Source organism: Mustela putorius, unplaced genomic scaffold (genome assembly GCF_011764305.1).
Source record: "Mustela putorius furo isolate JIRA1106 unplaced genomic scaffold, ASM1176430v1.1 tig00003972_pilon_pilon_pilon, whole genome shotgun sequence".
Lineage (NCBI taxonomy): Eukaryota > Metazoa > Chordata > Mammalia > Carnivora > Mustelidae > Mustela > Mustela putorius.
Genome location: NW_025422115.1, coordinates 3,031,888 through 3,176,066, shown reverse-complemented (window position 1 = coordinate 3,176,066; position 144,179 = coordinate 3,031,888).

The following is a 144,179-nucleotide window of genomic DNA, read 5'->3' as shown; positions in this document are numbered from 1 at the left end:
CTGTGGACAACAATATCAGTTCCTGCCCTATGGATTCCAGACTGGCCTTGCCGCCCCTCAACATAGTGTAATCCAATTCCTAGAGATAGATTATAACTATCCTACAGGTTCTACATCTATGGTAGAAACCTGACTAATGTTCCAAGATTGTTTGTTTGTTCCTTTTTTTTTTTTTTTCACTTTTTCTGTGTAGACAACTCTCTTTTGCTGATTCTTTTAGAGTAGTTCTGCTGGCAACAATTTTTCTTAGTTTTCATTCATCTAAGAATGTCTTGATTTTCCTTTTATCACTAAAAGATATTTTCTCTGGGCATAGAATTATGAATTGACTGTTACTTTCTTTCTTCCCTTAAAAATATAATGGCACTACTTATTGGCTTCTTTTATTTCTGATGAGAAGCTACGTATTATCCAAATCATTTTTCTCCAGAGGTAGGAGTTTATTTCCTTATTCCTTCTTTGTGGTTTCTTCTCTGTCTTTACTTCCCATAAGCTGGACTTACATGTGTTGTTGTGTCTTCCTTCCTTCTTTCCCTCCTTCCTTCCTCCCATCCTTCCTTCCTTCCTTCCTTTCTTTCCTTCTTCCCTTCCTTTCTTTCTCTTTCATTCTTTCATAGAGAGAGAGAGAGTGAAGGGAAGAGGGAGAGATAGAAAGAGAATCTTAAGCAGGCTCCACACCTATACCCAATGCAGAGCCTGACATGGGGCTCATGAAATCCTGAGATCATGAGCCAAGCTGAAATCGGGTGTTGGACACTTAACTGACTAAACCACCCAGGCGCCCCACACTAATTTAGTATGCATAGGTGTATTTGTTTTAATTCTTTGCATAGGTGTATTTTTTTTTAAATTCTTTTGTTTACATACTTAGGAGTGGATTGCTAAATCCTATGATAAGTCAATGTTTAACATTTTGAAGAACTGCCAAATTGTTACTGAGTGTGGATCCACATTTTTACAACTCCACCAGCAATGTTAAAGAGTTCCAATTCCTCCACATCCATGCCAACACTTGTTATTTTTTCACTTTTTATTATAGTTATCTTAAAGGTGTAAAATATCATCTTATTGTGGTTTTGATTTATATCTCCTTAATGATGACTGATGTTGGAAGATTTTTTTCATGTGCTTGACCATTTTTAAAAAAGATTTTATTTATTTATTTGACAGAGAGAGACACACACACAGTGGGAGAGGGAACACAAGCAGGGGGAGTGGGAGAGGGAGAAGCAGACCTCCTGCTGAGCAGGAAGCCTGACGCCCAGCTAGAGTCCAGAACCCTGGAATCACAACCTGACCTGAAGGTTATGCTTAACCACTGAGCCACCCAGGTGCACTTGTGCTTGACCATTTGTATAACTTACGTGAGAAATATTTATTCAAATACTTTGCCTATTTTTAAATTTTCTTTTTGGTCTTTTTATTGATGATTTGTAAGTTCTTTGTATTTTTTAACACAAGCTTCTTATCAGATATATAATTTTCAAATATTCTCCCCCATTAAATTGTCTATTCACTTTCTTGATAATATCTTTGAAGCACAGAGGTCTTCTGGTGAAGTCAATTATCTAATTTTGTTGCTGTTGCCTGCTCCTTTCAGGTCTTATTTCTGAAACTATTACGTATTCAGTGTTGCAGAGATTCACTCATATGCTTTATTTGAAGAGTTTTATCATTTTAGCTTTCACATTAAGGTCTATAACCCATTTTGTATGAATTTTATATAAGGTGTGAAATAGAAGACCTTTATTTATATGTGGATATCCAGCCAGAACGACATTGTCAATTGCAGTCTAATCACTTCTCCATTTAATTGTTATGACACCTGTGTCCAAAAATAATCCACTATAAATGTCAAAGTTTATTTACATCTCCTTTCTATTCCATCAGCCTTTATGTCTATCTTTATTCCAATTCCACATTACTTTGATTATTATAGCTTTGCAATATAATAATAGAGAAACATAAGTCTTCCCAGCTTTATCCTTATTTTCAAAGTTTTTGTTGTTGTTGTTGTTGTTTGTTTGTTTGTTTGTTTTTGGCAAAGATGGGCCCCTTCCATCTTGAGATCAGCTTGTCAAATTCCACAAAGAGTACATGTGAGATTCTGATAGGGATTTCTTGTACTAAATTTGTAGATGCTTTTGTGCAGTATGGCCATCTCAACAATTTGACATCTTCTGATTCATAGACATGAAGTGTTGGTACATTTATATCAGTTTCCTTTCAACATTGTTTATAATATTCGATAGACAAGTCTTGCACTTTCTTTGTTAAATTGATTTCTCATTATTTTATTGTCTTTGATGTTAACAAATGGAATTTTTTTCTAAATCTAATTTTTTGCATTGTTCATTGCTAGCATATAGTTAGGCAATTGACTTTTGCATACTGATTTATATCATGCAAACTTTTGAACTCCTTGTTAATTCTAATTGTATTGTTGTGGGTGCCTTCAGAATTTCTGTATACAAGATTGCATCACCTGGAAATGGAGATAATTTTACTTCTTCCTCTCGAATCTGAAAGTCTTTTCTTTTACTTTTTATCCTCATTACCCTGGATAGATCCTCTAAGACAATATTGAACAGAAGCAGTGACAACAGACATCTTTTTTTTCTGTGCAAACTTAAGATGAATTTTTTTAGCCTTTTATCCTGCAAATGATGATGTTAGTTGTGAATTTTTTATAGACACACTTTCTCAAGTGGAGGAAGTTCTTTCCTAGTCCCAGTTTGTTGAGTGTTTTTGTTTGTTTGTTTGTTTGTTTATCATGATAGGGTATTGAGTTTTGTCAAATGCTTTTTCTGTACCTATTGAGATGATCATGTTGCTCTTGTTATTTGTTCTGTTATGACAGAATCAGCTCTAAGTTTTATTGAGGATCCCTGTATATGATGAGTCATTTTTTTCTTGCAGCTTTCAAGACTATCTCTTCAGTATTTTCACTAAGGAATGTGTGGGATCTGGATGCTACTAGGAATTCTTTGAGCCTCTCCAATGGGTGGGCAAATATATTGCATCAGATCTTGGAAGTTTTGAGCCATTATTTTTTGAATAATTTTTTTCTGCTCCCTTTTACTCCCCTCCTTTTCTGGAACACCCATTATGTTTAGGTTAGTATGCTTTCTGGCTTCTTAAATTTTTCTGAAACATTGCTCATTTCTTGCCTATTCTTTGTCTCCTTGGTTTTTAAAATGCATAAGCTCTACTGAGCTATGCTTAAGTTTGCTGATTCTTTCTTATGCCAGTTCAGATTTCCACCTGAGCCCTTTTAGTGGTTTAAAAAAAAAAATAATTAGTTACTGTGCTTTTCAGCTGCAGAATTTCTAATTGGTTCTCTTATAGGTTTTTTTTTTTTTAAGACTTTTACTTATTTATTTGACAGACAGAGATCACAAGTAGGCAGAGAGGCCAGCAGAGAGAGAGGGGGAAGAAGGCTCCCTGCTGAGCAGAGAGAACAATGTGGGGCTGGATCCCAGGACCCTGAGATCATGACCCTCCTGAGATCATGACTGGAGCTGAAGGCAGAGGCTTAACCCATTGAGCCACCCAGGCACCCATCTTATAGGGTTTTTCTATTGGTATCCTCTACTTGGTAAATTGTTGTTCTGCCACTATCCTTTCATTATTCTGACTTGGTTTTCCTTAGTTCATTGAGTCTACTTATAAACTTATTTATGCTTAATGTAAATCGAATATCTGGGCTCCCTCAGAGACAGCTTGTACTGGCTTGCTTTTTGCTTGTTTATGGCCCATAGTTTCTTGATTTTTTTGTATATCTCTTACTTATATGTTAAAAAGTTCACATTTTAAATAATATAATATGGTAAATAAGAATCTCTTCCTCCTAGTTTGTTGTTATTTTGTTTCATTCTTCTTATTTGCCAAGTGACTTTTCTGAACAAGATTGCCTGCTTCTCTAGCACTCAGCCTGAGACAAATGAGACAAAAAAACCCAAGGTATTCATCAGCAAGTTGTTCTCTGGGTCCTGAGGCCCATAATTAATCTGCTTTCTTCTTTCCATTTTCCAGAGCCTTCAAGTCTTGTTCTATAGGTAGTATCCAGGGATTTTTGTTGGAGTTGTAAAAAGAGGAGGAATAGAGAAGTGAATTCTAGATATATTGCATCTACCCAGATGTTGAAATCTCAATGTCATCTACTTTTATCTATTTTTGGATATGGAGAATTTACTGGCAATTCAGTGATGATTTTTAAGAAAAATGCAGGATTATAACTATTATTTCATAAAAGGAATAAAAAGATTCTCTCACTTTTATAAATCTTTGAAATATTTATTCAAAAATATCTTACCTGAGCAGACCTCACCTCCAATACATTGGTGAGTCGAACATTTTATCAATTCCTAATAAATAATTTTTGTAGTGTTTCAAAAGTAAGATAAAGCATAGTTTTTTTTTTTAATTTTAAAATTTTTTATTTTTAAAATATTTTATTTATTTATTTGAGAGAGAGACAGTGAGAGAAAGCATGAGTGAAGAGAAGGTCAGAGGGAAAAGCAGACTCCCTGCAGAGCTGGGAGCCCGATGCAGGACTCGATCCTGGGACTCAAGGATCATGACCTGAGCTGAAGGCAGTCGCTTAACCAACTGAGCCACCCATGTGTCCAAAAGCACAGTTTTTTAAGTATTTTTAAGTTTTTAAGGAATTCAAGATTTTTTTTGTATTAGTTTGCTGGGGTTTCCATAACAATACCACAGACTTGGTAGATTAAATAAGAGAAATTTTCTTTTCTTAAATTCTGGAGACTGGGAAGTCCAAGATCAAGGTTTCTATTGAGAACTCTTCTTTCCAACTTGTGGATAGCCATCTTTTCACTAGATTTTCACATTGCTTTTTGTGGATGCACATAAAGGGAAAGGAGAGAGAGATTAGCACTATCCCTATGACCTCATCTAACTTTAATAATCTCTTAAAAACCGTAATTCAAATATAGTCACACTGAGGGGGTTAGAGCTCATTTAACATATGAATTTTGTGGGGCACAATTCAGTTCACAGAACTCTTCTATTTACTTTTATCCTGGTATCTAACAGGGCTTGGCATATAATATTTACCATAAAATATTTCTTATGGGGTGAATGCTGGAATATATGGACGTATGCATGGAAGAATGAATAGATACAACCATGAGTGTGTCAATGACTAGAAGGCCATTGACAAAATCAATGGTGTTCTACAACTGATGTATGTGTGATCCTGAGTAAATCATGTAAGCTAATCTTCTAATCTTCTCCAAATGTACTTTCCCAGGGTCCCAAAATAATAGTAATCAGTGCCAGGAAATGTGCTGATTGTTTCACACTAATTATCCTAATTCATCTTCACATCAACTCTACCAGGAAAATATGTCACTCTCATTTTACAGGTAAGAGATCTAAAGTTCGAAGAGCTTACATGATTTACACAAGATCACACATATATCAGTTGTAGAACACCATGATTTAAATACAAATCTGAGTCCAAAACCCACAAAGCTATTACTATATGTTCTTTCCTAGGTCAGATCCTATGAAAGCTACAGCTACGTACCTTATCAGCACATAAACTTAATCATGAATAATAGAGTAAAGGTATCATGAATAATAGAGTAAAGGTATCTCTAATTCTAACATTTTAGGAAGTCTCCAAATTTAACTCCTTTTATATAACTCCATAGCATGTTCTGTAATATCAAACTGACCTTTTATTTAGTTTGGTGGAGAGGTGAAACATTAAATTCCAACAGTGGATTCTAGTGCTTGGTTTCTGATGAAGCCCCGGTGGAATCCTGGGAGCGTGAAAGAAGAAGGGCAGAAAGTTAGGTCAGAAGGTGAAGGCACTGGGGAAAATGCCAAAGGGAATAAAGAGGGCAGGATATTGACTGCTTTCTCTTTGGGATTTTTTAAAAGCATTCAGGGATAGAAGCATCAGCCTTGACTTGGACTTTATTCCGCAGTCTTGAGAATATAGCATTTCTTGTTGATTAACTTTACTCAGTTTAAGAGTAGGGGAGACAAGTTGTATTATAAATAAATATTAGTCTGGAATTTAACCACATTCCAGTCAATCAGCAATGGCTTTACATGCCTAGTATAGAGTGTTTAAGAGGCATCATGGTTACTTTTTGTCTTGCAGGCTGATTTTTCCCAGTAGGAATTTAAGTATAAATGTATGCTTCAAACAAGAGTCAAGTGATATCTCACTCAAGTGTTGGTGGAGAAAGAGATGGGAAATCAACTGTGCTTCACACACAAGTGGGAAAGTCCACACACTTAGGTATGTACATGGTGTCTGATGGGAGGACAATTTTCAGCAGATACAGGACTGAGGAGTGGTTCCCAGTAGTGTTTCAGGAAGCATGCATTGAACAGCAATGGCAGCCTCACTACACCTGGGACTTCTCATCCCCTACACCCGGAAGGCTTCCCCAGGTAAGTGATTAGTCACTCCTTGCATCGAACATCCAGGGAAAGTTGAGCATCAGTATGAGCATCTCATACTGAAGAATGATTTTTCTGGTCCTGAGCTGACTGCAAACTTAGCCTCTTTGGGCATTTTTTTTTTTTAATTGAGTGAGCCCACTTCCATTTACCTCTTATTCAAAATGAGATATGGAGGGCTACAACTTATACTGGGACAGGTCAAATTATACCAAATGAAAATAGAGGTATTTCTTTTCTGATGTGTGGACCAACGGTTTATGTCACCCTAGCAACGATTTGTCTGTGGTTCAAGTACCTCTTTCCATGGACTTTCAGAGTGATAAACTTGCCTTGCTTCCAGGGAGCTGCAAGCTTTATACCCGGGATGGGGGAAGAAGGTTGTTTAAGATTTTATTTATTTATTTGACAGAGAGAAAGAGAGATAGAGAGAGAACAAGCAGGGGAAACAGCAGAGGGAGAGGGAGAAGCAGACTCTCCATTGAACAAGGAGCCCAATATGATGGCTGAATCCCAGGACCCCAAGACCATGTCCTAAGCTGAAGGTAGATGCTTAACTGACTACCCAGGCACCCCAACAACATTATTTCTTTTCTTTTTTTTTTTTTAAATCGTGTTTAGCTTGTTTGGTTTCCTGTGCATCCCATAACCCAAAGTCAAATCCCATAAGGGGTCTGACTATCCCTTCTTCCTTCCATCCCCTGGGGATGGTGAATGCACACCACACACACACACACAAACACACACACACACACACACACGGATTGGATCACTGCCATGAAGCAAGTAGCTCAGTGCTCAGGTCATTTGATGTGAACCTGACCATAAGGAAAGGCATTTGAGAAATAACAAAGTTCCTTGTTATTTTGTTGGCATTTTTTTTTCTTAAATCACCTTTTCTAAACCTTAGCCTCAACAGTTACTCTTGATCTTTGCCTTCATCTTGTTTATCTAAAACCAATACTGAGCCCTGCTCACATCAATCAATGCTGCTCCCAGAATGATGACAAAGGATTCCCAATTCTCTTGTTTAACAGCTTATTCAACACCTATTGCCTTTGGAGACCTTTTAAGATCTACACTTCCTGACTTCATGGCTACCAATCTTCTAAGGTGAAAAAAGAGACAGTTTAGTTGAAAAATAGAGCTAGAGCTCCCCACTTTTATAATGGTAAGAGTAATGGGTATGGCAAGAAAAGCCACATTCATGAAGGAGATGGGGAGACTAAGAAACAGAAATTCAAGATTTAAAGCCTCCAATTATTGGATTAAAAAGAAGAGTTCCACAAAGTCTAAGTAATCCGTACCTTGCTAATCTAGAATTGATAATAAATAAGACAGAGGTTAGACTGAAACAAATCTTTGCATAAAATAATTTGCTGGACAAATTATCAATGTACACAAAACAGTAGGCAAGAATATTTATTTAAGGGGAAAATTTCAAACACTTGAGAGGCATGTATTTGCATATAATAATGGAATTATTTGTATATGCAAACTCAAGATCATGGAAGCAGTCCTTCTTTCCAGAGAAGACACTGTGTGTATCAGAATATAGCAGACACTGCCTTGCTTTGAAAATAAATTTCGTAGCTCTGTTATAATTATTAAAGTAGATAGGCTTTTCTTCTTAATTAATTAGTCTAGTTTTACAATATTTTGTATTGATTATATACTATTCCTTAAGCAAATTAATAGCATAAATGTAAACATACACACACACACACACACACACAATCACTTTACCCCTGTACAGCCAGGACCAAATGCTTCCCCTATAACCTTTTGTTAATGCTGTCAATAAATCATCTTCTGTAGTACCGTGCCACAATACCATGAGGGTGTAATCATGTGCTATCAAATATGGAGCTATGAGACCAACATAAGGTCAAATACTGATACCTATGAGTCTTTCCAGCAGCCTACAAACTCAATTAAACTTACTCATCAGTCTGCATGTCTCAACATATGGATAGAAATTTGTTTATAGATTACAAAATTGTGGGAGTGTATGCATGTTAGGTAAACAATAGAATCAATAGAGAAACAAGAAGTTAAAAAAAAAGCATCAGAGGATTTATTTTGTTTAGTCACAGTCTAAATAATTTTTTTCATTTACTAAAATTATGAACAGAATAGCTAAAACAGAAATAGTCCTTCTCTTTCAAAGTCTGTGGAAATGTGAAAGTCTGTCTCCAAGTTCAGTTTATTCCAATTACCCAGTTATAATGGTTGTCATAGTTGAAAAAACTCACAGAAGCTTGCCACATTCAGTCAATATCATCTGCCAATTCTACAAAAGTTGGTATTGAAATCCAACAGATGTAGTCTCTGTTTTGTCAATCAGTTAATCACGCAGACAAATAAAAAGGTGTTATGTTTTAATGTGCTCAAAAAATGGGACTAAAATCCACTGAGATTATAATTTGAATGTTTTCAGGCAATTAGAAAAATTATGTCTCCAAGATTTTGTGTCTGTGTGTGAGGTGTGCACATGTGAAAATCCATATGTGCACACATATCATTTGACAAACATTTGATACACATCATATAACCCTAAAAACTTTTCCAAGTGTTTTTTTTTTTCCAAATACCATCTCATCCTTACATCAAGGATGTGTCTCTTGAACTCTTTTTCTTATACGTTTACATTATTATTTTTCAATATCTGGTGTGGCTTTTTTTTAAGAATTTTTTAAAACACTTGTCCATTTTATTTTATCTTATTATTTTATTTATTTATTTGACAGGGAGAGAGAGATCACAAGTAGGCAGAGCAATAGTCAGAGAGAGGGGGAAGTGGGCTCCCTGCTGAGCAAAGAGACTGATGTGGGGCTCCCTCCCAGGACCCTAAGATCATGACCTGTGCCCAAGGCAGAAGTTTAACCCATTGAGCCACCCAGGTGCACAACACTTGTCCACTTTATTAAAGTTAGTTAATTAAAGCCAGATTTATGTGTGTTACACATGAACTTAACCAAGAGCGTGTGAATTGCAGCATTTCGTGCTAGGCTTAAAGTGAATACTAGTCAGAGTTCCTCCTGGAGACGTAACTCACCTGGTGAGTGAATTATCTGACATATGATAAATGATAAGAACCCTGGTGCTGACCCACATATAAAACATTAATAATGTTTAGTTTTCTTTTTTATTGAAGGAAAAATAATAACACATTTTAATGTATTTTTCCCACACTCTTTCCCACACTTCCCCCCTTTGGAGAACACAGATTTAAATAAAAGTTTATGGTCAGCTCTCATAAAAGAGTCTGCTTTTTCTGTCTTAATTTCTTATAAAACAGTACTTCAACATAGTTAAATAAATGATGCAGATTCCCTAGAACAATATAAAAATATGAAGAATTAATAATAATAATAATAATAATGTGAAGAATTAAAAAAAAAAATCAGGGGCGCCTGGATGGCTCAGTCATTAAGCATCTGCCTTTGGCTCAGGTCATGATCCCAAGGTCCTGGGATGGAGCCCCGCATTGGGCTCTCTGCTCAGCGGGAAGCCTGCTTCTCCCTCTCCCTGTGCCCCTGCTTGTGTTCCCACTCGCGCTTTGTCTGTCTCTGTAAAATAAATAAGAAAATAAATAAAATATTTTAAAAAATCGTATATGACAATACTTACCCAAAGTTTGGTTTCCCTACTTCTCTAAATGTATGTTTATTGCTGACATTTTTCTCTGGATTCTGACAAATGTCAAACAGAATAAAACCCAGAACACAAATAAGATCACTGATTCTGCGGATACTTTTAAAAAGTTTTTTTTTTTTTTCATTCTTTACATATCCGTTCTTTCTGTCAGTCTCCCAAAACAATTAGGAATCCACTTCTTAGTGACCTAACAACATGATTTATTCAAGCAACTGATTCTTTTCACTTTAATAATAATATTTTCAAAGTGTTCATAAAATCACAATGGAATGAAACATTTCATTGTCTATGTCTTCTTTTAACACAAATAAAAACTCTACTAGTGAAGACGACAATGTAGATTCTCAAAATGGCTTTAAACTGCATAACCTTATTGCTTTCTCTATCACTGAATGCCGCCATCAGGGAAACTGTTGCCTTATGAATCATTTAATTCTTTTTCTTCCATTTCAATGTAATATTCTCCCAAGTATCAGGAATAAAAAGTTGCCATCCTTAGTCATAATGTTGCCAGTTATACCGACATTATTATAATACTAGCAAAGACCAGCGCCTTGGTCAGATGCTAACTTTTTTTTTTTTTTTTTTTTGCAAGTCGAAATACGGGGAGGGGGTAATTCTTCCTATGATAGAATTTCAAGGCAGTGCAATTTCATCTCCATTGGAGCTCCCAGCATGTGTAACAAAAGGGAAACAGAACAAATCTGTTCTCCATCAACACAAGGTTAATTTTTTTTCTAATTGGTAGAGAAAAAAAATCTCATTTGACTGCCCCATATTTCATTCCAAATTAGAGCATAACAGCCCAGCATCATCACTTCTGGCAAGTTATCTTTTATTGGACATGAAACCAGTAGGATTTCCCTTCATAATCTTGTTTTCTTTACTTAGTTCACCACAAATACAAAGACACATTTGAAGACATAACGTACAGTTTTGGCTCTATCAGTGAATGGACTGAGTTTCCAAAGCTTTTGTGCAGCTGTGTAGCCTGTGTAGCCTCCCATGATTGTACATATTGATTTAAGTCCCAGGAAAGCAAAGAAAGATTGATTTAATAGAAAACATACCGTGCAACATTTATCACGTCTGTCCATGTTTACATTTTGAGTGCTCAGTGACCACTGAGATAAAGGAACCTAGGCACCATCATCTGATATGATAGAAAGGGGGTGCGATGCAGAGTCAAGTAGCCTGTGCTTGTGGTACTTATTAAGGAGTAAATTTTGTAAAAGTGAAATAAAACAAAACAGCTAGTAGAGTAAATCTCTAAAAAGACATGAAAATAATTACATTTCTTTCATTGGGTTGTGGTGTGGATTGTGCATGTGAAAGTCTACACTTCATTTATTCAGTGAACAGGATTTTTTTTACTTATTTTATTTTATTTTTTACAATGTGAACTCAATGAACCTTTATTAAGCTTCTCCTATGCCCAAGATTCTCTGCTAGGTACAAGGGTAAAGATAGAAATGTTATACAGTCCTTGCCATTGAGGGACTATTCAGCTGTTTTTATCACTAGAGCTATAAACAAAGTGGTTAGTGGCAGCAGCCATGGCCAAAAAAGTAGATGACACTGATTTCATCAAAGACAGAAAAGCATTTCTTCGGGGTGCCTGGGTGGCTCAGTGGTTTAAACCTCTGCCTTTGGCTTAGGTCATGCTCCCAGGGTCTTGGGATAGAGCCCCACGTTGGGCCCTGTTCAGTGAGGAGCCCGATTCTGCTTCTCGCTCTGCCTGCTGCTCCCCTTACTTGTGCCTTCTCTTCTCTCTCTCTCTGTCCAATAAATAAAGAAAGTCTTTAAAAAAAAAAAAAAGGATTTATTCATTCATCAACTTGCTCTGATTGAATGGCTCCCAATTGACCAAGACCTAAAGCCCATGTAATCACTTCCCTTAAAGAGTTCAGTAGGGAAGCCTGGCAGGTAAGAGAGTGGCCATATCTTTCAGTACTGGCTAGAGATCTCCCATCTGCTATGGAGCATTAAAGAAAAACCAGTAAGTCTGCCCGACGAAGTGATATTAGAACAGTCCCTTTTGCAGGTGTTGAAATGGGTAGACCTGGAAGGGCATGGAGTGTCGGAGCTTCTGGAAGCGGCGTGAAGTGAATGGAGCAGAAGTGGTGGCTCGAGATGGAGAGCAGAGTGAGAATTCAAGGCCAGGATAGTCAGGATCAGGAAAAGCATTCACCTTCCAGTAACTGCCCCACACTGAAGGATGTTAGAGAGAAGGACTGCCTGTTTTCCTGTTCTAAGGGAATAGGGATTATGACTATCTCATGGGGATCATGAGCGAGGATGCCTGTGGCTGGTCTCCACCAGCCCCGGCCTGTGGGAGGAAAAGGGAAATATGCCCAGGTCATCATGGCAGGGGTCCTGTGGGGTCCAGGGCAGCAGCCTTGAACATTATTAGATCTGCCTGTGGTCACAGTGAGGGGATATACAACTCTGGAGACACTACTCCATTCTTAAAGAACTCCAAGGTCTCCCTGTTTCTTTTCATTGTTCTGGCACTTAAGATATCACCGAGCTTTCTAAAACATAGAGAAGAGTGGAAAGCTACACCAACAGGCGAGGTATCATAAACCCATTAACACATCAATCAAGATGTGCAATAAATGCTTAGGGAATACTTTTCACGTGACAACATCTGTGCGTGACGTCAGGACAGCTCTTCTCTTAAGTTTGCTCCTTGCATAGGAATCCCTTGGAATCTTGCAAACTGGTAGGCTTGGGACAGAGCCCAAGATTTTGCATTTCCAACAATTTCCCAGTTGATACTGAAGCTGCTAGTCCAGGGACCATGAGTCCAGGAGTAAGAAACAAACACACAAACAGAAACAAAACGAAACAAAAACCCCCCCAAAACCAAAAACAGTTTAGACACAGTACATATGGTCCTTGCTGATATAGAGCTGATAATCTTAATGTGACACAGTCAATAAATAAATTTGCAATGCGAAGTGGGAGGTGTTAGCATGCAGGGAGACACAGGTACTGTGTGAACCATACCAATAACTGCAAACATGCAGTTGTGATGAGACACTCCTATTTACCACTTTTTATTTTTTAACTTGTGAGGGAGTATGTGTTCTTCAAGGGAGGGAGTATGTGTTCTTCAAGGCTTGAAAGTAGAAAGACTTTCCTCCTTCAGCCGAGCTTTCAAAATTGAAAAACAATTTGCAACATCAAACTCGATTAGAAGAAACACAATATGGTCCTGGGGTAAAAGAGAGAAGGAAAAAAAAAATGTGCACTGACTCTGGTAGAGCAAGAAAATGTTTCTATTTTTTCTTCCTTTCTCCCTTCTTTGTGCATTTTTCCTCCGCAGTATTCACATTGATTTGTGCTGTAGGCGGATTTGGCTAACAACTTTTGAACAGAGAACTATGGTGATTACTCATAGGTCTTATTAACAAAAAAGAAAACTGAATTCCCCAGTGTCTTTCTCTCAGACTAACCCATTTTGGGAAATCTGTAGGGTCAGGGCTATGGACAGTCTGAAAAGGAGGATTTCTAATTGGGAGCTATATTTTCTATTCAGAGTGTGTTTGAGACAAAGCTATTCTAGAGTCGGTCAGGATGGAATCATAGAGATAACTTTTCACTGAAAATAACTTTATCACAAACAGTATTCTTTTTTCCCATACAAATAAAGCCATGTCTGTGTCTACATTTATATATAAAATAAGCATACAATTCCGAAAATCTGCTTCTGAGACATACTTGACTATCAGTCTGGTTAGTTTCTGCTATCAATTTGTTTTCCTCACAAAGTACTATTATCTGGTATATTAATTTTCTGGGACTGCTGGAAGAACACACCACAAACGACTGGCTGAAATAATGAAGATTTATTGTTTCACCTTTCTGAAAGCTGGAAGTCTGAGATTAAGGTGTCAGAGGGGTTGGTTCCTTCTGGGAGTTGTGAGGGAGAGTTTGTTCCAAGCTCTCTCAGGAGCAACTGATGGTTTTCTGGCCATCTTTGATGTTTCCAACATCTTGAACCAAAGCCCTAATCTTTGCCTTCATCTTCACATGACATTTTCCCTGTGTGTTTGTCTATGTCCAAATTTCCTCTTCTTATAAGGACACCAGTCATATTGGGTCAGGGTCCCATCCCATTTCCGTATGGCTTTATCTTAACTGATTACATCTGTAATAACCTTATTTCCATATAAGGTCACCATTGGAGGTATTGGAGGTTAAGACTTCAGGATAAGAATTCAGACAAGCGAGGGCCACAGTTCAACCCATAGTAGCTGGTGTGATCTCCAACCATCTCCATCAAACTTGCTCATCAAGAACTTTCGGCTGTGTCTAATGCTGAAACATGGTTTCTGGAACCTCCCGCAAGCTGGACTCAAATGCTCGTCTAACAAATACTTTTTGGTATGACTTTAGATAAGTAGATGAAACCCTATATCTTCATTTGTGGAGAGCTTAAAACTTACCCCACAGAGGGAAATTAAAGGAGGGCATGTCAAGACATCGAATTTAGAACTTGAATTTGAATTTAGAAACTATTCCTTAATTCGGGAGAGTCATTTAACTCCATGTTTAATTGCATGCGTCCCTATACCCGAAGACATTTAAGATTTTTTTTGTTTTAATTTCAGGTGTAAGAATTATATTCACTGGGGCTCTCTCCTCAACCCATGTCATCAATTTATAAGGAGGTAGAGAAAGCAGAAGCCTCTTTACACCCAAAACAAACTTAACTGATTAGTAGTCCTTAGAGTGAGCAATCTCCAGACATTACTTTTTATTTTTTTATTAAAAAACTCTTTTTTTTTCCCCAGCTATCACTTTTAATGGGGTTACTCTTTCCTATAAACAAAAAAGCAGCAAGGCCTGTGCCACTTAATAAAGTTTTCCTATCTTAATCACAAAGGACTTCTTTTCCTGGCTGATTCTGCCTTCCAACTATATTTTATGTTCTCACAGACACTGGAACAATTTGTCTGAAATCTAGGTAACAGTGATGTGTTTGGATCATTTTTGCACTCTTACTTCTACCTCTCTTTGTTCTTTCTTCTTCCTTTGAGTGAAATGAGTACCAGCCAAACTCATATCTGTCTTACACATTTATATGAGTGTTAGAAAGAGAGTATTCCATTCCGATTACAGAATTCAATTTAAATAATAATAAAGATGCCAGTGCAGAGTCCTAAGAATTGCAATTAAATGCCTTATCATTACAAGGTACAGGCAAGCCTTCAACTTTGTCCCTTATTGGGAAAAATCTATTAGATTTAACTCAAGGTGAGTCAGGCTGAATATTTTAGGCACTAAACTATAAAGGGCCATAAAGGTAAAAATGTACTGTTCCCAAGCCTGTGAGATCTAGAGGTACACAACTGTTGTCTGCCTATAGGTTTCCATTTCTTTCCTTCTCTCTCTCTTTCTCTATCTCTCTCTCCCTCCCTCTTTTTCCTTCCTTCCTCCCTTCCCCCGCCCTCCCTCCTTCCCTCTTTCCCTCTCTTCCTCCCTTTATTTCCTTCTAATGACAAATTTGCTCATACTCTAAGGAAAGGTATCTAGGACCATGATGTCTGACTGCAGCTAGGGAAAGAAATGTCAGTTAAAAAAAAATTGCTTAGGGTGAAAATTAAGATCCACTGGACGATAGAAACTATGACACCAACATCTCTGGAGTGATGGCAGGGCCAAGTGAGCCCACTGACCAGCCCAAATATGGATTCCACAGCAGGTGAAGATGAAGCATAATTTGTTTCAGGCACTGTTCCAGGTGCTGTGGCATGCCCATGAATAGGACAGTCCTGCCTTTGGAGTCCAGCATCTAGTGGAAAAGCACAGGTACAATAGACCAAGCTTACAAGTTTACAAGACGGGTTGATGGTTACCAGAGGGTGTTTGGGGGACAGAGTGGTTAGGTTTGTCTAGAAACAACTGGGGGAAATTAAAACTGTGATGGACTTTGTAAAAGGAGGGAATTTCAAACAGTCAGAGAAGAGGAGACCAGACATTTCAGAAAGAAGGAATAGCATGAACAAACTTCCAATTATAAAAGAGATAAGTCACAGGGATGAAAAGTAGAGCATAGGGAATATAGTCGATATAGAAAGAGGGAATACAGTGAACAAAGATTAAGAAGTATAAGCTTCCAGTTATAAAATAAATAAGTCAGGGTAATGGAAAGTACAGCATAGGGAATATAGTCAATAGAGTAATAATGTGTGGTGATAGATGGTGGTAACTACACCTATTATGGTGAGCACTGAGTAATATACAGAATTGTCAAATCTTTCTGTTGTACACCTGAAACTGATATAACATTGTGCATCCACGAGACTTCAATTACACACACACACACACACACACACACACACACACGGGATGGTAGTCATTCAGGATAACTGATCTGTAGGTAGCTGTAGATTCGGGTAGAATGATAGGGTCTGGGGCCAGACTGATGATAGCAAGATGGTATCTAAAAAGTGATATGTGGGAGAATTGCAGTTTTAAGTGAACATTGGGATGAATACTGTTTAATTCTGAAAAGTCATAACATATATTTTAATGTTCATAGTACATAGCACATACAGCTGTTACTAATAAAAAGTCAAGTGATGATAATTTTCCTTGCAATTATGCATTTTATTCAATGCTATGACCATCAGTAAACCATGCTTCGCTTCACCAGGGAAAAAAGGAAAGGAGCAAACACTACCAAACACTTACTATGTGGAAACTCCAGGATATATGTCCCTGCCTATTCAGATTAATGAGACACGGTGTCTTTCTCCAAACAAGTCCAAGTAGTCTAAGAGGAGGAAAGAAGTAAACCTCAGGGAGTTTAATGAACACCATGAAAGACACATGTGCAGAGGTTGGAAGCAGATCAAAGGAAGGAATGAGAACCTGTCAGGAAGGAAACCATCATGAAGATGGTCCATGTGACATGAAGAAGGCAGTGACATGAAGGGCAGCTGGGCAGCCCTGTGAATGTGAAGGATGGTATGAAGAGGGTCTTGAGAGGAATTTGGGTTTGAGAAATACTTCATCATAGATGTCATAAAAGTAATGGGTGCACTGGGGGCATTGGGCAGCAGAAAAGATAAAGCTCGATAAGGTCAGCAGAAATCCAGGAAGGCCAGGCTGTGGACTCTGGACTTGGTTTTGAGATAGGCAAGTCTTTGCCAAAGATTGATAAGGGGACAGACTCCAGAGGACTTGCATTTGGTTGTCTCCTGTGACAGATGAGGGTAGAAGCAGAGATGAAATGAAAGGCTCCTACTGGAGATCCATTGAAAGGTGATCATGGTTGGAAAGAGGTACAATGGAAGTGGGGAGAAGTAGGTATATTAGGAATATGCTTTAGAATTATTATTATTTTTTTAAAGGCTTTCTGATGGACTGAAGATGAGATGCAGAGAAGAAAATGGATGAATTCTGGAATTTGGACTTGAGGGACTGCATAGGTATTGGTGACATTTACTAACATCAGAGAGACCAGGAGATGTCATAAAGTGAATGGAGTGTAAAATGAAGTGTTCTGTGTTTATTGGTGAGTTTGGAAAGAGTAATTTGGTGGAATAGTGAAGGAAGGAAACCAGTTCAAATAGGTTGAGGGTAGAACACAATATGAGATAGATTCTTCAAGGTCACATAAACAAGGTCACATAAATCAGAACCAGTCTTTTGTCACAAAGCTAGTGTTGCATGTCCGGATCATGAATGCTGAAATATTTACAAATTCATTTAATGTATTTTCACTTTTGTATCCCATTTTTGTGAAATAAACACTAGTTGGTATTAATGCCTATGTGTTATTCAGCCGATATTCATTGAATACCTGTTATGACTGAGCTGGGATACTTTAAATCATGAGATATGTTCTCTATCTGCTGAAAGGAGAAGATGGTGAATATTTTAACAATGTGCTTTCTCATGCTTGGGTCTCTATTCCAGATTATATAACCAGGTAAATGGGCAACACCTCAAAGGTTTCTCATGGGATGTATCCTAGAATAAATAAATTCAGGGGAGGCTGGGTGACTCAGTCAGTTAAGTGTCCAACTCTTAATTTCAGCTCAGGTGGTGATCTCAGGGTCATGGGATCGAGCCCCTCATCAGGCTCCATGCTCAGCCCAGAGTCTGCTTGAGATTCTTTTCCATCCCTCTCCTTCCCCTCTGTTCCTCCCACCAACTCCTACCAGCTCTGTCTCTCTGTAAAGTAAATGAACAAACAAATAAATAAAATCTTTAAAAAATAGGAATAAATTCAAGGATGAATGAATAACTTGGACAAAATAAAGTGGATTTATATTCATTAGTTCAACACAAATTTAGTGTAAAGTGACCCATATGAAGTGTGCTTCAAGCGGGGAAGGTAGGATACAGAATTGCCCCAGTTCTTTGTGTTCTGGAGGCTTCCAGATAGAAAAATGAAACACAGTGACAACAGCAAAAAACATTTAATTCTTATTAAGCTATTAATGACTTACTAGGGCAAGCATATGCAAAAACTTAAGAATTTAAGAGGAAAGGGAAAAAAATTACATTTAATGCTAATCAAATTTAGGGTTAACGAAAGCTGGGGACAAATACATTTAGATGAATAAGTAATGGATTATGTGACAATCAGCTAAAAATAGTAATGAACTAATTAGTAGGCTGAGTTTATCAAGACAAAACAATGTTGTTTGGATAGCAAAACAGCACAAAACTAAGAAAAAAATCATAACTTGAGATGATATTAGTAGCTAATATTTATTGGACAATATCCATGTGACAGGCACTATTCAAATGTTTATGCATATTAGTTAATTTGTTTCCAAATCATTCCAAGGAAATGAATATTATTATTATCTCTATTTCTATCACTGAGGACACCTAGGACATCCATGGCAACAAAAGACAAAGGCAGGATCAAAACCTAGGCAGTCCAGCCTGAAAGCTTTACATGTTTACACACATTATTTTATTTAAAAACGGGACTATCCAACACCTGAAGTGCAATAGTCCTACTATTACATTACATTATTACATTACTTCTACATTATTTAGTACTTTTGTTATTAGTTCAGAAACTTCTAGAGTGGTGTGTCAAATTATTCATTAATTTAACACTCCATGCCTCATTCCAAAAGGACTTTTTTTTTTTTTTTTTTGGAGGTATGATACTCAACACATAAAAAAGAAAAGGAAAGAAAAGAAAAGACAAGAAAAAGAAAAGAAAGAGTTGAGTGAATTTAGACAGCCTACACTGTGTACAGAGAAAGAAGACCCAGATAACCTTGATTATATTCTATGTAAACCCGGGCTGTTATAACAAAATGATACAGAGAAGTATTTGGTCTATGAACAAAAATATTTATATCTCACACTTCTGGAGACTGGGAATTTCAAGATCATGGCACCAGCAGATCTCATGTCTCGTGAGATCTGCTTCCTCAGAGGGCCATATTCTCACCCTGTCACCCATGACAGAAGGGGTGAGGAAGCTCTCTGAGGTCTCTTCTACAAAGGTCTCTGGTGTGTCTTCTATGTATCCCATCCATGAAGGCTTTATCCTCATGACCTAATCATTCCCCTGAAACTCAACTCTAATATCATCACACTGGGGTTAGGTTTCCACATAGGAATATTGAGGGACACAAATATACAGACCAGAGCAAAGCAAGGCAAACACTTGTCATGGAGGAGAGAAGACTTCAGTCATGTAGTACATACTTCAGAATGACAAAGCAACTACTATTTCAGTAAACCCCTGGGTCCCCACATGAGACATTATAGTTCAATACAGTAGTTAAGTGATGCCTGGTGTTCTTAGCTCTTAACAAAGCGCAGAGAACAGAAGCCAGATATGTTTTTGCAGAGAGAGAGGTGAATGATAAAGAGCTTGGGAATACATTCACTGGGAATTCCTGAAGTGAAAAGAGGGCGTTGAATGGTTCTGGAAGGAGAGAGGATACTTCCTAGAAATTTCATAAATAGGATGCCTGATCTGTTTACTCCATAAACCTTAATGTCTGGCTCCAGAGAAAACCAATTCTGCCATACCAGTAGGGCTCACTTGGTGTTCCCTTCCCTGTCAGGACCACCACCTTTCCTCTCCTCTCACGTTGCTGCAGAAACACTAGAAGGCAGAGTTTTCTTCTTTCCCATGCTCTGATCTCGTTTCTTCCAGCAAAGAATATCCAATGAAGTAAAATAGCTGTCAACTTGCTAATAAATAAAAAGTATTAAACAAAACTCACACTAAGGGAGCTGTGCAGGGTGACAAGGTATTCCGAGCCAGTAAGCGTCCCAGCAGCTCCCTCCTGAGGGTGCCGCTTCATAAACAGAGGCATTAATGGGTGTCCCAGAGCGTGGGGCTTTCCAATTCCCACATGCCATCAACAAGTGACAATGGATATTAATGGGAACAGCGCTTTATATCACTATGGGAGTTAAACAATCTCGTCATTAGTGTTATGGGAGAGATTGCACCATGTCTGGGGCTGAAAAGAAATGTTCACAGCCCATTTGTGTTTCTGTGTGTGTGTGTGTGTGTGTGTGTGTGACTATAACACTCCATGGAGCTCTTTAATTTCTGTTTAATCAGCTTGTGTGCACAAGTACAATGTCTGAAAAAAAAATAGTGTCAAAGAGTGTTTAGAATAAGTAAAATTACTCATTTACACATACCCACTCCCCAATCCCTGCAATAATATCTTTCTGGTATATCTGAAATATGGAAATCTAGAATGTTCATGTGGACTCGGGGTGGTTGATAGAACACAGGAATTCTGAACAGTGTCACTCAAATCACGCCAGGTGAAAGACAGTGTGGCTACTGACCACTGAACTTTATTCTGCTGCAAAAAGAGGGGCAGAGAAATAGGAAGGCACCTTGGGCTCCATAATTTGCAATACCTAAGGAAAAAATGAAAATGCAGCGCCCTTTGTTCAAAAAAGTAGTTAAGAATTTTAAGAGAGCTACTGCAAAATAAGCATGGTCCCCTTCCATGGGCTTGCAGAGGGCACACCACCTATGAAGTTGGTCCTGTAGGAAGGATTCATGGGATGGATCTCCCATAAAACAACTCCATACTTTTTTTTTCCATTTTTTATATGACTTCATGCATCTGTGCACATTATTTCATATCCCCACCGTGCCCCCAATTTTTAAAAATTAGTCTTCCTTTTCAAAATGGCTTCTTGTGTAAATCAATGGTGTCTTAGAATGGTTTCTTCAGTAGGTGTGGTCCCTTTGAAGCCCTGTGAGGGCACCTCCCCCCCCTTCCCACTGCTCTCCCCCCATTTCCTGTCCTTTTGCAAATCCCCCAGTCACCTGAGAAGAGCATTCCGGAAAGACCTACATGCTTCTGTTCTTTACCAAATCAATGCATATTCTTGCTTCTGTTCTGTTCTCTTCCCTGTAAGTGAATCTTCTTTCAGGCTTTTTTTTTTTTTTTTTTTTTTTTTTTTTTTTTTTCTGCCCTCGGCCTCAGGGAATGGCAAATGCTTAGCAAAATCATGAGCCATGCGTAAAACCTCCTGATTGCTGCTGTTGAGATCTCCCTTGTCAGTATTCCTGGACATCCAAAAAAGGCTTGTCGTAGATGCTGCTATTACAAAAAGTCGTGCGTATGTGTATTGGGGGAAAAAAAATTAACCAGAATATACAAAGAACTGGTATGTCAAATGGGAAGGTAGAATTTATCCTTTCTGGAGCAAGATTATTATACATGTTCCAAAGAAAACAAAACTTTGGCCGTTTGTCTCTGTTAATCAAAAATCATAGAGAAAACTAGCAAGTCTGGTAATAAGCTATCTGGACACCAGAGTCTATTTTGCTTTAAATGTTTGAAATGAGTAAAGCCAGACCATTAACCACCTCTTAACTCACAAAGCAAGTGAAGATTCAAATTGTAATCAAATCTTTGTTTTCTTATGAATTCCTTTTTCTCCATCAACACAAGTAGGTCTCCCTGAGAAATTAAAAAAAAAAAAGGATATGTGTGATAAAGAAAAGGCAAATTTATAATTATGGCCTAATTCACTTTTTCTCCTGATCTATCTACCCAGGGCCTTTATTTGCTGTGATGGTACAGCTGTCTGGCTTTTCAGCAATTTAGTTTAAAAAAACTGGTTACTGCCCAGTGTAGGGATTTGGGGCTAGGTGGGCCTGCCTGGCAAGAACTGAATGATTAGTCATATCATTTAAATGTCGGTAATCAAAAAAACAAACCAAAAAAATTCATTTTCTAAAACTGTCTATTCAAAACTACGTTTGATTTTTGACGGGGGCGTGGGGCTAAAGTGCAGGGGTAAAGAAACCAGGGGCCTTGCACTTTTCTCACGAAGCAGCAGGGAGCACAGATGCCTCTATAGGGTTAAGGCAGTTAAATAGAAAGATATATGTTTTAACGGAGTTGTGCTTTAAAATTACTTCTAATTTATCCACTTACCAGACATGTATTGAGGTAAAATGATCAGCAGTAATGTGCAGCAGAAAGATATATACTTTTTTAATTGTAGCCAAGAGGAAAAAAGCAGCATGGAATAACTTAATCGTTGCTAATTATAATATCACTGAGGTAATTACAATAGATTTTGATTGTCTCATTTTCACACCAGAGGAGGGCACAATGCTGGCGTTTCTCTTAATACATATTTGTTTTTAGAGAAGAGCTGACAATTACACTAATTGTAGTCACAGCATGAAACTTTGTTTTTAAAGAAAAATTCGTCTACATGTCACATGGAATGAACGCACCCTTTCTGTTTGGTTAGGTGCAAATTAAAGGCACATTAATTGCTTTGTTTATTGCGGTAAAAGATCTCTGCATTGTCACAAGCATTACCAATTTTACAGGGGCCAAATCCAGTTCAAAGTCCTCAATATCTCAAGAAAGTGTACTGCTGTGTCTACGGGTCCCTTTTATGAAGGCTTTGGAAGGTCACCCCTCTGCTTTACCTGGAAACCACCACGATCCTCAGATGGGCAACCTGCATTCAGGAAGGTAGAGGGAACTCCTGGTGAGAAAATGCCAATGAAAGCTGAATTTCTCGGTGTCTCTTGTTCTATTGCTGTAAAAACCCATTCGAGTGAGTGCCAGCCAGATGGGTGTGCACAGGGTGAGGGAGTGTGCAACGGGCTGACAGTCTCATAACCATGTGGGGCTGAAAGCCTAGCCTGCGGCAGAGCAGGAGAGGAGAGAAAACCAAAGAGCCCACATTCGCAGGTGTCATCAGAGTTCTCTTTCTCTTGGTTCTGCTCCTTGCCACCGCATCCGCTGACCACTGTCCTCTTCTCCTTGGTAATAAGAGAGCAGACTCATGATTGTGTTTTTCCCCTCTACTCTATGAGGTGCCTGGCCATGACCTCCTCCACTGTCTTCTCCCATAAGCTGTTCCAACTATTTCCATTTCCTGGCTTTTATAACTGTCTTGCCAAAATGAAAGAAGGAAGAGTCCTGCTAGCCATTTGCAACACACAAAAAACACAAGAATGGAACGTGGTTTGCGTGTCTAGCCAGGCCCTAGGGTTTCTGGAATGCAATGGGTTTTGTTGAGCTTGATGACACTTTATTGTGTCAAAAGCAATATTTAAGAAATCCATACCCGATGTCTTTTGAGTGACCAGCATAGAGAAGTAACCTAAACCATGTAAAACACTCAGACTCCCTTATGTTTCACTGGAGCATACCAAATAGACCAACACCATGGTCACATGAAAAACCACAGCAAGTGCTCCTGGGTGGCTCAGCTGGTTAAACCTCTAACTCTTAGTTTCAGCTGGAGAGATTGAACCTATGGGTTCCCCACTCAGCAGGAAGTCTGCTTGAACATTCTCTCCCTCTGCCCCTCATCCCAGTTGTGTGCTCATGCACACACACTCTTTCTCAAAACATAAATAAATAACCTTAAAAAGAAAAGAGCCACAGCATATGAATTATACAATTAAGGTAAAATTATATATTAGAGAGAGAAGAACACACTAATTTATTACACAAGTAAACACTATAGAAAATTGTGGATTTTTGTGAGTTTTTTGTTATTGTTTAATTGAAATATATTAGAAAGATCATACTCTTTTAATTATTACTGCTTTGTAATATAGTTTGAAGTCAGGAATGATGATGCCTCCGGCTTTGAACTTTCTCATGATCACTTTGGCTATTTGGGATCTTGTGTGGTTCTATACAAATTTTAGTGTTGCTTTTTCTATGTCTGTGAAAAGTGCTATTTGAATTTTTAAAAGGGATTGCATCAAATCTATACTTGGCTTTGGAAAGTATGAACATGTTAACAATATCAATTCTCCTGATCTATGAGATCAAGATGCCTTTCCATTTGTGTGTGTCTTCTTTGTTTTTTATTCATTTGTTTGTTTGTTTTGTTTTCTCAAAAGAACCCTATAATTTTCATTGTAGAGATCTTTGACTTCCTTAGTTAAATTTATTTCTAAGTATGTTATTGTTTTTGATGCTTGCGGATGGAATGGTTTTCTTTATTCCTTTTTCAGATGTTTCATTTTAGAGTATGGAAATGGAACCAATTGTTGTTTGTTGATTTTATAGCCTGTAAATTTACTGAACTTATTGATTAGTTCTAACAGTTTTTTGGTTGGATCATTGGGATTTTCTACGTATAAAATCATGTGGCATGTGTTGTGATGAGCACTGGGTGTTATACACAACTAATGAATTGTTAAACACTACACCAAAAACTAATAATATACTGTATGTGGTCTAACTGAACATAATAAAGAAAAGAAAAAAATCATGTCATCAGTAAATAATAACAATTCTTCATTCCCAAATTGGATGTCTTTCATTTCTTTTTCTGATCTAATTGCTCTGGCTAGGGTCTCCAGTACTGTACTGAGTAAGAATGGTAAGAGTGGGCACCCTTGTTCCTTGTTCCTGATCACAGAGGAGTAGCCTTCCAGTGTCCACCATTGAGTTAGCTGTGGGTTTATCATATATGGCCTTTACTATGTTGAGGTATGTTCCTTTTATATACAATCCATTGAGGTATAAAACCCTGTTATAATGTTTTGAGCTTTTTACTTGTTTTCCTTGCTAAGTAATCATTGCATGTGAATGTTATAGAAAATCACACATTAAATAGCCTAGCAAGGTGGACATTACAGATATTGACAAGATAGTCAATGTAAGAGTGCTCAGACCAGTGACCCTTCTGGATCCTTCTCAATGTAATCCATTTTCATTATCAAGAATCCCCAACCCTTTTCCTGGGCTCTAAGTCACTTTTACTTCTCTGTGACACCCTGAACAGTCAAACCTTCCAACTTCTCCATTGACTTCCAGCATCCAATTTCCTTACCTCTATTCATGCTATCACTATTCCAACCTCAAACCTCACAATTTCTCCATCAACCCTGCAACAAATTCTAACTGGTCTGCCTGTTTTCCATGACACCAAAACCAATCAGGTGACATATGCAAAGTCCGGTAATACATGTTCATAACATTTCTCCACTCAAGAACTTTTAGTGACTCCCTAGTGCCTGACAAATAAACTTCCCATTCCTGAGCATGACATGTGAAGCCCTTTACTATTTTAACCCCAAACTAGATTCCCAATAAACCATTTCCCGGCATCCTTTGCTTTTTCCAGATAATCTGAATGACTTGAGGAAGTCTGGAAGCAGTCAAGAGCAAGAGACATTGGCATTAGGAAGATCTAAGTTTGAAACTCAGCTTTCTTATATGTGTTTGCTTTCTAACCCTTGGTTTTATGATATCAGTACATGAGGAGGAAAATAATGTCTACCAGGGAGGATGTGAGAATGGAATCAGATGTAAATATCTACTTACTCCCTGGGCACATGGCAGGTGTCTGCTTCTCCATGCTTGACATGTGGCAAGTGTTTAGTAAATAAGAGAAGTTACCACCACCATCACCACCACCATCACCATTCATAAACATTTCTTATATGTTTCCATCTCCATGTGTTTTCTCTCTCCAACTAAATTATCATTTCCTTTTCCCTCCCCCAAAGTCTCACGCTATTAAAACACTTCCACTTCCAGAAAGGAAATACCCCTCCTCTGCATCATTTTTCCCTGTGCTTTTCTACTGTTTGCCAAATACTACCTTTTGTTGCATCCCACAGATCATCAGGCCCTAAGCCACACTCTACAGAATCCAAACTTAGTGAGCTTGAGCCCTTTACACATGTGAAAAGTCAGAACTCTCACTGCACTTGGGCAAGAAACTAGAATGGCCTCTCTCCCTGAAGTTCTATAACCAGACCCCATTGAGTCCTGTTGAACCTCCCTGTAGAGTTCTCATTTTATTCTCGTCTTTTCCACCCCTGGACCACCTTCTTGGTTTAGGTCCTGCAGCAATAAAACAAGAAGTTGTGGCTAGAGTCAACAAATAACAAGAATCTTGAACACATAAAATATGCCCTCCCCCCAAAAATTCACTGAATAGGTATTACAAATAGACTTGACTAATGTCTCTTGGAGACCTGAAAAATAATAAGTATGATTCCCATTACCATGAAAAGAAATAAAAATATTAGCCAGAATATAAAATATTTTACCCATCTGCTCCTGTCACCATGTAACAGGAGTTTCAGAGCAGAAGGTAGGCCATGAAGAAATAATAGAACAAAATACCCAGAGGAGAGGGAACAATATCTATTCCTTGATCAATGATCTACTTGGGGATGTGGGTAAAATGCATAAAAAGAATAAGAAATAAAGTAGCATTGTATAAACAGTAAAACTAAAGATGTAAGTTTACTAAGAGGACAAGGCCTTCTGAAATATATTATAAATATCAAAAAGCACAAGAAGAAACAGCTGATACCCTTGATGGCCTCAAATGAAAACCAAACAAAGACTTCTCCACAGCAAAGTAAAACAAAATAAAACTTGAAACACAAGTCACAAAATTAGAATGATATGTGTGATAAATAACAATAGAGGAAAAAAGAAGGATCCAAGAGGAAGATCGGTAAAGAGGCAATTTATGAATGAGGATATATAAATGTGTTCAACCTCATTGACATTCAAATGATACAATATCATTTTCAGTGATAGAGACAAAGACTGAAAGCATTATTAAAAGTCATTGTTTGATTTGTGTGTGTAGAAACATGTGCTCTTACTTGAAGTGTATGTCACACAAATAGGACAATGTTTGTAGAAGGCAGTTTGACCCTGTGTATCCAATATCATGTGTGTAGATGCTCTGACCCTTCTAACCCACCTTAATACTTCAAATAAAGATATAGTCATATAGACTGGAAATGATAACTGCACAAGATTCATCATTCATAAGAGAAATTGGGTATTCTTTCTATATTTCTATATTCTAGGTATTCTTCTATAAAGCATTTAGTCAAACATGGCCTATGCACCAAATGTAGGTCCTACAACAATGATATGCAACCGTATTTGTTAACACGGAAGGAATGCCATTAAATAACTGTCAAGGGAAAAGGCAAACTACAAAACAACGTGAATAGTATGGTCCTACTTATATGAAGGACATATGCACACACGTTTAGATACACTTAAAGAAATGTTTGAAAGGATGTTCACCAAAGTGCTAACAATGATTTCTTCTTTTTTTTTTAATCATTTGAATTTGTACAGTGAGTAGTATTGCTGCCAGAAGAATAAAGTTATTTTCAAAGGGGAATGAAAAACATATTTTTTCTTAGTATTTGGTTCTTAGAAGATGCAGGTGTCCTGGAGTTGTTGGGGTTTGACCCTGGCTTTGGGAAACTATATCATGATGACTTTTCATTTTTATTGGCTAAAGCAAACACTCAAAAAGATTTGGGTCATTGGAGGGCATCATCACTACCATCGACATCACAGTGTATTCAGGCTTCCAAGTTGAATATCAGTTTCAAAACAATTGGAAAAGCAAAGCGACATTGTCTTACCCAGAGAGAGGTCAGAATGAGCCTGAGGGCACTGTGCGACGTCAAGCCACAGGCAGACAGTGGCAGAAAGAGTTTGGGTTTCTCCTTCAACCAAAGTTCCTCTTGGGACACCGGGAAAGTCTTGAGTTCTAGGACAGCCCGTAACAGCTATCTTGTCCAAGTTGAAGGGAAATGACAGTAGACAGGACACTCTGAAATAAACTGTGTTTGCCTCCCAGATTAGGTAGAAATTTATCTGAGTAACAATGGACTGAGTAACCAGCAGAACTACTGGACTCCTGTAGTGAACAGGAGGAGCTTAAGGCCGTCCATGGATTGAACAGAGGGATGACAATATCCAGGGACACATTTGAAACCATGTAGGTATTCTGATTCTTTATCTACAAAACCTGATGCTGGCTATTCCTTCAGTGATCCTGGAATGAAAGCAAGTATAAATATACTGTATAAATATAAATTTATACAGAAGCAAGTATAAATATACTGTCCACTTAGAAAAGCTTCTATAAAGCTATGGTTCTATTACTTGGAGACACTGGGCTGAAAGCAATTGTATAACTGCCTTTAATAATAACGCATGAAAAACAAAGCCGTTTCTTATTTCATATTTGGTGTTTCAAGAAAAAATGTGAGTCTGAATCCTTAGATACACTAATTCACCAGATTTAATAAATTTATTGTCTGTTTCCTCATTTCCTTCCTGTAAGTACTCTGAAGGGAAAGACACCTAACTGAACTTGGGGTTTTAGGACTCAGATATTTGAGCACCCTGAAATGATCACATTTATTATTATCTTTTCCACAGCAGTCCATTTATTCCCTAGATGGGTGCTGGTTACAAAATTATCCCCAGTTTGTGAAAATCCAGTCATTTGTTCCATTGGAGTATGAGATTTTCCATATTTGTACCATATTTTCATTTTTTAAAGGTAATCGGAATTATTTGGGAATTTAAAAGAAAGAATATATTATTTCCTGAAACCATAAATGTAACTTTGATCTTCTTTAAAAATAAGAATATCAAAAGATGGATTGCATAAACTTCTAGAAAGAGGTTTTGGAAAGCTCCTGTGTTTTCAACAAGACAAAGCCTTTCTCATATACTTTAGAGACTCTAGATCAAGTTCTGGGAAAACGAAAACGTGAATAACAAAGAAAAGTCAAACTATTAACTAGAGTAAATACACAAAGAAAAAGAGAGTAACTAAGAGTCAATTTTCATTTTTCAGAAAAAAAAATTGTTATTCTAAACTATTTTCAGTGAAGGAAAAGAATATTTATTTCCTATTTAACAAAATTGAGTTAGATAAAACATATGAAAAAAATAAAGTTGCACAGTACCATCCTAAAAGTCTTATTAATTAAAATTCTACTTCCTTGGGTGATTAGTTTATAAACATGAAGGTAAAATGAAGAAAAATATCAAACGTTTTTCAAACACTTAAGACATTTGAACTTAGAATTAGGTGTATACTTTCATTTGGTCATTATCTTCTGATCCGGTTTAGTTTCTCAAATTTGTTATTTTTTCATTTTCCAATACATTATATTGATTTTTTTCTTCCTCTAAGTCTATGTAGTTTGGATATTATATCTTCTTATGAAGATCTGTGAAATCTTTTATGGGAAAAAATAATCAGTTTCTGTCAACTGAATCACTCTTGTCTGTTCCTGAAAGACACACAGAATAAATTATGGCTGGCCAAATATGACCTTTTAAAAACCACAGTGGCTCTTTAAGTTCTAAGCATTATGTCCACCTCCTGCCAAAAGGAATGATTGTATGAGGAAAACGCAAGTCCTATTGTCAATGTTGTATGTAATATTTATGCAGGATAATCCCCTTAGCCTGTAAATAATTCAGGATTCAAAAGTACTCGGTGAACAAATAAATGCTAAAAATTCAAAATGTTGCCACCCTCCCTAAGTGGTGAATTATCCAATCTTGGTTATATTCCCTGGCCAAGGAAAGGCAAATCAATCAAAAATGAAAAAAAAATTATCTATTTGTAGCAATATACATTCTGGGAAGAACAGGTTGTGTGCAAAAGAACTATTTTTCTTGACATAGTGCAATGTGTTACCGAAAGTAAGAGTATATTGCAGAGAGATTATATTTGTTTAATTCATATAATATCTATGGGATCTGAGTGGAGTCTTAAAGATGTTTAAGAAAAAAGAAGGAAAGGAGAGTCGATCTGGCTTGGGGAGATTGACATGAAGACAGAGAAATGAAAAGGAAGGTAAATGATAAATTAGTCTGCTTGAAGCCATGTCTTCTAGTACAAAGGGGTGCTGGGCAAGACTGGGAGATGGTCTTCAAGATAAATAGAACTGAGGCACATATTATTTGATCTTGCGGTAATACAAGATTGCTAGAAACCGAATATGTGCATTTCCCCAAAATGGTGGAGATGGTGGTATTAGGAGAGGGGGCGTCGTGAATGGGATTCCTGCCCTGATAAAAGAGACCTTGGAGAGCTCTCTTCCCTTCCACCTTGCAAAGACATAGGGAGAAGACCTTGAGCCTTCAGCCACAAAAAACTCTGATAAATGTATGTGCTGTTGTAGCCACCCAATCTGTAGTGTTTTTCTTTTAGTAGGCCAAACAGACTAAGATAGATCCATTAAAGAGGGGCGAGGAAAAATTAGCAAAGGATGTTTTGCAAAAAGATTTTGAGAGCGTAAGCTTTTCACAAACCTTCATCTTCATTAATTTTCATTTGCCTCTCAGTTTGGGAACACATAATTTAGGGGACTTTCAGGAGGCCACCAGTTCTGTTCTCCACTCCAAGCAGGACTGGGTAATTCCTGATAGAGAGACATTCATTGCATGTTTGAATGATTCAGGGGAGAAGGTGCGCTGACCTTGTGGAGTCATCTGTTGCGTCTTACAGAGCACCCGCTCTATAAAGCAGTTCCTAGCTCAGCTACAGTCTTTGACTTACACAGCATATTTTCACTGAAGTCAGAATGAATGAGGAGGAGTCTTGGCCAACACATGGTCCCGAAACTGTACTCCCGCATCGCAACTCCCTAAAAATAGGTAGCAATATGTTCATTATGGTGGTTCTCTATCTAAATGACTAACGTAATGAAGAATATCACACTTTCCCATGTGATTTGTGAGCTGATCTATTGGGGAGCAAACAACAATCCAGAATATTTTTGCATTGCCATGCTTTGTCCATGCTTTCTCATCTTCCTAGAAATACTTCCCTTGTGTTTCTGCTAAAATCCAACTCAAACATCAAGAGTCAATTCAGATGTCAACGTTTCTTTTTACAGTAAAGGTTTTTCTTACCTCCTATAAAACAACATCTCCCATAACATGAGCCACATTGCTGAAATGGTGTGTTTTCTCCATCTGACTTTCTGGATTCTGAGTGCTGAGCATTCAGTGTCTAGTGTGTAACAGATTTCAATGGAAGATCACTGTGCGGTTGAGGGAGTTTAACTAATTCCCACTTTACAGATGAGGAAAACTAAGACTTAGAATTGCAAACACGTGTTTTGAGTCCTTGGTTCTTTTCAACTGGTCCTTACTACTTCCTCACTAGCCTTAAGCAGGATTTATAAAACAAACAAAAGAAACTTTAACAATATAAAGGAAAAAATATAATCTGCAAAAGATGTGGGCATGTGCATAAATTCAGTTATTGGAATTAAGGTGTAGATAACAGCAGATCTATGCTTCAATAAATCAGAACCTCCAAATTGCCCTGTAGGAAAATGGCATAACTGAGTTTACAATAGAATGTCAACAAGGCCATGCTCTGGTAGAAATGGAAAGGGTCTTTTTGGTTTTTGGTGTTTTTTGTTGTTGTTTTTGTTGTTGTTTTTTTTAACTTCTTGACCCCTCTCAAACTTTTTCTTTTCTTTTTTTTTCTTTTTTTCTTTTTTTCCCTTCAAAGTTTCTTACTATACATCTGAAATGTTCTGGAAATTAAATATAGTTACTTTTGTTGAGAAAAATAAGCAACTCATTATTAATTAATTTGGAGATTAATTTAGAAAATTGTTTGGAATATCCTAAATATCACCGAGTTGAATTTTTTAAGCTTGCCTTCAAAAGAGGTCAACAACCTACACGTGTTTTCTTTCAGAACATGTCAAGATGATTCCTTCTCTCCATGCCCTAGTTCAAATTCTGACTATCATTTGTACTGTGGTTATTCACAAAGTTCTCTCTCCAACTGTGCCTTGTTCTCCTGGGTCTCTTCAGACCCTCACTCACTTCCTCGTCCTAACTCTAGATAACACTCTATAAAATCTTCTAAATCCTCTCCAGGCAATGGTGACCTCACTGTGTTATGAGCTTCTAGCATCCCCATCTGACTCATTCTCTTAGTGACTAATCATTTATTCTCTACTTTGTCCACCGTGGCCTTACCTGGTTATTTCCATACCTCCAGTATGTGTGCCCCTTCCCCACTAAGCTAGACTAAAGTCCTGAGGGAACCTCAAAGCATAGGTTGACCATGTATTTAATCCAATGTCCTAGAAGGAGAGCTTTGAGTGCTGGGGAAATGTTAAACATAATTTAAATGATATATATTAATATTTATTTGGTGCCAATGATGGGCTTCACCCATATTGGTGGGTCTATAATATAGTCTTATTCAGAAACTATTTGAAAAAAATCTGTCTGAAATATGAAAACAACACTAAGCTATGTATATTTTTAAATGTATTATATTATTATGTACACATTAAAAAATAAACAATAATTATTCTTATTACATATGCAGATTTTTTATTCTGCGTTTTAACTCTTTCCAGGATCATGGTAAGTGGAGTCTTTTTTTAAAAAAATGTGTTTTATATATTGTTCTATTATCTTTAATTTTTTCATGAAATTGCCTTCAGTCTTCTACAGAGCCAAACTATATGTTAATAATTTTAATTGTTGACACATTCGATCACTGCAACTATACAGAACATGCCATTTTTAATTAAGAAGTATTTTCTTACAGGTGCAGATGTACCTGGTAAGTTCTGTTACAGGAGGAAATTTTTCATTTCTGATTTGTTTTGTATGAAAATATGTAAATGGTTAAACTAAAATATTTTTACAGACACTGTCATCTTGCTTCCCTTCTCAGTTTCAGAGCAACTATTTTTCGAAGACATGTCTCATCACATAAATTGTCTCCATTTACGATTCTTCTTAATGTTTTACCAAATTTAGATACTATGAAATGATAGGCCTTTTCAATTCCATTCCATTCCAGCACAGACTAGAAATGGATTCAACTGAATATAAGAACTGAATGGAAATGCTTTCCCCAAATCAAGATATTCCAAAGTACAGCTACAGATTTCAGAATTAAACCCTGTCTTTCTCAGCTGTCCTTGCTTATTTTGTTCAGTTTCACCCTTGATTTTGTGGATAATCCCACACAATCATCATCATTTTCCTGCCTTCACCTCCTTATTAATTTGCTCTATTTGTTGAATTTTTGATTAACATTTTCAACTGATATTGAACAAAATGCAACCAAAGCCTTTCCAAAAAATGTTATCTTTGTTCATCACTTCGTTCACCAACTAAATTTCTCTGAATCTCGAATATGTTAAAATCCAGGTCATGGGAGCAGCAAAGAGAAAAAAAGTACATATTACCATGGAAAGTATGTGTTGTTGTTGTTGTTGTTTTAAATTCAAACCAATTTTGTCCCATATACAGAAATTGTATTTCAGCTCCCTGTGTACATATAAAAATATTTGTTGATTCTAATAATAACTGTTTTTTGGGTATATGATGAAAGTGTGTTTTGATGAATTTTGAATATTGTATAAATCATAAGTAATTCAAGAAGTTATGTTCCCTCACATAGATATTTAATTAGTAAAGCATTTTACTTATACAATACCATGTTGCCCTGAATTTATATTTATTTCATCACCCAAAAGCCAACAAAAAGTTTACCTCCTATGTTGAATTTTTTGGCTGAATCAGCTATAACATTCACAGCAGTGACAAATGTTTCATCTGTGCCACAATGTTTCCAAAACTTCGTTTTGACTCTAAATATTGGTTTAAGAAATAATCTACTATTGGAATTAATGAAAGTCTACTTAAAACATCTGACAACACTGATATAAAACTGGTGTATTTTCATTAATGTAATTTTCCTCTTTTGCTAATGGAGCCGATACATTAGCAGTTCTCTCTTAACTTTTTATATGTGTACAAGAGTCTTGGTTACATAACTCACAGTTGAAATGAGTAAATTCAGTGGAGGGTAGCTACTTGATTTAAATGAAAGTCACATGCTACAGAATTATCTATAAATCGATCTTCTGTAGATGTGTTTATTAAATCATCATCTTTGGACACAGTCTTTTTAACATCACTACCAACTGTTCAGGTTGGATGTTGATGCTTTGGAGCAGATTTGTGTCTTCTGGTTTTCATGTGATCAGTGATATCCTCATGGCCTCCATGGTGGATGCAAAATACTAACATTTTGTCAAATCAATCATTCATCAGCATATCACTAGGTTTCCAACAGAAATTCAGAACTCGAATCTGATTTTTTCTTCAATATACACTTCCTGTTTCTATGTTTATCCATTCTGGGATGGGTCTATTGCCAAAAAAGAGTACAGTATCCATAATACAATAAAGAAATAATGTAAATGTCCCCCATATTATAAGTGATAAAGCCACAATTGCAAGAGTTCAAACCATTACACTTCACTGCAGTATTTCATAACCCCATTTGTCACATATATTTCCTATGTAACCAATGTATAACTTTTCAAATTTCCCATAGAGCTTATCAACCAGAATTTTTGAGACTTTGTATATTGTCAAGAGGTGATGGGGACAGTAGTGTTGGATACTTCTCCCTCCAGAACTTAAGGTTGCAAGGCCTTAGCTATCTCCAGCTGTCCACACCCAGTGCATTTTGTTTTATTGGGGAGCTTCTTGTAGAGTGTGCCTGAAAAGAAGGTGTTAGTTGTTAGTGTCAGAAGACGATTTTCAATTGTCTTTCAGATTTGACCACACATGAGAGCAAAAACTTCATTCAATGCAAGTGCACCTCCCACAGCCCCAGACAAGACCATGATGCCATGATTAACAATAATACAATAAAAATGAAATCCCCATCAGGGATGGACAAGTGTTAAGCCAGTTGGATGCTGGGATGAAAGGTGCAAACTCATTCTTGCCACAAGAACCAGTTATATTGGTAAATGACAACGCATGGTTGTCCTCCTTATGCCCTTCTCAGAGTTTTGCACATCACTGGTGGTCAAGCCTTGCCCTCACTTCTATATAGACATCGAGTTCTTCACCTTTCAGATCAAGTGTTGCCTTGTGAATGGTATTTCCACCACAAGAGCTATTTTGTCATACTTTTGCCATGCCAAAGCCTAGATATCAATAGGTCAAATTTTTTTAAAGACAAAATTGAAGTTGCTCACAGGCATACAGCAGGTATGTAGAAGAATGCCTAGGCTCTCCTTCTTCCTATAAGAACACAGCTCCCTCTCATTTTGCTTAACTTAGTCAAATATGTTAATGAATCAGGCCAATGATAAGATAGACTACATTGAAAAAAAAATGCAGTTTTACAAAACAAAGCAAAAGAAAATACCTGGTAATTTTTCTGAATATTTATTTTTAACATAATTTCTATTTCCTCAACTGCAGATAGTGGGTGTCAGCTCAAATCCTCTGCCTTTTTCTGACTCTCCATAGAGCATGAAGTATGGGGGTGCTGGAGACTGATTATGGAAGGTGCTTCTGTGCCCCTTACACAGTGAACCTGGGCTATGGTATCCACACCGGGACTATGGCAACTACAGCACAGAGAAGAAGAAAGAGAAAGTGAGGATATGTAGGGGTCACACAAAAACAACGTTTATCTTAATTTTTTTCTGACCAATTGGGATGTTTTGCCTTCGAGAGGAAAGGCTGTATCATTTTTGTTTTAGCGAATTTTTCTTTTTTTTTTCAGGAGATTTGGGAGATGGATGAGTAGCAAAGGAAAGGAAGAGAACATTCTGGGAGGGTCCCAGGTGAATCTAATGTGGAGGTAAATTTGGGAATCACTGCTTCAGAACATAGCAACAAGAACCAAACACTTCACTTACTCCATCTTTGGCTCTACAGATCACATCCTTATGGCAATAAATTTCACTAGATGATTGTATCCATGTTCACTCTACTCATGAACACAACTGTGAGTGATACTAATATTCCCATCCTCCCTCCCACCCATTTCTCTGGCCAGCACCCTCGGCTGATGATATTTCCCTGAGCCCAAATCTTCTCTCTAATCGGAGGCTGGAGGTCACAGGGTATTGGTCACACAAACACACCGCAAATGGGAAAGCAGGGTCCTGGAAAGGTGAAGCTGGGGAAAAAAAAATAATGATAATAATAATAATTAAGCATTTTATATACATGAAAAATCAATGAGATAATTAAATAGTGTTGGAATTATTTTCCCAGAAATAAACATCATAAGTTTCTATGGTAGTAGATTTAGAAGATCGGAAAAGAAGAAAATTATAATCACCCAGAGATAATTATTATTAAATTGGTTTTGTCTATAGTCTTTATTTACAGTATACATGTATTCATTATAACTTGCCCTTTGTTTTGTTTTTAATCTTCATTTTTAAAAGTATGTATTATGATGATCAAATGATAATTTGATAAATTATCTTGAAACCCCCTGACTGTAGATTACTGGACTCTGGGAGGGCACTCAAAAAGTCCCTAGCTGAGCACAGTACCTGGCCTTCAGGAACCTCCATTTTTTTCTTGCCTGGCTATCCCTTCTTGTCCTACCAAGAGAATCAATCTGCCAGAGACAAGGTTTGGCTGGAACAACATAGTCAGAAGAGTCCAGAGCTAGTCAGCTCCTTGAAGGCAGGTGCTGCAGCCTCCCTCTCTCCTCTGCTCCTGCATTTCCCTGGCCCTGTCTTCTGTGCCAAGGGGATTGCCCATAACTGGGAAATGACTCACCATCAGGTCTTTAAATATTCATAGTACCTCCCAGTATTCCAATGACTATCCAAAGAATAAGGTGCCCTTAGCTACATTATCTGTTATCGAATCAATAAGAAGATGAAAACAAAGACCAGAGCAGCCCCTGGATGTCCTTCCTAATTGCTCATCAAGAAGAGCAAGAAAATGGTGTAAAAACAATTTGGTCCTAAAGCAGTAGTTATAAATCACCTCTTACTCATGTTCATTTTGTTTCAGTTACTCTATCCTTTTCTTTTTCTAGTCAGCTAAGTGTTTGTTTGCTTTCAGTCTTTTTTTATTGGATTTCCCTGGAATTATCTTTTTTTGTTCCCCAAAGAGCTAGCTTTTGTGCTAATGTCTTTTATTTATCCTTATTTTTTATCCATTATTTTCTGCTTTAATATTTATTATATTTTGCTTCATATAATCTTAGGGAGTATTTGAATAATTATTTAAATAAAAGAGTAGCTCAATTTATATCCTTATAGCACCCAAGGTTGTAAATTTATCATTTAACAATATCTTTTGCTGCATGCGTTAAGTCTGACTATACCATTTTAACTCTGTTAAATGTGTTCCTATCTTTGTTCGATATTTTATTTCCAGAATTAGATTTCTAGAATGTATCTATGTTGTGGCTTGTAGTTACAGTTTATTCATTATTGCTACTGAAAGTATATCTCATTTTTATGATATCACAATTTATCTATCAGTCTCCTGTTGGCAGGTGTCTGGGTTGTGTCCAGTATTTTGCTGGTACAAGCCCTGCTGCCTTGAAGATTCATGCACATGTCTCCTGGAGCATGTGCGCTGGATTTCAGGATATGTGAATGTTTAACTTCACAAGATAATTCTACATTGTTTTCAAAATAATGGTACTAATTAACACTCCCACCAATAAAATGTGTTTTATTTAGATTTCTTTGATTTTTCCCAATGTAGTGGTATAAGATGATATCTCTTTGTGGTCTTGATTAACATCCATATGATTACCAGTAGAGCTAAGATGAACACTTTACATATTTAATAGTAATATATATTTTATATGTTCCAAAATTCCTTTTCAGGTCTTTTGTCTATTTATGAATTAGGTATATTTATCTTTTCCTTTTAATTGTAGGAGTTCTTTACATATTCTAAATTCTAATCTTTGCCTGTTATATGAATTGAAAATGTCTTTTTTCTGGTTTCTGACTTATCCCTTTAATTTTTTTTTTAATTTTCAAGATCAAATGTCTGAGGACTCAACAATAACACCTCATAATGGAGGTCTCTGTATTTCTCTAAGTGATTTCTGTTCCATCAGTGTCCACCTTAAACTTGACCCTGTTTGAAGCAGTTCTAATTAGCACCTATCTGAAAACCTAAATGGCAGCCCTTATCATAAACTAATAGAACTCGGTGTTACCTCAGTTTGACTATGAACTCCTCGAGCATGGAGGTTTGCAAATACTCATCTGTAATATTGGAATAAAAATAATTCCTCTCTTACTAGGTTGCCCTGAGGATCAAATGAGCAATTGGCTGTAAACATATTTTGTTGGTTTCTATTATAATGTTGTATTAAAGTGTTTTACCACATTTAGAATAAAATATCCTAACAATGCCAGATTGGTTCAACCAGGATACAGACTATGGAATCTATCTTTTGGCCACTATTATCATGGTTCAATGCACCTAAAAATGTCTTCATAACATTACCCTAGGCATGGTCCATATTTAGTTTCAGCCTAAATAAACCAAGTTTTGTTTTTTTTAACCCACCTACTGTGATATATCATTTCCATAAAAAATTAAAGGACAGCAAGAAATTTGATAAAAAAAAAAATAATATTAATGTCCCAGGCTTCCAATAAAGCTGAGTGTTAGTCTTCGCATTTCTACAGGCATTCTCCCTTAGTGCCAGTGATAGCTCTATCCCGAGACAGTTGTACGACTTCTAATTCTCCTTGTGATCTGGGGCCTGACAGGTGAGAAGGGGGGTGGGTTGGGTTGTGAACTTAAACCAGAACCACACTAACAGGACCCCTCTGGTCATGGAAATCACAATCTTCACTCCATGGCCGCAGACTAATCAACTGAGTGTAGAAAGCGTTGCCTCTGGCCTAAGGAAGAGAGATACCAAGGATGGAGGTGTTCTTGATGCATTGAGCAAGCTCTCTGGGCAGTGTTGGTTTTTTCAGGAAACCCTTGCATGAATAGGCACCTTAACATGACACTCCCAACTGGAAATGGATATTCAGAAAGCCTTTTGATCTCTCTCCCTATTTCTCCTGTCATTCATTATTTTGTTTCCTTTAGGTTTGATTAAATACCCTGCTCTGTTACCAGAACAAAATTAATGATTCAAGTGTACAAGCAACCAAATTAATCTCTTTTGACCTTTCTCATATGAAGTGTAATCTTTTGTGGCTGTGAAAAAGAGAACTTCGTATAAACTGAGGTTAAGCATGATTAAAGAATTTCGGTGTAATGTGAGACTATCCCGCACATTATTTTCCTAGTTAAAGGTTTTATAACTTTAGGAAATACTACAACAGACATTTTTCTTTAATTCCATCTTTAAAGGTGATTTTGAACCGTTAGGGTTTGGAAGAGAAATAATTAACACACGCACACACGTGTGCACGTGCGCAGAAAAATGAAAGTTCAGATTTTACTTTCCGTTCTTTGTCATGTATAAATTTTCACCACTGGAGAAACATTGTGAGCCACAGCAGCTACAGGTTTTACATACTTGGTTAATTAGCAATTCTTACCAAACTGAGTATATCATTTCTCTTTAGAATCCTACATGGCCTCGATTAGACATATTTACGGGAAAAGTCAATGGGTAAGACATTAGAGGCCAACCTCAAAGTCAGAATAGAGCAACCGTAGACCTTAGAGAAGTGCTTTATTAGCCAAGAATTGGTTGGTTATTGATCCTGGTCTATGTCTCTGGTCACAATAGCACTTACCCTAATTTTTCTAGTGTAAATATAAGTAAATTTGAATGGGTGTTGCTGAAAACAATCTGTAAATCTACATTTTGTGGTTTGGGTTGTAATTGTAGTTACTGGAAGGTTCAATATCTGGGGCATGTCGAGGAGACAAGGCTGTGGCCTGGCACCCTGCTCTCTGCAAATACCTCCTGAAGCACTTTCTCGAAGGCTATTAAAGCAACCCTGCCTCTCTCTGCTCAGAAACGCAGAAACCACATGGGTACTCAGCCGAAAGGAAACTGGGGGCAGGGCATGAACATTGTCAGAAGGAATGCTGTACATTTAACTTAGACTTCTCTTTCTTTCAGTCCCTGAGGTCAACCAAGCAATTAAGGAAGAAAGATAGGAACAGTTTTCCTGTTTTCCTGAAGGTAAACAATGATAGATGCACTTTTGTTGCAAACTATGTTCCCACTGCCTTTGATGCTTCCTTTGCTTTCCTGTTCGTCCCTCCCCCATCTCAGATTTTAGATAAGAGACTTTCCAACAAACTGTATTCTCATCAACACCAAAGTTCTTCTCATTGCACTGGGAAACACCGCCCTTTAACAGGAGATGCTCCTGGGTTAATGAGGGTTAATGGGCCTCGTATTTCACCTGGATAGTGCCAAGAAATTTTGAATTGGAAGGGAAGGGGTGGGAAAAGACTTCACTGATGATGAAACCCGCACAAATAAACACTGAAGGAATCCCGCTGTTGGAATGCCGTGTTTGAGATTTGAAGTTTGTGAGTTCAGGTATTTCACTGGGTTACTCGTGCTGACGTATCGAAATTTTCCTTCCTTCCTAAGAACTCTGTACCTTTGACTTACATGGAGAGGTTGCAAGAAAATCATTTCTACAAAAAGAAAATTAGTAAACTTGTGGAAAAAAGTAAAGAAACTGGAATGTGTGACCACACTTGTGCGCACACATACACACATCCACACCATGTTATGACAGGAATCTTCAGAAGAGACAGAAAGTGGTGGAAAGGGGTCTTTTGGGTCCTCCAAGGCGGGCAGTGAAGCAACTTTCTAGTTGGAGAGTCACTATCCCCTCAGGCTAAGTAAGTTATTTGTGCTTACTTGGGGCAATTTATTTAATAGCAAGCAAAGTTTTCTTCTGATAGGCACCTCTGTTTGGGGGCTATTATCTCTAGCTTTCAATTCCTCTCCATTGTTCAGCACCGGGCATAGTGAAGTCATTATACAATGTAAAACTTCTATTTTTCAGTTCATACCACAGTGCCTTCCCACATGCTGTTCCCTCCACCTAGCACACTACTCCCTCCTCCTTCTCTACCTGCAGTTCTTTGTACTCTGGAGACTCTGACCAATGTTACTTCCTCTGGAAAGCACTTTATGAACACCTCCACCCCCCCACCCCCACCCCGTTCTATCTTCATTTAGGAACAGGTGCTGAAATGTAGCCACACAACTGCATCTCAGTTAGTATCTCTAAATTAGGAGCTCTCTGTGAAACAGGAAGTATGTGTTATTTCTTTGTCTTTAAAAAGACTGTTTGGCATGCAATCACCATACTCAATGAGTAATGACAGATGAATGAATGAGTGTGCTCAAGAGTCTTGCTAGGCAAATCCATGTGACTAAGGCAGAATGTGAAATTAGATTGTGCATAGAAGAGCTAGGGGAATGACCTAAATCAGTGCAGTGACTCAGGAATCACATTTATTTACCATATTTTTAGCAAGAAAATATATATGGGATAACAGAAATGGGAACATATATCCAGTGTTCCAAGGCCTTCTATTTTTCAGTATAAACCAGAAATTTGTATTTTTATTTATAATCAAATATTTTTGTAAAATATTGGCAATTTATACTATTTTATGTGGCCCACATTCTCCCAGATTAAAAAAAAAAAAAAATGACCTTCACAAGAAAATCCTATAGTATGAACCACACCTAGCTGTGTTTCTCCATCCAAGTAAGATCTTAGAACCATCAGTCGACAATGACATGGGCAAGACAATGTGTCTTCAGGACCTGAAAAGTAAACGTTCTTACAGAGTCGATTAATTGCTCACATATGGAGTAAGCTTCTTGGCCTGGGAATTCATTTTTCCTAAGAGATAATCCATGACAATCAGGAAAGTATAATGCCCCATGGTCAGAACAGCCTCCATTGGAAATCAGCATCTGGGAATCAATCTTGATGATGTAGCAGTGAAACAAAAATAGATAGAAAGATAGGTGTCCGGGACACAGTCATCATTAAAAATATGTGTCAGTGAGAGAGACTTAATTGAAGACCATGTGATTGTCTGTTTCTATGGAATCTACGAGGAAGCTGCTCAAATTAGTAAGTGTGTTAGCCAAAGCACAGCATGTGAGATTAATATTCAAAAATGAGTTGCCTATCTACATACTAGCAACCAAAATTTGGAAATTGAAATAGAAATATAGTTAACAACATCTTCAAAATATGAAGTATTTGGGAAGAAATCTGAAGGGAAAAAAAAATGGGTAAGACCTAAAAATGACAATATACTGCTGACACTAAAGAAGACCTAAATGAAAGAAAATATACACTGTGTTCATGAGACCAAAGACTCAAGATGGTTAAGATGTCAATTCCCCTCAAATTGATCTTTTTCACAAAAAGTGTTTTATTGAGATATAACTGATGTACACACAACCTACCCACTAAATTATACAATTAAATGGTTTTAGTATACTTACAGGATTGTGCCACCATCATCACAATCTAATTTCTAAATATTGCACCCCATCAAAAGAAACCCTGTGCTCATTTGCAATCACTCCTTTCTTTCCTCCAATCATATAACATTGCATTTAACATGTTTCCAGGTTCATCCCTATTATAGCATGTCACAGTGCCCCATTCCCTTTTATAGCCGAATGATATTCCATTGTGTGAATATGCCACATTTTATTTATCTATCTCCCTAAGTTATCTTGGGCTCCACACAGTCTAAAAGAAAATAACATTTTTTTTTTTAGAAACTGACAAGCTGATTCTAAAATTCATATAGAGTTCAAAGGACCTACAATAGCCTAGACAACTTTAAAAAAGAAGAAGAAATTTGGAAGACTATAGCTACTCAATTTCAAGCTTTATTACAAAGGTCTAATTATCAAGACAATGTAACATTGATATCAATATGCTAAATAGAATAGTGGGAAAGAGCAGAGAGTCCAGATTTGGATCCACACAGAACAATGAATTTTTGACTAACATGCAAAGGCAATTCATCTATGAAAAGATAGTTTTTTCAGCAAAATAGTATTAGAACAATTGCATGGCCTTGAGGAAAAATTTTTAAAAATACTTTATTCATACCTTATACCATATACAAAAATTAACTCAAAATGGACCATAGGTAGAAATGTGAAACATAAAGATACACCACTTGTAGAGTAAGAGTAAGAAAATTCTGGAGATAATCTTGAGTTTGGTAAAAATAAATAAATAAATAAATAAATCTGAAATACAACATTTAAAGTCCAATCCATGCAAGAAAAAAAAATGTTAAATTAGACTTCATGAAAAGTGCAAACATCTGCCTTCAAAAGACTGTTAAGAGAATGAAAAGACCATAGACTTTGAGATGATAATTGCAATTTATATATCTGATAAAGAACCTATATCCACAATATATAAAGAACTCTCAAAATACCATAATAAGGAAACAAACAACCCCAGCCCAACAAAAATGGGAAAATTATTTGGACAGACAATTCATCAAAGACATAAATATAGCACATATGCCCATGAAAAAATGCTCAACATCGCTGGTCATTATAGGGATGCAAATTAAAACTACAATGAGATACTGTTCTATACATATTAGAATAGTTAAAATTAAGAACCCCCCCCAACCAAGTGTTGTTAAAAAGAAGGAGAAACTAGAACTTTCATATACTTCTGGTGGTAAAATAAATTGTACAACCATTTTGGAAACCAATGTTGTGGTTTCTTAAAACTTATACATATGCCTGCCGTAGGATCCAGGCATTCTACTAGTTATTTGCCTGAGAGATAAAATTACATATGTTCATACAAAGACTTGTTCCTGAATACTCACAGCAGTTTTTGGTCATAACCAAAAATTAGAAACAATCCAAAATATTTCATCAGCAGGTGAGCATATAAAGAAATTGGAGTACACAATACAATGGAATGTTGTTTTTTACTTAACAGTAAAAAAGATGCTATTGGCAGACGCAACTACAAGCATGACTCTCAAAATAATTATGTTGAGTAGAAGAAGGGTGGACAAGAAAAGTACATGGTGTATGATTCCATTAACATAAAATTCTAAAAAAGGACAATGAATGCATAGAGACAGAAAGTAGGTCAGTGTTTGCACAGAGGCAGCAGAAAAGGATTACCAGGGATAAAAGGTAACTTTTGCAGGTAATAGATCAGTTGATTTTCTTGATTGTTGTAAAGGTTTCATGATTGTATGCATATATTAAAACTTTTCAAATTGTACATTTTAAGTATACGCAGACTATTGTGCATTCATTTATATCTCAGTAAAGCTACTGAACAAAATGGAGAGAAGACTCTATCTACTGGGTTGGTCCCCTGTGCTGAAAATGAGCAGAGCAAGGTCAGTATTGGTTCTAGCAGAGATGGCTCTCTGGGATGCTTTGCAATGCAAGGACTTCCTTAGTATCGCCCTCGCCCTACAAGGACGACAAGAACCCTGGTTCGGATGCATCTTCTCTCTCTTTATTTCCGCAAGTCTACACACTTACATACGCTTACATGACCAATCAACGAGCAGGGTACAGGAGGGAGCGAATCAGGCTGTGCACCTAAACGAACAACTTCGCTAGCAACCAATGCTGTTTACTTCCTCTTTGGGCGTTCCGCTTAGTCTCACGAGGCAATCCTAACCTGGCAACTAGCCAGGCGCCATCTTTTAATGGCGGAGGCCGCCCTGGCCAGGGGCCTGCCTCTGACACCTTAGTCCTAGGGAGATGAGTGTATCCAAGCACCAGTGGATCTGGGGAGAGCAGAGGGCAGACAATCACCTTGTTACTAGAGCTAGGACACAAGTTCACATGTCTTGATGCTGGACTCCTGAATTCAGGCTTCCAGAGTTTCTCATCAGGACAGAATTGTTCCCACAGATAAGGGTATTTTAACCCTAAGGAGACTAAGGGCCCCAGTCATGTGTGGGGAGAAGCCTAAGGAGACAGAGCACCAACCTTCTAACTATTCACTAAATTGAAACTCTTAATTGACTGTCTACTCCCAGAAAGAAAGACATGGCAGCTGAAGCAAGTATGTATCTAAGCCACAATACCCATTCCATGACTGCTCCCTCTCATACCTGTCCCTATGTCCCTTGATGATTGGTGTCAAGTGTCTCAGGTCTTTCTCCTGCGACAGTAAGTTTCTCCATCTAAAGTAAGTTCACACTTGACCCCACCCAAACTGCCTTGGTACAGTTACTTCTGCTACCTGGACCTTCCAACACACAGACAAACACACACACAAACACACTCTCTCTTTCTCTCTTTCCTACTCATTATGTCTCCACTGTGTGTTTTAAAAATCAGTTTGTAAAATCACTCACTCACTGAACATGCTGTAGTTGATTCTTTACTGGCAGAAGCCATACCTTCTATTCTTAATTGTCCCTGAAGAGCTCTGTTCCCATAAATGATATCATCTGGAGGGGGGTAGAACTAATGAAGCCATTCTGGTTTGAGAAACCGTCAGATGAAATAGAGCCCACGTCCTCCAGAGTTAACATTTCACCTCTTGTAATCGCAGACCTGTCATTTCACTAGGGACCCTGAAACTTTTGCAGATCCCTGTAAAAATGTAGATTCTGAGGAAATAATTAGACAGATTTATAAATATATCAGCATTAAGTTGATTGTCATAAGGTTCAAAGTACCAAAAGTTACTAGAGCAACTTAAATGTTCATCAACAGAGTAGTTAAATCAATCATGCTATATCTATCCACTAGCTTAGCATGCAGACATTAAAACAATATTATCTAGATTTAATTTACTGGCAGAGAACAATCCCTGCAATACATATATATGTACTTGTACATACATGTGGAATGAACTTATTCTGTACCACACCTGGTATATGTGTACATATACACACATGTGACTTTGTATCTCTGGATGGTGGGATTGCAGGTGATTTTTATTTTCTTTTATGAACATGTTGTATTATTTCTGAATTCTTTGCAGAAAGTGGGTGTTGCTTTTTATAATCAGAAGTTATTTTTTCAACATGGGCAAAAGTACACCATTCAGATCTTAACATCGGCTTTGGCTGAAGGCCAGGAAGTCTGTTCTCAGGATGTGGGGAAAGGGAATGGATCTTCCCTGTGTAGCTGATGATCATGACCCCTGACCCTCCTCTTTGATTAACAGTGAGAGCAGCTGATGAATCTAGCATGCACTGTTTCACGCACATGTCTAGAGCAACCTTTAAAGTAACTAAAAAAGATGTTTAGATTTTCCAAATACAACTTAATATCCCAAATATTCCTCTGTCCCTACTTATTACCCACTTGATCTTCAGTGTTCACACTGAGTAAAGGAAATCTGTATTTAAAAACCCATAACGCAGATTAGTTATAATGTATATGACGTAATGTATACTATAGGGAAAAAATCTAAACCATGGCTCTCTTTGTCTCTGAGGGCTGCCATAATAAATGAAAACAGTTTAGGTGGCTTTTAAAAGCACAGAAATTTATTGTCTCACTGTTTTGGGGTTAGAAGTCTTCAATCAAGTTGTGGGTGTGTTGGCTCTTTCTGAGCATTCTTCCATTCCTCACTCCTAGCTTTTGGTGACAGTCAGCCATTATCAGTCTTCTTTGGCTTGGAGGTGCATCAACCCAGTCCCTCCTCCGTCTTCACGTACCTTCCTTACGTCTCTGTGCCCTCACGTGGCTGCAATTAACCTCAGTAAACAGGAAGAAAAAGTGACCTGAGAAAAGCAAAGGTGATAATATATAGTGATCAGCCTCTTCTGTTCATATTTGGAGCAGTAATGCTTTATATACAAATACCCCTGATGTGTATTATTTATCCTATTATAGACAGTTTTACATCCCAGTTCAGTATAGGGTAGGGGGGCTCTGAAATCAGACTTTGTGAGTTTGTTTCCTGCCTTCAACACTTGCTAGTTTTTTGTTTGTTTGTTTTGTTTTGTTTTTGTTTTTGTTTTTCAGATTTCTAAGATTTATTTATTCATTATTTATTTAAGGTGTATTTATTCATCCAACTTTGGGTTAGTGTCCTGGGATCAAGCCCCACATTGGACTTCCTGCTGGGAAGGGAACCTGCTTCTCTCTCTCCCCCTGCTGCTCCCTCTGCTTGTGCTCACTCTCTCTCAAAAAATAAATAAAATCTTTACAAAGACTTTTTAAAAAAGATTTATTTATTTATTTATTTGAGAGAGAGAGAGAGAGAAAAGGGAGAGGGATTAGAGGAAGAGAAGAAGAAGGAGACTCCCCACTGGGTTTAGAGCCTAATGCAGGGCTTGAATTCAGGACCCAGAGATCATGACCTTAGCCAAAATCAAGAGTTGGATGCTTAATCAACTGAGCTACCCAGGTGCCCCACCACTTACTAGTTTCATGTCCAAAAAAAGTTCTTTAAACTCTCAAGTGTCCCTTTCTTTTTTCTTAAAAAATATTAGAAATAATTATAATAGTGTTTTCCGTGGTGTGACCATCAAATGACAAGTATACAGTGTACCACGTGGCCAATCCAATGACCAGCAGAGCGTTTGCACTCAATAAGTGTTGGAGAAAGAGAAAGGGAGAGAGAGACAGAAGGAGGGAGAAGGAAAAGAAGGACAAAAATGAGACTCAAAGAAATCTGCAAATAGAATTGTCTCAAAACACTATTAATAAAGGGCACCTGGGTGGCTCAGTCAGTTAAGTGTCTACATTCATCTCAGATCATAATCTCAGGGTCCTGGGATTAAGCCCCACCTCAGAGTCCCTGCTCAGTGGGGAGTCTGCTTCTTCCTTTCTCTCTGCCCCTCACCCCTCCCATGCTTTCTTGCTCTTTCTCTCACACTCACACTCTCAAATAAATAAAATTACACACACACACACACACACACACACACACATATATATGGAGAAAGAGAGAGAGAGAGAAATTGGAAAATCTTTTTTAAAAGATTTAATAAAATCTTTTCCTAAATCTTAAAAAGATTTAGTAAAATATAAAACAATAGAATTTTTAGGAAAAAATGGCAGAAAATCTTCAGGATGAGTTCTTAGACTTGACACCAAAGCATGAGCCACATAAGGGAAAAGTGGAATTGGACCTCATCCCCTTAAACACTATTACTCTGCAAAAGGTTATTGAAAGGATTTGCTGGACCTGTAGCATCTTGTAATAAAATCTCATTGCATGGGATGTTCTCAATAAATGTTAACAACCATTATTACTATTGTTGTTGTCTATGTTACTGCGGCCTTTTTCAATCCCTGCCTCAAAAGCTGTCATCAGCGTAGCACAGAATTTTTAATTCCTGCTAAACTTATAATTTGCCATTCTTTCCCTCTCTTCATGAAATTGATGTCCTCTCCCCTTTGTCTGACATTTTCTCTCTTATCCCTTGCGACCTTGCCCAGGAGCCACCTCCTTGGCAAAGACTCTGAATCTCTCTAGGTTCATATCTCTCCCTTCTTTCTGGTCGTTCCCTTCTGCAACTATAATATATATATTTACATATATAATATATATTAAATTATGTATATTTAAGATATAATATATTGTATTAAATAACATACATCAAATAGCACATTATATTTAATATGTTATATATCTTACATATTTTAAATATTTTATATATTATATTAAATAATATATATTATATGAAATATGTTATATATTTTATATATATAAAATAGAAGGCTAATGAGAACATAATTAAGTAGAACAATAGATAATAGAATGAAACATATGTTTAATATTAATACATATAATATATTATAAATATAAATATATAACAGAATATATATGATATTTGAAAATGCTTATATAGTAAATATGAATTTAATATACATATTTTTATATAATGGTTCTATTTCTCTTTTGCTAAAAGGAATTATCACTTATTAATATTTGCATTTACAAATACTCACTAACCATTTGTTGAATGAACTGATCTGCAGCTGTTCCTGGAATGATAGGATTCAGGTCTGCTTCTGGGTATTCCCCAAAGTGCCCAGCAGAACGCCTAGAATATACCTGCCGTGGGGAAAGTATCTACTACACAAATAAATGAAAGGATTGTCAAACAGAAGCATCAGCCTAAACAAGATGAGAGGTCCCCACAAAAATCCATAAAATACAAGAAAAGAAATTCTAATAATGGAAGAAAAGCTCACCAAAATCAATCTCTCTCTCTCTCTCCCTCTTTCTTTCTTTTTGGAATACCCCCTAATTTCTATCACATCTTTCAATGATGTTTATGCTGAAGGAAAAAATAAATTCATACTTTGGTTCAGTGTGAATGGGGTTCATGTTTCCTTTGCCTTCTTTAATACCAGTCACTGATGTCCTCTCTAATTAACAGCTCTAATCAGATAACTTGGGTATACTGTGCTTATAGATGTTGATTTCAGTATGCGTGTGTGTGCGCACAAGCTTGTGTGCAAGCATGTATGCTTTTGTGGATTTGTGATTTAAAAAAAAATGTAACTTTAAAGAACTGGGGTTTAATATCCTTTGAGATTTCTCTAATTAGGTTCTACTCCTCTTCTTAGATGAGTTTAGTACCCAAGTAAATGAACTAATTAGTAGTCTGTTGCTGAATGAGGCTACAAGGTTTTATAAAATCTTTGGTCATCTTCATGAGTTCCCGCACAGGACTGCAATTAAATAGCTCAGAAAAATAAATAAATAAATAAAGTCTGTTTTTTTGTCCCCTCACCTTAGTCCCTGACTAAGGGACTGTTTGCAGGTGCTGTGGTCAGTTCCTGAATGGGTGTGGGCAGGAGCAGCCCACAGCCCAAATCTGGGTAAGGAAAGCCAATACAGAGATGGAAAAACAAAGACAATTCCCAGAAGTCCCGTGCTCTTTTGAATGACCCAAGTAGTCTGCAAGCCTTTGAATTTCACCTTGATGTTTAAATGAAGGCACAGAGGGAAAGCAGAGGCTAATTCTATTGATTGGTGTGACTCAGAAATCTAGCATAAAAGTAATATAGCGATAGAGAGAGGATGTGACATAAAAACAAATCTAGTCCCATCTGAATAAATCCTGCCCTGACCTTCCTGCGTCCCCATGGATACTTGTAACACATTAAGCTGGAGTTTTGTTGGGGATTCATTTATTAATAAGCAAATATATCAAACCTTACATTAATTATATTTAGCCTCTTCTGAAAACATTTAGACAAGTGAAAATGAGTTAGTGACTAGTTTTTTGTACTGATTTTGTGGGCCAGATCTTGAGAATGATTCCTTACACTGCGATTATATTTCACCCATATCATGGTCCGCTGCTACTCAAACCGCACTCCCCTCCCCAAGTAGTTCCCCGTTGCCTTCAACAGGAGTCGATTGCTTTGGAGTTGAACACAACTGCCCAAAGGAACTGTCGCTATGCCTTTCGGTATCTCAGAGTGAGTACCTAATCCCTAGGCTGTGCAGAGAAAGGAGAGCATTAAATGCATATAAAGTCACAGACCCAGAGGACATAGACCCAAGAGCACAAGGACAAAAGAGCTCTGCATATCCAAGGTTCCTTCTTCTCAGGATTGCATTTTATCCTGATGCTCAAGTTACTTCCCCTGACAATCCACGATCCCAGGCTCAGCTCCCTGCACTCAGAGCCCTGTCTCACTATAGAATCTTCTCTTCTCAAGGTTTCCCCCCTTTATCATCTTTCAGCAAGGCTCCATTCCCAGCCTCCTTGGTCCTGGCAATCCACTGAATATCAAAGCATTTTTCCTCCATTGGCTTTTTCCAGAAGGCTAAGATATGGGAACTCTAATCTCAGTGGCTACAGATCCCACAGGGTGGGCATGGGGTATCAGGGGAACACTATTCTCCTTGCTCAGGAAGAGGAAGCAGAGATGGGTCTTTCTTCTCAGACTTCAAGTATTCTTTTCTAATGTATCTAGAATAAATCTTATCTATTTCAGTACAGATTTAGATCTCCATCTGTTTTGAGAAAGTTACATCACTCCCATTCACTTATGTGTGACTTTGTTGAGGGAAAAATAACACCCTGAATTACTTAACCAGGTATTTTAGAGCATAATGGAGCAAGGTGGGGACCAGGCCAATGCTCACCTCCTGCATCCCTGGGAGGAGGGAGATCCTTTTACCTCAGTGCTTTAGATCATAGTAACTTACTGAGTCATATTTTAATTAAAATAGAGATAATATCTAGTAGAGGTTTCATGTGTCTTCAAAAATATTGCATGCATATGCAATATTAAAAGAAAAAGTAATTTGTCTACAGACAATTGTCTGTCAAAACTAGGACAGTGCACTGGAAAACAACATTTGCCAAGTTGAGAAAGTGGTAGAAAGACTGTGTTTTCCCTAAAGCATTATTTCTGCCAGAAGAACCCAACCAACCTTCAAACAAAACCAACATTCTTCACAAGAGATGGGTTAAGGAAGAAAATAAAATTGATTAATTTAAAAATTGATTAATAATTAATTTATCTGGAGATAATCCAGATGTTTTTCAATTTGCTGAAATATTGCATTATACAACTTAAAAATGTTTGTGAAAAGTAGTCAGAAGCATGAGCACAGATCTTGAAGTGCAGCAGGTCACCACAAGTCCTAGAGGACTGGAACACCACCAGACATGGAGGGGTTCTCAGTCACTATTTGTGGAACAAAGGAATGTGTTCTGCAAACTGCCACCCCAAAAGTCTTAGGATAATTATCAATATCTCTGCTGTGCCTATGAAGATCCAGGTATGACCCTATTTGTGGGACTCTCCAAATTCTTACCTATCAAGCTTCTGAGATCCATGCAATCATAATCCCCTCCTTACAGAAAGGTTAGGAAATCTGCATAAAGCCAAACGAGTCATGAGGGGAAATCATGTTCTACCATGCATAAATCTTATGTTCAAGGGAATGAGAGGAATATACCCAGCCAGCCAACAAAATTTTCTTATAAGCAGCACCCAGAAAGCAGTTTGGACCCTCTCAAGGGGGAAAAGGCATTCTCTAACATCTTGTTCCCTGTGGCCACAAGGTCTCCCTGAGCCTCAGTTTCCATAACTGTACATGGGGATGATAAAACTTAAACTTTGGGAGGTTTCTGTAAGGATTTCCAATGATATGCCCCCAGAATAGTGTCTTCCAATGGGAGGGAGCCTCAATGAGCATTAGGTATTTTTGCTATTAACCGCTATTCCAAGGGGCTACCCTCTTTGCAAACCTAACAATGCGGCCTGAAGGATGCATTTCAGACTTCACCAGGCTCCCCAGAAGGTCCATATTATGAATCTGTGGTCAAAGCATTTAGAGTTGGTTTTAATGAGCTACCAGCCATCTATTAACCCTTCCAGATTCTTTTAATAATCTTGTTGGGTGAAGGTCTCCAGAGTTCGTTGTCCGCCTCTTTGGTCTGGCAGGCTTATAGTAAGTGGTCTCTGGCATAATACCCACAGCTATATAGAGCTTCCCATCAAGCGGGCACTTTAATAGTTTTGTGAGAAAAGTACCTTGTAAATAAGGTAGTGTTGGCATTTTTATGTTGGTTTCCATTAAGAGAGGTTCTATGATTGGTGTCAAGATGGTTTCAAAAAGGTTTCAAGTTAAGCTCAGCATTCTGAAGTTCCACTTAAAGACTCCTGCTTTCTACTTTTTCTCCAGATTCATGCACCCATTAGAGAAACATGCGTTTAGCTCCTTTGATGTGTTAGGCACTGAGATGTAAGGGGATGATGGAAACGGAATCCTCATCCTCATGTGATCTACAGACCAGGGGTGCACCATCATTCTATATGCAGTGACAAGGAGTTGTGCGGGGCAAGATACAGGGAAGGGCAAGGCATGGGCAAGAGCCCCACGCTTGTCCGGAATGGCCTTCTGGGCAGTAGAATTGTCAGCTGTGATGTGAACAATGGGAAGGCCTTAGTCATGTGAAATGGCACAGCTGGGAGTGAGTTCAGGCTCAGGGAAAAGCCTGAATGAAGGCCCAGAAGAGAGGATTCTAGGGAGTTGAAGATGGGGTGGGGGAGGGGCACCTGGGTGGTTCAGTTGGTGGAACATCTTATTCTTGGTTTCAGCTCAGGTCATGATCTCAGGGTCATGGCATCGTGCCCCGAGTCAGGTTCTGCACTCAGTTCAGAGTCTGCTTAAGATCCTTTTTCCCTTGCCTCTGCCCCTTCTCCACCCTCATGCTCTGTCTCTGTCTCTCTGTCTTTCTAAAATGAATGCACGAACAAATAATATCTTTAAAAAAAAAGGCGGGATGGAGAAAGAGTCCATCTGAAGTACATGTGACAAAGAGCAAGGGGCATGTGATAAAGTTCAAAGGTGGACAGAACCCCATGAAAAAGACCATCTCGTTCATGTGTGATCCATGAAGCCAGCAACAAAAAAATAAAATCAACATGCATTTACTTCTTTTGATTCACATGAGCTGCACTGAATATAACTAGGCTACAGTTAAAGTGAAATGACTTACGCTTAGATTTGTGTAATAAAGAGCCGAATTACGATGATGGCCCAGCTTCAAACCCACCTCCACTATCAATCCACCCTTGATCAGCATGAAGTGACTTCTCCATATTCAGATCTCCTGGTATTTATGGCTTTCATCACTTAATTATATTAGCTTGTTAAATTATATTCTCATATACCTGTGGCTTAACTGTCTTATTAGAGAGAAGGTTTCTAAAGAGATCAAATCCCATTTGAAACTTCTCTGCATCTCCCACAGTACCTAGCATCCACATGATTACCCACTTGGCCAACAAATATGGTTCTGCACAACAAAGATACATCACAGAAGAAGGCAGAGAGGGACCCTCGTCTTGGGAGCTTTGAGTTTTGACCAGGGAGACAGATAAATAAATAAAGTTTATGCTATACATATGCACACAATTGTATATTAATGGCTTCTAATAATGCTAAGAACAATAACTAAAATGAAGGGAGATGTGCTAGAAATTGACTGGTTTAGAGGTGTACTACTTGGTATCATCTGGAGAGATCTATATAGAATCCAAAAACTTGGTATATAAGTCAGGGCATGAATAATAAAAAGGAACAAGCCATGCTGAAAATCTGCAGTGGTCTAGACGAGTAAAAACTGAAGGTAAGCCGCCATGTTGGGAAATGAGCTATGTCAATTCTTCCCGCCACTAGCAGAAATGATAATCACATGATACTATAGAGGTGCCCATGAATGCTACAGTGGCCATCATATTGCAATCTAAATATATCAAATCACCTTAAACAAGCATAATGTTATTTATCAATTATATCTTAATTTAAAAAGCAAACAAAAATAAAACACCCAGTAAGAGGAGCAAAGAAGAAAAAGCAAGAAGGTGTGTGTGTCAAGAAAAGAAAGCAATAAATAGAAAGTGTCTGATCACACAGAACTGTAGAGAACATAAACAGAGTTTGGGTTTTATTCCAGGTATAATTAGAAATCTTTCAAAGATCTCCAGTACTTAGAAAATACCAGAGTTTTAGATTTATGGATTGCTTAGATGACTGCATGCATTAAACCTCAGAAAGACAAGTTTAAGAGAATAAAGCTTACCAAAAATTATGTCCTAACTCCAAGTCTCATAAGTAAGGCTCTATAACCTTCAGCAAAATAATGGAATTGGCTTAACAACACTTTTGAGACGTGTCCCTTCTAGCAGATGTTATCTGTCAATACTACCTTCTCTCTACAACTGTGTCGTTCATGCAAACAGCATCTGCAAGTTTGCATGATGGAACGGACATAAAAGCCTGCTGGAAACCACCGGCAATTCTCGCGTCTCTACTCGAGTGAGTGTCACAAAAAATAAACTTCATGACTTCCAGTCTTTAAAGAAAGAGTTGGTTAATCAGAAGAATGGCAGCTGAGCCAGGAAATACTTTTAAAGGGAAATCTTGTGTATGTAAGCACCTATTTTGCAAATGAAGCGTGTGAAAGTCTCCTAGAAGGAAGGCAGAACTCCTAACTAGTGGTCATTAAACATCTCATGGGCAAAGGCAGTAGTGAATTACCTCCATTTCTGCCTTAACAATTGTTCCAATTTGCATTTTTAGCATACAATAACTGTGAGTAAAATAGCCTAAAATGTCAATAGCAGGAAAAAAAGATCAACAACAACCACAGCTAACATTTGTGGTGCCATTACTTGGTGCCAAGATTTTGGGGAACTTGCTTGTTTAATTGTTGCAGAACCCCAAGCACCATCACCATTAATAAAACCCACTTTATTTATTTTTTAAATTTTGTTTATTTATTTGTCTGATAGAGAAGGAAAGAGAGCACAAGAGCACAAGCAGAGGGAGCAGAAAGCAAAGAAACCAGGTTACCCGCTGAGCAGGGAGCACAAGGGGAACTGGATCCTAGAACCCTGGGATCAGGACCTGAGCTGAAGGCAGACACTTAACTGACTGACTGATGACGGAGCCGCCCAGGCATCCCAATAAAACCCATTTAAAAATGAATGAAGAAAGCAAGGCTAAAAGATGAAGCAACTTGCCCAGGGCCATAGAGCAGATAAGCTTCAAAGCCAGAGTTCCAGTTTCTCATTCTTAACCATTTCATTGTTCCCCTCAGACAGACCTGGTCAAAACCTCTTGCTGGTAGCTGATAAAGACTTTGTAAATGCTGCTTACCTATCACCTGCTTCAGTTTGATGGACAAGTGATGTTACTTACCCACCTAACTTCAACAAAGCACCCATTGATTCATTCAAAGCAAACACTTCTTGAGCGTGTCATGTCCCAGGCAACAGGACTACAACCCAGAACAAAATGACTCACGTCCTTCTGGGTCTTCCGTTCCAATTGATTTTAGTTGGAGGGCTAGGAGGGACAGACAATATATATGTATATTTCTATTGTATATACAAATATATAAACATTATATATATATATATATATATATATATATATATATATATATATGTTAGGCATTGCTGTGTACCATTAGGGTAGAACTCTTAGATCTAGAATCTGAGTTTTCAAGTCTGCAGATTGAAAAGTATTTCACATTACAATCAATTCCTTCACTCTGCACATAGATTCCTCATGGGGTTTCTCTGGATATTAAGCTCCCTCGTGCTCTTGGATGATAAGTCATTTACGAACAATCATTTCCCCAGAAGTTTCCATGGGTACTATACCTCCCATAGTAGGGTAAGTAGGTTCATGCTATGTATTTATGACATAATGTTGACATCAGCACCAGGACGTATCTAATTTCACATGGCTTCCAGCCCATTCTCTCATTCTCTTGAATATAGGTGGAAAAAAAAAAGTATGCAAATATAAATATAAATTGCACTATCCCCGCAAGAATAGTTTCACTCAAACAAAACAAAACTTTCCTCTAAGGTACCAAAGCTAGTCTGCTGTTGTAATTTATTAAAGGTGCCTACTTTGAAATCAATAGTAAATGACTGCGGGCTAATTTTTGATTGATAAATCCCTCATTAAAATTAATGTCAACCTAAGCTTCCAAACTGTACCTATTAATAAAACTCTAATTGATATATATGCAGGCAATGCCTTTCTATGGGTATAATCAATTTGGTACAGATCCTGCACTTTATTGACTTCTGGCTGCCCAAGGGGGTTTTTTCCCTTCTCCTTCAGGGAGGGTCCATCTCTGCACAGATACCCAAAAGCAGACCTAAGACATGAGGGCACTTGCCATTTAATTTAGACTTCCTGTGACATTCCTAACCTACAGCACCAATGTCAGACAATGCTGTTAGTGGACAGGTCCCAAGGGTCACCAGCTATGAAAAGCCAATTGCTGCACTTAAAAGCTAGACTGTCAGAAAGCTTGGTGTTCTAGACACCCTGGCTCCAGCTCCATCTACAAAACTTTAAGTGCCACTTGCTGAAAGTATGGAAAAACCATATCCTGCCTTTATCCATACAAAGTATCATTATGTGTTTTACAGCATCACCCCAGCCAAACGACAGGAACCGGGCAAGGAGCTAGTGTTCAACATTCAAATACTCTTAAGAGTTCAAAGAAAAGCATTTTACTTGAGTCCTGAAGAAAATCAGCCCTCATGGAAAAGGGCACATGAATATTGATTTATTTGAATCAAAAGGAGGACCTCACCCACTAACTGATTCTTTAAACACACCCCTAAGCTTCATTGGCATGCTGCTGGTTTACACTTAACATTTCTGAGTGAGTGCATTAACTTGGAAAACCTCAGTGCAGAGAAAAATAAAAATAATAAAGGTTTATTGGGGAGCTAAAAGCTCAAAAGAAAGAAAATCAATATCTATATTTTGCTATTTTCAAACAAAATATGAAATGGAATGTACTCTAGTTGTAAAACTCCCAAATAATCAGAGAGCAGCCCAATGGCTAAAGAGAACTCAGTGGAAGCCTTTGACCCCCCCTGCAGGTACAGGTAGTGTGAAACCCTTTGATTGAAACCATTGCAGATAAATATCGCAAAGACCAGATTTGTATTGAGCTTGAAGCAGCCCTTGAGTCTTCCGAGGTGCTCAGAAAATGTCAAGAGAAAAGATGCTCCTTCAAGGCTATCCAGCACTTCTTCCCTCATTTCTATTAGGCTTGGAAGGCGAGAGCTTTATGTCCTCTATGCAATTCCCAGCTAAGCTATAAAACTCAAGTCGGTGAAGAACACTTAAGGAGAATTGTTTTATCCCCACTGTCTATATCGTAGGTAACTTTGTGAATGAGCTTTGAGAGAATGATTCTACAATGGAACTGAGCACATCCTACTTCACTTAACCTGAAAACAGGGAAATGATTCTCTCTCTCTCTCTCTGTCTCTCTCTCTCTCTTCCCTCTCCCTCTCTTTCTCTCCTTTCTCTCTCCTCTCTCTCTCTGGATTTCTTTTAGCTTTAGACAGCTGGTTGACCATTCCTTGATTATCTGTCATTTTTTTTTTTTTTAAGATTTTAGTTACTTATTTGAGAGAGGGAGAGAGAGAGAATGAATAGAGAGAGGACAAACAGGCTCCCTGCTGAGCAGAGAGCCCAAGGACCCTGAGGTACTGACCTGAGCCAAAGGCAGACACCCTTACATTTTAAATCATGTTTATGGATGTTGTTGTAATTGTTGTTGTTGCTGTCAGGGACTGGGTAAAGATTAAGAAGTTTCCAAAGAAACTTGAAAAAAATGCAGACCCTACTTTCTGCCTGGGTTGTTCCGCAGACTGAACAGAAGGACGGCTTTGCCCCAGCATACTGGCTCTGTGATCGAGTACACTGTGTGTTTAGCGATCCCTCGAATCTAAACTGGGAAAGATCAAATTGCTCTGTTGAAAAAAAAAATTCATTTTGTATGGAGTATTTAGTTTAAAAGAAAATATTTGTAATTCTTTTTCATTACAAAAGCAAAAGAACATTTAAAAAGTTTGGAATATACAGAGAAGGTAGAGATTCCTTGTAATTCCATGGTGCTTTATTTTATTCTTTTTAAAAAAGATTTTATTTGTTTATTTGACAGAGAGATCAAGAGAAAGCATAAGCAGGCAGAGTGGCAGGCAGAGGGAGAGGGAGAAACCGGCTCTCTGCTGAGCAGGGAGCCAGATGCAGAGCTGGATCCCGAGACACTGGGATCATGACCTGAGGCAAGGCAGACCCTTAACTGACTGAGCCACCCAGGTGTCCCACCACAGTGTTTTATAATGAATAGCAAGGAAACTTTTCCTGCATTATGGCTCTTTTGTTTCATTTTGCAATAGTCATTTGCTCTAAAGCAAGTAAAATGCTGTTTATTCTATAATATTTCATATGATGAAAAAAGTCCAGCAAAAACTAAAATTTTGCAAATCTATACATCACTTTTTCAGGATTGTGGTCAGAGATTTCACAGAAGTCTCTCCTCACTTATCATTCTATGAGGATCTTCTTGACCCATCATAGGAAGTGGTGATGGGGTTAATCTCTTCATCATCCTCCCTTGACCCCACCCTACTGTCAACCCACCTTTTTTGCTTGGCAATGGTGACTCCCTGACACCCACAGGAGTTAAGTATTGGCTTATTGTCTCTCTGATTGAATATAAACACCAGGAACATTTGGGTTTCTGGTTAAAATTCAGAATCAAATTCAATAATGGTTTCCAAACTTCAGGAACCCACAATTGTTATTATTTTGTAAGCATTTTTTTTAAGGGGCCCCTGGGTGGTTCAGTAGGTTAAGTGTCTGCCTTTGGCTCATGATCCCAGTGTCTGGGATCAAGCCCCTCATCAGGCTCCCTGCTCTGTGGAGAGCCTGCTTCTCTCCTGCTGCTCCCCTGGCTTGTGCTCACTCTCTCTCTCTCTCAAACTCTGTCAAATAAATGAATAAAATCTTTTTTAAAAAATGAAGTGTTGTTTTTTTGTTTGCTTTTTTTTTTTTTTTTATAATAGTAGTTCCAAGCTTACAGAAACATTAGGGGAAAGGTACAGAGATTTCCCATATAACCTCAGTCCCCACTTATGCCTAGCCCTCACCTCATTATCAGCATTTGCCCCCCTACCCCAAGCAGTACATTTGTTACAATTGACAGACCCACTCTGACACATTATTATCACCCAAAGCCCATAGTTTGTATACAGGGTTTACTGTTGCTATTATACATCCTGTGGGTTTTGATAATGACATGTATTCATCATTGTGGTATCATACAGAGTCTTTTCACCGCCCTAAAAATTCTCTCTGCTATGAACATTTTCCCTCCCGTTCCCTTAACCCTTACCAACCACTGATCTCATTACTGTCTCCATAGTTTTATCTTTTCATGTATGGAGTCATACAGTAAGTAGCCTTTTCAGATGGGCTTCTTTCATTTAGTAATATGCATTTAAGATTCCTCTGTATTTTTTCATGGCTTGAAAGCTCATTCCTTTTTTAATACAAATAATATTCTATCATCTGGATGTGCCCCAGTTTATCCCTTCAACTACTGAAGTTACTCGGTTCCTTCCAGGTTTAGTAACTATGCATGAAACCACTATACATATCTGTGTGCAGGTTTTTGTCTAGACAGAAGTTTCCAGCTTGCCTGGGTGACTATCAAGGAGTATGATTGCCAGATCATCTGTTAAGGATACGATCAATTTTGTAAGAAGCTGTGAAACTGTCTTCCAAAGTGGCTGTGCCATTTTGCAACCTTCCAGCAAAGAATGAGCATTCCTGTTGCTCCACATCATTGCCAGCATTTGGTGTTGTCAACGTTCCAAGTTTTGGTCATTTTAATTGGTGTGTTAGTAGAGTGTCCTGGTGTATCTTCCTTGGTCAGGTGTCTGTTAAGATGATCAGATTGTTTTTTTCTCATTGTTGAGTTCAGAGAATTCTTTGTATATTTTGAGTAACAGTTCTTTATAAGATGTATCTTCTGCAAATATTTTCTCCCAGTCTATGACTTGTATTCTCATTACCTTGATATTGTCTTTAGAAGAGGAGAAGAGTGTTTTAGTTAGTTAGTTTGTTTGTTTCTGTTTTAATTTTAAGGAAGTCCAGCTTATGAAGTATTCCTTTCATGGATCATGCCATTGATGTTATATCTAAAAAGTCATGGCCATGGATTTTCTGGTGAAAAAGTTAGGTTTTGGCTACTGCAGATGTTCAAGCAGATACAGCCACTTTTTAAAATTAATTACTTTTTTTAAGTTGTGGTAAAAATTCAGGTGCCTGGGTTGCTCAGCCAGCTAACTGTCTGCCTTTGCCTCAGGTCATGATCTCAGGGTCCTGAAATTGAGCCCTGTTTTGGGTTCTGCACTCAGTGGGGAGTCTGCTTGTCTCTCTGCTCTTCCCTGCACTCATACTCTCTCTTTCTCTCAAATAAATAAATAAAATCTTTAAAAACAGTTGTGGTAAAAATAGATACGATCTGGTTATTCTGCATCTGGGTATTTACCCAAAGCAAAACACTAACTCAAAAGGAGATGTGCACCCCTATGTTTACTGCAACATCATTTACAATAGTTAAGCTATCACAACAGCCTGAGTATCTGTCTATTGATTAATAATAAAGAAGATGGTGTATATGTATATATATGTATACTCACATACACACACACACTGGAATATTACTCAGCCTTAAAAAAAAGGATGAAATCCTGACATTTGCAAAAATATGGATGGATCTAGAGAGCATAATGCTAAATGAAATAAGTCAGTCTATGAAAGACAAATACCACTTGATTTCACTCATGTGGAATTTAAGAAACACAACAAACAAAGGAAAAAGAGACACACCAAGGACAGACTCTTAAATATAGAAAACAAACTGGTGGTTGCCAGAGGGGAGGTGAATGTGGGGATGGGCAAAATAGGTGGAGGGAATTAAGAGTATCTTTATTGTGATAAGAGCTGAATAATATATAGAATTATTGCATTATTATATTCTATACCTGGAACTAAAATAACACTATTTGTTAATTATACTAGAGTTTTTAAAAGCTGTGGCAAAATATATGTAAAATTTACCACATTGACCATTTTTAAAATATTTTCTTTATTTATATGACAGAGAGAGAGAGCAAGCAAAGCAGGGGAGCAGCAGGCAGAGGGAGAGGGAGTATCAGGCTGCCCACTGAACAGGAAGCCCAGTGTGGGGCTTGATCCAAGGACCCTGGGATCATGATCTGAGCCAAAGGTCAATGCTTAACCCACTGAGCCACCCAGGTGCCCCGAGCACATTAACCATTTTTAAGTGTACAGTTCAGTGTCATTAACTACATTCCCATTGAACTTCAACACCATCCACTCCAGAATTTTTCCCATTTTACAAAACTGAAATTCTGTACCATTAAACACGAGCTCCTCTCCTCTCCCCAGCCCTGGTAGCCATCATTCTACTCTCTGACTCTATGAATTTGATTACTCTAAGTACCTCATATGAATTGAATCATACTGTATCTGTTCTTCCCTGTCTGGCTTATTACATCAGGCATAATATCTTCAGGATTAATCCATGTTGTAGCATGTGTCAAAGAGTTAGCCAGTCGTTTCTCTCTTCTTCTTCTTCTTCTTCTTTTTTTTAACTGTTTTAATGTTTTAAGGAACATAAGAGGTTTGGGATAGATGAATTGGTTTTCCAAAATAATGGTTTTATGTCCTCTGACTTGTACAATAATCTCAAGGTACTTGGGGAAAAGGTTGACTGGTGTGTGAGAGCCACAAGGGACTTATCTCCTCATCCACACATGCTTGAGTGACTTCACTGGGGGCTGGATGCCCCACATGGGTGACGGCTGTTGGTGGAGCATCAGAATAAGTAAAGCCAGGAGCAAGAAGTAAGAAAAAGCAGAAACTGAACCTGAGTAGGAAGGGGGTGATTACTATGAGAGAAGTCTGTGTCTGACATTGAGCGTTGTCATTGAATTTACTCCTCACAGCTATGCTATGAAATCCATAGTCTCATTCCTGAGTCCGGCTGAGAAACGTGGGCTCAGATGTGTTATATAACCAGCTCTAGGTCATGCTGTGAGTTGCCTTATCCTAATGTAGGTGCTATTTTTATCTCATGATTTCACTAGACAGGGTATTGACCTGGCTCTCTAGATGGTAATTAGAGGATTGCCCAAAACACCAAGAGCATAGCACAGTTTTGAAATAAAGGAAAATAGTGGGGGAATTTGCCAGATTATGAGAAGCTCTGTGTCGGAGACACACTGCTGGCTGTGTGTCTACTGACTGACAACATCACCCAGACATAGTGAAAGGGCAGAGAGCCCCACAATGAAATGTCCCCTTATAGAAAAACACAAAGAAACAAACCTTCAAACTGCACCACAGATCCATATACCACGACAAGCATTTAGAAGCATGTTTTTATTAAAATGAAAACAAAACAGAAACCTAAATACACCAGGAGATTTCTCTTTATAATTAATAATATTCCAAATGTTCTTGGGTTTTTGTAAATGTGTTTCTTGAAATATATATAAACTAATATATAGTGCATATTATGTATTTTATAATATATATTAACTAATATATATAATTAAGATATTAGTACTATATAGTACTATAATTATTATGTTATATATTAGCATAATAATAATTACCATTTAATTTATTTTTTTTAAAGATTTTTTATTTATTCATCAGAGAGAGAGAGGGAGAGAGAGTGAGCACAGGCAGACAGAATGGCAGGCAGAGGCAGAGGGAGAAGCAGGCTCCCTGCCAAGCAAGGAGCCCGATGTGGGACTCGATCCCAGGACGCTGGGATCATGACCTGAGCCGAAGGCAGCTGCTTAACCAACTGAGCCACCCAGGTGTCCCAATAATTACCATTTTAAATTAATATATAATATTATATTTTTTACTATGTATACTGTGTAGTCACAAGTATATATATATATAAAATATATACTGCATAGTCAAAAGTATGTGTGTATATGTATTTATATATGTGTATAAATATATAAATACACACTCACACACACACACACACACACACACACACACACAAACACACATTTTTTCCCACTGCTTACATTACAGCCTTGTACAAAGCAAAAGATCAGTAAAGACCATGTGGCACTGGCTCCCATGAATTCTTTTGACTGCAACTTGTTTATCTTCTTCAGAGTACCATCTGCCAAATAACAGATTATAGACTCCTTTACATCTTGACTCATATACATAGTTATCTATTTAAAAATTCCAGTTAATGGAGGGAGCTAGAGACATTTTTAAAATTGAAGAGTTATTTACTGAAATAGACAACATGAAACAATGTTCAACATCATTAGCCATTGGGGAAATTCAAATTAAAACCACAATAAAGTATTACTACAGACCTGTCAGAATGACTAAAATTAAAAATAATAGCAACACCCAAAGCTGGTGAAGATGTGGACAAACCAGATCACTCACACACGGCTGGTAGAACTGCAGACTTATATAGCCCCTCTGGAAAGCATTTGGCATTTTCTTATAAAACCACACATGCAATTATCATGTGGATCAGCAATCATACTCCTGGTATTTATCCCAGAGAAATAAAAAGACATGTTGATGTTAAACCTATGTATACAGGTCCCTAGCAGTTTAATTCCTATTAGCCACAAACTGGAAACAGCTCAGGTACCCTTCCATGGGTGAATGGTTGAACAAACTGTGGTCCATCTACAGCACGGAATACTACTCAGCAATGAAAAAAGATAATAAATACATTCGACACCTGGGTGAATCCTATGAGACTGAAGCTGAGTGAACAGAGCCAATCTCAAAACGTTATTCAGTGTATGGTTCCATTTATATAACATTCTTGTGATGGCAAAATTATAGAGATGAAATCCAGGTGAGTGGTTGCATGGGGCCGAGGAGGGGTTAGAAGCAGGAAGGAAGTGGGTATGATTGTCAAAGAGTAGCACAATGGATCTCTGTGGGGATGGAAACATTCTGTATCTGTATCTGGACTCTGATGTTGATACATGAATCTACAGATATAATAAAATGGCAAAGAACTAAATGCACAAAACACACAAACATGCACACTGAGACAGAGAGACAGACACACACATAGAGAGAAGAAAAAAATAAAAACTTGTAAAGCTAGAAAATCTGGATAAGATGAGTGGACTGCTTTAATATAAATTCCCCAGTTGTGATATTGTGCTCAATTTTTGCAAGAGGTTACCATGAACTGGTGGGAAAGGCTATACCAGGCAAAGGGTATACAAGATCATAAATCTCTAAGTTTTTATTCCTGATAACTATATGTGAATTTACAATTATCTCAACATTTAAAGTTTAATTGAAAAAAAAAATGAACAACCAAATTGAACTCCATTTGTTGGGTTCTTGTAAATTACCCCTCTATCTCATTCTGCTGTTCCTGTGGATGGAGGATAATCATAGGTGACTATGGTGATAAAATGAGACTATGCTTACAATGCTCTTAGCTCCATAGTTTAGTACATAGTATATGTTCAATAAACATTAATCAACGATCATTAAGATTCACAGACTTCCCCTGTGTCTCAAGGGTGGATGAGGTCTTTTGCTACTTAGTTACTTAGTTATGTTACTTAACATCGGGCCCTCTGGATTGCCTGCAATTTGGAAATGGCTCATTCGCTTACATTTCATTGCATTTTTGGCAAATATGGTGAGATTGGGCACAAGAAGACTGAACTATCACACTCACTCAAGACCATGGGGAGAAGACCCTGTCTCAGCTTCTGATCTTCCCCTAAAGAGGCTATTTGACCCCTTTTGGTAAGCTGGCAAGGTAGGGGGGAGGTAAGGAAAAAGTTGGGGGGGGGGAGGTACAGAAGCAAGACAGAAACTCTTTTTCCTTACTTTTTTACGCCTTGTTTACACTAAACTTCTCTCTTCCAGTGTGCCTTTACTGTTTTGTTTTGTTTTGTTTTGTTTTTAAATCTACATCCCCTGCTGAGACATTTCCGTGGCCAAGAAGAAGGGGAGGCCCCTGGACTAGAGGAGAGCAAGCATCTTACTCAGACAGCATTGTCTTCAGAGTGTTTGTGAGTCAACGCTACTGATCCACGGTCCACACATCCACATGTATCCAAATTTTGCTTGTGTGCCTTTTGAAAACACAAAATTAGAGTCATCTCACTCCTTTTGAAATGGCCCACTTCCCAAGAAGAATGCGAGAGGGAACAGAATAGAAAAATCTTAATGAAGCAGGAGAGGAGCCAGACGCAAGGTGCAAGCTTGCCATTGTGGTTGAAAATCTCCTGCGCGCGCCCACAGAAAGGCTTCGCTGCCTGCCAAGTGTGCTTTCTCTCTGCAAGCAGACTGCTCTGAGAACAGGGCAGGGAACATTGGCACCAGGAGGGGTCTGCTTCCGCTTCCTCCTGCTCTCTAGAGGAGCATTTTCCCCAAGGTTTGGGGACCAGGGAAATATGCCATATTGAAAAGAAAGGCACAAGGCAGAGCTGACATTTTTATCAACCCAAATTCCTAAATGAGTTCTTTGGGAAGTGAACAGCCAAAGAAAGCAGCCAGTCACCTTCGAAATTACAATCTTCATTACGCTGCTGGGGAACCAGTTGTGAAAAGTGACTCAAAAAAAGGCCCTCAGATTCACGAAGAAAGGGGAGATTGTTTTGGCGTTTGGCCAGGTCAGAAAAGGGGGTTTAGTGGATGCGAAGTACACCTGTAATTTGGTGCACCACCTTCATTCGCCCAGCATCCACCTCCAGTATACTTTTTTCTCCTCTGCTGGGCACTGAGCTAGAAGCATAGGTAAGAGCCAGACTGAGCTTCTGTCCTCAAAAAGGAAGAGAACTCCACGGAACTTAGGTAGAAGGTCATAGAAACTGATGTATACTAGGTCTGGGGACACTTAAATTCTTCCCAAGTCAAGGAGGACCTCCCAGAGGAGGTGCCTTGTCAGCTAAGATGTGAAAGATGAGAAGTGGGAAGCTGGAAAAGATGTTAAGAGAGAAGGATGGAGAATAGGGGAAGAGATGAGAAATACTTTAGAGTAATGCTTCTTAACACAATGTTGTTTTGCTCCCCCAGAGGATATTTGGCAACTTCTGGGGACATCTGGCAATTCCGGGGGACATTTTTGATTGTCTCAATAGGAGTGGCGGGGGTGGGTTACAAGGCAGAGATGTTGCTAAATATCTCACAATGCACAGAACAGACCCACAACAAGAATTATCCAAAACAAAATTCAGGAGTGCCGGGACTGGAAAAGCCTGGCCTATGAGTAAGACACCAGGCAGGGTCTATTTGCAGAACTCTGTTCTCAGTACACATCTATTCTCAGGGTTCTGAAAGTAATTAAATGAGTTCCATGTGCTGTTTCTGGGCATCGGGGTACTATTTTTGGTCAATCTTCAAAAGCTTGTTTTTTGTGTGTGTTGTGTTGTATTGTTTGTTTTTATATTTTTGGTGGTTGAAGAGATAGAGTAAGGGAGGTAGTAATGGAGAAGGGGTAAAACACACAGATTGTACTGGGAATTTTAAAAACCTTAGTTACAGCAATGTTTCCTCCCTATTGTTTGCTCCCAGTATCTCCCGTGTCTTTGACCAAGCTACTGCTTTCTTCTTTCTCTGTCTTTCTTTCTTTCTGTCTCTCTTTTTCTCTTTCTTTCTTTCCTTCCTTCCTTCCTTCTTTCTTTTAACTCCAAGAAATTTAAGCAAGGAAGACTGGACATGGCATTGACATTGACCAAAGAGAACTCTGCAGATAACCAAAATAGATTAAAAAAAAAAATAGGATTATCCAATAAGGCAAGCAGAGCTAAAGCTTCTAAAATTGTGTTTGAATATTGAGATTATTTGGGTTACATCATCTGCATTAAGACACTAATAAATAGTTCCTGGCTTATACCTCAGCTCTCATCAGTATTAATGCAAGAATGAAAGTGTGTCATAAGGATTCTGAGTCTACTAAGAATGTTTCCACCAGCAGTGGAAAGTGGTGACATATCTGGTTTGGGCACTAAGATGTGATGTAAAATCCTCCTTGCTCATTTCCTATCTTGACAATCCATACAACCCTTAAACAAAGGAGGTGAAATCACTTTTGGAAAATCTTCTTACAGAGTGTGAATATCTCATATCCCAGGCACATGGTCAGTTAATATATTCTGGCATACACGAAGGAATTTGCAGAACACCGACAGCACTGGGTAACACTTAATTTTACTATTACATATTTATGAAATTAATGATATAACACTTACTATCCCTCCTAACTTTAACTCTGGATGATGGTATTTGATCCTGTGGGAACACATAGTCATTAAGCCAGGAATTAAATGCAAGAGTAATCTGAAATTTTGAGGGGCGGGGGGCAAAGAGAAATGAATATGAGAGACCAAGTTATATATTAAATACAGGAGCTTAATGAGAACAAAGTGAAACAAAAGGTTGGTACTTTCCCCCACTGTACCAGCTAACACTTCATTTTATAGCAGTGATCCATGCCCACTGTTATGATTGAGGGGTTATCAAACCCCAAATTCTGCAAGTCCATGTATATGCTCCATTTCCGGATTCATAAATCTACCACAGACACCATGCCTCACTAGCAGTATAGCATAGGTATGTAGGAAGATAGACAGACAGGAAGACAGGAAGGAAGGAAGGAAGGAAGGCAGGCTCCTTAATAGCCTATCTGCATTTTGTTAGCTAGAAAGAAGGATTTTTATTACACAATTATTACAAATATTATAATTGGTTATGGATCACAGATCTTTACTGTGAATATTTGTAACCATGTGATTAACAATTGTAGACAGAAAGTGACTGTGGCAGCTGATTAGAAATGGTAATGCCTTTTCTCATTTTTGAAATCCAAATCCAGTTTTCAGGGCAAAGCTTCCAGATCCCAGGACTGATCTAAAGCGTCTCTATATTCCACAGATGGGGCTCTGAGTATCATCAAAGTGGAACAGCAAAGCAGAGTCACACATCTGTTCAAAATCACTTGGGGTTGGAGGACACATAAAGTCAACCTTCTTGGTGGGTCACCTGGGTAGCTCAATCAGTTAAGTATCTAACTCTTGATTTTGCCTCTGGGTGCTGAGATCTGCTCTGAGTTGGGAATCTACACTCATCAGGGAGTCTGCTTGAGAGTCTCTCTCTCCCTCCCTGCCAGCTCTCCCTCTTCCCCTCCCCTCTCACCACCCCCACCCCTCCTTCATGCTCTCTCTCTCTCTTTCACTCTTTTTCTCAGATAAATAATTTTTTAAATGAATCTTCTTGTCATAGGAGTCATGGAATAAAAACTTCATATTCTTAATATTTAAGAACTGGTAGTAAGGGACAGTTTTAGTAGTTCCAGTCACAAAATATGCTTGTTGATCTGGATTAGGGATGGCAAACAGAGTTCACATGATGGATAGGCCCTGGGCTCCTGGCTGGTAGGTTGGAGCCTCTATTGAAACCCAGGTGGATTAGAGTAGGATTCCTTGCCAACCTCTGCCATGGCGTGGGAGAGAGAAATGGTGACATGAATGTCACATAATTATCATTTCAGCCCGGAATGATTTCTAGTAACTAAACAGCAAAGTTCTGGAAAGGGGCTTTAAGAACTTTTCTTTAGCTGAATTATAGTACTGATGAATTTATCTATGCATGAAACAGAAGTTCTATTTCTCCCGGTATAGTATATGATATACATCATATATATATATATATATATATATATATATACACACACACACACACACACACACACACACACACACACATATATATATACATACATCTTATAGAATACATTGTAGATGATACATTATTTGTTTGCTACATTTAGTTACATTTATTACAAAAAAAGAACTCCTTTTGAGTTTTAATGCAAAGGCCACTTTGTATTTCCCCAAACACACCTCTCCAATTTATGTCCTATCATGAGACAAGATTTTAAGGGGACACTTCCATTTTTATAGGCTGATTTTTACAACAGATAATTAATGCCAAAGCAACTTGCTCTAACCTTTCAAGATTGGACTTACTAAAGTGTAACAATCATGACTGCAAAAAAGAAAGTCTATGAAACGCAGGCTTGAAAGTATAAATTTAGGTATAGGAGAAGCACAGTAAAAGGAATGCACACTGTATGGACATCTAGAACCACTGAAGAGTCTTTGATCAAAAATGACTGCAGAACTGTCTTGCTCCAAGAAAATTTCTAGGGAAGCCAGTGACTCCGGCTTTCACTGTAGCTTCTGCGGGAATTGTGCCCATTGCCTGCCTTAAGAGAACTGAATAAAGCAGGAAGAGAAAGGAGTGAGAAGGTAGGAAGAAACAATTGTATCTGTCCTACGTAATTCTGCAAAGAAGAGCAATCTTTACGTGGAAACTCATTAAAATACTGAGCCCATCTCTGGGGTTTATTTTGGAGATTATGTACTACACTGTATGTACATAACCACTGGTCTGTCCACATGTAACCACATTTATAGTGAAAAGTCTGAATCTCAATTATTTGGTCAACTTAAACAATCTTTTCTTAAGGCTTGTGCATGCAGACAAGTACAAAAAAGATTGTGCAGCGTGTAATTTTGTGGCCAAATTAGCCCAAGGTTTGATATTTAAAGTGTTCATTAAATTAAAAAAAATACAAATTGTTCATCAAATTCAAAAATACAAAGAAAATAGTATTCCTAAGGACTCATCAGAATTCTGTAAAAAAAAAAAAAAAATGTTAAGTCATCTGTGTTCTTTTATCTTATGCTGCTAATTAATGTCATTTGGGAGAGTGTGATAACACTATCAGCCTGTTTCCTCCCATATTTTTTTATTAAGTTCTTACATTTTTATACATTTTTTTCTTTATCTTCTTGAATTCCTCATTACTTTCTAGGTAGTTAACAGCCAGCGCCACAGTGGTTTCAGGAGTTTAAGTGTTTAAATTTTCATTCCAGTGTAGTTCGCATACAGGTTCATGCTCGTTTCAAGGGTACTGCAGAGTGTAATTCCACAATTCTGCACGTTGCTCAGGGTTCATCATCGCAAGCGTACCTGTATACATATTTTTGTATCTTTAAAAGCTAACGTGTTTTGGTTTTTTTTTTTTTTTTTCTTGCCTCACTACTAACCCAGTTATTAAAGGACCCCAACCACCCGCGGCCGGTTGCAAGAACAATGTGGCAAATGATCGAGGTGGTGCCGGGTAGGCTGATGACTTTATACGCCGCGTCCCGGCTCGGTGACCCACAAATCTCCTTTGATATGCCAGGCAGGAGAAAGAGCTTGAAAGGATCAGGAGGCGAGGGGCCCGATGAAGCCATCATGTGACAAGCATCCTAAGCCGGCGGCGGCGGCGCGGGGCGGCGCGCGGGGCCGGGCGCGGGCGGCGGGCGCGGCTGATAGAGACGTCCGAGGCGCCCGAGCGACCCGCGCGGGGCCCAGCAGCCCGGGCGCCGCGACCGCAGAGGACACGGCCGGCGCGCGCCGGGCGAGCCGGGAAGCAATCTTCGATAAATTAAAGAAATCTCCATGGAAATTAGCATGAAACATTTTCTAATCTGCCGCTTTTCACTGCCGACAAGGGTCACTGGTTTAGCTTCCCTCTTATTTTATTATTCCCCAGCCACCCCCTCGGCTTCTGGCTGCCCCTCCACTCCGCTCGGGGTTTTCCGCCCGTCCCTATTGTCGCCGTCCTCGGATTCTTAACCCTTTTAGACCATCTTCCCTGGAGAAGGATATTCTTCGTTGCTGCTCCTGGTGGGATTCGCGCTGCCAGGGCCAAGGCTAAGGCCGCTGCTGCCCCGACTCCCCGGCCACCACGACTATTCTGCGGCTAATACGACCACCAGCAACAGCACGAGGGCAGCGGGAGCCCCGGGGAGGAGCCCCGGCCCTTTCTCATCCCAGCCAGGCCCTCACCACCCTGCACCGCCTCCTTTCCAAGTCAGGTTGCCGGGGGCGTGGGGAGAGAAAGGGGGCCAGACTCTGCAGCTGCCCCGCCCCGAAACTGTGTCCCGATGGTGTCCCGCCGCACCTCCCGGTTGCTGTGACCGGCAACAGGGACGGAGAGCTCCGCGCGCTCCGCGACTCCGAACGTGCAAGGTGTAGGATGGGGGGTGTGCGCGCGTACCCTCGGACACGCCACTCGACTCTCCCCTGATGGATAACATCGTCCTAAGGCTGTGGAGAGCACCCTGGAAGGCAGAGGGAATGAAACCGCTTGGGCCACAGATGCCCAGAAAATGACATTGATCCCCACACACCCTGCAACAGTTTAAAACAAAACAAACAAACAAAATTGGGTGTAAAATTTTAAGTTGTGTAAATTCCTTATGTAGTCTCTTTCTCATTAAGCATTCCTTCCTATGTGGATCCTTTGAGACCCAGGACTCAATTTTCATCAAATAAATAGAAAAAGCGGGGAGGAAAGTAACATGCATGGAGCGTTCACACGTCTTAAGCATGTTTCCAGACACTATCTTATTTAATCTCTCCAACAGCCCGATTTTGGAGAGTTGTTTGCAGTCAGAGGCTCTGCTGCGGGGTTTTCCATCTCCATATTGCTAGTTCCTGGCGGGGGTAGAGGCCACTTGGCACCATCAAATGCCTCTGGGTTCCAGGTTTCTTTGGGTTCCACTGCGCTAGGAACCGTATATTCCTCCTGAAATCTAAGAAACTCTGCAAGTGACGCATCACTCCCATTTTGTGGATGAGCAAACGGTTGAGAAGGTCAAAGGGCTGGACCCAAGTCACACCTTAACTGGTGGTGGTGGTGGTGAAACTTGTGGGTCCCGCTGATCCCTGGGGATATTCAATTGCCAGATCATGACCGTTATGGAAAAGAGGAAGTAGGGGCGGACAGAGGCGCAATGGCTTTTCCAAAGACACCGGGCTAATAAATTGCAGCCAAGATCTGTAGCAGTTTTACCCAGATCTGTAGTATGTGCTGTCTCCAGCACCGTAGCATGGGGAGGCAACAAAGCTGTTATTTCAAAAATCATCATTCAGTTTCAGGCTGTGGTTCTACACTTTGTATGAGCAGATTCAGACTTACTCATCTTCACCATTTTGTGAAGAGTTTATATATAGTCCTTTCCATTTTGGGGCCTATAGAAATTTAGAGATCTCTTTGAAATTTCTCAGTGACCTGATATTTCATTCCCAGACAGCACAGGCTGTGTTGAAACAATATCTCAAAAAGAAAACTTGTTTTGTTTTGTTTGGGTGTTTTTTTGTTTTTGTTTTTTGTTTTTTGTTTTTTTTTTTACAAAATTCAGACGGTGAGGTTTGAATGATATTAGCTTCTAGAATATAATTAGTATGTTTGCTTTCATCTTGTTATGGAATTTAGATTTTTAGGGGATGTGTGGAACATTAAATCAATGGACACTGATTTTACCTGTAAATACAATTTTATGAATAAAATTATATTTCACATGTATAAGAAAGTTCGTTATTTAAACAATGTAAATTATTTTGTAAAAATGGATATTTTGAATCGAAAGAATTACGTTTTTAATCTTGTTTTGGTATCTCTAATTTTGTGTGCATACACCTATCTGTGAAAAGTGAGGTTGATCATATAAGAACACTTTGTGATAAGCAGGTAACAGGAGAACGAGCTGTAAGAAAGGAAAATCAGGGAGTTTGGTAGATTTTTCTTGTTTATTGCAAGTAAGAAATGAAGTCAGATACTGTGTACTGTTGTTATTGAATTACAGAGTCGTTAATGAATATCTACATCTTAGCTGAGGTCCAGAGTAAGTTTCCTGAACTGATGATGTAAAAGAATCACACTGATGATTGCTTCATGGCTAAGAAGCTGCTTAAAAATCCTAAAGCTCATTTTGGGAATTCTAATTCCCATTGACCAAAAATCCCAGGATTCTGAGCTTACCAGGAGAGTTCAATCCAAATCCAAACTTTTTTTGTTTTGTTTTGTTTAATCTGTGGCTGTTGTCTGTTCTTCCAGGTAACTTTATCCCAAGTCTTCCCTCTGAACATTGCCTTCAACTATTCCAAGAAAAAAATATACGGTGTGTTAAGGCAGGACATGTGCAAACCACTCAATGCAATGGAAAGACATTAAGAAACCAAAGGCCTGCATGAAATGCACAAACATGACCAAAGCTGTTATATAACTTGAAAAGTGAATGTATTTCATAAAATGATTTAATACAAGAATTTAAGTATACCAAATGGGCTTTAAAATACATACTCAAAGGTATGTCCAGATTTTAAACAATTCTTAGTCAAAGATGCTTAATTGCATACAGTAATTCAAGGCGCTATTCTCAACAGGTAAGAAATAGACAAAAATATCCTAGTGAATAAAACAAAATTATGAGGCGGGCTACTATGAATGAGGTTGTTGAATGGCTGTTGCATCGGTGTGTCCTAGAGGACCCTGATGACTGCTTGAGGTGCTCACTGCTCATTATCCTGTTCTACTCCTTAACATCTCCTCAGATTTCATCAAATGCCCAGCCCACCCTCATATAGCCTTTTGCTTGCTTTAGAGGCGGAGTTCCACCTTCAAGGGTGGGTTTGATTGTTTGGAGGATATTTTAATCTCATTTCCAGATTATTTAAAGATGGGACTTTTGGTCCAATTCAGGCTAATGAGATGCTGGATGTTGGGGACACATTCTTTCCTGCTCTTAAAAAGGAGCTAGTTCATTTCTCACCATCACCGGACATGTACCCCGAAATCATCAGGGCCACCATAGTATCTAGATGCACGGGGAAATTAAATGCAAGGTAGAGAAAAGCACAGAGAAGAATCTGGCTCCAGGTAACCCTAAGTCTGTCCCCTCTGATCCTCTGCTTAGATGAGCTCCTGGTTCCCCTTTCTGTTTCAACGGATAAAAGTTGTTTTTCTGTGATGTACAACTAAAACCATCCTAAATGATACATGAACTTTTCTAGGAAAAATAACATCATACTTTTATCAGTGAGGAACCTGACACACTTCTCTAACATTGTTTTCCTGTTTGGTTTTTATTTATTTATTTATTTATTTAGGTTGTTGATTGGCTTTTCATGTGTCAGCACTTTCATCAAACAATTTTCCACAGAGGTGGATAGGTTAATTAGTCATTCTTCTAACATGGTTGATCAAACTTTTCTTTCTTTCTTTTTTTCTTTCTTTCTCTTTCCCCCTCCTTTCTTACTTCCTCCCTTCCCTCCTTCCTTCTTTCCTTCCTTCCTTTTTTTTTTTTTTTTTCTTACTGATGGTTTGAAAAAGTAACTTTCAGCTTCATAACTTGGTATTGTATATTTTTTTAGGTAAACATTTTCATTGAAATGCAAACTACAGGGGCACCTGGGTGGCTCAGTGGGTTAAGCCGCTGCCTTCGGCTCAGGTCATGATCTCAGGGTCCTGGGATGGAGCCCCGCATCGGGCTCTCTGCTCAGCAGGGAGTCTGCTTCCTCCTCTCTCTCTCTGCCTGCCTCTCTGCCTACTTGTGATTTCTCTGCCAAATAAATAAATTAAATCTTTAAAAAAAAATGCAACCTACATAAAAGTAAGAAGATCATAAGGGTGCAACTTGATAACTTTTCACAAAGGGAGGGCACCCATGCAACCAGCATCTGGGTCAAACAACAAAGTTTCATTAATACACCCTCATGCCCCTTCCCAGGTACTAACCCACCCTCCCAACTAAAAATAACCAATATCCTAGTGAATAACGCCAGAGAGTCACACTGCTTATTTCAAAATTTTTTAATTTTATGGAAATAAAATTGTACTCAATGTACTCTTTTGAATAGTGCAAAGTATATATTCTAATTTGTCTGGTTCTTAATTCGATATTATGTTGGTGGTATCTTCTTTGTAGTTTATTTTATTTTATTTTTAAAATATTTTATTTACTTATTTATTTGATGGAGAGAGAGAGAGAGAGCACAATAAGGGTGAGCAGCAAGCAGAGGGAGTAGCATGGTCTCCACTGAGCAGGAAACGTAATTCGGGGCTCCATCCCAGTACCCTGGGATTCTGACCTGAGCTGAAGGTGGATGCTTAACTGATTGAGCCATCCAGGTGCCCCTGTGTTTAATTTATTTTAATTGTTGTGTAGTATTCCACTTCATGAATGTACCATGACTATCATTGTTTCTCCCTTCTATTGTTTGCTATCAGGGTTATGCTAAAATCAAAATCACCATTTTTCTTGTTTTTCTATTCTTTGGAGTGGTCTTGTACAATATTATTTCTTCCTCAAATGTTCAAAAATATAAACAGTGAAACCATCGGTTCTAGAGTTTTCTTTGGGGAAAAGCTTGTAATGATGTATTTGATATGTTTAATAAATATAGAAAAAAGTGTTGCTTGTAATTCTTCTTATATCAGAGTTGCAAAGCTATGTTTTCATAGGAGTTTGTCCATTTAATGTAACTCTTCAAAATCATTGGCATGAAGTTGCTTGTAATATCCTATTATCTTACTGGTGGCATTTCTCCCTCCTCTCCCTGTATCTCTGATCTTAGTATTATGTTTGTCCTTTCTTTTTATTCTAGCAGTCTTTTGAAAAGTGAACTTTTAACTTTATTATTTTCTCTCCAGTGTATTTTTTAAATTACGTGAATATAATTCTGCTGTGACTCATTGCTTCCTTCATTTTACTTTTTTGAAAGTTTAATTTGCACTTCTGCTTCTAACTTCTTTAGAGGCCACATAGGTGATTTTTCAGCCATTATTTTTTTCTAATGTATGTTTTCAAGACTGTCACTTCCTTGTACACACTACTTACATTGCATCTCATATGTCTTGAAAAGTTGCATTTTCATCATCATTCAACAGAAAATATATTCTAAAGCCATCCGAGTGCTTTAGAAATGTATTGATAAACTTCAAGTATAAGAGCTTTTCTGTTCTCTGTTTCTATTGATTGTTACTGTAATTACACTGTGGTTAGAGAATATACTTTCTGTGATTCAATCCTTGGAAATTTGTGAAGACCATATGGCTCAGCATATGGTCTTGAGTTATTGAGTGCAGATTTCTATGTATGTAAATAAGGTCAAGTTTGAAAATCATGTGATTGAAATCATCTATACTCTTACTAATTTTTGTCCGTTTCTTCTTTTAGTTGCTGAACCAGGTGGTTAAAATCACACAATAATTGCAAATTATTTATTTCTCCTATTTGTCTTATCAATCTCTCTTTTAACGCTATAGTTTTAGGTGCATATAAATATAGAATTTTTATGTCATCCTGTTAGATTGAAACTTTTATCATTATGAAACACTTTTTGACTTAAAGTCTACATTGCCCGCTGTTATAATTGGAAATCTGCTTTCTTGTGTTTAGTTTTTGCATGGTTTAAATTTTCCATTTTAATTTTCTAAACTTTCTAAAATATATATACTTAATATTTTCTTATATTATTATATTATAATATTCTTATAATAATATTTTTATACATATATGAGATGCAAATAAAGTCATATACATCATCTATATTTTTCATATCTATCCATGTATGTATGTATAATTTTCCGCTTGTTTTATGCAGTCTGATAGTCTTTGTCAGAAAATCAGCCATCCTTTGAGATTTATCCAATCTTTTCATCTGTTTATATTTGATGTATTTTGTTACTACTGATATATTTGAATTTATATTTCTCATCTTATTATTTTTTTTCACTTTCATTCCATTTTTTTTCTTTATTCATTTGTTAGTTACATATTTTCCTTTCTTTCTTTCTTTTTTTTTTTTTACTATAGAGAGAACCACATACATCCTTGATTTTGGTGTCTAATATAAATTAATCCTCATCACTTTCTGGAGAGTTCAAGATCCTTCAAATATTACATTATTATTATTATTATTATATTCAGAATATACTTAAATATATGTGCATAATTATATTATTAATATCTATTATTATTGATCTTCACTTCTTCCTTCATTTTCTTAACTTAATCTATTTTTCTCCTAAATTTCTTCTTTCAGTAGTTTTTTTTTTTTTTTAGTGTGTGCTGCCAGATATAAATTCTCTCTGGTGAGTGTATGTACAGATAATACAGGTATCTGTCACCTTCATCTTTGAAGATTATTTTTAGTGGATGGAATTCTAGGTTATAGCTGTTAAACACTTTAAATATGCCCTTCCATTTTCTTCTCTTTCCCATAATTTCTGTTGTAAAGTCAGCTGTCAGCCTTACTGTCTCTATTCTGAAGTTCTGTAACTGCTTTTGAGAATTTGAGATTTTTCTATAAGGTTTTGATTGTTAATATTTTACCTTCAATATGCTTACGTGCAATTTTCTTTCTATTTATTCTGATCTATGTTTGTAAATCTTCTTAAAATCAGGGGTTTGATGTTTTTCACCATTTCTAGAAAAGTCTTGTCCATTACCACTTCAAGTATCACTTCTGGACATTCTCTTTCTCCTCCCTTTAAGGAATTTAAATTGTGTGAATATTCTAACCTTTCATTGCATCACAAATATGCTTGTATTCTTTTATGTATTTTGCACGTTTCTGTCTCTGCTTTAGTATGGATGTCTTCCAGTAAATTGTCTTTCAGTTAACTGTTCTTATTTTTCTCTGTGTCTTATATGCTGTCAATCCCATTTATTCATTTCCTAAATTTGGTCATTTTATTTCTCAGTGCTAGGCTTTCTCTTTGATTTTTTTTTTCCATTGTAAGTTACTGGATGACCTGTCCATTTTGGCAGGTTATTTTTTTAAACATATTAACTGCATTTATTTTAAAGTCTATGTCCAATAATGTCAGTATCTAAATTCCCTCTGGGTCTGTTTTTATTGTCTTTTTTTTTCTGTTGCTTTATAATTATTTAGGCGTGTTGATTAAATGCTACATTTAAATACATACACACACACACACACACACACACACACACACACTAGTTTTCTAAGGTTTTTGCTGTAGTCACCTCCCTCCAGAGAATATTTTTCTTTTGCTTTATTATAGGCAGTTAGCAAAGGTGAAGATCATCTTAAATCTGCCTGGTAATAATCAAGATGAAACCTCACTTTTAGTCTTTTTGAGAGCTGCTCTATTTCTGAATCATTTTTTTTTAATGTTATTCAATAGAAATGTAACATGAACCATTTATCATTTCAAACTATCCAAAACACAATTAAAAAATAAAAAGCAGAAAAGGACAGGTAATTTTATTGTTACTTCTTTTAACCCCATATACAAAATATAATTGTCTCAAAGCGCTATCATTATAAATTTATTAGTGAGGTATTAATATTCTTTTTTGTCATAAGACTTCAGTATCTGCTGCGTATTTTACAGTTAGAGTAGTAGGTCTGAATTTGAGCTGAGACACTTTATATGCCCAATAACTTTCATTGTAGCTTGTGGCTACTATATTAGAAATGAAGCTTATACTCCTAAGTTATAGCTCTCTGATGTTCCTAACTGGAACTCTGGGGTATTTACCATGACCTCCTTTCCTGAAGATTTCTAAATTCAATTTTATCCTCTCAATTTAATGTGACTTCCTTAATCTCTGTTTGCATTCCCAGACTATTAACTACTACTTCTTATTTGACTTCTTATCTTCCTAGTTCTGAATCAGCAAATGACTTCATGAGAAACATGGAACAGAAATAAAAAGTTCACCTAAACAGGGGCACCTGGGTGGCTCAGTGGGTTAAAGCCTCTGGCTTCGGCTCAGGTCATGATCCCAGGGCCTGGGATCAAGCCCTACATCGGGCTGTCTGCTCTGCAGGGAGCTTGCTTCCTCTTCTCTCTCTCTCTGCCTGCCTCTCTGCCTACTTGTGATCTCTGTCTGTCAAATAAATAAATAAAATCTTAAAAAAAAAGAAAAGTTCACCTAAACATAATTCTTTCTGGCATCTTGGTCTCTCAAGTCCTAGCTGCCTGGGCAACATGGAACTCCAATTTCCTGTCTCCCTAATCCTCGTTGACTGCCAAATCTCTGCTCAGAGTCCTTGTTTCTTCCTGCCACTTGCTATTTCACTTTGTAGTCACTTGGATCTATGTCACTTATTAATTGTCATATGACTTAAGTGGAAAAGCAGCATAGAATGTCAGGCTCACAGCTATGTACTTCCCTCTTTAACTGCATCCTGGCATCCAAGTCCTGCCTGTTTTGGTAGCCCTCCAGTGATTCAACAGAGGTTTTGTTGTTGTATTTTGTTCAGCTCTTCTAGTTATATTTGGTGTCAGTTTTGGTCTGCATCGAGGTAATGTTGCACCACATCCCATTTTTATAATCTATGCTGCTGATTTTTAAAATGGATCCAAAAATGTCACAATTAGTGGAAGAAAAATAATTACACTGTATTTTGGAATGTCACAGGTGTTACGTACATCAGTTTTCACAACTTGAAAAATTGTCACACTCCTCATTTTTCCCTTGAAAAACATGGATGCCCTGGTATAAAATACAGAGATAACAGAGTATATGCCAAAAAACCAATAGTTATCAAAATACACTTACACCTAAGGGAAAGATATCACATTCAATAATTCACTACTCAAATGAGAATAAGTGAATTGCAAGGCTTGAATGATAGATGCTTTGTACGAAGAATATAAATACCAATATCTAGAATTTCTAAAGAAAATCTTTAGATAAAAATTAAAATAAAATGTAATCTCAAAAATAAAAATAAGTTATGTATAGGCAATACCACCAAGTAAGAATCATTAAGACTTGATTTCTGAATGCTCTAAAATATGAGAGATTATGTTTAGTCCATATAAAAGTAGACACATTGTCTTAATAGATGGGTCTACATTCAAATTCAATGAGATCTCATCTGGGATAATAATAAGTCAACATGACTAGTATAAGAAAACATTTGGATGTTCTTATTGAATGCACTGATTCCAGTTCCTAAGCCAGGCAATGGCTGCTTAGTATGGGTGATGAGTAGTCATCTAAACTTATTAACAGTCTTCTAGTGTGTTAAAAACCTATACATCAGTATACTGTTCCCTCCTCCAACCAGCTTTGCTTGTTTCATCTGGTTGTCTCATCATTACCACACTAAAAGCACATGATGGGCATTCAGTCTCCTGGATAATATTTACCTCGGCTATTCCTTTTCATCTGCTTTGATTTCTTCTGCCAAAATAATGAACCTCTTATGTAATGTCACCTTGATGAGGAAGTCGAGGTCCTGAAAATACAGATTTCACAAAGATAGGTAAGGTATGCCCAGAGAGTAGTTGAATCATGTTTGGAGTAGAGAGGAAAGGAAGTATGTCTGGAAAAATGAAAGCATGGATCTCTCCAACTTTGCCTTTTATATCCCAAATTACAATGACTATTGTCTTTGTGATGAAGTTACATAATCTTTAACAGTGTTCTAAGACCAGTCCCTGCCTTCCTAGTCACTTCATCTTACACATGCCTCCCCATGGCCCCAACCCCATTGGAGTCCCTTCTGTTTCATAAATGTATTGAGCTTTCATTCTACACTGGACATTCACACATGCTGTTCCCCTCTCTAAATCCCCAAACCCCTCAAATGGGTAAATCCTACATACCCCTCAAGCCTACCTTCAAGTTCATCTCTCTATCTTCTCAGAGTCCAGTGAATGTTCATATTGATAATTATTTTTAAATGATTCTCTTCCTTTGATCAGTGAAGGCTTGGGCCATATCTTTGTTGTCTTGGTGTTTCATCTCCAGTGTGTGGTGCAGTGCTTGTATCAAAGTACATAACTTTTCATCTCATAGAAAGGAAAGAAAATCATGAAAAAAAAGTCTTCCCTGGGTTCTAGGAACTTTTATAAATTACTTCTTACAAGAAACATAATCTGATTTTAAAATAAATAGACCAGATAAAAATGTAGAACTGGAAGGAATTATTTTAAGAAACTAAATTATATAATCACTTCACCTTGCTGATAAGAAAACTGAGGTCCAGGGAGCACCAGTGATTCTTACTAGAGCTGATATTAATGATGATGATAATAATAATGACAATATCCAAGCCATCTCCACCCAGGGCAGACTCCACCACAATGTGCAATTTCTCTTGTCCACTCCAGCATGTTCTCTCTGATTCTCAGCAGCAGTGTAACAACACAGCAATAATAAAGTACTCGAGTTTGTAGAGGATTTTCTCTCGTAATAGAATCTAATCAATGCTATCCCTATAACTGTGTCACTCTAACTTACATACACTTGAATAGCAATTTTAGTCTTCTTCTGATAATAAAGGTGTTTATTAAATCAGTTAGGATGTTTTAGTGGCAAGTACAGAAAACCTAACAGAAAAGTGGTTTACATAATGATGACTTTGAAATGTCACATAATAATAAGCCTAAGGGTAGGGCAGTTTGAACGATAATTCGCCAGCTTAATGATGTAATCCATGTGCCAGGTTATTTTCGTCCTTCTGCTCTGCAAATCTTGACACACTGGCCTTTGCTTTCGTGACTTTTTTTTGTCGTTGGTGGTTGTAATATGCCTGCAACAGTTCTAAGTACCATATTCCCACACAGATACTTCCAGTGGTAGTAGAGAAGAAAAGTTTCTTCCCGTTTTAGCAACAAGAGAAACTTTCTTAGAATCTCTACTTAAGTCTCGCTGGCCAGAGCTGTGTCACAAGCTCATTTCTGAACAAATTGCTGACAGAAGGGTCATTGTGTCACCATGGCTAACATAGACTTATCAGCGTTCCCTTCCTTGCTTTGGAGAAGTGTCCAGCTTCTCTTGAAGTGGATGGCTTACTGGGAAAAAAGGCAAGTATGAAGGAGTTACCAACCATGGGCCACAAAGAGTGCCCACGTTTACCTCAGATTTTTATTTTTTTTAAATATTTTATTTATTTATTTGACAGAGAGACAGAGATCACAAGTAGGCAGAAAGAGAGAGAGGAAGAGAAGCAGGCTCCCTGCTGAGCAGAGAGCCCGATGCAAGGCTCGATCCCAGGACCCTGAGATCATCCCAGGACCCAGGGATCATGACCTGAGCCGAAGGCAGAGGCTTTAACCCACTGAGCCACCCAGGCGCCCCTACCTCAGATTTTTAAATAAAGATCAGGTAATCCCCTAACTGGCCTTTAACGGAGATAATACTAATTATCTCACACGTTTGTCAAATTTTACACAAAACTGTAGAGATAATATTTCAACTTCCCTTTGAAGTCTTAAATTTCTGGTATGATACATTCAACTGCTAAACATTTTCTAATATCATCCCAAACTGTATCTATTAAACAATACGAGAATAAACACAGTTTTCTGTCATTATTCGCCCAACAGCTATTTCTAGGATCCTGTCTTAAAAGGAACAAAGACCAACTATTTATATGAAACTGATCAATACAAAGAGACATCCGGAGGATCTGACTGGATTGTGTCAGATAAAATTAGTATGCCAGGAGCTCAAATGTCATAAAGACAGAAGACTCAACTTCATGAGGGACTTATTAGCAGTCAGACATAGCTCATTGTCCTGCACAGACATATGCTGTCTATGCCAAGCATTCGTGATGCTATCTTAATGAACAGAGGAAGAACTCATTTTGAATCTGTAAAGTTTACCAGCAAGTTGAATAATTACACTATTGGTGGGAAAAAAAAAAATAAGCCCTTAAAATGTTCCATGTTTCTGTCTCATATAAAAATATTATTTCTTGCCCAAATCTTCCTCCTGACACCCAACCATTGTACTCCATATCAAATAAATAGATAAAAATATTAATTTCCCCCTGTCCTGGTCTATGGATGTTCATGTTTATTTATAATCATGCTGGTTCTCTTGGGCTGTGAGCTGCCTTGGGGAGGAGGTCCCCGTAGCTGCCCATTCAGTCTACATTGTACTTAACACAGTGTCACGTGCAGAAAGGTGCTTTGTGATCAATATCAGGAATCTAATTGTAAAAGATAGAATTAAAATGAATTTTATACTTGTTTAAGTGAAATAAACAGTGGCTCCTCATTCAGGGAAAGAATACAGTTACAGGAAAACTATCTTGCCATTATCTTCTCATGAATATCAATAGTGAATGTCAGGCTAAAGAATGGAAAAGAAAATTAAAAAAAAATTATGATGACCTAGCAATAAGTTGATATTTTGTTATATAGAATATGTACATATTAATCTGTATATAAGTATATGTATATGTAACTACACATACATACAGACATTCATATATATGAAAGTATACAAGTGGGGCACTTGGCTCGCTGTCAGTGGAGCATGAAACTCTTGATCTTAGGGTTATAAGTTCGAGTCCCACATTGGGTGTAGAAATTACCTAAAAAGAAAATCTTTAATATGTAAATAAATAAACAAATAAAATAAAATAAAGCTACACAAGTATTAACAAAATACAAGTAGTATTGTTGTATTAGCTGGAGTCAGAGGGTACACAAACCAATTCTACTAACTCAGCCACAAAGGACATCAGAGAGCTCAAGGTCATGGTGTCATGTGGGGGTTGCTGTCAAGTGAGAAACAGACATGAGGACTAGGCACAGGAAGACTCTGAATGGGAACTGACCCACCTGTATTGTCCCTACCCCCTCTGGCAGTTGGCTTCTGGAACTGCACACCCCACTAAAGGTCTCCACATTTCAAAAGTCAAATTAAATCATTTCTAAAATGCTCCTATATCTCAGCATCACTCCTTCAACATAGAGGCCCAGTTAGCTGAGCCTAGGACAAAAATTTCATTCCAGGGGCACCTGGGTTGCTTAGTCAGTTGACTGGCCTTTTCTTTTCTTTTTTTTTTTTAAGATTTTATTTATTTATTTGACAGAGAGAGAGAGATCACAAATAGGCAGAGCAGCAGGCAGAGAGAAGGAAGCAGGCTCCCTGCTGAGCAGAGAATACCCCCACCTCCCACCCCCCGACACAGACCTTGATCCCAGGACCCTGAGATTATGATCTGAACTCAACACAGAGACTTAACCCACTGAGCCGTCCAGGTGCCCTGAGTGGCCATTTCTTGATTTCAATTCAGATCATGATCTCAGGGTCCTGAGATAAAGCTCTGCATTGAGCTCTGTGCTCAGTGGGAAATCTGCTTGAGGATTCTCTCTCTGCTCCTCCCCCTGCTCTCTCTCTCTCTCTCTCTTTCTCTCATAAATAAAATCAATCTTAAAGAAAAATATCTCATTCCAGTTACTGTGAAGTGAGAAGAAAGAAAACATGATCCTTCTCATTTCTAAATGGCATCCCACCAAAACTGACACAGTGGGGACCTTGCCTAAAGTACAAAAAGGAGATAGACACTAAGAAGGCAAGAGTACAGAAGGGTCCACCACTGTTTATCATCTATGTAAATCCTTCTTCCTCTACTCACACCTCAAGAAGGGAAACAGAAAATGGATACTCAGCCTATCAGACAGTCATGCCATAATAAACCTGCTCACTCTTTCCCCAAAAGGAGACAACTCAAAGTCTTGTCAATTCATTCGAACCAGCTCGAAGTCCAGGATTCCTGGGTGATGTTCATTCCTCATATGCAGACACCATCATCACACGTTGAAATTAATCATTTTTGAAGCAAATGGTAAGTGGTATAACCCCAAATGCAATGCTGAGGGAAGAAGAAAATAAATTGGAAGCTGAGGTGTGTAAATGTACTTGCAACAAAAAACAGACATGCATAGTGGTGATTATCCTCACTGGGACAAGTGTGCATGAAACAGAGGTGCTATTTATAACTTCTCTCCCTCATGGCTCATTCAGCATCTGCCTACAGCTAGCACCCCAGCTGATCAAGGAGGTTGTTGCTGTTTTTAACCTGATTACTCAAACTCTTATTGCTGTTGGAGAGAGACCTTCCATAGAGTTTTCAGTGTATGATTTTTTTTTCGTTGAATTTTACTATTATAAATAGTAAGATAAGAAGGTGTCTTGAGAGACCACATGGGTTCCACCCACAATCTTCCTTCTCCATTATGAAGCAATAATCTGATTTTTCCTTTACAGTCAGGATCAATCACAGCAAGCCATACTAAAATGTCTGTTTCATCCATTTTTTTGTGTTTTTTTTTGTTTTGTTTTGAGAGCCATAAAATGTTGAAAATGACCAGGTGGCATTAGCTTCCAATGCAATGGAAATGTTGTATGTCCTGGTGGAAATATTCATCCCTGCTCTAAACTAGCAGACCCCAAATTTATAGACATAAGAAGCAACATTCCTTTTAAAGTAGCACTGTAACTGAGACTTCAATGGACTATTCAAAGGTCTTATAATGACAGATACTTCTAGGTTATGGCAAATATTGGTAAGGCAAATGAATCAAAATACAGCAGTCCTTTGCCTTTTCAATTTTTTTTTTCAAGTTCTGCTCCCCTTAGAAATGATGTTATGCAGAAACCCATAACAGCATTAGAGTAATGACTAAGTCCCTTTATAGGTCTCCTTGCAGATGCTTGATGTACAAAGACAACAAACCCAAATCCATATTATATATGTCTTCCAGTGAGGAAAAGTGGCAGCCTATCTTAGAAAGGTTTCAATGTTGTTATCTTGTTACAAAACATCTGGCTGGTCCTCCTAAGATGTAATATGTATCTGTATTTTAATGCTACTTATGTGGAAGGCAAATTGGACATCCTCAGTGGGAGTAGCCTCAATGATCTTGGTAAAGGGGAAGTCCCTGTTTCTAAGTCACCCTGAGCATTTAACCTTATTCCATGGCCACTTGAAATATGTAACTAGCACAAAGGAGAGACACTTCAAGAAAACCAGAGCTATTAAGAGCCTCCTCCACAATGAGTGTGACCTTTTGGTAAGCAGCCCAAAATAACCTCACCATCTGTAGTTATCTGAAAAGTTGCATGCCTTCTCTGTAAATCTCTTTGTTATGATTTTCCAAACTTGCTCCTCCAATGTCCTGACCACATGGAAAAACAAATTGTCATATCAGTGGATCACAAGCAAGTCACTGCAGTGGTAAGACCTTGCATTTTTGTGAAATCTACCTCTAAAGCAATGGCCTGATGCTGTCTGGCTGTCATTTATATGCCTATTAATCCTCTTTCTTCTCCTGCCATCCATATGGTATTATCCATGTAGAAGGGCAAGCAATAAAATGTCTTCTGGAATTGATGAGGCAGTCAAGGGTTCTGGAAACTAATTTGGACACGGTGGAAACCATGAGACAATACAGAGAGGGCATGCTGCTCTTCCTGTTTATTCAGGCAAACTTCTGCTAATATTTTCTAACGGGAAAGAGAGGAAAGCATTCCCAAATGCACATGCCAGTGAGTGTGCTGAGTTTCTCCAGCAGAGAAATCACATCTAGAACAGCAGTAACAGTTGGAGCTAAATCTATTCCTAATTCATGCTCACTCTGTGAGGTTCCTCACTTTCTGCACCTCCACAATTAGAGAGATAAGTAGAGTTATATTAAGAATCACCAGTCCCAGGGGCTCCTGGGTGGCTCAGTGGGTTAAGCGTCTGCCTTCAGCTCAGGTCATGATCCCAGGGTACTGGGATCGATCACCACATACAATTCCCTGCTCAGCGGAGAGCCTGCTTCTCTCTCTCCCTCTGCCTGCTGTCCCCCTCCCCCAGCTTGTGTGTACTTGCTCTCTCTCTCTCTCTTTCTCTCTCTCTTTCATTCCCTGTGTCAAATAAATAAAAATAAAATTAAAAAAAAAAAAAAAGAGAATCACAATACCCCAGGGTGCCTAGCTGGCATAGTCAGTAAAGCATCCAACTCTTGATTTCAACTCAAGTCATGATCTCAGGATCCTGGAATCAAGTCCCATATAGTGTTCCATGCTAAGCAAGGAGTCAGCTTGAGGGATCTCTCCTTTTTCTTCTGCGTCTCTCCTTGCTTTCTCTCTAAAAATAAATAAATAAATAAATAAATAAATAAATAAATAAATAAAAATAAATGAACCATCCGTCCTGCATGTCTCAAGTCTTTGATGGCAGCACTAATCTCTTTTGGGGGGAAGGAGGGGATATTCCCCTAGGGATGAGGTATTGCTTTTAATTTATTACTTCATTTAGAGGAAGAAGCTCCAAGGGACACAATGGTCTTATAATAACCTTTGTTTATGGGTCACAAAATCTTGTGGGAATTTTCCCAGTGTGTGTGTGTGTGTGTGTGTGTGTGTGATGTATTTCAAATATAGAATTTCTCATTTCAAATATATAACTAGGAAAGGAAAAAAGAATGACTTTGGAGTCCTTTAAGCCATATACCTACTTATTATCTAACATCTATAAGCTACCATTCTAATGGAGCACAGTGGTATTTTAGGATTTTTTTTTTTTGAGCAATAGTGGTAGCATTGAGTTAATATCTCCTAACTCATAAAAAGTCTAGATATTTCCCCTTTGTGACAAATAGCTTCATGTCCCTTTGAGAAAGACTTGAAGCATCATGATACATACTTTGATGTCATTACAAGGTCAAGTCATGAGGTTATCTGCCTCCATTTCATTTAAGGATAACTGGATCCAGAAACTAATATTGCAGTATACGTTAACTAGGTAAAATTTAAATTAAATGAATGAATAAATAAATAGTAATATAAGTAAGGACAGCTGAGTCTAGAAACCAATTCAGCTGTTGGGATAAGGTTTAGGATGGCAAATACACATCCTGGTTTCTCAGAATTAGCCTAATCTTCCCAGACATGAAACTCTATCCTCTCTCAACATATACAACCTATTATTCCATTTAGAAATTTGGAAAACTTCTAGTAACTCTGAATCTGCTTTGTCCTAGAAGATCTCATAATCCTTAACCGAGGTCAAAGACTTTTGGAAGTCTGCTTACCGAGCTGGCCTTTTTATTCTGGAGATTAAAAGCAACCATCTAGCTTCTGTTCTTCTGCCATCCTCCTGCTCACCAAAACCAGAAACCCTATTTCAAGTGCAGTCTCTCAAAAGAATCTGGAATCTTAAACAAATTACTATAAGCATGTTTCACAGATGTTGGTGCTCTGGTGGCACGATATTTTTCTCAGTCTTAGAAAAAGTGTTTTTGGTTATTTCTCAGAGAATACAATTAAGAAATGATCTAGAAAAAGACATGACCACTGCACTGCAGTCTTCTAATCCCAAAGTCTTAGGGGATTCCTCTATGTATTATGACAAGGTTTTTCTGGTCTTTCATCACCTTTGAGTTCCAGGTTTCAGATTTTCAGCATCCATCCAAGGAAATAATTAAAATTACTTCTCGGGAATCTGACTGGCATACTGGAATCATATTAATTTGATCAAATCAAAAGTAATGATCTTTCATTAAAAAAAAAGAAACTCAGATCCATCCATCTATCCCTATACAAATTTCCCAGATTTTGGTCAACATGAGTTAGTAATTCATTAGTATATTTTTAATATGAAAGCATTTTTATGAAGTTTTGAGTTTGTAATTCTTTGAGAAGTATTTTGGAATATAGTCCTTGTGACATTTGGAGAGGGAAGCAGGATTTAGGAATGCTCAGAAGAGGAGGCTAAGAAGAAAAGCAATAATTAATAGTTAAAGCAAATGGTTTTGGCAAGAATGTTACTTAAAACACTTTTCATGCAACAGTGAGAGAGTCTCATCAACAAGGGAAGAGGGGTCCTCTAGTTTCCAAGGAAATGACAAGACCCTCGAATCTCCAGTATACATCCTTCTTTAAATTCTGTATTTTTACAATGATTGTTCTATTGATCTAAAAACTGGTGAAGCTTTGAATTTAACTGATAATACCATTCAGTGGAGGTTCTTCTGGCTCAGAAGAGAAGTTTAAGAAACCTCTATTTTCTCATGTATCCTCAATTTAATCATTAGGATTCTAATGTTTCCCAATGAAGTTTTTTATCTTTGACATAGAAGACATGGAGAAGCTTTGAATTCAGTAGAAATTGCAATTTAAGTCAAATATTAAGCTTAGACTTTGAATGCTTCTACTCTATTGAAGCATGAAATGAGATCAAGAAAGTATCTGGATTTCAGGGCCTGTGGGTGGCTCATTCAGTTAAGTGACTGCCTCTTGATTTTGGCTCAGGTCATGGTCTCAAGGTTGTGAGAGTAAATCCAACATGGAGTCTGCTTAATGTTTTCTCTCTCCCGCTCCCTCTGTCACCTTAAAAGGGAGGAAAAAAAAAAAAAGGAAAAGAAAGAAAAGTCTCTGGATTTCAATTAGTGCCTTGAACAATCTTTCAGGATTTGTGGTTGCCATTCTTTTTCACCAACCACTTTGACATACTCCTGTCTTTCATTCATACCAACAGTAAAATCGCCCTTCAATATTTGGCTCAGCACATCTGAGTGGTGTAGATGACTACAGGTGATCACTAGAGGTATTCCATTATATGCAATGGACCTAGAAGACTATATTAATGCCTCCAAATACCAGTATTAACCAGTGAGTTCCATTGCTTACAGTATTTTCTATTTCTGATGTCAATACACTTTAAGTTTATTGATCACAAGCAACAGAAACCACCTCTGTCCAACCTTAAGCAGAATATAAATTTATAGGACTAAGTTTGTGGCAAAACTAGTTATAAAAAATGGTCAGTGACCAAAGTAGGTTATACAGCAGAAATACTTTTGAAGTTGAAGCACAAGAATGATCTCAGTAGGATACTACTCTTGGAGGCTGTTGCACCTGGCACTGGATGCCATTTCCACTTTCAAACCATTGCCTCTTGCCATGAATATTTTCTTTTTTAAAATGGATGTATTTATTTATTTGAAAAAGTGAGAGCAAGACAGGAGACAGAGGAAAGAAAGAGGGAGAGAGAGAATCTCAAACAGACTCCCCACTGAGCACAAAGCCCAACATGGAGCTCTGTCTTATGACTCAAGATTATGACCTGAGCTGAAATCAAGAGTTAGATGCTTAACCAACTGATTGACCCAGGTGCCCTGCCATGAATATTTTCTAAATGGTGTGTGTTTTACATTGCTTTTTGTATTGGTTTGCTATTGCTGTCATAATAAATAGTTCCAAGCCCAACAGTTTAAAATATCATAGTTTTATAGGTCAGAAATCTAGACATAGCATGGCTGAGGTGGTTCTTTTGGATTTCAAAAGATGGTTATCAAGATTTTAGTAAGGATGCATTCCCTTCTGGAGATTTTAAGGATGGATCTGTTCCAAGTTTATTCATATTGTTGGCAAAAATCAGGTCCATTAGATTACAGAACTAAGGTTCTCATTTTCATGTTGGCCAGGGACATGTCTCCTCAGTTTCTTAGAAGGCACCCTCCCCCCACTCTCTAGTTTGTGGCTTCTTCTTCCATTGTTAAACCCAATAATGGCAAGTAGAGTTCTTCTCATGCTTAGAATCTCTCTGACCTCCACTTTTACATCACCTTGCCTCTGCCTCTCTTTTACATCTCATCTCTCTAACTTTTCTGCCTTCTTCTATATTTGTGATCAATATGATTACATTGAGGTAATATAATCCAGAATAATCTCTATAATTTAAGGTCACATGATTAGTAAACTTATTTTCATCTGTGAAGTACCTCACAGTAGTATCTAGACTAGTGTTTGGTTAAATACTCATGGGATGGGAATTTTAAAAACATTTTTGGAGTTCTGCTGACCACACTTCCATTAAAATACAGAACCTTCATCAGAGCATCCAGCCTAAAAATACAGCACCTCACATGCCTTTCTTAATGTTATCTTCCAGGGAATGGACAGAAACAGAATATAGTAGTGTGAAACTCTGTTGTCAGAGGTGAGGTCTTCTATTTTACTTACTCTGATATGATGGATTTATCAACCAAAGGAATAAGTAAGTTCAAATACTTAATGTTCTTTCCACCTGTGAAATAATGTCCACTATTGGAAGCAATTCCTTTTGTTCTTTGAATTGATGCAGTTATTATTTTAACCACATAAATGAGATTAAACCAATAAAATGTATATCATTTAAATATACTTCTATTTTTTTTTAAGATTTTATTTATTTATCAGAGAGAGAGGGAGAGAGCGAGCACAGGCAGACGGAATGGCAGGCAAAGGCAGAGAAAGAGGGAGAAGCAGGCTCCCTGCCAAGCAAGGAGCCCGATGTGGGACTCGATTCCAGGACGTTGGGATCTAAATATACTTCTATTAATGCTAATCTACTAATTGGAGAACAATCTGAAAAAAAAAATTCCTAATTAGCACTTAGCTCCCCAAATATCCACTTACAATAAATAATTTATCACTTAAATGTATCATAAAGAAAAATAAATGCCTGAAACATAACAATTTAATAGTTCTTGTATATTTACTATTGACTTAATACTGCAAAAACCCATGATGAAATTGTAATGCACTCTAGGAAAATAATTATTGGAACACACTGCAATTTCTTTGGTAGAAAAACTCTCATCAAGTGCACTGACTTAAACAGTAAATTCCTAAGTCACTCAAAACACAACAAATATAAAAACACTGTTTTCTTTATTAGGATAATTATACTTGATTGGTTAACGAAAATCATATACTAATGTCTGTCTTTCTAGTTGAAGAAGGAGACAGTCTGGAGTGCTTCTTAGCCTGCTTCTAAGTCTTATAGATTCCTTTCTCTACCAGGAGCAGTCCTTGCCTAATTTATTCACTCCATGCAACAAAATCTTGTTAAATGTCTAGTGCAGGCTTTTCTTATAACAAAATAACCCAGAAAGGATTCTTTTACTGAGGAATTTTTTAAAACAACCAAAAAATAATAAAACCTTCATTGAGATATCAGCAAAGAATGGTGGAAAAGGGAAACTCAAAGGTCTGTACCTCCACAAAAGTGACAAATAATCTGGTAACAACCTTGAGAATCCATTGAGGGGGAAGGGGAACTTTCAAATACAATCAAAAGCTTAAAACATTTAATCAAGAAAGAGGAAGAAAAAAGAAAGAGAGAGATAGAGAGAAAGAAAGAAAGAACAAAGAAAGAGAAAGAAAGAAAGTTAACCAAATCTTGTTCTTAAAGCTTTTGACATTTTAATTTACCTCCATACCATCTCCCAGTACACAGCCCCATGTCAGCCTTGGAGATAATAATACACAATTTCTTGATAGAGGTTCCTAAGGTGTGAGAAAGCAGTATTGACATTATTCTCAAAGAATTATGGTTGTTTTGACCTGTATGGTGACTCCCTGAAGGACCAGGTCAAAGGGCTTGATTTCATTATGCCAACTCAGAACTCTCTCAGGTCTAGGGCAATTATTGGTGGATTATTTGTTGAAGAAAAACTGCAGGCAGATACATTAACCACTATCACCTGGAACAAGGAGGAACAGTTGGGCGAGCAGTGGACAAAAGGATAGGGAAGAAAGACTCTAATAAGATGCTTTGTGGAATACAACTTTGAAAAGCTTTCACATATCCCTAGTAATCCAAAGGTTTTGTGCATGCTCGGGTCTGTGTAAATGTTCTGAAAAGACTGCAGAAGGCTCTAAACTCTCATCTCTGAATAAACTTTGGGATTTGCATAAGCATAAAGTGAAGGCTAAGACAGAGTGGTAAGCTGGCTGGCTAAACATTGAAGGATGCTCCAAAACACACAGCTAATCTGCAAAGACTGAGAGCTTGTGTACGTTTGGTTTTACTGATGGGATTTTTTGACTCCAGGTGTTTAAGGAAATGTCTTACCAAATTACTAGTTGACCACTAAACAGAGATATCAGTGGCAGAGCAAAAAATACAGAAGTCACAAAATAAGTTAAAAAAAATCTTTAACAAATAATAACAGTAACAACAAACCCTAGGAGAAAAAGAGAATCTAATTTTCAGAGTTGCTATATTATAATTCCCCAAATGTCTAGATATAACCCAACAGTTTGTTCTTTTGACAAAAATAATGGGTCATGGGAAGAAAAAGAATGTTATGGTGCATGCACAGCAGGGAAAATGCAACTAATAGAAAGAGTCCCTAAGAAAGCCTGGTGACTGGATTTACTGGATAAAGACTTCAACTCAACAATTACAATATACTCAAAGAGATAAAAGAAATCATAAACAAAGAATTGCAGAAACAAATACTAAAATTGTAAAAGTTCTTCCTTATCTGTTTATAAAATGGAAGTGGACAAAACTATTCAATTAAAAGGCAGAGATGAGCAGAGTAGGTTTTTGAAACATGATCTAATTATATGTTATTTATAAAAAAAAACTCAATTTAGATTGAAACCCATGAACTGAAAAAGGCAGATGAACAGGAAAAGAGAAAAAAAAAAGATATTCCACGCAAATAAATGAAAGAGAACTGGTGTAGCTATGCTAGTAGAAAAAGAATCTTCAAGATAAACACACTCTTACAAGAAAAAAAGAGGGACATCACATGAAAATATTAATCCATCAAGAATATATAACAAGTGGGCGCCTGGGTGGCTCAGTGGGTTAAGCCGCTGCCTTCGGCTCAGGTCATGATCTCAGGGTCCTGGGATCGAGTCCCACATCGGGCTCTCTGCTCAGCAGGGAGCCTGCTTCCTCCTCTCTCTCTCTCTCTCTGCCTACTTGTAATCTCTCTGTCAAATAAATAAATAAAATCTTTAAAAAAGAAAAGAAAAGAAAAGAATATATAACAAGTATAAGCCTATATGCACACAACAATATAATCCCAAATATATAAAGCAAAAAAAAAATAGTATTGAAGGGAGAAATAGTTCTACAATAATAGCTGAGGATTTTATTTACTATTTATTTAAAAGATTTTATTTATTTATTAGAGAGAGAGAATGAGAAAGATTATGAAAGGGAGAGGGACAGAGAGAGAAGCAAACTCCCTGCTAAGCTAAGATCAATGTGGGACTTGATCTTAGCATTCTGAGATCATGACCTGAGCAGAAGGCAGTTGCTTGAACCAACTGAGCCACCCAGGTGCCCTATTTACTGGTTTTTGATAATTTGATAATAAGTAGAGCAACCCAATAGAAAATCAACAAGGAAATAGAAAACTTGAATAATCCTATAAACCAAGGGGACCTAACAGACATATACGGAATGCTCCACCCATCGATAGCAGTATATACATTCTCCTGAAGTGTACATGGAATGATTTCCAAGACAGACCATATGTAGGCCATGAAATAAATCTTAGTGAATTCGAAATGATCAAAACAGTACAAAATATCTTCTCCAACAACAATGGGATAGTTAGAAATCAAAAACAAAAGGAAAACTTAAAACAAAAATTCACAAATTTGTGAATGTTAAATAACATCCTCTTAAACAGGCAATGGGTCAAAAAATTCACAAAGGAAATTAGAAAATATTTTGAGATGAATATAAATGAAAAGACAGTGTAGCAAAACTTCTGGGCTGCAATGAAAGCAGTTCAGAGGCAAATGCATAGCTGCAAATACAGTAAAGAAAGCAAGTTGTATCAATGTATTAATGACTTAATCTCAGTCTTTGAGAAATGAGAAAAATAATAGCAAATTAAATACAAATCAAGTTAAAAAATGAATTAATAAAATTTGAATGGAGAAAAAAATGCAGTAAACAGTAGGGAATAGAGAGAATCAATGAAACCAAAAGTTGGTTCTTTGAAAAGATCAACAAATTGACAAATCTTTAGCTAGATTGACCAAATTATTAAAATCAGGAGTGAAAGTGAAGACATTAACAGCCTTATGGAAATTTTAAAAAAAAGTATTATAAGGAAGTGCTATAGACAAATACACACCAAAAAATTATATATAATCCAGATGAAATTTCCAAATTCCTAGATACAATCTATCAAAACTAAATTCCCAATTGCATCTGAAATTTCACTAGACTTGCTGATAGTTGCAAACTTCCCAGATTGTTAAGTAAAACAAATTATAATAAGCTGTTAACTTTTCTCAGTAATTACAAAAAATAGAAAATCTGAGTGAAGACATGGAATCAAAATCAAGATACCCAACAAAGAAAAGCCCAGGACTATATGTCTTTATTGGTGAATTCTACCAAAGATTTTTTTAAGTGATTCATATAAAATACTTCTCAAACTCCTCCAAAAGCATACAAAAGAAGGGAATACTTCATAATTTATACCATGCAGCCAATATTTCTCTGGTAATAAAGCTGAATTAAAATATCGCAAGGGGGCGCCTGGGTGGCTCTGTGGGTTAAAGCCTCTGCCTTCCGCTCAGGTCATGATCCCAGGATCCTGGGATCAAGCCCCACATGGGGCTCTCTGCTCCGTGGGGAACCGTCTTCCTCCTCTCTCTCTCTGCCTGCCTCTCTGCCCACATGGGATCTCTGTCTGTCAAATAAATACATAAATCTTTAAAAAAAATAAATAAAATACTGCAAGAAAAGATGCTACATGCCAATTTTCCCTGCAATACACATACAAAAATCCTCAGTGAAGTACCAGCGAAATGAATCCAACAACACCTTAGAAACATACACTATAACCAAAGGGTGATTTACCCCAGGGATGCAACAGTAAGATATAAAAGCTATTCAATGTAATATCCACATTAATAGGATGAAGGGAATAAATCACACATTTCTCTCCATTGATGCAGAAAAAGCATTTGAAAACCCCTTCCATGATTTAAAAAAAAAAAAAAAAGGAAAAAACTAAAAAAATAGAAGTAGGAAAAAAACAGTAGAGTACTGATCTGTAAGATAGAAATGAGAGTTCATAAATAAACTCATACATCTATTGATAATTCATGTTCAACAATGTTGCCAGACTAACACATGGGGAAAAACGGACTTTTTACCTAGTGGAGGTTTAGACAGCTAGAGATCCACATGCAAAACAATGAAGTTGGTCCCTTACCTCACACCATATACAAAACTTAACTCAAAAGGAAAATAACAAGTCATGGTGACAATATGGAAGGGTTGGAACCCTCAAATATTGTTAATGTGAATGTAAAAATGATGAAACTGCTGTGGAAAATAATTTGGCAATTTCTCAAAAAGCCAAACAGAAATTACCATATGAATCAGAAATTCTATTTCAAATTATAGACCAAAAAGAATTGAAAACAAGTGTTTATACAAGAAACTTGTACCTTGCAACATTATTTATAATGGCCAAAAAGCAGGTACAACTCAAATGCCAACCAACAGATGAAGGGCTAAACAAAATGTATATCCTTAGAACGGAAAATTATTCTGTCCCAAAAAGAAATGAAGTAGTGTCACATGCTACAGCATGGATGAATCTTGAAAACGTTATGCTAAGTGAAAGAAATAGAGCACAGAAGGCCACACAGTGCCTGGTTTTATTTGTATGAATTTACATAAAATGTCTGGAATAGGTAAACTTATAAAGACAGAAAACATATTAGTGACTGAAAGGGTTAGAGAGGTGGGCAAAATAGGAATGACTGCTAAGGGGTACAGAGTTTCTCTGAGTTGATACAAAGGCTGGGATTAGAGAGCGGTAATAGTACATTGTACTCAAAAGCCATTGAATTGTTCACTTTAATATGGTGAATTTTATGTTATATGTGTTCTTTGATTAAAAAAAAATGTGGGGGACGCCTGGGTGGCTCAGTTGGTTGGACAACTGCTTTCGGCTCAGGTCATGATCCCGGAGTCCCGGGATCGAGTCCCGCATTGGGCTCCCAGCTCCACGGGGAGTCTGCTTCTCCCTCTGACCTTCTCCTCGCTCATGCTCTCTCTCACTGTCTCTCTCTCAAATAAATAAATAAAATCTTTAAAAAAAATGTGGAAAGTAGCTTAACTAGTACTATGGTGCAAATATAACATGATTAATAGTAATTAGTTGAAAAAAAATATATTTAAAAATTTCAAGTGTGACTCTGAAGTTCATCTCCAAATCTCCATAAGCAGAACATTGATGAAGTTCTTGGTCAAAATATAGAGCAGGTAACAGTTGTTAGGTGCCTCTTGTGTGCCAGACACATACCCTACTTATCACTTTACATAGATGAGTTCTTTTAAAGTTTATAACAAATTTATTATTGACTTCATTATATTGACAAGAAATAAGATCATAGGGGGCGCCTGGGTGGCTCTTTTATTAAGCATCTGCCTTCCTTTCAGGTCATGATCGATCCCAGGTCCTGGGATCCAGCCCTGCATCAGGCTCCTTGCTCAGTGGGAAGCCTGCTTCTTCTTCTCCCACTCCCCTTGCTTGTGTTTCCTCTCTCGGGGTGTCTCTGTCTGTCAAATAAATAAAATCTTAAAAAAAAAAAAAAGGAAATAGGATCTTAGGTTAAATGAATTGACTACTACATGCAATTGTTTGGTAGTGTATCATACAAGTCCAAGTCTGGGTACTCAAAATCTGTTCTTGCCATTTCAGCCATATTTCTCTCTCTCCAAGTTGGATGTGACCAGGAAAACTATCTCTGCCAGCTCTATTTTTGTCTCTTACCTCCAAAAATAGACTTTTTAAAATAAATTTTTTTTTTTTTTAAATTGAGAGAGAAAACCCACATGAGCAGAGGGAGGGACAGAGGAGGAGGGAGAGGCAAAGAGAGAGAATCCCAATCAGACTTTGCACTGAGTGAGGAGACCAATACCCGGCTTGATCTCAGGACCCTGAGATCATGAGCTGAGCCCACCGACTGAGCCACACAGCTCTTTTCCAAAAGTAGACTTTCTTAAGTCACTTCACATACACAGCTCTGAGTTTCTACACAACCTGCAGACAATTCTCTCTTTTGATGACAACTACTGAAATTTTAGACTTTCCAGTTGATTTGAAGAACTGCATTTTATTTAACCACTTAATTTTGACAACTTGAGACCTAACAAAATAGTTCCTTGTTCTGAACTAAACTTGTTAAAATCTTTTCCTCCTGAAACGACCAAAGGATAGCTTCCTGGTTTGGTATTACTCCCATTACTTTGGGGGGTAAAAAAAAAAAAATCAAACTTCCATTTTGAGAAGGAATGGTATCAAAAGAGATACTGATATAAATCACACCCCATTTAAAAAACCAATTACAGGTTTAATAAAATATCTTAAACTTAAAAAAAAAATGTTTGGATGTACCTAAAAGAAAGTAAGGGAAATCCGAGGTAAGGAATGAAAACAGAACATAAACCAAGGAGAAAAGCTAGCAGTAAAGCAGCTTGTTATCCTGAGGTTATACAAAGATGCTAGAGTACCAGTGGCAAGGGGTAACGGCAGACGATATCTTGAAATTATTTATTGAAAGATTCAACATAAAGACAGAACTCTATGTTGGTCTCAACCTCAGAAGAAGATTCAACCAGAGAAAACAACCACTTAGAACCATCAACAAAGCAATGTGTCTTGCTCTGGTTGGAAGATTAAAAAACAGCAACATCAGCACATGACCAATTGACCTGCCTTCATGCTGGATTGGAGACTGGGTTTACAATTTTGTTTCATGGTTTTAAATGTTGCAAACAAAGAACTATAATGCAAAATAAACCAGGCCTCTAGTTCTCTTGCACACATGGCAGAAAAAATATACATCTTCCCTGGAAGAATGCATCCTCAAAGCAAGGGTCAAAAAACTCATAGTGGGTTCAACAAAACACAAACTCAGAATAAAATCCCAGTATGCAAAGAAAATAAGCCACAATTAGCAGGAGTCAACAGAAACAACTAAGAACAAAAGAAAGTCTGTATAACTTCAATTACTGGAGTTACCAGTTTTAACACATTTTGAAAAACAAGAAAAATAATGTGAATTTGGGGGAAGGGTCATGACTATTGAAACATGACCAAGCAGAAAAAAATGAAAGAAAATTTACAGAACTGACAAGTGTAATTATTCAAATTTTAAAAATCAATGATTTGCTTACATATTAGTTGAGATACACTAGAGGAGAGAATAAAGAAGGAAGGACAGATCTGAAGAAATTATCAGTAGTACTTTCCAATAGACAGAAAATAGAAAAGCCATGTGAAAGAGGTATGAGAGCTGGAGTCTAAGCACAAACATGTCTAATCATAGTTCTAGGAAGAGAAAATATAGAAAATGAGAGGAAGGCCATATTTGAAGACATTATGTCTGAGGCTTTTCCACAGTAATTTAAACACATGAATCCTCACATTTTTTAATCTCAGGAATACCAAGCAAGATAAATAAAATTCTATACCCAGATACATTGTAGTAAAATTTCAGAAGCTCTCAGAAAATGGAGTGAATTTAATATCTGTCCAAGAGGAAAAAAAAAAAATGCAATGGATTACTTTTAAAAGTGACAATTTTGCTAACAGCCTTCCAACATAAAAATGAAAGACTGAAGAATGTAGAATTACATTTTAGTGCTCAGGGAGTAAATAAATGTAATTTGTAATTATTCAATCTAGTGAAATAGTCTTTCAAAAAGACAACAAAACAAAACAAAACAAAAAAACCAGAAGTGTTTATCACCAAAGATGTAATTCCCATGAAGTAAAGTAGGTTCTAAAGGTCATTCAGAGATGTAAAAGGGAGTAGCATTGCATGTGTGTGAATATTATAATATATAATATAATAATTAATATATAATAATTATTATAACTAATTATATAAATACATAATACACAATTATATAATATATATAATTATATAATATGCAATTACATTATATTAACACGTGTATGAATTTTAAAAATTGGTATTTAATTAAGAAAGATAATTGCTAGTGTGTATATTAAAAGAAATAACAAAAATTATAAATGGATATTAAAAATAAAAAGGGAGGGTTACTGAATTTAAAATATTCTGAGATATTTATTGAGGAGGCTTATAATACTTACTTGGCCTTTGTTAACAACTTTCTACTAAAAATTAAAGTAGGACCATTAAGGGGGGAAAAAAAAGAGGGGGGTTACATTGTCTAAACCACTGGGAGGAGAGATAAAAGAATATATATTGATTTAGGAAAGCATAAGATAGGGGGGTAAATGGAACACTGAAAATGTGAGATAAATACAAAGCACAAAATAAATCCAAATAATAAGTAATCATAATAAATATGACTTTATGGAACTTTCCTTTGAAAATTACATACTGGGGGTGCCCAGGTGCCACTGAGCAGAGAGCTTGCTTCCTCCCCCCTCTCTCTCTGCCTGCCTCTCTGCCTACTTGTGATGTCTCTCTGTCAAATAAATAAATAAAATCTCTAAAAAAAATACATATTGACAGTCTATGTGTAAAAATAAAAATAAAGACAAAGATAGAATGAAAATAAAGGATTGAGAGAAAAGTACCAGGCAAGTGAAAGCCAAAAAATCAGCTGATAGGAATATATTAAAATCAGAAAATTGAACTTTATTTATTTCTTTTTGGGGGAGAGGGGCAAAGGGAGAGGGAGAGAGTCTTAAGCAGGCTATATGCCTAACATGGAGCCCAACATGGAGCTTGAGCTCACAATCCTAAGATTATGACCTGAACTGAAATCAAGAGTCAGATGCTTAATAGACTGAGCCACCCAAGCACCCCAGAAAATTGGGCTTTAAAAGAAAGGGTGATTAGAGATAAAAAAAGAAGTAGTAAGAATACTAATATAATAATATCTTCAACAAGAGGCTATAACATAAACACCTAGCAATATAACTTCAGAATGGGGGGTAATTACAGAATCATGAGAATTTGGAAAATTCACCATAGTAATATATGATCTTTACACAGATAAAAAATTTAGTAAGAAGAAAAAAGATGTAATAGCATCATAATCTAATTAACATATCAAATGTGTTGCAAGATGTTAAAAATGCACAATATATTCTAATATACCTAAAACATAGAAAATATTACCAGGTGATAAGGTATTAAAAAGTATGAACAAATTTCAAGTGAATAACATCATATATAGTATAATAAGTAATTTAAATATATAAATAAGTATATTTAATATTTTAATATATTTCTTTAATATAGCTTACATAATTCATTATGTATATGTATTATAAATTTTACATATATTTAAATTATATATTATACTATGTATGGTTATACACACATATATAGATAGATAAGAGTTATATCCCAAAATCCCAAAGGCAAAGGGCAAAATTCATGAACAGGTATTTCATACACAATTTCATCTGGAATCAGAGAAAAGAAAATTAAAATCATAACAAAAATAATGAAATAGCACTTTATTTGCTTTATTGGCATAAGATTAAAAATCTTAAAGTTCCAAATTTTTGCAAGGATGCCAAAAATGATTATTGTTACACCCTGCCTGTAGGAGCATAAAATGTACGATCATTTCGATAAAGAGTTTTCACTAATCTCTTAAAAGACGTTTTCATGGCTTGTGGCCCAGATTCCATACCTAGATATACATACTTAGCACTTGTGAATTCATTTTCTCACCTTATCAAGTTCTTCCACTCAATTAAATGTCTACCTGCTAAAAAAAGAAAGGGGGAAAAAAAGGGACCTGTTAACATTGATTTTCTCTGCAGGTGAAAGGAGAAAACTAGCCAAATTATTGATGTGTTGGTGTTTTTGTTTGTTTTTGTGGACCAGTGTGGGAACCAGACTTGTCATATGATCTAGAATCAGAGAACATGACCAGTCACCATGTTCTCTCCATTCATTGGTGAGCATTGTGTTTTCCCACATTGATATCACTGGGGAACCTGGTGATCTCGGGTTGTAATAGGAGGTGAACAGCATCTTCCTCTGCTAATCAGAGATAAATCTCCATTTGGATCAGTGGGGACATTCCCAGTGGAGGTTCTTATGGCTCTCTAAGCTCAGCAGACTAACTACCCTCTGTTTAATGGACTGGAATAGGCTCACTCCATTTCCACTGGTGGGAAGGAAGCTGTGAAAAAAATTGTCCATTACCCAAGTGGTAATATTGGAATTGAGTCTTAGAAAGAAAAGGTAGATTATGAAACTTCTGTTTTTTTGACAAAACCTAAGGATAAACAGCTAGCCCTTCAGTTTCTTTAAAATTGAAGGACACTTTCACCTTCTCATACCTGTTGATTTGGAGACCACAATTAAACTTTGTACTTAATACATTTATCTTATACCCGTTCCCATCAGTTAGACCCATTAGTGTCCTTCAGTCATTGTGTCAATGTCAGCCTAGTTTTGGGCTAGTCCAGTAACTTTCCAGTAAGTAACCAGAGAGTTCATTATATCAAATTCTCCCACACAGAGTAAGAAAGAGTATGAACATGAAAATAAAATATCACTTTAAAAAAATGATGTCAATTTCAACCAGCCCTCCAACTGAGTAAGGGGTGTTGTTTCTGTATGATTCAACAAATGTGCATTGAGGACCTATTATCTGAATGTCACTGTCCCAGCTACCAGGAGAATACAAAGCTGAGTAAGAGACAAATTTCTCTCACAGAATTTACTTTGCAAGAGAAAACCACAAGCCAGTAACTAAAACAGGAGGTAAAATAAAATTTATCTCCAAAGGGATTGCACATCTTCACAATGGAAGCAGAATAAGCAAGAGCTGACCATGACCCCGGCAGTCAGAAGAATACAAATCAGTGGCATTTGCATAGGGGAATTTTACGAACTCTGTGAGGACAGACACAGAGTTGAAGTGTGCACGGTATTGAGTAAAAATGAGAGTGTAAGTAGTAAGATAAAATTTGGTGGGAGGTGAGGCCACAAGAACTTGGGACAAGATTGTGGAAGGTCTCAAATGTCATTTTAAAGCATTTCAGCCTTATTCTTTCGGCTGCCAGCCCCTGAAAGGTCAACTTACTTAGGTTTTAGAAAGATAACTAGGGCAGCTGTGTGAATGACAGATTTGAAGATCTGGTTAATGAGGAATAGTTAATAAGATACTTAAGGAATCCAGGTTTATTCATGCGATCGATTGGATAAGGAGTTCCTCATAGGAAGCTTTTAAATTTTTTTTTTCTCATTTCACTTCACCAAGTTTTGCTCAGAAACCTATTCAAATTCAAACATCCGCAGAGTTTTCTTTAGAACTATAATGACATTTTCAGATACGTAAAGACAACATTTCAACAAGAACTCTGAGGAAGATATTAAACTGATATAATCTGGCTCCTTAATATTGGATTCTGAGGGACTTAAAAATATGCTCCTTGTGATGAAAATTTACATTGTAATAAGTATTTGGGTTTTTTATTGGGGTATAATTGACACATAACATTATATTAGTTTTGGGTATACCACCGAATGAATTGATATTTGTATACACCGGAAAGCAATCACCACTCATTGCCAACTATCACCATACAAAGTTACACATAGTGTTTTTCTTATGCTTAGAACTTTTAGAATTTATTCTTTTGGCACCTTTCAAGTATGTGTTACAATATTCTTGATTATAGTCACCATGATGTACATTATGCTTCATAATTTATTGATTTTCTAAATGCAAGTTTACTTTCTGACCCCTTTCATCCATTTTCTTCAACCCCCAACCCTCTCCCCTTTAGGCAACCCCTCAATCCCTGTTCTGTTCTCTGTATGTATAATTTTTAAATCAGGAAGAGCTGGTCACAGAGAGCCCAGCCTGCAAGTAAGTGGTATGAAATACCAAAACAACACCACCAACAACACAAGACAAAGGGACACTTAAGGGACACTTCAGAGACTCTTAAGTAATGTGTATATTTTAAGTATTAGGTTCCCTCATTTTTACTATGTATTTAATAGATTGGAAGGATCTAAAGAAATTGCCTGTATTGAGTGTAAGAAGTCGCAACAAAAGCTTTTTATATCCAGAACCAGTGTTAATTAGATGTGACTTTGAGAAGTCTTTTAAAGAGCAGGTGAGACGGAGTGCACTACCAGGACAGAAACCAGCCAGTCAGGAGCAACCTATTGATCAGATCAGTAGGAAAAGTCTTTCCCCAGAGACTCGTTATTTGATGATTGAAAAAGAATGTCTAGACATCAAATGGGTTTTGGACAGTTTAAGGTACTAAAGTATTTTCCTGGGGAAAAAAAAATTATATTAGAGACAGATCATATGGTGAAACAGAATGGAAGATGAGCAGTGTCCTGCTCATAAGATATTATCTGTCCCTTAGCAATGTATATTTGCATTTTCCCCAATAGTCTTGTTAATGAAATATGGTAGTATGTTTGTTCAAGATGTTTTCTGGACAGTGGAATTATTCCATGGAATTACTCGTGAATTATTCTTACTGTCCATGCAGTAAGATTTTCTATAATCTAAATCTTCAAATATTTAGATTTTCTAAAATCTGTAAGATTTTCTATAATGAAATCTTAATGAAAAAGTTAAGGAATTTTTTCTCATGGTTGTACCCAGGCACGCTTCTCTATAATTTTCTCTACTGCCCACCTCACCCTCCTAAAGGAGGGAGCCATTTTAGTTCCTGCAGGCTCTAAGTGTGGGCATGAAAAGTGCCAACAGAGAGTCTGGTGAGTGTTGATCGAGCAAACAGAGAGGAAACTGATCAGTTGGCCCTGATCGAGGGTCACTGTGGCATGAGGACAGTGGTGTGACCTCTCTTGACCATGCTCTCTCCTCTGAAGATTATGTATTCCCTTTGTTGTTTCCTCTCACATTTGCTCTAATTTCAGGATAAAAATTCTGTCATTTTGATAAGATTGAAATGTCAAGTAAATGAAGATTCAGTGTATTAGAAGATTCTACCTTTTTGGGGGGGCTTCCCTAGTAACAGGCACATTGAGGACAAATTAAATACCTTGTGTATACGAGGTGCCATGGTTCCAACTATAAGTTGGTTCCTTCAGGAAAGAGAGCCCTCTTTCTCCAAAAATCAAAGAGCCTTCTGGTTTTTTGTTTTGTTTTGTTTTTTAATTGAAGGGGAAGGGGGAAGCTTGGTGGTATATATGTGTTTGCAGGGTTAGGCTGACAAATGTAGAAAGTTTGAGCATGGAAGGGATAACATGGTGCTTGCCCCTTTGCTCAATCTCCCCTCTGCACCTGAGCCTGACAGACTAATTCTGATTTCCTGGGAAGAGGCAGCTTGGGACAGAAGTGAGAATATGAGAAGTTACTTCTTCTAGGAATGCAGTGTTATGGTGAGCAGTGGGTGATGGGTGGAAACATTGAGTCACTGTATTGTACACGTGAAACTAAAATTACACTGATATGTGAACAAACTGGAATTTAAATAAAAACTTTGAAAAAGAAATCTTCAAATATTTAGATTAAAAATACTTCATTAGAATGTTATAAATATGAATATAACGAATATTTGTGTACATACCTTCCAGCTTTTAATTTAACATGCATTAACATTTGCTACATTTGTTTCTGGTCTTAAATTATAAAACATTGCAAATAAAGTTGAAACTACATATGTTTTCTTTCTAAACACATTATCCCCTTATTCCTTACTTGGAATATAAGTGCTTATCCTGAATTCTGTATTTATAATCCTCAGAAAAGTTTTTTTTTAACCTTGTCTCCTTTAAATATTTATATATGTAAATCTCTCTCTCTCTATATATATATGTATATATACACACTATTTTATTGTGTGATTGTTAACTTTTTTCATCGGTGTAATTTTTTTTTCTTTTGGGGTTTAATATTATTGTTTCTCTTAAGAAATCTACATTAATCAATGTAGTTCTAAGTTATTAATTATAACTGCTGTTGTATTCCTTATTCCTTCTTACAGATATAACTGTCTATGGCCTTTGATGAACATTTAGATATTTTTCAATATTTCTTTGTATACCTTGTTGCAGTGAACCTTAGTGTCTTTGTACATAAATACTCAAGTTTCTGGTACAACTGGAAATCATTAATTAAAGTTTATGGACATCTTCAATTTCACTAGGTATTGTTAAGACTGCTCTCAAAAGTGATACTGCCAATTTACTTATTTTCTGGAAATCTATGAATTTATTTCCCCACATTTTCACCAATTCTTCGTATCAGATACAAATATTTCCAACCCATTAAGTAGAATTTAATGATTTTACCTTGCATTCTCCTGTTTGTTCGTAAGGTTAAAAATTGAATTTACTAATTACTGGTTATGTATGTGTTATTTTATGTGAATTACATGTTCATTTCTTTTGATTAAGTGTCTATCTGGTTGCTTGTCTTTTCCTTATTAGGCTTGAGATGTTCTTTGTTAATTCCTGTGCTGAGCTCTTAACTTTATATAAATTTTGTTGTTGTTGAAAAGTAGTAGAACTTTTTGGAATGCCTGGTGGCTCAGAGGGTTAAGCCCCTGCCTTTGGCTCAGGTCATGACTCCAGGGCAGGGTCCTGGGATCGAGTCCTGTAATGGTTCCTTGCTTGGCGGGGAGCTTGTTTCTCCCTCTGTCTGCCACTCCTCCTGGTTGTGTTCTTATCTGTAACAAATAAATAAATAAATAAAATCTTTTTTTTTTTAAAGTAGTACTTTTTTTGTATTTTATTACAGTCAAATTTATCCATGATTTGTATATGTTTACCATGTTAAAAAATTCTCACATTCCAATATCATAAAGCTAGACTCCCAATTTTTTTCTAACATTTTAAAGTTTTTGCTTCTTACATTTACTTTTAGAATATACAAACATGGATTATAAAAGGTATATAATATTTTATGGGTAACCTAATATCCTAAAATAATTTATTTATTGCTATCTTTTTATCATTTATTTATAATATCATCTGTATCATTGATCATCTATCTACATATGGATGAATCTCTTTCTAAGCTCACTGTTCTACTCCATTATTCTATATGCTATTTTTGTAACAATATTTTACTTTTGCAATCATTATAATAAGAGATTAAAATCTTGCCAAGAAAGACTCCTATTGGCTCCTAAAGATTGCCTTAGCTACTCCATGTAAATTTGAGATCAGTTTGTCCAGTCTGACAAGAAATTCATTAGGATTCTTAGGAAAAATACATTTGTTGATTAATGAGGAGTATGGCAATCTTTATAATGTTGACATTACATGTGGATGTATTCTATATCTCCATTTATTTATTTTTGTTTTTGATAGACATATTGATAATGTAGTCTTATTAATGAATTTAATGATAGTGCTTTGAAATTTCTACCACCAAATCTAATATTTTCTGTAGATTTCTGAACTGTATCCAGTATCAGATTGAGGAAATTACCTTCTTTCTGAAATTTACTGTCAGTTTTTTAACATGAATAAGTGTTGAACTCAATCAAATGCCTTTTCTTCATTTATTGAGTTGATCCTGTGAGTTTCACATTCAATCTGTTAATCTGAGATCAGGGCTGCCATGTTTGGTTGTGCAAACCATGCTCCACTCAAATTCAAAATAGCATCATCCCTATAAACTACAGTGTGGTTGAAGGGTCTGGGAGTTTTGTCAGGTATCATGTCCTATGAAAAGGTATGTTCATAGGGTTTCTATTTTTTTTAAGATTTTATTTATCTTTTTGACAGACAGAAATCACAAGTAGCCAGAGAGGCAGGCAGAGAGAGGAGGAGGCAGGCTCCCTGCTGAGCAGAGAGCCCGATGCGGGGCTCGATCCCAGGACCCTGGGATCATGACCTGAGCTGAAAGCAGATGCTTTAACCCACTGAGCCACCCAGGCACTCCTAGGTTTTCTATTAAACCATCATTGAACTCCTGAGGTGGGAAACAACTATTAATCGATCAGGACAAATATGGCTACCGTTTCCAAGAAATCCTATTTTCCCCTCCTTCTATAGCAATAGACTACATACTGATACATGCTTTCACATTAGAGAATTGATTTCCCAATCTCAGTTGTAGCTAGATAGATCTATGTGACTAAATTCAGGTCAACAAAAGGGAAGCATGAGTGAAATATGCAAGATGCAAATTAGCTTAATAGCCAAACCATTTTACTGAAGTTCCTTTCTTACCTCTTTCAACAACCAAGAACAAATCCCACTTTTGAACATGTAGCTGAGGGCAATGGCCAAAGGGCAAATTCAGCAAACTGTGGTGAGGGCCAAATTTGACACTCCAACAATTTTTATGAGTAAAGTTTTATTGGAATACAATAAGTTCCATTTGCTTATGCATTGTCTATGTCTATTTTCATTCTACAGCAGCAAGTTAAGTGGCTGTGACAAAGAACATCTATTACACAAAGACTGAATTATTTACTATTTGTACTTTGATAAAATAAGATTGCTGGCCCCTACCCTACAGCATGGATTCTCAGACTTTAGTGGGTGGCCAGATCATTAGGAGAACCTGCTTAAGTGAGTTCTGGCCCCACCAATACATGTAATTCAGTATGTGTGGGGTGAGCTCTGGGAATTTACATTTCTGACAAGTTCCTAAAGGATGTAGTTGCTTGTCCATGCTAGTCCATAGACCACAGTAGGAGAACCTCTGGCCTGTGGGCTGGTTCAACAACAACAAGAGGAGAACCTAGTTCCCTACATGATGATGGATTCTACCCACCTGTCTAAAAACACCACTCCCACTTGGACTATCTTGTAAGACATACAATCTTCCATCTTTAAGCCCCATTTTGTTTGTTTGTTTTCCTTAAACTAGTTTAGGATTATTTTACCCAGACACCCTTTGGATGTTTTGGTAGATACATAGGTAGATAGAGAGATAATAGAAAGATGCACATTTGTCAATACACACAAAATACAGAAAAATTACATTGGCTAGTATTTAGAATTTTTATGAGCACTTTTATGCTCATAAATGAGATTGGTTTGTGATTTTTTTCTTGTGCACTAGTTGACAAATTTTTTGTGTATTAACTTCATAAAACAATTATTGCAACTTCTCCACTTTATTGTTTTAGTGGTTTGTGTAGGCTAGAAATTATCTGTAGTTTGGGTGATATGATAAAAATTACCCATAAGGGTGATATCACCAAGATGGTGGAGTAGGAAACCCCAGCCTCAGTCCTCCCGCCAAGATCAACAATGAGACCATGATCCACACACAAAAACAGTTCTGGGAGAACTCTGGAGTTCCCCTTAAAAGCTTCAGTAGCATCATGGAGCCAAAAACTTGAAAAGGGTGAACAACCAGCTTCTCTGGTCTTTGGGATCTCAGCACAAAAGTGTCACTTTTTGTTCCACCAGAAATCACAAGTGGAACCATGTAGAGGTGGCTAGGAATCAAAGGCTGCCCATATCAGTGTGCAGCGGGAATGACTGCAGTTCCCAGTGACCCCTGTCCTGTAGAGGACCCCAGCACGTTTTACCACTGAAGAAACGAATGGCCAGCACAGCTGTTAGGGACAGCATGTAGATTTCATTAGCTTTTGTCCTACAGGTATTTGCTTTACCTGGTACCAGCTGCTTAAGTCCTTCCTTTCTCTTTCTCTCCATCCCTGTAGGAACCTGTGACCTGCAGGAGCAGATCAGGTAGCTTAGCCATGCCAGACTCCAGAGTCCTCATAGCTGCTGATGGGACTAGATTTGACCCTGTCTCCTGCCACTGGCCTGTACCACTGGGCTTACTTGCAACTAACATCTCCCAGCTATCTGATAGCACACCCCCAGCCTGCCCATCAAAACTGGTCTCCACTTCAATGTGCACATCTGAGAGGAGACTGTGCCCTCAGAAGGTACAGGAGGGTATGCTGACACCCAGGGCCAAAACAGTCGCTCATGTGAGTGAATGCAAACTTATTTACTGTCATTGATTTTCACCACTGTGATCAGCAGCAACTAGCCCCTCCAGCTATACCTGTATACTTTCAACTCAACTCCCAGTTTCATTTTCCACTGCTATGTGGCCATGGCAAGAAACAGTAATCATAGCTGTGAACACCAACAGCCAGGGGCCCCACAGTTACGGGTGCCTGCAGTTAGCTTAACTGTTAGCTTAATTTAGCATACTAACTGCTTACTCTGATCCCCCAGTGTTATGTGTATTTGCAACTGGCCTCTGCCATAACACAGCTGACCCCCACAGCCAAGTGTGTGTACACCACCAATTCCAGCCACCACCACTGCCTGCCCTGGTCCCTAGCCACTGGACCTGGAAGTGCTGTTGAGGACCCCAAGAGCCTTTGCAGTCTCTACAGATCTCCACAGCACTCCCCAAGGGGCATGCTGTTGTCGGTGCTGTGTATCCCTGTGGCCTGAGCCAGTGAATTACCACACACCCCTGGACCTAGAGTTGTCATATACCCCTACTCAGTACCCTACACTGCTAGAGCTGGGGTCATCTCATACTTTAGTATGCCTCTACCTGCAAGTGAAGATTTTCTCTTATTAAAGACAATCCATGAAGTCTGGAAGAGAAGACAACTTCTTCAATTGTAAAGACACCTACACAAAGCTACAGAGGTCATGGAAAAGCAGGGAAACATGGCATGATTCCACCAAAAGAACACAGCAAACCCCCAGAAACTGACCCAGAAGAAGTGGAGATAAAGGAATTGCTCAACAAAGAATTTTAAATAAGTCTCAAAGAGCTACAAAAGAACACATAAAACAATTTTTTAAAAATCAGGGAAACAATATAAAAAAATGAGAAATTCAACAAGAGAGAGAAAACATACAAAAGAACCAAATTTTGCAGCTGAAGAATATAATGACTTCACTGAAGAATTCTTTATTCCTTATGGACCTTCAAAACCTGGCTGGAGCAAGCAGAAGAAAGAATAAACTCAAAGACAGAGAATCTGAAATTATTCAGTGAGAACAGCTAAAGAAAAAAGAATGAGAAAGAATGAGGAAAGCCTTCAGTACTTATGAGACATTATTACAAGAAACAATCTACACATCACTGAAGTCTCAGAAAGACAAGAGAAGAAAAGGCGGGATAGAAAGCTTATTTAAAGAATAATGGCTAAGAACTCTCTAAATCTGGAGAGGGATTTGTGCATCCAAGTTCATGATGTTAACAGGTTACTCCACAATTTCAACCAAAAACAATCTTCTCCAAGGCACATTAGAGTAAGACTTCCTAAAACAAAAAGAGGATTTTAAATGCAGCAATTTTTTTAGTGTCGTTCATACAAGCAAACCTTCATAAGGCTATCAGCAGATTTCTCAACAGAAACCTTGTAGACCAAGAGAAAATAAGATGATATATTCAAAGTGTTAAGATAAAAGACTGCCAACCAAGAATACTTTATCCAGCAAAGTTGTCCTCCATAAATGAAGGTGAGATAAAGAGTTTCCTATGTTGAAGAACAGTGACAAGAGTGGACATCCTTGTTGTGTTCCTGATCTCAAAGGGAAGGCTGTCAGCTATTCCCCATTTAGGATGATATTTGCTGTGGGTTTTTCATAGAGAGATTTCATGAAATTGAGGAATGTTCCCTCTCTCCCTATACTTTGAATCGTTTTAATCAGGAACGGATGCTGTATCTTGTCAAATGCTTTTTCTGCATCAATTGAGAGGATCACGTCGTTCTTCTATCTTCTCTTATTGTTTTGTTCTATCATATTGGTTGATTTGCAAATGTTGAACCACCTTGCATCCCATGGATAAATCCCACCTGGCCATGGTGGATAATCTTTTTAATGTATTGTTGGATCTTATTAGCTAGGATTTTGTTGAGAATCTTAGCATCCATATTCATCAGGGATATTGGTCTGAAATTCTCCTTTTTGGTGGAATCTTTGCTTGGTTTGGAGATCAGGGTAATTCTGGCTTCCTGAAAAGTGTATGGAAGTATTCCTTCTGTTTCTATTTTTTGAAACAACTTCAGGAGAATAGGTATTATTTCTTCATTGATAGTACTAGAAGTCCTAGCAACAACAATCAGACAAGAAAAAATAAATAAATAGAAGGTATACAAATTGGCAAAGAAGAAGTCAAACTCTCTCTCTTCACAGATGACATGATACTTAATATGGAAAACCCAAAAGCCTCCAACCCCAAACTATAAGAACTCATACAGCAATTCAGTAATGTGGCAGGGTACAAAATCAATATACAGAAATTAGTTGCTTTCTTATACACTAACAATAAAAATATAAAAAGAGAAATTAGAGAATCGATTCCATTTACTATAGCACCAAGAACCACAGATACCTGGGAATAAACCTAACCAAGGAGGCAAAGGATCTATAGGACTACAAATCTCGAGGACTACAAAACACTCGTGAAAGAAATTGAAGAAGACACAAAAAGATGGAAGAGCATTCCATGCTCATGGATCAGAGGAATAAACATTGTAAAAATGTCTATATTGCCTAGAGCAATCTATACTTTCAGTGCCATCCCAATCAAAATTCCACCGACATTTTTCAAAGAGCTGGAACAAACAATCCTAAAATTTGTATGGAACCAGAAGAGACATTGAATTGCTAAGGAACTGTTGAAAAAGAAAAAACAAAACTGGGGGCATCATGTTGTCTGATTTCAAGTTTTACTACTAAGCTGATACCACCAAGACAGCATGGTACTGGCACAAAAACAGACATATAGATCAATGGAGCAGAGTAGAGAGCCCAGATATGGACCCTCAACTGTATGGTCAAATAATATTTGACAAAGAAGGAAGAAAATAGTGGAAAAAAGCAGTCTCTTCAATAAATGGTGCTGGGAAAATTGGACAGCTATGTGTAGAAGAATAAAACTCAATCATTCTCTTACACTATACACAAAGATAGACTCAAAATGGATAAAAGACCTCAATGTGAGGCAGGAATCTATCAAAATCCTAGAGAAGAACATAGGCAGTAACCTCTTTGACATCAGCCACACCAGTTTCTTTCAAGACATGTCTCCAAAGGCAAAGGAAACAAAAGCAAAAATGAACTTTTGGGACTTCATCAAGATCAAAAGCTTCTGCACAGCAAAGGAAATAGTCAACAAAACAAAGAGGCAACCTACAGAATAGGAGAAGATATTCACAATGACAGTACAGACAAAAGGCTGATATACAAGATCTATAAAGAACTCCTCAAGCTCAACACACACAAAACAGATAATCATGTCAAAAAATAGGCAGAAGACGTGAACAGACACCTCTCCAAAGAAGACATACAAATGGCTAACAGACACATGAAAAAAATGTTCATCAACATTAGCCATCAGGGAAATTCAAAATAAAACCACACTGAGATACCACTTTACACCAGTTAGAATGGTCAAAATTAACAAGACAGTAAGCAACAAGTGTTGGAGAGGATGTGGAGAAAAGGGAACCCTCTTACACTGTTGGTGGGAATGCAAGTTGGTGCAGCCACTTTGGAAAACAGTGTGAAGATTCCTTAAGAAATTAAAAATAGAGCTACCCTATGACCCTGCAATTGCACTACTGGGTATTTACCCCAAAGATACAGATGTAGTGAAAAGGAGGACCATCTGTACCCCAATGTTCATAGCAGCAATGGCCACAGTCACCAAACCTTGGAAAGAACCAAGATGCCCTTCAACAGACAAATGGATAAAGAAGATATGGTCCATATATACAATAGAGTATTATGCCTCCATCAGAAAGGATGAATTCCCAGCTTTTGCATCAACATGGACAGGACTGGAAGAGATTATGCAGAGTGAGATAAGTCAAGCAGAGAGAGTCAATTATCATATGGTTTCATTTACTTGTGGAGCATAAGGAATAACACGGATGACATTGGGAGATGGAGAGGAAAAGTGCGTTGGGGGAAATTGGAGGAGGAGACAAACCATGAGACTCTGTGGACTCTGAGAAACACACTGAGGGTTTGGGAGGGGAGTGGGTTGGGTGTTGGGTGAGCCTGGTGGTGGGTATTATGGAGGGCATATATTGCATGGAGCACTGGGTGTGGTGCATAAACAATGAATTTTGAAACACTGAAAAAAAGTAAATTAAATTTAAAAAAAAGAGTTTCCTAAAGAAGCAAAAATTGAATGAATTCATCATCACTAAACAAGAAAACAGTCCCATTTATAATGACTTTTAAAACAATAAAGTACATAGAAATTAACTTAACCAAGAAAATGAAAGATCTATCTACTGAAAATCTATACGATATTAAGGAAATAAATTGAAGCACAGAAAAATGGAAAGATATCCTGTAGTCAGGGATTGAAAAAATTTAATATTGTTAAAATGTCCATACTCCCCAAAGCCATCTACAGATTCAATGAAATCCCTATCAAAATTCCAATGGAATGTTTTATAGAAATAGAAAAACAATCCTAAAATACCCAAAGTAATCCAGAGAAAGAACAGAGCTTGAGTCATCACACTTCCCAATTTCAAGCTATACTAAAAAGCTGTATTTATCAAAATAGTATGTATTGAAAGAAAAAGAGATACACAGCCCAATGAAACAAAATCAAGAGCTAAATATTTGACAAGAGAGCTAAGAATACTAATGGGGAAAGGATGGTCTCTTCAATAAATGGTGTTGGAAAAATTGGAAGAATAAACCTGACCTTCTATCTTACAACACTCCAAAAAGTTAAGTCAAAATGAATGAGGGACTTAAAAATAAGATCTGAAACCATGGAACTCCTAGAAGAAAGCATAGAGGAAAAGCTCCTTCATATCAGTGTGGGTAATGATTTTTTGCATATGACACCAAAAGTACAAGCAAAAAAAGCAGAAAGCAATGAGTGGGGCTGCATTAAACTTAAAAGCTTCTTCTGCAAAGCAAAAGAACAATCAACAAAGATTTCTGCTATAGAATAGGAGAAAATATTTTCACATTCTATATCTGAAAAGAGGTTTGTATCCAAACTATGTAAGGAACTCATACAACTCAATAATGAAGAATTTAATTAGTTAATTAATTATAATCATATTGAAAAATGGATGAAGAACCTATATAGATATTTTATTTAAAAAAAAGATGTACTAATAAACAGAAGACATATGGAAAGGTGTTTAACATCACTAATCTTCAGGGAACTGCAAAACAAAACCACAATGAGATAACTCCTCACATCTGTTAGAAGGGCTATTATCAAAAAGAAGACAAGATGTAACAAATGTTGGGGGGATGTGGAGAAAAAGGAACCCTGTTGAACTGTTGGTGGGAAGGTAAGTTGATACAGACACAGGGAAAATAGTATGGAGATTCTTTAAAAAATTAAAAACAGCACCACCATAGATCCAGCAAATACACTCTTGTGACTACACACTCTTGTGTGTATCCAAAGGAGATGGAATCAATATCAAGAATAGTTGTCTGCACTCTGTGTTCATTACAGCATTATACATGATAGTGAGGTCCCGGAAACAAACTAAATGTCTGTGGACAGATAAATGGTGAAGAAAATGTGGTATACAAGTATCCCCAGCTTTCTGAAAGGTCTTATTATGCTCCCTTACTTTTATGAATGACCCATATTAGCATGATAACAGATTTTCTTGTAAAAGCAAAAATCCTCCTCAATTTGTTTTTTTAGTTAGTGGAAATAGGCACCAATGTAGGTCTTTCATAAAAGTGAAGTGGTATAATGCAAACTTTCTGAAAGCTGGGAATGCTCTTCCCTTTATATCATTTCATCTTACTAAAGGAATGTTCCACTTTCAGATAACAAGGGAAATCTGTAGAGAGATGACAGCGAGATAGATGGTAGATAGATACAGATATACATACACACTAATATGTGGGCTATGCATACATTAAATGGAATTATACATATATTTTAATGAAACATTACTCAGCCATGAAAAAGAAAAAAATTCCTATTTGCAGCAACAGTGGGACAACTTTGAGAGCATTTTTACTAAGTGCAGTAAGTCAGAAAGGCAAACATAAATATTGGATGATCTCACTCACATGTGGAATCTAAAATCAAGCTTGTTGAAACAGAGAATGAAATGGTAGTTACCACAGGCTGAGTTGTGGGGAAAATGGAAAGATGATAGTCAAAATGTACAAACTTTCAGTCACAGAACCAATGAGTTCCTGGGTTTTGATGCGCAGGATAGTAACTATATTAGTAACACTGTAATCGTATACTTGGAAGTTGCTATGAGAGTAGAGCTTTAATGCTGTTCTTGCCATACCAGGAGCAACAACAAAATAGTAATTATGTGATGTGAAGAGGATATTCACTAACTTTATTGTGACAAACATTTCACATATGTTTACCAAATCATCAAAGAACATCTTAAACTTACACAATGTTATATGTCAATTATATCTCACTATAGCTGAGGAAAATTACCTATACACCAATCTGAACCAAGAGGTTTTCTATGACCAACTCAGTTTTTTCAATGGTTAATGAATTATTAATGTTTTTATTATTTTAATATAATTGCAGATGGGATAAGTCATATAAAGAAACCAAAAGAGAGGGGCGCCTGGGTGGCTCAGTGGGTTAAAGCCTCTGCCTTCTGCTCAGGTCATGATCTCAGGGTCCTGGGATCGAGCCCCTCTGCTGAGCAGAGAGCGTGTTTCCCCTTCTCTCTCTCTCTGCCTTCATCTCTACCTACTTGTGATCTCTGTCTGTCAAGTAAATAAATAAAATCTTAAAAAAAAAAAAAAAGAAAGAAAGAAACCCAAAGAGAGTAATAGGATGTTTATTTTTTGTTAGACTATTCCAAAAACCCATCTCTGGAGTGTGATGTTTAGAAAGACGAGAACATGCAAGCCCTTTTCAGAGAGAGGGGGTTATAAGACAAAATTCTGAAGCCAAAAGAGCTTGGAGTGCAAGAGAAATCCAAGAGTTCACTGCAGATAGGGAAGAGGGCCAGTGGTGGGAGAACTGGGAATGAGTAGAAAGGAAGATTGTGGAAGCTCTAGAAGCAATAAGAAGGTTAGTTCTTATTACAAGCCATGAAAAAGGGTATAAAGTCCTTATGTCCGCAAGTGACAAAGCCTAATTTCCCTTTTAAAACTTTCCCACTTCTCGGGGGTAGTAAGACTGTAGGAAGGCAAGAGTGAAAATATAAAGCCCAAGTGAAAGACAACTCTCCACTCTGAAGGGACATTGTCTATGCTGCTGGGGAGAAGTGGGTAGATTTGGGACATATGCTGAAGAAAGTCTTGACAGAACTAACTTCAGGTAAACTGGATGTGGGGGTGCACATTAAAAATACATGTTTATAATTTTCTAAAACCTCTGGCTATATGGAGATAAGGTGGTGTACCATACCTAGACCTGACATAATTAGGGAGGAGAGAACTTGAGTCCATATAGATAACCTAACAGGCTAAAAGATTGTTTAGTATATTTTCTTAATTTATAGCTGAGAACTTTAGCTCAGGGGCTGGGCCTTGGAAGTTACTCATTTTACAAATTAGTGATGTCTAGAGATGCCTCGGTAGGATTCAAAATTCTCTTAGGATCCCAGCTGTTGGGAGAACCCACAGTGTGATCTGGCTCTTTCTAAAAATTCTCGTTGGCGTAGAATCCACAGATCATCAGAGCAGGTACAACAACAGACTTGTATCCCATCTAGGTACCTTACCTAGGTTATTCTTCCCAGAGCTTCCAGGGAGGAAAAGATCATCTCCAAAAAGTGTCTAAAGGGACAAATTGATTGCCCAACATAAAAACTTAGAAATAGGACTACAGGTGAAAGCCATCATGAGAAAGGTGATTTGGGGGATAAGCATTTGGTGACCCAAGCTATCATTCCTGAAGGCTTCATATTGTATTTATTTCACTTATGACTTGTACTTGCTATGGCAGCTCTATGAACTTGGTACAATTACCCCTGTTTACAGCCAAAGAAACAGAAGCAGAGGAAAACTGAGTAGCCTACTTCAAGGCATTCAGCTTGCAAGGGACATAAGAGAGGACCTGGACCCAGGTCTCCACAAGGCCAAGGTCAATGCCATTAAAGGTCTCTGCCATGCCTCATATGCATCCACAAACTGTAGCCAGGTCTCTGTCCTCTGTGCATGCTTACTCCTCTCACCAAATGTCCCCTGTAATCTAGGACTCTGCCCGTGAGCGATACTCCATGATTCAATATTTCTACTGTGTGTCTCTCTCTGACATGATTTTTTCCTGCCCACATAAAATGGAAGTAAATCATAATTACCTTCAAATAAAACTATCAAAAAACAGGACACCAATTTCTGCCTCCTACACTAATAATTAGGTGGCCAGGGGCAGAATATGGCCTGCCACCTTCATTCTTCTACATGCTATTATTAATCATCCACCTTGCAAAAGACACAATGGACCATAATGAGAAACTCCAGAAGTCTTCGTGAACTCCACAGTTTTACCCAAATAGAAATAGCATTTAGCTCTAACAAGGTGCTGTTTATCAGTCCAATTCCACTTCAAATTACAATCCTACTATCAGTATTTCAGTGAATATTTCAGAAGAAGGCTGCTCTTCTTCTGTTGGCTTCCCTCTGCCATGAGAAGAGGGGTTCAAATAAGAGATATCACACAGCCCACAACATTTGGCAACATTCTGAGATTTGATGCTATTCTTATTTTCAGAATGCTTAAAAAAATCAAATCCATTTGTTCCATATCAAGCTAGTGTCTATCATCACAATGATATCATTAGCAGAGTCCTAAATGAATGCTGAGAGTACTGAATGTCCAACAGAGCTGTCTACTTATTATGTATGGATCTCAAGTACCACTAATATGATGCATAGGTACATTCAAGTAGTACAAAGAAAAAAGAGAAATTAAGAAATGTGGACTCAGGTAAAACCCTCAGTGCCCAACATTCTTATGTTTGCAAGGACTTTAAAACATATAAACTCTTGGGGTGCCTGGGTGGCTCAGTTGGTTAAGCCTCTGCCTTCTGTACAAGTCATCATCTCAGGGCCCTGGGACCAAACCCCATGTCAGGCTTTTTGCTCAGTGAGGAGTCTGTTTTTCCCTCTCCTTCTGCCCCCCCCCCCCCACACTCATGGTCTCTCTCTTGCTTTCTCAAATAAATAAATCAAATCTTAAAAAATATGTAAACTCTTCTCAAAGTTGCATCCTGTGGCAAGGTTTCCTATTTTTCTATTTAGACCCCCTTTATTGGGGGGGGGCTGCTAAAAGGAAAGGTATAATGGGTATTGTCAGGAGATCCGACTTCTAGACTCAGTTTTATCTAATACTTGCTGTTTTACTCTGGCCTTATAGCTTCATCTCTTGAACCCTCAGTTTCCCAAGAAATCTTAGGAGGTTATATGACAGCAGTCATTTTCATACTATCATCAACAGAATGGTGCATATGGTTCTAGTCCTATCTCTTCAGGGTTGGCAAAAAGAAGGAAATAGGTCAAGGCAGAGCCTGAATAAGTGTGAGTTGAAAAATCCCTCATTCACTTTTTTTTTTTTTGGTCAAAAAACATTAGGCAAATATTTGTTTTCTGGCCGAGGTCATGACAGTGACAGTGTAATTCAGGAGCCTGAAGTTGTGATGATAGTTTTGTTTTGTTTTTTTCAGTGCTCCAAAATTCATTGTTTATGCACCATACCCAATATTCCATGCAATATGTGTCCTCCATAATACCCACCACCAGGCTCACCCAACTCCCCACCTCCCTCCTCTCCAAAGTTCATTTCTCAGAGTTCACAGTCTCTCATGGTTTGTCTCCCCCTCCGATTTCCCCCAAATCACTTCTCTCCTTCTCCCAATGTCCTCTGTGTTATTCCTTATGCTCCACAAGTGAGTGAAACCATATGATAATTGACTCTCTCTGCTTGACTTATTTCACTCATCATAATCTCTTCCAGTCTTTTATCAGCACTTATTTTGAGTTTCAGTATCAGATTCCATTTGAAAATTGAATTCCAGCATTAAATAATAATAACAATAATGTGCTACCATGACTTAGATGATAATTAAGGACAAAATCCCTATGGTCCCAGAATATGGGCACAAGTGGGTGTGTTCCTATAGTTCCTATAAACACAATTATAGAAGATGAAATGCAGTCCTGTTCTTCAAGAACAAAGTCAATTAATCAAAAAGATCTGTGAAAAACAGAACCATGAGCATGAGGACCAAACAACAGAATTACCTTTTGGTGTTGATAGATCTTGACCTGAAATGGAAGACACCAAGGAATAAATGATGTAAGATGGTGAAACTTTTTAAAGACTCTGGCTGTGAAGTAAGTGTTAAATATAATACCCGACAGGATATTTTTCCTTAGAATGACAATCATTGCAGTATTCCAATGTTTTTATGAGGTTATGTCCTTCTTCCCAATATCAAGATTCTTTCACAGGTCAAAATGGATTTCCCTACCCACTTCTCATTGTGTCTAAAGTTTCCCAAAAATGTCCTAAGGCCTACACTGAGGTTCTTAGAAAATCGTTGGCTGTATCAGGGCTATGTAAATATTCTAAGATAATAGCTCTGTTTGGAAATAGTATGGACTAACCATCTTATTTTGATCATACTTCTCAGTTGTACCCAGTGAAATTTCAGTGATGTACTGGCTTCAACTCTGACTCTTCTTCAACTGACTGGTGTTGAAGTAACTTTGTCAACCGAGCTTCCCAACATTAATACTTCCTTTTTGTTTATGTGTTTCAAGATTTTATTTAAATTCCAGTTAGTTAACCTACAGGTTAGTAATACTGGTTTTAGGAGTAGAATTTAGTGACTCATCACTTACATATAACAGCCGGTACTCATCACAAGTGCTCACCTTAATGTCTGTCACACAGTTAGCCCATCTACCCACCAATCTCTCCTCCAGCAATCCTCATGTTTGTTCTCTATAGTTGAGTCTCTTGTGGTTTGCTTCCCTCACTTTTCCACCCCTCCTTTGCTTTATGTTCATCTGTTTTGTTTCTTAAATTCCATGTATCAGTGAAATCATGTGGTATTTATCTTTCTCTGACTGACTTATTTTGCGTAACATAATATGTTCTAGTCTATCCACATTGTTGCCAATGGCATGATTTCATTCTTTTTGATGGCTGAGTAATATTCCACTGAGTAAGTGGTGGACATTTGGGCTTTTTCCATAATTTGGCCATTGTTGATAATGCTTCTGTAAACTTCAGGGCGCATGTGCCCCTTAAAATCCGTATTTTTGTATCCTTTCTGTAAATACCTAGTAGAGCAACTGCTCAGTTGTAGAGTAGTTCTACTTTGAACTTTTTAAAAAAAGATTTTTGTTTGTTTATTTGACAGAGAAAGAGCGAGAACAGAAGCAGGGGGTAGTGGCAGGCAGAGGGAGAAGGAGAAGCAGACTTCCTGTTGGGCAGGGAACCTGATGTGGGACTCGAACCCAAGACCTTGGGATCATGACCTAAGCTAAAGGCAGGCACTTAACTGAGCCACCCAGGTGCCCCAATTTTTAACTTTTTGAGGAAGCTCCATACTATTTTCCAGAGTGGTTGTACCTGTTTGCATTCCTACCAAAAATGTAAGAGGGGTCCTCTTTCCTGACATCCTCACCTCATGAAATAACACCTGCTGTTTCCTAAATTGTTAATTGTAGTCGCTCTTATAAGTGTGAAGTAGCATCTCATTGTGGTTTTGATTTGTATTTCTCTGATGATGATGCTGAACAACCTTTCACCAACATAAATACTTCCTAATAAAGGATTATTGAAAGCTAATGAGAGTGTAGAACAAGAATTTAATATAGGGAGCAGTGTTACAGGAAATCTGTGTGGGCTAAGAGACCATCAGAAAGCTCAGTTAGAATAAGAAGAAACTTTTCTAGAAAGGATAGGAAGACATAAAAAGAGAACAGAGTCCTAAAGGTAGTGGATAGTAAAGTGAATAAAGGTCCTCCTGCCCAGGGAAAGAAGAGTGAGCTGTTAAAATGATTATGTCTTGGTTGGGAAAAGAGACTGGACAAGTTCTCACAACTATAAATGTAGAAACTATTCTTTGAGGACTGAGAATTGAGAACACTGAAGGGTATGCCTTTAGAACTGGCAGCAAGGAGCAGGGGTGGGGGAAAGTGGGGTTTGACCACAGTTCAGATAAAGAGTTTCCCCTCATCTCTGAGATTCAATTTCATTTGAAGTCACATGAAAGCCTAGAAGACCTCATAGCTCTTGTCTCAGGTGGCCCCATGGCCAAAGGTGTGAAAATATCAGGTAAGGAAAAAGAGTTATGTAAACTGTGCTTGAAATTATTGATATAATTTTGCTATAAGAATGCATGTTCCATATTCCAGTTATGCTTAGATTTGCTGGAAAAGAGAAATAATCCCCTCAATAATAGTCCATGAACATAATTACATAGTGGGATTTATGCAAGATTGCATGGATTATGGTGGTACATGTAAATAAATATTTAAATGCACAAGATGAACTCTTACTTATAGGAGGTCAGCAGTGAAGTGAATCCTGTTGTGTGATTATTTGAAAATAATTGGGAGAATACATAATGATGTGAGAAATACTCAAAATATATTGTTACATGGGAAAAACAAGTTCTGAAAGAGTATGTAGCATGACCCAAATTTGCCAAAATGTAGGTTGTACACACACACACACACACACAATTATATATAGTTACTGACATTTATTAGCTGTGGATTCATGATAGGATATCCTCACTCGTGGTGGTTCTTTCTATATGGTGAGATTTTCTACCATGGACATGTACTATTATAATGTGACATTTATATTTTATGGATTCATTAGCTAGCTATCCTCAGAAAGAATTGGCTTAAAAATAAAAACTCACTTCTTGGCAGATTTTTCTGGATATGTGAGGTTCATTTATTCAAATATTCCTTCAACCCTATCTTCCTTCCATATAGCACTGCAGATACAAAAAAGAAAATAACCCACATAGACATTAAAAGGCCCCAGAACACACATCATCATTTATTAAGAGCTGTCTAATATATATATATATATATATATATATATATATAAAATACAAATATATGTATATTTGTATATATATGTCAATTTCTGATATATTCCAAGTTTCCTAACAGCCACAACAAAGAAATGACATGTGCCAGAAACTCTTGTGTCAAGAATCATACCAATTCAAAGAAACATGAACTGTTTCCTGTTTCTTGGCCTGACTTTATCATGGAGCTGGTGGGGGTAGGGAGGTAAGACAGTGTAAAAATGTGAATAAAAACTTTTCAATGAATGCAGGGTATAGAGAGGGAAGAAGATGTCAGGTGAACAGTTCTGGGAACATTATCTATTTGAATTGACCTCATGGCAATTCAACAATTTTCCTGACGATTCACTGAATATATAGTTCTCTTTGCTAATCATCCACAATAAAAATTTACTTATGTTTCCTTGACAGGGAAAGTATGGTATAGTGATTAAGCATTTGTCTTTAGATCAGACTCCCTGGGTTTGAATCCCACCACCATGATTTACTCATTAGGTGACATTGGGTAAACTTTTCCAATGTCTCCAACTTTTATGCCCTCGTTTATGAGGTAGCAATAGTAATAGAATCAATCACAAGTGATGGAGAGGATGAAACCTGTGATGGTTAATTTTATGTGTCAACTTGACTGGCCATGGGATGTCCAGATTAGATATTATTTTGGGGTATGTCTTAGAGAGCATTTTCAGATGAGATTAGCATTTGAATCAGTGGGCTCCAGAAAGTAGATTGCCCTCCCCAGTGTGGGTGGGCATCATCAAATCTATTGAGGGCTTGAATAGAACAAAAGGTAGAGGAAAGAGGGATTTGCCCCTTTTTGCCTCCTGCTGCATACTTGAGCTGGGACATCTCATCTCATCTTCTCTGACCCTTTGGACTTGTACTGAATTACACCACCAGCTGGGTCTTCAGTTTGCAGACGGTAAATCGTGGGACTCCTCAGCATCCATAATCACATGAGCCAATTCCTCATAATAAATCTCCTTTCATCTCCTACTGGTTCTGTTTCTCTAAAGAAGCCTATCTAATACAAATAATAAAGGGCTCCAAACAGAACAAGCACTGTATAAATGCTAGCGTCTTCACCACCATCATCATTACCACCATCACCAAGCAGACGTATGGAGAAACAACATAAGTAATATCAATATGTAAATTTGATTGCAAAATGATGACATTTCAGTGAAATCCATTTGTTTTTTTGAACCATGGGGTCACCTAGCCTCCCAAAGCATCCCACATAGGCACAGAAGTTTTAGTCTTCCAATTGCTGTGGGACTACACAGGACTTGAACTCTATCCCAATTTCCTAGGTACTTTAACCATGACCACTACCTAAGATTAACCCTACACCAATTTAAGAAGTATGGTTAGCCCTTGAACACTGAGGGGGTTAGGTACATCAATCCCCCAGGCAGTTTCAAATTTATGTATAGCTTTTGACTCCCCAGAGACTTAGCTGTTAGTAACCAACCGCTTGACCCAAAGCCTTACAAATAACATCAACAGTTGATTAACACATACTTTGTATATTATATGTATTTTTATGTTATACTCTTACAGTAAAGTAAGCTAGAGGAAAGAAGCTGTTATTAAGGAAATCATAAAGAAGAGAAAATAGATGACAATACTGTGCTGTATTTATTGAAAAATAAATCTGCATATAGGTAGACCCAGGGTGTTCAAACCTGTGTTGTTTAAGGGTCAAATTCATTTTAAAAAGCTATATCAAACTATCCTACATCTCCTGCCATTATGTGCCACCTGCTTACTGTCTCCTTTCTCAAGTGCCCAATATCCTCACTTAACCAGACTCTTCTCCCAAAATACACACACATTCTCTTGCATTCATACACATCCATGCACACCACACACTCACATACACACACTGCCTGATTCTCTGGACAGATTCAACTATCTTGAGAATTCTCCAAGGATGGTCTTGTGTTACTATAATTCAGGGGTTGAGAGGGGAAAGAGAGACTTTAATTTCTTCCCAAGGGGAGATTGAACCTTATGCCCTCAACTCTGGTCCCATTCAATGAATTTGGTAGAAGGATTTCTCTGAGAAAGAATCCATATGCGTGTGTTTGTGTGTGTGTGTGTGTTCATGGGAGAGATGGCGGCCCTCACTGTCCCATACATAACTTTGCAAAGTGTGTACTCTAGGATAATCATTGCCATGCCTAACCTACATTCCCACTTTGTATTCCCTATCAGTGGATGAAAGAAACAACCATTATCATAAATGATACCACATCTGTTCTTCTCTTGTTTTCTCCCCATGAATTCAATGTTCTGTTAAAATTTTAAAGTCTTGTTTTTGATGCTAAGAAATAGAAGACAGTGTGCTCCTCTCCATTTTACAGATGGTAAAAACCAAGTCTCAGAGGCAAACTTCCTTTGCTCACTGTACGCCCTGTAATTGTGCAGCCACAGAATCTGTCTCCAGCATGCTGTTGTGGGAACCAACCCAGTCTAGGAATCCACAGACTTGGATCCTGGCCACTGATTTGACATCAAGTACCCATGAAAACTTGGGATCTCATTTTATCTTTCTGGATTTTAGCTTCCTACACTGTCAAAATTCTGGCAAAGATGCAATAGCATCACCCAGGTTTAGAACTTAAAATTTCTATGATTTTTTTTTTTTTTTACCTCTGGGAAATTTTACATTTTTTTATTTGTTCTCTGATATAGCATTTTGACCTCAATCTTAATTTCCATAAATGCTCATTTATATTAATACATGAACATTCTTTCTATTAATTAATTTAATTCATTATTTGAAATAATGTGACTAGGAGAAACATTTCATTTAGGCTAAAAATATCATGTTAATAAAAAATTAACATAGTCCAATATGCCACTGTCTAAAAGTGTCCACACAATTACATGGACCTATTTTTAAAGAAAAATGTATTAAGGGGAATTTGTGTTAAAAAAATGACTGGGTATTCAGCCAAGTTTAAAAGATAAAACCTGTTTTTTGTTTTCTGTTTTTTGTGTTTTTGCTGAGTGAGATCCTACACGGGAGGCCTGCAAGATGCCATATTTCAAATCATAGGAAATTACAGCTTAGCCAGCACTCTCTCCCCGTGGGCTCAAATAAAATTTCCTAAAGACTCTAGATTGACCACAGGCAGGAAAGGAATTGTAAGTGCTCTGAAAAAAAGACCTCTCTGTTATACTAGGGTGGTATCCACGATCCTTTCCTCCTCCCCAAATCACCATTTTCATAATTGAGACTCTGGCCATGAAATTTACACGGTCTGTCCAGGAGCAGTGAATCCCGTCTGCTTGAGAGCTAAGCAGAGTGCCTACCCTCAGACTTCCAGACCAGCTTCTTCCTGCAACTTCACCAATCCCTTCTGAACTCCCCCTTTCTATAGTAAATAAAGGATAGAGGGAAGGAGCATTTCTAGTGGGAGGAAATAAAGCTTCTGTTTTCCCTAAATATTTTCAGGGTTCAACTTTTTGATATTTATCTGCTGCCCTTCTGCTAGTTCAACTATTTTGGTCATTTTTTTTTTCCTCTTTTCTTGGGCCAAGTGGCTATCCAGGACTTTGTCTAATTTATTATTATCTTTTTAAGCTTTTCATACCTGTTCTGAAATTTCTTTTTAAGTATGATAACGCACACACAAAAAGCTCCCTATTCAAACTCAAAGATCATGACCATATTTCATATTTCATGTAAAATAAAGCCATTTTTTTACTTCTGTCAAATATGATTTAGGCTCAATAAGCGCTCAGAATCTGTGTTGCCAATTAAACAACGGTACATTTTAAAATGAGAAAAAAAAATCACAGGGACAGATAGATACAACATAGAAAAGAATCTGGGAAAGAAAAGAAACATAATTGATGCACCCTTCAGTCTCCAGCATTGATTTCTATTTATTATTACAAACTCTTCACAACACAAAGATTGGATGTCAACATGTTATCCTGGAAATGTACCATTGAAGGAAGAATTACCTGCATGACTTACTTCACAAAATTTGTTTACCAGAATTGGAGTTCCTCGTTCATTTCAAAGGACTTTGAAGTAAGAGGGATAAAGATGATTTAAGCTCTTTTTTTTTTCCCTTAACGTTTTACTTTTGAGATTTACCAGACTTCAGTTCCATAGATGCCTACTTGACAACCAGGAATCTCAGTAATACAAGTGAAGTGGTAAAATGGAGTTCGCCTAAACTTCCCTGTAGGGAGAGTGAAGCTCTGAGCCTTACTTTTATCAAGCACAGCCAGCTGACTTTGAAAATTCCTCCTGAGGAACAATGATCAGCAGACCCTTCTTACATTCATCTAATTTCCAAGCCTTGATGTGACATATGAAATAAGAAGAAAGTGACAACAAAAATCAATGTGTCTAAATAGTCTTGCTTCGAAACATACCTGTCACTGGCTTAACTCAGAAATTGGGTGGGATATTAGATCTGATATCTTTTTTTTTTTTTTTTTTAACTTCAGAATTTCTTTTAGTACCTGCAGGGAGAAGAAGGCAGAAAATCTCTTCTCAACTTCCACAGAAAGGCACGTGTCTTATTTAAAAAAGAATTCAAAATTGCAAACATGTAAAAGGAGAGGTTCCTGTCCATTTTGCATTGGGTTTTTATTCTCTTTTATATCAACATGTTTCTGATTAAAATGAGCCAGACCACATTCTAGTGGGATTATGGACTTTTAGAAATCTTAACTAAAAATAAATCTCTGGAAAGTTAACTTACACAATTGAAGTTAGAAAAGTATAACATGTTGGAGATTGTGTCTCTGTAACTCTGAGAGTTTTACCACTGGAATTTAGAAATACGAGGAAACTAACATTAGACTAAATTTTGAACACATTTATCTTCTAGTAGATTCCTCACAGAGACATGGTATAAAATCACACATTTCTGTAAGCTGGCTATCAATTATTCCTCTATTTTGTATAAGATTTCTCTTGTCATTAAGTCTCTAGATAGAAAGTCTCTAGATAGAAAGACATTATGTAATGCAGTATTTCCTAGTCTTCAGAAAAGAAAATACCTTGCTTCATTCTGAAGAAAGAATTCGGGTTTAATGAGTATATTATGGAGTTTAAACACTACTTAAATCCTTATCTGACTAAAAGATATCCTTTTAATAAAACAGTCACCACATCAAGAAAAATTAGGATTCTGAAATATAAACTTATCATGATCTTTTTATGAGTCTTTTTTGAAAAACATACAACTTGCCAAAAAATTACAAAGATGATTGTCTACTTTTAAACAAAGCAGTGAGAGCCATTCAACCTCCCATTCACACATAAATGCATTTTCTTTTCAAAGGATATTTACCCTTTAAGGAGACATTTTTAACCTTGTGACACCATAAAATTCCATGCATGCAAAGTTATTTGTTTTTATTTTTCTGACATTCATTCTTGATCAGATATTTTCCATGGGCTTTGTCATGTTATTCAACTTAAAGGCATAGTTTTAATAGTGCATTTTAGTACCTTGATGAATAGAAGACAATCTGTTTAAAAATATTAGTGTTGGCGCTTTGTAATGAATTACAGAAGCTGAGCAGACATGCTCTTTTGTGCCTTTTTGAATTTCCTTTCAAAACATCTTGAACTGCCCAGTATTTGTTCAGATCTACTAAGTTTTAACATTAAGCTAGGAAATAAATGAACTTTCAAATCTGAGAAGGGTGTTCGCTTACAATGTGGCGATATGGGGAAGAAGAGTTCAGGTCTAGAGCAGAGAATTTCAGCCCCCTTGATTATAGGTGCTGGTGAGTGAGAGCCAAAAGCCCGCTGTCGGGGAGGCACGGGGCACGGCCAGTGCTCCTAACCGTCTCCAACCAGCTGATTTTAAAAGACCAAAGCCTAGCCTCTTTCTCAAGTGGCAATAGTTACAGATTTGCTATCTAACAGGCAGGAGCCCAATAAAGGAGCACTACCCTGAAACTGATGGTGAAATTTTCCGGTTATACCAGACCTGGAGGAGGACAACAGAATTGGCTGTTGAAGACTTTTCTTCCAAAACTAATAACATAAATGGCTGACCTGTAGGAGAAAATGTTCCCTTGGAAGAGAAAAATAAACCTACGAATACTCCATTTTCTAAAATACTTGGTGGACTTTTTTTTTTTTTTTAATTTTCCAAGATGTTCAAAATTCACACAAACAAAATCCTAGAAGAACAAGATTAAGAGGGGAGTTTGATAGGAGACGCATATGATTTGTTTTCTCATTCCCTTAAACAGCTTAAACCAGCTAGCCTCAGGGACCAGAGATAAAGAAGAAAAGGTGGGTAGATTGGGGGATGGGGAAGACGCAGACCCTAAAACAAGGACATATCAAGGGCCCCCCGAATCTTGAAAGAATACATTTCAACAACCATCAGCAATCAAGCAACAATTAATATTGGTGAAATATCGTCTTGAAAACAATCTTGCTCGCTGTTTATTTGGCGAGGCTGACAGAGTACCATTCTAAATCATGCTCTAAGTGGTACTTTAAAACACACTGGGACGCGGCACTGTTTTTGACACATCGAGGGTCAATTGCGTGAAGAACCAAGGCAACAAGCCCATCGCACAGCAGTAAATGGAGGTCTTTGTCTTGAAGTTAGGAAGAACGCGGATGTATTTGATCCTGACGGCCAGAAGCCCTGCAGATTTCTGAGTATAAGACAGATGGCAGTGCAAGCAAGCTAGAATCCAGACCTTCCCTCTTTCCCTCTGGGTCTAACTCCTATTATCCACTTGTAAATTAACCTGTCAATTTATCAATCAACACCATCTTGATTCTCCCCTGTTCTGCAGCCCAGCCTTGCAGTGAATTTGCCTCGTAAATAACTGGGAGCCCCGTGTTTGTTAGTATTGTGAATGAGTTTATTATCACTTTGATGGTTGCTATGAATCACAAATGCTGCTGAAAGGCTGATAAGAAAAAAGTACATGCACACATTAACAGGGTTGAAACTATTTTAGAGATAAAAGATGGACTAACTGTGATAGCAAATCATTTAAATGGAAAAAAATGACTAAAAATTGTATTCGTGTGTGTGCGCGCGCGCGCGCATGTGTGTGTCGGACACCCCCCCCCACCACCACCACCCCCTAGCTTAAAGTAAAAATAAAAGAGAGAAATGAATCGACTTCCATTTGGACTGTTCAAAAAAGTATCTGCAAGAGGACACTGGGGGACAGGGTGGCCCTCAGGTCGTAGAAGACAACGGTTTTATTTTGTGGTCTAGGTGCAAAGTTCAGAAAATACCAGGCTCTATTCTCAATGACTAGTTGACCAGGTGTTTTCTTTCTTTTCTTTCTTTTTTTTTTTTTTTCTTTTAATAGATACTGCATGGAAACTTTTAAAAGAAGACAAAAATCTAAAGTATGTGGGTGTGTGTTTATTTGTATTATATTAAATTTTCTTTGAGCACTCTACAAAACTACCTAGTAAGTAAAGGGGCCAGTTTGGAAAATTTTAACAAATTAATAAACAATTAACATCAAAGTGCTAATTATTTTGCTTTCCTGTGTTGCCACAGAAGTAGTTACTTACTTGATATGTAAAATTACATTTAAGTCATTTTAACTTAGAAATTCTCCAACAAATGCTACACATATTAAAATATACGTTTAATTACAAAATTGTATGTTGCCTACAATTTCTAACAGGAGTTTTTCTAAACATGATTACTCTGTGTTGTAAAATATTCTATGAATATAAATCAATGTTTTTATAGACTATGCATATCATATTTTGACAAGTAGGACCTATATTAGTATGTTGACTCAGCTTGTACTTGGAAAGACTACACCAAATAACTAAACTATAAGTTTAATCATGTACATTAACTTTTCTTTACAGCAATTTTCAGAGTTTGTAGCACGTAAGTATAAACATAAGACTAAACTTTTTAAGTTCGTACACATATGTGCTTTCTTCAAAAACTGCATTTGATATATTAAATGCATCTTTCATTTTAAAACCCAATTAGAATATTTCTTGCAATATTTCCAATTTGGTGCATGGCTTTTGTTGGAAAAGTTTCTATACATGAATCCTAAATACAAACAACAATGACATCATTTAAAAAAAAAAAGTTACATGCGATATAATTACTATGTTTTCATCCTGCAGTATTTATATCATTTGCAGGTGATTTTAAAGCAGAAAGATTTCCTGATAATGTTGAAACAAGGCATCGTGAAAAACAATGCGAGGCATGACATATGGTTCAAGTCCTCAAACTTGTAAGTCAGAAACCAACCATTAGTTGTCACACGGGAAATACTTTGGCCCAATTAAGGCACTGCATAAAAACGGAATATTCCCTGAATGTTATTATACCCAATATGTCATCGGTAGAAATGTGATAAAAAATGAAACTATTTGTTCGAATGCAATTTAGAGAACCCGATAGGTTGTCCATTTTATTCAGTTTATAATTAAGATAGTGTTTAAATCTGAAATGAATTCTATATATGCATGTTCAATAGGCTATAGCACAACAATAAGAATGGAATCACATCTCATTTTATTGTAAATTGTGTAATAAGCGATAAGGTAAAAACTAGGGCTAAAATCCTTCCAGCAAAAAATGAAACAGAGTGACCTCAATTGCCCTAATTCATTCTGCTTTTTTCCCTTTTTTTTTTTTAAGTCTCTTCATTTTCCCTCTGTTCACATTATTAGCTTACACATGAGTGCATTATTAGAAAATAACAAAGCGAAACAGGGAGACTTCGAAGGAGAGGGAGATAGTTTCCTTCGACAGCTGAAAGGTATTCTCATTTCATTTGTTAGGAGTTGCAAAAATAGTTTTATAGCCAGGGAGGGACAATGACCTCTCTCTTTCAACAAGCTTGGTGGTTGGTCTTTTGATGGAAAAACTCGGGGATACAACATCTGGTAATTTGTGTTACTGAGCTTAGCTGAGGTCTTAACGATGTAAGCAGATTATTCTTGAAGAAGAACAAAAAAAATTCCGGAAGACCCAATGGACTATTTAAAGTTATTAGGCATTGCATTCTAGCACTTCAGAGCTCTTTTCTGATTCATTTTCCTTTTAAAGCTATGTCTTTGGAGCAATTTTTTTTAAGGTCTACCTCCTTCCAATTCCAGTTGACTTTTTTGGTGGTCCACAGCTGCTTTGTCATTCACCCTGGCCTCCTTTTTTCCATCACAGCAGAAATGATTACTTTGCTGATTAAATTTTCTCCTTCAGAACTTTAGGAAGCTCTCCTCTACCCTCGGGAGTCCTTTGCGGACCAGAAGGGTCGAACAACACTGAAGAGCAACAGCCAAGCTTCGGCAATTTTAAAGAAAGGAAAAAATGTGAACAAGAGCAATGCGTGAAGAAAACGGCCCACCCCATCCAGGATCCCAGGCTAAAAATAAATTTAAAAAATTAAAAAAATAAGAAATGGTACTAAGTAGTCACTGTGCAAGCTTATTTCCACATGCATCATATCGAAATCACATCCAAAGCTTGTGTTTCTTACTTTGATAACAATGCTTTGGGGTCCATGTAATACCTCATGTAGGAAAAAAAAAAAAGAAGAAGAAGAAGAAAGAAAAATACAGATGAGATTAATTGGGTCAGGCTTGGAAAGATTCTGAGCTCTCTTTAGAAAAAGAAATATTGTATATTGAAGTAAGTCAGTGGAGAAACCCTCATGAGAAAATCTAGATGATCAGATTTAACTCCGGCTGTAAAAATACTACTGTGACCTGCACCATTTTCTCATACCATTACCAAATCAAGGTACAGAGAGCACAAAAGACGGACTCACAGTCTGTTACCCACCTGGAAAGCAGGGGGATCTGGGACCCATCAAGACCACCACCCCGACAGGGAGCTCATGTGTGCACACAGACTTGCTCAATTAACACATGGCTTTGCAGTTATGAACAGATAAAAAGCAATAACATTACACACCAATTTCAATCTCTCTTCGGTCCACAATCCTTCTGGATGGCGGGACCTTGTCTTCTGTCACTATACTTCAAGTTGAAGGATTTCATGCAGTATCTTAAAAAAAAAAAAAAAAAGAAGAAGAGAGGAAGAAAAGAAAATAACAAATATTCAGATTAAGAGTTTGTATTAAATAATTTTTAACCTTAGGATATCTACTCAATAAAAACCAGTCAACATGATTTTTCTTAGCACGTAGGAAAACTGATGTGCATTGATTCATTCCATATTTAATACGATAATGCCCATATTATCATATTTTTCCACATGTTGTCTAGACTTTTCAGAATTGAGAGGAATAGGAGAGGTCCATGATACATTGAACAGGATTCCAGCTCAGATAACTTTTGAAAAATGGAATGCAGTAGATGTACTTTTTATATTGCATTACCTTCAGTTTTGCTTTTCTATATTCTAATTGTATCATATATGAACCATTCGTAATTAAGGATCCCATTAGGTAAGAGAGCAATCATTATCTTTCCAACATGCTTTTAGAGGTTTTCTGTTTTAATTAGATGGACACTGAGATAAATATTTTTCAAATTGAGCTAAAAACTACATTGGTCATTTCAATTATTTTCAATTTTTGCCCAACATTGGGTTTGAACTGACACTATTGGTGGTAACAGAAAGGGTTGGCCACTTTATATTCTCTATTTACTGCTATATTCATTAGATTTTTAATTTTTAAAAGATTTTATTTATTTGACAGAGAGAGAGGGAGATATCATAACTGGGCAGAGAGGCAGGCAGAGGGGAAGGGGGAAGCAGGCTTCCTGCTGAGCAGAGTCAGGATCCAGGGCTCTATCCCAGGACCATAAGATCATGACCTGAGCCGAAGGCAGAGACTTAACCCACTGAGCCACCCCTAGATTTTTTAATTAATAGCAATTAATTTACTTCTATGTTCAATAGATTTTTTTAAATTAATGGTAACTTACACTGCAAGTGAGCACATACACCTGAATGTTAACACTATCTGTTAATTATACTCAAAAACATTTTAATTAGTAGTAATTTACTGAAGTTTACCCTTTTTTTTGTTCCATTACTAAGTTTATAATGCTTTAAATTAACCATGTCAGATGTATCTTGGGCATTTATTACTTGTTTTTTTCTATCAGATCTTCCAGTTTCAAATTCAAAGTGAAGTTCCACTGCAGGGGAAAAAAACAAACAAACAAACAAACAAACAAAAAAGAAGTATCTATTTGTGGTTATAAGGGCAACTGTATAATCAGGGTATTGGCAGATAAGCAATTGCAAAGAGCCCATTAAAACAGAAACTGATGAGATCACACACACACAAAACCAGTTTCTCCTTCAGACTCATCGAGCTAAGCCCTTCACAACAAAGTTATGTCCGCTTACCACAGCAAAATGTTCTCTCCACTTGGGCTTATTTTTATGTGTGTATTTTGGTATTACCAGTTGAAGCCTCACCCCATCTTCCTAGCCGAGACATTTGTGAATCAGCCCATCTCCTCCTCTGTTATCCATGCACACAGTAGAGCATCCTGGAATTGGTTTGCGATCTGGTGAATAGTGCTGCTTGAACATAGATTCCATCACGGGACTGTAATTCTTTTTTTTTTTTTTTTCTTGAACCGTTCACATAGTATGTGTCAGTGCCTTCAAGTAGGCCAGGGAGGGTGGCCTAAGAAAGACCTCACTACGCAGGAACACGTCACCTTTGATTGATTTCTCTCCTTGGCTCTATCAATATCCAGTGATCCATTTCTCACATCCCATTTCCATTCAACCTCTCTACTTCCATCCTTAGAACACAGTCCCTAAACTGTACTCTCTTCTTCACGACCCTGCATCTCTAACAGACAAAGTATCACTTTGATTCTTTTTACCATTGTGCTTAGAGTCTTCAGCTGGTCACTGAAATACCATCTGAATCCTTAGGCAGATGTTCAAGGCTATTTATAATCTGGGTACTATGCACCATCCCAGGCTTCTCTCCCAATGTTTCTAGTGGGAAGACTGTGCAGTGAAAAAACCACCAGACTTAGATTCAGGATACCCAGATTTGAATCCAAGCTTGATACGGCCACAGTGTTTCATTAAACTCTCTGAACTTCAATTTCCACACACCAAAAGCTGGCAAGAGTGCTCTATGGGCCACATGTGAACCCAGATATGTCTTTTGCTCTAGACAATGAACTTCACTCTTCTGCATTATCCGTGTGGCTCTGTGGTCAGCTGCATGTGTCCCCATACAGCATCTGCACAAGAGGGCTCATGATACCCATATCACACCATATTGCTGGCAGGTTAAATTAGGTAACATATGTGAAAGATCCAGGCTAGTGTTTGTTAGGAAAATATTCTCAATAAAACTTATTTAAATCCGATGGGGTGACTGGGTGGCTCAGTCGGTTAAGCATCTGCCTTCAGCTCCGGTCATGATCAGGGTCCTGGGATTAAGCCCTGCGTCCGGCTCTCTGCTCAGTGGGGAGCCTGCCTCTCCCCCTCCTCCCTGCTTGTGCTCTCTCACTATCTGTCTCTCTATCTCAAATACATAAATAAAATCTTTTAAAAAAAGAAAAAACTTACTTAAATCTGAAACTGAATTATTTGACCAGTCCTCCAAGTCTAGTTTCATAGAAAATCCAGGATTTTCATAGAAAATCCTGTCACAGTCCATGTCTGGACTTTTGCTCCACGTTTTCTAAGGCCACCCTCCTACCTTCTCTGCTCAGGGAAATCTCACTCATCCTTCAGGACCGGGCCAAAATGTGTCCACTCTATACAAATCATTCCCCGAGTGCTTGAAAAGTCAAACCTTTACTACTAGTCAGAATGCCAGCAATGACCCTACTGAGCTTGGAATCCTCAGGTCCAACAGCAATCTTGAGATCGGAGAAACCAACATTCTCACATTCCAGGTGAGGAACCCAAAAGCCAGAAAGTTATTAAGACTAACCCAAGCCTAGAAAATGAATAAGATTTGGGGACTTAAATTTCACTCTCTGATCTCTCCCATCAGAGCCCACCCTCTTTTTTTTTTTTTTTTTTCCTGCTTCTATGCTTATTATATAAGGTGGGTTTTGTTTTTGTTTTTCCAATTTCACTGTTTTATATACATGTCTTATCTTTATTCATTTGCAAGACACTGAAACCCAGGGATGGAAACTTATACATAATGTGCTTATATCACTCCTAGAACCTAGCCCACTGCTTTGAAACACTCAATAAATATTCTGAATAAATAGAGAAAGAAAATCAACTTTTCATGATTCAAGTTCCCACCAGCAGGTGTCCAAGGGCTCAAGGCATAATGATTTCATCCTGTTCTTGCAAAGTTTTCAATGTTTCCAATGCACAAAAATGAAGTATTGACCAGGTGATGTCTGTGTGCTTTAAATGGACCTTTGTATTCAAACTTCAGAGTGCTTTGAGGGAGTGACCTTTATTGTCAACCTCATTTTAAAATTAGGAAAATAAAGCTAAGGGTGTTTAAGTAAAGGAAGTTGTCATAAGCCTCCCAGCCAGAGGAGACTGGGGCCCAAACAAGTTCTGTCACAACCCACAGTCCTGCTGCTTAACCTGCAGTGTGAACTGATCTCTGAGGCCACCTTTTATGCCCTGCTCAGATTCATAAATTTCCACATCACACTTGTGTCTTTTGTCCTCTCCCAGGATAGGAGTATACATTAAACAGCATAAATCATCTTGTCCCACCAAATTGATAATTTGACAATTATCAAGTCAAAATTTCAAATTTGGCATTGGAAGCCTGCTTGGTATTGATTAGGTGACATTAGGCATTTTGGCCTGCCCAGGGATACTCATCCCCAGTGTAGCTTTCATGAGGTCATACAATACACAGCTTTTTCTATAGCGTCTCCAAAACTTGCTTTTACAATTCTCTTCAGCTAATTCAGCACAGTTACTCCTTCTTTGCTCATCCTTCTTACCCCGGACGTCATTTTGTTTTTGTGTTCTCCATTCATTTAACCAGCTAAACTCATTAAGTCAACCAAATGCTATCCACGAATGCGGTCTTGTCTTAAAGGGCAAGTCAGGTAAAGGGAAGGACGCATGGAAGTCAAGTGGTGCAGGGAATGGCTGGGTGAGGTGTGAGAGACATTTCTGCTGAGCACAGAATGGGCACACAAAGTGGGCAGTGGTCCCTTCACCTGCCTATGAAAGAGAGTGTCAGGGGAAACCTCTTGGAGAATGAGTCACTTGAGCTGAGTGTTGAAAGAGAAGCAGAACTCTCCCATCTTGACAATGAAACATTCATAAAAATGATCTCCCTAAGAAACTTTCGTTATCAAAGTCGATCCCCTCTGCCATACCACTACCACATCACCCCCAGTGGCGTGATTATCTGGACCGTGCGGAGTTTTAGTTCCTTAGAGGTGAATCTCTGCAGGATGAGTCCAGAAAGCAGAAGATTCTCTGGAATAAAATACAAATGCCTAGAATTCCAATGACAGGGCAACCTCTTCTGTTTACTTTGTATGTATCTGGACCTTTATTTTTTTGGATAAATTAAAATATTGAATAACATACAAAGATATAATGCAATGGATATCTCTCATTGAGATATCTTTGTTTTATGTGGAAACTTGTTATTACCATTGAAAGACCACTGTAGCTTTGCAGATCTCCCCGGGGAAGCTTATCTCTTTGTTCTGCAAAGCTTCCTGAAAGACAGTAAGCTTCAGGAGGGCAGGAAGCAGGCCCTCTTTCCTAGCCTTCTCTCCTTTATACAAATCAGGGAATTGGGGCTTGAAAAAAAGATATTTACATCTGGAAGAAATCTTGGAGAGAAGCCAGTTAAGCATCAATGAGACAAATGAGTTCTGGGGCAGCACGGAGTCAGGGGAGGTGCCTGACTCAGGATCCCCAATCCCTATCAGAGAATCAGCTAGAACACTGGAATTCAATACTTTGCCACGATAATGGGTAGTTCTAATTATACTTTAGATTTCTACAGCCTAGTATGTCTTATATATAGAACACCTTTTTTTTTCACACATACATTTTCTCCCTTGATTGCCATGATAACTCTATCTCCAGTGTCGGTATCTTCTGGTACTCCTATTTTATAGGCACAGTGCACACACACCCACACAAAGGAAAAGAAAAAAGATGAAGCTGAAGATAGATTAAATAATTTACTCAAGATCACATCACCAATAAACAGCAAAGACAGAACCCGAACAATGGTTGCCAGAGTACTATTTCTACTTTTCTCTCCACTCGGACAGACAGTTTCTCATGTCTAATTGCTGGACAGGATTCAGTTCAGCAAAGCCTTATTGAAATGTTCTGAGGCAGATAACTGTGCTCTATCATGACAGAAGGAGAGAAGGCTAGGAAAGAGGGCCTGCTTCCTGCCCTCCTGAAGCTTACTGTCTTTCAGGAAGCTTTGCAGAACAAAGAGATAAGCTTCCCCGGGGAGATCTGCAAAGCTACAGTGGTCTTTCAATGGTAATAACAAGTTTCCACATAAAACAAAGAAGTATTACAAATCTAATTCAATTAGACCAAAAATTTAAAGCTGCAAGGCTACAATGGCCCTTCAGTGTTAAGACCAAGAGTTTTTACATGAAACAAAGAAGTATTACAAATCTAAATCAATTAGTCCAAAAATTTCAGACCATTAGCTGCAAAACCTGAGGCTGTTGCACTCTCAAGAGAACAATTTGGCAGTGAGATACCACCCACCATGAACCAAGATAATTATCCATTCTCTGGACTGGGAAAAAAGTACCAGTGGGCACCAAAACTTATGAAGCAACTCTCATATAGCTTTTATCTGAGCTTTTGCATGTCTATATTCTACCCCAGGGATTTCTATTACAAACATCAAGGCATAGAAGAAATTCCCACTCCCTACGCCAACTAGCAAAACCAAGAATTGAGGCCATGACTCTGTACAGGGCTGGATTCTTTCTTCCTTCTCTTTCTCCTGTCAACTCATTCATCTCAGGGCAACAGGTCAACATTCAGAGGCCAGGAAGGATCATGAAATTGGCCTCCAAAGGATGCTGTCCTGCAGTTATTTTGGACTCTTAATTCATTAGCAGACAGAGATCTCACATTTTCCAAAATTCAACAGAAACCAGGACTGTATAAATAGTAAATGATGACAATATGGTTCTGAAAATGTATATGTTTATCCCTTTTGTGTAGTTTTAGAAACTTAAGATTAAGTTATAAAACCTAGGTTTTGTACATGATTAGGTATAGTACCATACCTGAACAGTATAACTTATTAAATATTAAAAGTAAAGTAAAATTTAAAATTAAAAATAAATAAAAAATTAAAATAAAAAATTTAAAAAATATTGTACCAGTTTTTCTGATGTTAAAGATGGCAGAGTTGTCAGATTGAAAATTTACTGATTGGTTTTCATTTGTCTTGAATCAAAATACCCTTCATCTAGTCTTTAAAAGGAAACTGCTAATTTAGGACAGGAACTAGATCATCTGTTCAGGGGATGGAAAGTATTTCTTAAATAATTCATGGCAAAAATTTACCCTACTTTTGTGATATGAAAATGCCTTGTTGCTTTTCTTGGCTTGTAAGTAAATTCATCTACTTGCCTGTTTTGGTTCCTTGATATTCAGAAGTAGGAAAACCTTCTGAAATTTGAATCATACTTCAGATCCCTCCTGAGTAGCTAAGTGCACACCCACACACACAACTTTTCCCATAAACACCACATGCCTAAGCACACATTAAAATTAGATTTTTCCTACCAAGAGAGCGGGGGTGTAGAATATGCATCACCAGAAAGAAGCATTCCTTTCTGCAAGATGTAGTATAACATGGGGCTTCTTCAATAGGTGTTAGAAATATAACTACAGCTCCCTTACCTGTAGAGTTTGTCTTTCTTCATTAATAGCTCCTCATTCTTCATTCCTTGTGAAATCAAAATCTTCCATTTTAGCTGGAAAACGTGGATCCTAAATTTGAAGTTAATGTCTGAATTGAACACTTATCAATGATTTGGCCATTCTTTTCTCTTCTGTCCAGTCGTGGTTGGTTTTTATATTGGTTGATTTTTGTTCATCTTCTTTAATGTCTATGTGTGTGGTCTTGGTTTGGACTGGATATACTGCTGAGTTAGTGAGCTGAGTTTCTTTTCTTCCACAATTATACAGTAAATAAGTCGCAGGGCTGAGAAGTACAGCATCAGGAGTATAGTCAATCATATCGTGATAAGTTTGTATGGTAACAGATGGCAAGGACACTTATCATGGCCAGCACTGTGCAGTGTATAGAATTGTCAAATCACTGCATTGCACACTTGAAACTAATATAACACTAGGTCAACTATAGGTCAACTATACTTTATAGTAGGTCAACTATACTTAAAAAAAAAAATCCCTTTCCTCTCTTCAGTTCAGAAGAAATTCTAAAATTATCAAATATACTGTGTTCATATTTCTTTAAATAAATGTCTATAAATATTTAAATAGTATTGCAATGAATACAGGTTCTCTTTTGTCATTCTCTATGTTGACTCCTAATGAGACCCAAAATTGCACATCCTATAGCAATAATGGAGTAGGGGTTAATGCCATCACCTTCAATAACCTTTCTGTTCTTTCCAACAGCAAGACAATCTAACTGGTTCTGCTAACAGAGACGTTATGTAATGATGAAACTGGGAGGGACTGTTTCAAGGGTTTTCCCCATGACAAAAGTTAGTAGGGGAAACCCATATAAAGTTGCAGGGTAGAAAGTAGAACTTTCTATGGAATCTTCACTAGGCCCTAAGGCAGATGTTTCTCATCAGCTAATCATTTTACTGTTAGATTTGTGAGGCCTGTTAAGAATAGTTTTGGGAATTTCTATGTGAGAAGCAGCCAGTACTCAAGTTGAAGTCCGTTCAGTTACGTCTGCCAAAGCCATTCTCTACACTTACTGCCAAATCCTGCCTGTGAATAAGCAACCTTCATAGCTGCAGAGCAGGGATGATACACAACTACTTTAACAAACAACAATAAAAACATCTTGGCTTTGGTTTAAGTAATAAAAAAGGATATTTTGCTTCAAAGTCAGGCATTTGCCTTCAAATGGATTTAACTTAATGTTCTGTGAGTGATCACCTACTCAGTCCCAGAAGAATGGGTCAGGGAAAGTAAGCAAGGACATGGAGATTTGGATTAATGGCTTGTTAACTTGCAAACAATTTTGGAAAATAATAGACCTGCAACCAAGAGGCTAGGATTACGTCATCATCCTCATTACCCACTCTGACATTTCTATGACATTTTATACTTTTCAAAGGATTTTGGCATATATTATCTCATTATGTGTTCCATGTTCCTACTCTCCATCTTCCACTAGCCAGTCGTGAGTATGCAATAAATGTAAGCTAAGGAAGGAAGGAAAGAGAGAGAGAAAGAGAGAAGAGAGAGAGAGAGGAACAGAGAGGGAGGGATGAGAGAGGGAGGAAGGAAAGAAGGAAGGGAGGGGAAGGAGGGAGGAGGGGAAATAACAGGCCTACAGAAATTTTCTATCTGGTTCATGAAACCAAAATTAGCTCAACATGTCTTCCATACTACAGACCTTAAATATGAAGTTGTAACCATTCTTGATGGAATCTTTTGACTAAGAACATGCTCATTCATTCAACAACCACTTATTAAGCACCAGCTGTATGCCAGGCCCCAGTCTGGGTGCTCAGCAGTGCGAGGCTGCTGTCTCAGAGAGGCCTCCTGTCTAGCATGGGGAAGACACAAGAAGATCTATAGTGAAGAGGACCAGTGAAGAGGTTCCAGATTATAATGGGCCTTGTGTGTTGGGTTCAGAAGATCTTCAGACAGTGGGAGCCACTGAACAACTCTCAACAGCAGGTAATGGAGTCAGAATCATCATTAGACAAATCACTTCACTTCCAGTGCAGATACTGGATTTCCAGATACCCAGGCTGGAGACAGGAGCCCTGTAGAAAATGATGGCAGGCACCAAGCAGGGATGAACTGGGACTTAAGGTGTGGGCAATGGAGACAAGAGGGAGAGACGGATTCAAGAAGAAATAAAGAAGGCTTGATGGTATGATTGGCGATCTTTCAGAGAGAGTGGGAGAGCTGGGACTGAGAGAGCCTCTGGCCTTCACACTGGGGCAGTTAGATGGAAGATGTCAACGATCATCCTAATAAAATAAAGAAGTATGTTTGAGGAGAAGATGACAAGTTCAAATTTGAGCATGAGTAGACACGCCTCTTCATCTGCATAGATAATATGATTGTCCTTAGCAGAACATTCTAGGCAATGACATGGATGAAATATCATCAATATACTTTAAGGCTGAAGCCAGGGGTGTGGATGAGCTCATTCAGGGATCCTATATAGCCTATACTCTGGGTATAGCGATGAAGGATCTAGGTTCAGTATCTCCTACCCAAGAGTTTATGTTTACATGTCTCCTCTGATGCTGGTCTAATGTAAAACTATAAGTGGTTATTTGAAATTCCTAACCCTCAGTTTCCCTCTCAGGTAAGAGGTATAATAATACCGTATACTCAAAGGGTTCCCAGTGAAATAAATAAACTAATCCATATAACATATCAGAGCATAGTGAGTGGTTGATGGATTGTAACCAATCATTATTATCATCCTTGTTGTTACTGTTATTATTACAATGAAGTGATCAGAGAACAAAGAGTAAAGTCTATGTGGCATCGATGTTTTGAAGCACAAGTAATGACCACATGTTGAAGCTTCATACTAACCCAGATTTTATTAAGTGCAAAGTAGATAGAATATATAATCAATCCTACTAGGACAATCATTAATACTAAATTAAGTAACATACATACCTGAATATTAAATTAAATATTAACATGTAGACTGCAGAACATTCAAAATTATTAGGTCGTCTTCTTTGCATAGCTGAACTCCGAGCATTGACCAAAACCATAGTGTGTGTGTGAAAGCACATTGTAATCTAGCCTTTATGTGGGCGACTTTCTCTGGGCTACAGATAGAGGAGCAAACAATGCTCAGCAGATGGAAACTTCTTTGGTTTAAAATTTCCCAGAGGTATGAACTCCTTTCTGCCAAGGGGAGTTAATTCAGCCACTCTCTTTCTGCCAATAAACAGTTGTTCTTTCTCAAAAAGGAAAACTTCTCTATTGTCTCTTTCTGGAAATGGCCAGAGTAGCCCCCCAAAAACGCAAGATTACAAATCTGGCACCAGGAGGTATTGGCAAGACTTGATTAAATATGCCACTATTTGTCGACAAATGTTACCAGGTAAGTGGCAATGGAGTTTGGCACACCTGTGCCAAGGGATCACAGAAAAAGCAGCTGTCTTATTGAATACGTTGACTACGAGGAAGCAGGGCTCTATCATGGGAAATAGATTGTTTGCGGAATAATAAAAAGGTGTTTTTGTTGTGAAAGCAATTATAGAAAACCTAGTCCTTAAGAGAAATCATCAACTTTCTTTTCAAAAAGTGCCAGAAAGTTGGAGTAAGTGGAATAAAATGAAGACAAGGGGAAGAAGAAAATGCATTTCAAAAGCAAGCAATTGTTCACTCAGAAATCAAAATCCCTCTGCAATGTCCAGAATAGAGTGACCTAAGGGGCACACCTCAAAAATAACTACCAGTGAATTATTTCATTGCTTCATGATCTGCATTTCCAAAGAGCTGGGCCTAGAGGTTTAGGAGTTGTTTTGTTTTTGTTTTTGTTTTTGTTTTAATCACAAAGAACATTCATTCAAAAAAATGCCCATGTGACCGACATATATTGAGTGGCAAGTGTTTGACAGACATGGTCACAGGTTACAAATAAGAGGATGTGCTTGTCTTCACGGATCGTCATCTACCAGGAGAGACTGACATGCAAACAGTCCTTAATTAAATAAAATTTCATTAAACATGCATCATCCATGCTTATGTGGTTTATCTCAGTGCTTTCCTTCCGGCCCATAAAGATCAGACTCCCAACAAAAGTGTATCTGATTAAGTCTTCAGCAAATGTTTCATGTCCTCCTGTGTGGAATGTATTATAAGAGATCTCAGCAGTTCCTTTTCTTTATTGTAGGGGTTAGCAAACATTTTCTGCAAAAAGGCCAGAGAGTGCGTATTTTGGGATTTGGGGGCCAGATGGTTTCTGTTGCCATTGTTCATCTCTGAAGTGAATGCAGCCAGAGACAATATATATATAAACTTAGGGGTGTGGCTATATTCCCATGGTGTTTTATTTACAAAAATAAATAGCAGCCCAGATTTGGCACATAGACCTTGGTCTGCTGACCTTGCTATGCTTAGGTATTGTCCTGAGGCTTTCTGGACTAAAAAGTATCTTATCCAGATTCCCTTATTTATGGGCTTTGGT